The 144179-nt window shown below is 44.5% G+C and overlaps 1 protein-coding gene across 1 annotated transcript; it reads left to right on the top strand.

Moving 5' to 3' along the window:
• The first annotated feature begins 27260 nt into the window (after positions 1-27260).
• Positions 27261-93795, top strand: STEEP1 (STING1 ER exit protein 1). Its single transcript, XM_044306518.1, has 7 exons — positions 27261-27456; positions 57986-58103; positions 68609-68650; positions 70578-70716; positions 73309-73398; positions 73509-73601; positions 92994-93795. Exons 1-7 carry the CDS (start codon positions 27333-27335, stop codon positions 93054-93056), a joined length of 669 nt encoding a protein of 222 aa, XP_044162453.1. The 5' UTR covers positions 27261-27332; the 3' UTR covers positions 93057-93795.
• The last annotated feature ends 50384 nt before the right edge of the window (positions 93796-144179 follow it).

The following is a 144179-nucleotide window of genomic DNA, read 5'->3' as shown; positions in this document are numbered from 1 at the left end:
GATAAACAAATCGGTATGCCGCTCAATTTATAGCCGCCAACCCGGGAAGATATTATGCCCAGCCTTTCCAGTGGAAACCCGTCCAAGTTTCCGAATTAAAAAAATTTCTGGGCCTTCTCCTCAACATGGGTCTAACAAAAAAGCATGAATTGCGGTCATATTGGTCCACAAACCCAATTCATCACATGCCCATATTCTCTGCTGCCATGTCCAGGGCACGATTTGAGGCCATCCTGCGTTTCCTGCACTTTAGCGACAACACCACCTCCCGTCCCAAAGGCCACCCAGCTTTTGACCGGCTCCACAAAATTCGGCCCCTCATAGACCACTTCAACAACAAATTTGCAGATTTGTATACCTCTGAGCAAAACATCTGCGTAGACGAGTCCCTTATACATTTTACCGGGCGCCTTGGCTTCAAACAATACATCCCAAGCAAGCATGCCCGGTATGGGGTCAAATTGTATAAGCTCTGTGAAAGGGCCACAGGCTATACCCACAAATTTCGGATCTATGAGGGTAAAGATCAGACCCTGGAGCCGGTCGGTTGCCCTGACTACCTGGGGAGCAGTGGGAAGACAGTCTGGGACTTGGTGTCACCCTTATTTGGCAAGGGGTACCATCTTTATGTGGACAATTTCTACACAAGTGTGCCCCTCTTCAGGCATTTGTTCATAGAACAGATTGGCTGCTGTGGCACCGCGTGACCCATTCGCAGGGGCTTCCCCCAACAGCTCGTTACCACCCGTCTTGGAAGGGGGAAGAGGGCTGCCTTGTGTAATGAAGAACTGCTCGCGGTGAAATGGAGAGACAAGCGTGACGTTTACATGCTCTCCTCCATTCACGCAGACACGACAATACAAATTGAACAAGCAACCAGTGTCATTGAAAAGCCCCTCTGTGTCCACGACTATAATTCGCTCATGGGAGGGGTGGACTTCAATGACCAGATGTTGGCTCCGTATTTAGTTTCCTGACGCACCAGACACTGGTATAAGAAGGTATCTGTATATTTAATTCAATTGGCTCTGTATAATAGTTTTTCTGTCTATTTCTGTCCTGACTGCCCTGACCACCCTGCCCTATGCTTAGGGGAGTGTTTCTGGAAGTACCACACACAGGTACACCTAGCATAGAAATCACATCTCACCAGGACAGGCCCACAGGGTTATTAGGGCCCATTCAAACAGAGGTACTGCAAACCTCTCCTTTCACCTGGGACAAAGTGCATAATGCACTTTGCCACATCTTTGGGCGATTTGTGCTTTGCACATTGTCCCATGGGGAAGGAGAGGTTTTTCCTATAAAGGTAAAAACTAAAAATAAAATAACTTTTTTGCTTACTGTTGATTTTTTTAACGTTCTGTTCAAAAAGTTAAATAAAGTTTATATGTTCTGTTCAAATGTTATTATAAAGTTAATAAATTTATTGCGTTGCGGCCTGGTTTTTTCTTTTTTGTTTTCTTTTTTTAACCTTCCAGGTGGACCTACCGATCGACTAGCTGCAGCACTGATGTGCATTCTGACAGAAGCATTGCGCTGCTGTCAGATTACACAAAAGTTGGTGTATGCAGCGCTGCAAGATGAGATTTCTCCTCTGCAGTAAAATATACGTTTGCCAAGGCATATGAGCTGAGGAGGCGGCGGTGTTCATATGCTTTGGCAAACACTTTGCCGGGATTTATATATATATATATATTTTTTTATATACAATGATTTATTCATCCACATCGATTGATGTGAATGGAGAAATCGGGTTTGCCAGGGCATACAAGCTAAGTGGGTATGGATGTTGGGCGGAGCTCCTATGTCCTGGCAGACGCCTTTCCCCTCCCTTTTTTTTTTGGGCAGAGATTTTTTTTCATCCACATTGATCGATGCGAATGAAGAAATCTGTGCCGTTAATTTTTTTTCAGCCCAGAGGCTGAACGAAAAAAAAATAATCTCATTACCCGTATGCTCAATATAAGGAGAATAGCAGAAACTCCTAATGCTGGCCATACATGTAATGATTGCGGAGACCCTCAAATGCCAGGGCAGTACAAACACCCCACATTGGAAAGAAGACACCCCAAAGTATTCGCTGAGGGGCATATTGAGTCCATGAAAGATTGAAATTTTTGTCTCAAGCTAGCGGAAAGGGAGACTTTGTGAGAAAAAACTAAATATCTGGGTGAGATAAATATCTTGGTCAAATGCCAACTTTGTATAAATTGTATTAAAAGAATGGGAAAAGTTGTCTTTCGACAAGATATTTATCTCACCCAGCATGGGTATATGTAAAATGACACCCCAAAACACATTCCCCAACTTCTCCTGAGTACGGCGATACCACATGTGTGACACTTTTTTGCAGCCTAGGTGGACAAATGGGCCCACATTCCAAAGAGCACCTTTTGGATTTCACAGGGCATTTTTTACAGATTTTGATTTCAAACTACTTCACACACATTAGGGCCCCTAAATTGTCAGGGCAGTATAACTACCCCACAAGTGACCCCATTTTGGAAAGAAGACACCCCAAGGTATTGCGTGAGGGGCATGGCGAGTTCATAACATTTTAGAATTTTTGTCACAAGTTAGCGGAAAATTATGATATTTTTTTTCTTACAAAGTCTCATTCCACTAACTTGTGACAAAAAATTAAAACTTCCATGAACTCACTATCTCCATCACGAAATACCTTGGGGTGTCTTCTTTCCAAAATGGGGTCACTTGTGGGGTAGTTATACTGCCCTGGCATTTTAGGGGCCCATATGCGTAAGAAGTAGTTTGCAATCAAAATCTGTAAAAAATGACCGGTGAAATCCTAAAGGTGCACTTTGGAATGTGGGCCCTTTTGCCCATCTAGGCTGCAAAACAGTGTCACACATGTGGTATCGCCATACTCAGGAGAAGTTGGGCAATGTGTTTTGGGGTGTCATTTTACATATACCCATGCTGGGTGAGAGAAATATCTTGGCAAGACAACTTTTCCCATTTTTTTATACAAAGTTGGCATTTGACCAAGATAAATCTTGGTCCAAAAAGTTAAATCTTTCATGGACTCAATATGCCCCTCAGTGAATACCTTGGGGTGTCTTCTTTCCGAAATGGGGCCACATGTGGGGTGTTTATACAGCCCTGGCATTTTAGGGGCCCTAAAGCGTGAGAAGTCTGGAATATAAATGTCTAAAAAATTTTAGGCAGTTGGATTCCGTGAGGGGTATGGTGAGTTCATGTGAGATTTTATTTTTTGACACAAGTTAGTGGAATATGAGACTTTGTAAGAAAAATGGAGCCTTACAGGGGGGTGTTCAATGACAGGGGGGTGATCAATGACAGAGGGGTGGTAAGGGAGTGTATATAGGGTGATCACCCCCTGTCATTGATCCATGGATCCGTAAAACACATACGGACGTCTGAATGGAGCCTGACAGGGGGGGGTGATCAATGACAGGGGGGGGGTGATCAATGACAGGGGGGGGGTGATCAATGACAGGGGGGGGTGATCAATGACAGGGGGGGTGATCAATGACAGGGGGGTGATCAGGGAGTCTATATGGGGTGATCAGGGTTTAATAAGGGGTTAATAAGTGACGGGGGGGGGGGTGTAGTGTGGTCTTGGTGCTACTTTACTGAGCTGCCTGTGTCCTCTGGTGGTCGATCCAAGCAAAAGGGACCACCAGATGACCAGGTAGCAGGTCTATTAGACGCTGTTATTAAAACAGCGTCTAATATATCTGTTAGGGGTTAAAAAATCGCATCTACAGCCTGCCAGTGAACGATCGCCGCTGGCAGGCTGTAGATCCACTCTCTTACCTTCCGATCCTTTGAACGTGCTGCCCTGGCCCAGCTTCTCAGAGCTGTGGATGCAGAACGTCCTGAGATTGAAGTCAGATAGTAAGGTGGGCCCCTTCTACATGCTGGATGGTGTGATGATGAATGGTGAAGCGGGAGGCTCTCTACTCCACCATTACAATCAGCTGTCTGTGCGTCCTGTAGATGCATAGACAGCTTAATTGGAGGGCCCCCTCCCACGCTGGGCCCCTGTGCAGCTGAACCGGCTGCACAGGCGGTATGTCCGCCCCTGGGTCTCACCCACGGACCTGAATGAGCAGCTTAATTTCAGCTGCTTCATCTAAATTTCATGGATCATGCTCTCATTATAATCCCCCCCCCCCCCCCTTGTTTCTATACAGTCAGGTCCATGAATATTGGGACATCGACACAATTCTAACATTTTTGGCTCTATACACCACCACAATGGATTTGAAATTAAATGAACAATCTTTAATTTGAGGATATTTAAATCCAAATCAGATGAACGTTGTAGGAATTACAACAGTTTGCATATGTGCCTCCCACTGAACCAGCATGGCTACCACAGCATCTTGCAGCGGCATGCTATTCCATCCGGTTTGCGTTTAGTTGGACCATCATTTATTTTTCAACAGGACAATGACCCCAAACACACCTCCAGGCTGTGTAACGGCTAATTGACCATGAAGGAGAGTGATGGGGTGCTGCGCCAGATGACCTGGCCTCCACAGTCACCGGACCTGAACCCAATCAAGATGGTTTGGGGTGAGCTGGATCGCAGAGCGAAGGCAAAAGGGCCAACAAGTGCTAAGCATCTCTGGGAACTCCTCAGAGTTCATCAAGAGAATGCCAAGAGTGTGCAAAGCAGTAATCAAAGCTAAAGTAATCATAGTTTTGATGCCTTCAGTGTGAATCTACAATTTTCATAGTCATGAAAATAAAGAAAACTCTTTGAATGAGAAGGTGTGTCCAAACTTTTGGTCTGTACTGTATGTCTACAATTGTATTATCTATAATTATATTAGGGGCTGATTTTTCTTATTGGAAATTATTAAAAGTTTTGTTTTATTTATTATTGGTCATCCGTCTACTTTTGTTGAATAATTTAGGTGGTCTATTGAAATTATCTGTCTATCTTTGCTGTTTATCTCATATAGGGGTGGCACTTAATTTTCCCACCAAGCAGAGCATTGGTGTAGCAGTAATTTAGATACTTCAGGAGGCCATTTTGGGTGCAAGAGAAAGTCAATTTAGTCATAGCAAGCAGTTCTAGTGACACAAAACTCAGCGATTTTCTCAGTTTTAACAGTGCGATGTAAAATTAGATAATTGGCACAGTATATCCAGGCAGTTTCTAAGCAGTTTAAACAGTTCTTTAGCCCAATAAAACAGTCAAACAAAGGATATTGATCCTGTTCGTGACGCCACTTTTATCCAACATGCCAGTCCGCAGGGGTAGAACATGTGAGGTTCACGGTGGGCCAAATGTACAAACAGTTCATCGGTTACTCACAGTTTAGCAGACGCCTCCCTGGGCCAGTGAAGGGGAGAACAGCACTGGATTCTCCGGGGCACACTCTATTACAGGGGACACCGGCCAGGTGGTGTTCGAGGTGCCCTTGATGGTGATTGGGTTTCTGAGTGATTGTGCGGCTGGGCCCTTGACTTAGGTAGTGTCGTAACGCCAGCACCTTGATGGTGCAAAATGTTGAGTGGTAGTAGTATGAAGTTAAAAGAATGAGGCAGGTATAAATCCAACTGAGAAATTTACTATAACCAGGTTCTTGATAACAATTTGGATCCAGCAATAAAGCAGTCTCTGATATACAGGCAAGTTGGATGTGATAAATCCTAGTAACAGGCTGTACATGTAGTTATGTCTCAGGATATCGTAGGCAGTCTCACTGATATTCAGCTCTTTGCCTGGTTCCGTTTCTCCAGCTTATTAATGGTGAGGCTGCTGGAAGCTAATAGATCCTTCACCTTGAATCCAGAGGTCCTTAAAGCCTGGTAAAATGGCTTATGTCCTTTGTATTTTTATCCACTCTTTCTCACTTGAACTAATTTCCACTTAACACAGCAAGCAGCTGCACTCTTACTCCTTCAACTCCTACTCCACCTCTCTCTACAACTCTACTGAACTGTCCTATATATACTGTGGTGCTACCCCATCTAGTGGTGGAATGTATGTAGTGCACCTGACAGCCTGGTAACAGGCATTTTACATAAGAAAGCAATACATACAGTATGCTATAACATGTGACACAATAAGCTTTTGCAGTGCCCACGTACACTAGTGGGGAGCTGCAGACAGAAAGTAAAAAATACAAAAAAGCATGCCATGGACCTTGACGATTTGTCAACCACAGTCAGTAGAGAAAAGCAGATTCCGAGAACTTAAACAAATAGAGTGGAAAGACACATATGGCCTTCTCACAATGGACGTCACAGCCCTCTACTCGAACATTGAGCACGATATAGGAATAGAGTGCGTAAAAACGGTTCTACAAAAGGATGATACGCTAACATCACCCCAAATAGAATTTCTCCTTGACGGCTTACGCTGTATACTTCAGAACAACTATTTCATGTACAATAACACAGTCTACCATCAGTGCAAGGGGACCGCTATGGGGACGCGAGTAGCGCCGGCGTTTGCAAACTTATTCATGGGGGAATTTGAAGAAAAATTCATCATTAATCACTCTGATTTCCACAAACAGATTATATATTATAAAAGATACATTGATGATCTGTTTATTATTTGGGATGGGAAGGAAGATACGGCAAAAATATTCTGCAACTCCCTAAACGAAACAGACTGGGGGATCTCCTTCACTCCGAATTTTAATAAAGTAGAGATAGAATTCCTAGACATTATTATCTCATGTCACAATAATCTGCTAAGCACAAAAACATATTTCAAAACAGTGGACACTAACAGCTATATTCACTATTCTAGCTTTCATCATAAAAAGTGGCTGCAAAACATACCATATAGCCAATGTAAAAGGATTAGACGGAATTGCACAAAGAATGAGGACTTCAAAATACAGACAAAGATCTTGGAGAACAGGTTCCGAGATAAAGGATACCCAAAACAACTTGTGAAAGACGCTATAAAAAAGAGTAGCCTACAATCACAAGAGGAATGCCTATCAGTTAACACCAAACCAAAGGGCCCTATTGAAATAGTCCGCTTTATTACTCAGTACAATACGTCTAATAGACAGATACAAAAAATCCTTGAAAACCACTGGCATATCCTCCTACAAGACCCATATGTAGCAAAATACCTACCCACTATACCAAAAACCACCTATAGATGGGCACCTACCATAAAAAACATATTAGCCCCGAGCCAACCGAAACAACACACCCTAGCGATAGAAGCTAGCGGACCGAGCCAAGAAAAAGTAAAAGAGAAAGGGAGCTATAAGTGTGGATCGAAGAGGTGCCTATGCTGTAAAATCATTACACATAGACAAACCTCTTTCACTTCCAACTATATTTGGTACGACATTCCCAATAAAATACCATCTCACATGCCATTCTACCTATGTCATCTATCTTATCGAATGTGGATGCGGCCTACAATATGTGGGCCGAACCACCCAAGCCCTTCATTGCCGGGTGTATCAGCATAGGTATAATATCCGCAAACAATATCTAAAACATGGGGTCTCCAGACATTGTGCATACACCCCAGAAAAAGACAAACACAAGATAAAAATTACCCCCATTGATTTTGTACCAGAAAACCTGCTGAACCGCTTTGAAAAACTACAGAAGAGGGAAGTATTCTGGATGTACCAATTAGATACACTGAGCCCACGAGGTTTGAACAAAATCATTGAGACTATTCTATGAATGAAATCAGTGAGACTTTTTTGAGATAATAAAAATAATACATATATAAAATAAGGACTATATAATGATCAACAATACATATCTGACAGGCAATGACACACAATCCTGTGTGTATATGTGTATGTATGTTTGCATGTATGTGTATATGTGTATGTATGCATGTGTATGTATATATATATATATATATATATATATATATATATATACACGTGTATATGCCTGTATAATCCCTCTATAATAACGGTCCATAGAAAATTAGGACTAGCAGAACGATGTTAGAGAATATTGAATATATACCAAAACACCTCCATTACATATATCCATCCGCATGCACATCTATCGCATTTTATGTGATTTTATTCTGTTTAATTCTGTGCAACTTGATGTGTCATTTTTGATCTTATTTTTAATTTTTATTGATATTTATTTATATTTATTTTATCTTTATTTTTATTCTTTTTTTCACATTTAATTTTATTTCTTCTATATATATATATATATATATATATATATATATATGTATATTTTTTATATATATATTTTATATATGTCTTATATATCTATTTATCTATCCAATTACCCCTATCAACTGTGCCCCCTATGAGCCCATCCATTTTTAAACTACGCAGAGATTTATTTTTATCATAGCATACAAGAATGCAATAAGAATTATGGGTGTAATCCCATTATATATCACAGTTTTACTATAGCAAGACACAACTTATAGTATCTTTTGAAAGACAATCGGAGCCCAATAATAAAAATAATAATAACAATATCCTAATCCCTTTGGCACAGACTGGCCAAGAACTTTGATTCCAGCTTCAACGGCAAGTTCACACTCACCCCCGCTTTATACCAGCAGCCTATATGATAATAAGGTAACACACAGGAGTCACCCCATTTCCTGTGAAACGAGAGCCCCGCACCTCGCAGGGCCATTACACTAGCTGATGCAGGGAACAGGATTAGGGATGAGCGAACTCGAACTGTATAGTTCGGGTTCGTACCGAATTTTGGGGTGTCCGTGACACGGACCCGAACCCGGACATTTTCGTAAAAGTCCGGGTTCGGGTTCGGTGTTCGTCGCTTTCTTGGCGCTTTTGTGACGCTTTCTTGGCACTTTTTGAAAGGCTGCAAAGCAGCCAATCAACAAGCGTCATACTACTTGCCCCAAGAGGCCATCACAGCCATGCCTACTATTGGCATGGCTGTGATTGGCCAGAGCACCATGTGACCCAGCCTCTATTTAAGCTGGAGTCACATAGCGCCGCCCGTCACTCTGCTCTGATTAGCGTAGGGAGAGGTTGCGGCTGCGACAGTAGGGCGAGATTAGGCAGATTAACTCCTCCAAAGGACTTGATTAACTGATCGATCTGCAGCTGTGGATCATTGAGCTGCTGATCCTCAATTGCTCACTGTTTTTAGGCTGCCCAGACCGTTTGTCAGTCACATTTTTCTGGGGTGATCGGCGGCCATTTTGTGTCTTGTGGTGCGCCAGCACAAGCTGCGACCAAGTGCATTTAACCCTCAATGGTGTGGTTGTTTTTTGGCTAAAGCCTACATCAGGGTGAAGCTGTCACACCAAGTGCATTTAACCAGCAATAGTCTGTTCATTTTTTGGCCATATACAAAATCAGGGGCAAGCTGCGCCTGTCACCAAGTGCATTTAACCCTCAATGGTGTGGTTGTTTTTTGGCTAAAGCCTACATCAGGGTGAAGCTGTCACACCAAGTGCATTTAACCAGCAATAGTCTGTTCATTTTTTGGCCATATACAAAATCAGGGGCAAGCTGCGCCTGTCACCAAGTGCATTTAACCCTCAATGGTGTGGTTGTTTTTTGGCTAAAGCCTACATCAGGGTGAAGCTGTCACACCAAGTGCATTTAACCAGCAATAGTCTGTTCATTTTTTGGCCATATACAAAATCAGGGGCAAGCTGCGCCTGTCACCAAGTGCATTTAACCCTCAATGGTGTGGTTGTTTTCTGGCTAAAGCCTACATCAGGGTGAAGCTGTCACACCAAGTGCATTTAACCAGCAATAGTCTGTTTATTTTTTGGCCATATACTACATCAGGGGCAAGCTGCGCCCGTCACCAAGTGCATTTAACCCTCAGTAGTGTGGTTGGTCAAGCTGTGACACCAAGTGCATTTAACCAGCAATAGTCTGTTCATTTTTTGGCCATATACTACATCAGGGGCAAGCTGCGCCCGTCACCAAGTGCATTTAACCAGCAATAGTGTGGTTATTTTTTGGCCATATCCCACTCTAATTCTGTCACTAAATCCATACCGGTCACCCAGCGCCTAAATACTAGGCCTCAAATTTATATCCCGCTAAATCTCTCGTTACCGCTGTCCTGTTGTAGCTGGGAAAGTTATTTAGTGTCCGTCAAAGCACATTTTTTGTTCTGGGTTGAAGTACAATTCCCAATTTAGCAATTTCATAATTTAGTGGTTTCTGCTATATCAGAGCTATTTGAAATCTATCCCTAAAAGGGTATATAATATTCAAGGTGCACATTGGGTCATTCAGAATAACTTCACACACACCCGCTACTGTGTATTTTCAAGTCTAATTCTGTCACTAAACCCATACCTGTCACCCAGCGCCTAAATACTAGGCCTCAAATTTATATCCTGCTAAATCTCTCGTTACCGCTGTCCTGTTGTAGCTGGGAAAGTTATTTAGTGTCCGTCAAAGCACATTTTTTGTTCTGGGTTGAAGTACAATTCCCAATTTAGCAATTTCATAATTTAGTGGTTTCTGCTATATCAGAGCTATTTGAAATCTATCCCTAAAAGGGTATATAATATTCAAGGTGCACATTGGGTCATTCAGAATAACTTCACACACACCCGCTACTGTGTATTTTCAAGTCTAATTCTGTCACTAAACCCATACCTGTCACCCAGCGCCTAAATACTAGGCCTCAAATTTATATCCTGCTAAATCTCTCGTTACCGCTGTCCTGTTGTAGCTGGGAAAGTTATTTAGTGTCCGTCAAAGCACATTTTTTGTTCTGGGTTGAAATACAATTCCCAATTTAGCAATTTCATAATTTAGTGGTTTCTGCTATATCAGAGCTATTTGAAATCTATCCCTAAAAGGGTAGATCATATTGAAGGTGCACATAGGGTCATTCAGAATAACTTCACACACACCCGCTACTGTGTATTTCCAAGTCTAATTCTGTCACTAAACCCATACCTGTCACCCAGCGCCTAAATACTAGGCCTCAAATTTATATCCCGCTAAATCTCTCGTTACCGCTGTCCTGTTGTAGCTGGGAAAGTTATTTAGTGTCCGTCAAAGCACATTTTTTGTTCTGGGTTGAAGTACAATTCCCAATTTAGCAATTTCATAATTTAGTGGTTTCTGCTATATCAGAGCTATTTGAAATCTATCCCTAAAAGGGTATATAATATTCAAGGTGCACATTGGGTCATTCAGAATAACTTCACACACACCCGCTACTGTGTATTTTCAAGTCTAATTCTGTCACTAAACCCATACCTGTCACCCAGCGCCTAAATACTAGGCCTCAAATTTATATCCTGCTAAATCTCTCGTTACCGCTGTACTGTTGTTGCTGGGCAAGATATTTAGTGTCCGTCAAAGCACATTTTTTGTTCTGGGTTGAAATACAATTCCCAATTTAGCAATTTCATAATTTAGTGGTTTCTGCTATATCAGAGCTATTTGAAATCTATCCCTAAAAGGGTATATAATATTCAAGGTGCACATTGGGTCATTCAGAATAACTTCACACACACCCGCTACTGTGTATTTCCAAGTCTAATTCTGTCACTAAACCCATACCTGTCACCCAGCGCCTAAATACTAGGCCTCAAATTTATATCCTGCTAAATCTCTCGTTACCGCTGTACTGTTGTTGCTTGGAAAGATATTTAGTGTCCGTCAAAGCACATTTTTTGTTCTGGGTTGAAGTACAATTCCCAATTTAGCAATTTCATAATTTAGTGGTTTCTGCTATATCAGAGCTATTTGAAATCTATCCCTAAAAGGGTATATAATATTCAAGGTGCACATTGGGTCATTCAGAATAACTTCACACACACCCGCTACTGTGTATTTTCAAGTCTAATTCTGTCACTAAACCCATACCTGTCACCCAGCGCCTAAATACTAGGCCTCAAATTTATATCCTGCTAAATCTCTCGTTACCGCTGTACTGTTGTTGCTGGGCAAGATATTTAGTGTCCGTCAAAGCACATTTTTTGTTCTGGGTTGAAATACAATTCCCAATTTAGCAATTTCATAATTTAGTGGTTTCTGCTATATCAGAGCTATTTGAAATCTATCCCTAAAAGGGTATATAATATTCAAGGTGCACATTGGGTCATTCAGAATAACTTCACACACACCCGCTACTGTGTATTTTCAAGTCTAATTCTGTCACTAAACCCATACCTGTCACCCAGCGCCTAAATACTAGGCCTCAAATTTATATCCTGCTAAATCTCTCGTTACCGCTGTACTGTTGTTGCTGGGCAAGATATTTAGTGTCCGTCAAAGCACATTTTTTGTTCTGGGTTGAAATACAATTCCCAATTTAGCAATTTCATAATTTAGTGGTTTCTGCTATATCAGAGCTATTTGAAATCTATCCCTAAAAGGGTATATAATATTCAAGGTGCACATTGGGTCATTCAGAATAACTTCACACACACCCGCTACTGTGTATTTCCAAGTCTAATTCTGTCACTAAACCCATACCTGTCACCCAGCGCCTAAATACTAGGCCTCAAATTTATATCCTGCTAAATCTCTCGTTACCGCTGTACTGTTGTTGCTGGGCAAGATATTTAGTGTCCGTCAAAGCACATTTTTTGTTCTGGGTTGAAATACAATTCCCAATTTAGCAATTTCATAATTTAGTGGTTCCTGCTATATCAGAGCTATTTGAAATCTATCCCAAAAAGGGTATATAATATTCAAGGTGCACATAGGGTCATTCAGAATAACTTCACACACACGTTTCTGTGCATTTCCAAGTCTAATTCTGTCACTAAATCCATACCGGTCACCCAGCGCCTAAATACTAGGCCTCAAATTTATATCCCGCTGAATTTGAATACAATACATTGGGCCAAATAATATATTTGTTGTTGTGGTGAACCATAACAATGAGAAAAACATCTAGTAAGGGACGCGGACGTGGACATGGTCGTGGTGGTGTTAGTGGACCCTCTGGTGCTGGGAGAGGACGTGGCCGTTCTGCCACATCCACACGTCCTAGTGTACCAACTACCTCAGGTCCCAGTAGCCGCCAGAATTTACAGCGATATATGGTGGGGCCCAATGCCGTTCTAAGGATGGTAAGGCCTGAGCAGGTACAGGCATTAGTCAATTGGGTGGCCGACAGTGGATCCAGCACGTTCACATTATCTCCCACCCAGTCTTCTGCAGAAAGCGCACAGATGGCGCCTGAAAACCAACCCCATCAGTCTGTCACATCACCCCCATGCATACCAGGGAAACTGTCTCAGCCTCAAGTTATGCAGCAGTCTCTTATGCTGTTTGAAGACTCCGCTGGCAGGGTTTCCCAAGGGCATCCACCTAGCCCTTCCCCAGCGGTGAAAGACATAGAATGCACTGACGCACAACCACTTATGTTTCCTGATGATGAGGACATGGGAATACCACCTCAGCATGTCTCTGATGATGACGAAACACAGGTGCCAACTGCTGCGTCTTTCTGCAGTGTGCAGACTGAACAGGAGGTCAGGGATCAAGACTGGGTGGAAGACGATGCAGGGGACGATGAGGTCCTAGACCCCACATGGAATGAAGGTCGTGCCACTGACTTTCACAGTTCGGAGGAAGAGGCAGTGGTGAGACCGAGCCAACAGCGTAGCAAAAGAGGGAGCAGTGGGCAAAAGCAGAACACCCGCCGCCAAGAGACTCCGCCTGCTACTGACCGCCGCCATCTGGGACCGAGCACCCCAAAGGCAGCTTCAAGGAGTTCCCTGGCATGGCACTTCTTCAAACAATGTGCTGACGACAAGACCCGAGTGGTTTGCACGCTGTGCCATCAGAGCCTGAAGCGAGGCATTAACGTTCTGAACCTGAGCACAACCTGCATGACCAGGCACCTGCATGCAAAGCATGAACTGCAGTGGAGTAAACACCTTAAAACCAAGGAAGTCACTCAGGCTCCCCCTGCTACCTCTTCTGCTGCTGCCGCCTCGGCCTATTCTGCTGCTGCCGCCTCGGCCTCTTCCTCCGCCTCTGGAGGAACGTTGGCACCTGCCGCCCAGCAAACAGGGGATGTACCACCAACACCACCACCACCACCTCCGTCACCAAGCGTCTCAACCATGTCACACGCCAGCGTTCAGCTCTCCATCTCACAAACATTTGATAGAAAGCGTAAATTCCCACCTAGCCACCCTCGATCCCTGGCCCTGAATGCCAGCATTTCTAAACTACTGGCCTATGAAATGCTGTCATTTAGGCTGGTGGACACAGACAGCTTCAAACAGCTCATGTCGCTTGCTGTCCCACAGTATGTTGTTCCCAGCCGGCACTACTTCTCCAAGAGAGCCGTGCCTTCCCTGCACAACCAAGTATCCGATAAAATCAAGTGTGCACTGCGCAACGCCATCTGTAGCAAGGTCCACCTAACCACAGATACGTGGACCAGTAAGCACGGCCAGGGACGCTATATCTCCCTAACTGCACACTGGGTAAATGTAGTGGCAGCTGGGCCCCAGGCGGAGAGCTGTTTGGCGCACGTCCTTCCGCCGCCAAGGATCGCAGGGCAACATTCTTTGCCTCCTGTTGCCACCTCCTCCTTCTCGGCTTCCTCCTCCTCTTCTTCCACCTGCTCATCCAGTCAGCCACACACCTTCACCACCAACTTCAGCACAGCCCGGGGTAAACGTCAGCAGGCCATTCTGAAACTCATATGTTTGGGGGACAGGCCCCACACCGCACAGGAGTTGTGGCGGGGTATTGAACAACAGACCGACGAGTGGTTGCTGCCGGTGAGCCTCAAGCCCGGCCTGGTGGTGTGTGATAATGGGCGAAATCTCGTTGCAGCTCTGGGACTAGCCAATTTGACGCACATCCCTTGCTTGGCGCATGTGCTGAATTTGGTGGTGCAGAAGTTCATTCACAACTACCCCGACATGTCAGAGCTGCTGCATAAAGTGCGGGCCGTCTGTTCGCGCTTCCGGCGTTCACATCCTGCCGCTGCTCGCCTGTCTGCGCTACAGCGTAACTTCGGCCTTCCCGCTCACCGCCTCATATGCGACGTGCCCACCAGGTGGAACTCCACCTTGCACATGCTGGACAGACTGTGCGAGCAGCAGCAGGCCATAGTGGAGTTTCAGCTGCAGCACGCACGGGTCAGTCGCACTACAGAACAGCACCACTTCACCACCAATGACTGGGCCTCCATGCGAGACCTGTGTGCCCTGTTGCGCTGTTTCGAGTACTCCACCAACATGGCCAGTGGCGATGACACCGTTATCAGCGTTACAATACCACTTCTATGTCTCCTTGAGAAAACACTTAGGGCGATGATGGAAGAGGAGGTGGCCCAGGAGGAGGAGGAGGAGGAGGAGGAAGAGGGGTCATTTTTAGCACTTTCAGGCCAGTCTCTTCGAAGTGACTCAGAGGGAGGTTTTTGGCAACAGCAGAGGCCAGGTACAAATGTGGCCAGCCAGGGCCCACTACTGGAGGACGAGGAGGACGAGGATGAGGAGGAGGTGGAGGAGGATGAGGATGAAGCATGGTCACAGCGGGGTGGCACCCAACGCAGCTCGGGTCCATCACTGGTGCGTGGCTGGGGGGAAAGGCAGGACGATGACGATACGCCTCCCACAGAGGACAGCTTGTCCTTACCCCTGGGCAGCCTGGCACACATGAGCGACTACATGCTGCAGTGCCTGCGCAACGACAGCAGAGTTGCCCACATTTTAACCTGTGCGGACTACTGGGTTGCCACCCTGCTGGATCCACGCTACAAAGACAATGTGCCCACCTTACTTCCTGCACTGGAGCGTGATAGGAAGATGCGCGAGTACAAGCGCACGTTGGTAGACGCGCTACTGAGAGCATTCCCAAATGTCACAGGGGAACAAGTGGAAGCCCAAGGCCAAGGCAGAGGAGGAGCAAGAGGTCGCCAAGGCAGCTGTGTCACGGCCAGCTCCTCTGAGGGCAGGGTTAGCATGGCAGAGATGTGGAAAACTTTTGTCAACACGCCACAGCTAACTGCACCACCACCTGATACGCAACGTGTTAGCAGGAGGCAACATTTCACTAACATGGTGGAACAGTACGTGTGCACACCCCTCCACGTACTGACTGATGGTTCGGCCCCATTCAACTTCTGGGTCTCTAAATTGTCCACGTGGCCAGAGCTAGCCTTTTATGCCTTGGAGGTGCTGGCCTGCCCGGCAGCCAGCGTTTTGTCTGAACGTGTATTCAGCACGGCAGGGGGCGTCATTACAGACAAACGCAGCCGCCTGTCTACAGCCAATGTGGACAAGCTGACGTTCATAAAAATGAACCAGGCATGGATCCCACAGGACCTGTCCGTCCCTTGTCCAGATTAGACATTAACTACCTCCCCATAACCATATATTATTGGACTCCAGGGCACTTCCTCATTCAATCCTATTTTTATTTTCATTTTACCATTATATTGCAAGGCTACCCAAAGTTGAATGAACCTCTCCTCTGCCTGTGTGCTAGGCCTAAATATATGCCAATGGATTGTTGCAGTGGTGGCTGACGTGAAGCCTCATTCTCTGCTATGACATGCAGACTGATTCTCTGGTGACATGAAGCCAGATTGTCTGTTACGGGACCTCTCTCCTCTGCCTGGGTGCTGGGCCTGAATTTATGACAATGGACTGTTGCAGTGGTGGCTGACGTGAAGCCTGATTCTCTGCTATGACATGCAGACTGATTCTCTGCTGACATGAAGCCAGATCCTCTGTTGCGGGACCTCTCTCCTCTGCCTGGGTGCTGGGCCTAAATTTATGAAAATGGACTGTTGCAGTGGTGGGTGACGTGAAGCCTCATTCTCTGCTATGACATGCAGACTGATTCTCTGCTGACATGAAGCCAGATCGTCTGTTACGGGACCTCTCTCCTCTGCCTGGGTGCTGGGCCTAAATTTATGAAAATGGACTCTTACAGTGGTGGGTGACGTGAAGCCTGATTCTCTGCTATGACATGAAGACTGATTCTCTGCTGACATGAAGCCAGATCCTCTGTTACGGGACCTCTCTCCTCTGCCTGGGTGCTGGGCCTAAATATCTGACAATGGACTGTTGCATTGGTGGCTGACGTGAAGCCTGATTCTCTGCTATGATATGAAGACTGATTCTCTGCTGACATGAAGCCAGATTGTCTGTTACGGGACCTCTCTCCTCTGCCTGTGTGCTAGGCCTAAATATATGCCAATGGATTGTTGCAGTGGTGGCTGACGTGAAGCCTGATTCTCTGCTATGACATGCAGACTGATTCTCTGGTGACATGAAGCCAGATCCTCTGTTACGGGACCTCTCTCCTCTGCCTGGGTGCTGGGCCTAAATTTATGAAAATGGACTGTTGCAGTGGTGGGTGACGTGAAGCCTGATTCTCTGCTATGACATGCAGACTGATTCTCTGGTGACATGAAGCCAGATCCTCTGTTACGGGACCTCTCTCCTCTGCCTGGGTGCTGGGCCTAAATTTATGAAAATGGACTGTTGCAGTGGTGGGTGACGTGAAGCCTCATTCTCTGCTATGACATGCAGACTGATTCTCTGCTGACATGAAGCCAGATTGTCTGTTACGGGACCTCTCTCCTCTGCCTGGGTGCTGGGCCTGAATTTATGACAATGGACTGTTGCAGTGGTGGCTGACGTGAAGCCTGATTCTCTGCTATGATATGAAGACTGATTCTCTGCTGACATGAAGCCAGATTGTCTGTTACGGGACCTCTCTCCTCTGCCTGGGTGCCGGGGCCTAAATATCTGAGAATGGACTGTTCCAGTGGTGGGTAACGGGAAGCCAGATTCTCTGCTATGATATGAAGACTGATTCTCTGCTGACATGAAGCCAGATTGTCTGTTACGGGACCTCTCTCCTCTGCCTGGGTGCTGGGCCTAAATTTATGAAAATGGACTCTTACAGTGGTGGGTGACGTGAAGCCTGATTCTCTGCTATGACATGAAGACTGATTCTCTGCTGACATGAAGCCAGATTGTCTGTTACGGGACCTCTCTCCTCTGCCTGGGTGCCGGGGCCTAAATATCTGAGAATGGACTGTTCCAGTGGTGGGTGACGGGAAGCCAGATTCTCTGCTATGGAACCTCTCTCCAATTGATTTTGGTTAATTTTTATTTATTTAATTTTTATTTTAATTAATTTCCCTATCCACATTTGTTTGCAGGGGATTTACCTACATGTTGCTGCCTTTTGCAGCCCTCTAGCCCTTTCCTGGGCTGTTTTACAGCCGTTTTAGTGCCGAAAAGTTCGGGTCCCCATTGACTTCAATGGGGTTCGGGTTCGGGACGAAGTTCGGATCGGGTTCGGATCCCGAACCCGAACATTTCCGGGATGTTCGGCCGAACTTCTCGAACCCGAACATCCAGGTGTTCGCTCAACTCTAAACAGGATAACACCAGCGCTGCACAGCATGACGATGTGGATTGCTATTACTCCAGTCCAGAGATCGGGCAGCGCTGGTACTTTCATATGACAGGCAGTATCCTATGGAGCAGCTGACACGGAGGATCGCTGCACACAGAGAGAGCATAGAGCTGGAAAGGGCTCTGGCTCTGTGTAGGAGAACTCCGCGTGCTGTGGTTCTGTGGAGATACCAGCACAAGACAGCGCATGTTTTAGTGATATAAAATGTATCAAGTGTATCAGTTTAGAATAGGGACGAAGCAGCCACATGTAGCGCTCAGTCTAGCGCAACTGTAGCCCACATTTTGTACTACAATATATTCCTTTAGGTAAGGCTACTTTCACACTAGCGTTCGATCGGATCCGTTCTGAACGGATCCGATCGTAATAATGCAGACGGAGGCTCCGTTCAGAACGGATCCGTCTGCATTATATTAGCTAAAAAAAGCTAAGTGTGAAAATAGCCTCGGACGGATCCGTCCAGACTTTCAATGTAAAGTCAATGGGGGACGGATCCGCTTGAAGATTGAGCCATATTGTGACATCTTCAAACGGATCCGTCCCCATTGACTTACATTGTAAGTCTGGACGGATCCGCACGCCTCCGCACGGCCAGGCGGACACCCGAACGCTGCAAGCAGCGTTCAGCTGTCCGCCTGTCCGTGCGGAGGCGAGCGGAGTGGAGGCTGAACGCCGCCAGACTGATGCAGTCTGAGCGGATCCGCTCCATTCAGACTGCATCAGGGCTGGACGGCTGCGTTCGGGTCCGCTCGTGAGCTCCTTCAAACGGAGCTCACGAGCGGACCAGCGAACGCTAGTGTGAAAGGAGCCTAACACATTAGATACAAGTGTGCATCTCTCCTAGTATCTTCTTCTAATTGACGTAATTGAAGGCTATCTCTAGGAGCCTCATTATACTAAACACGCCCCTCCTTATCTTTGCACCTCCCTCTGATTAACCCGCCAAAACAGTGTTTTAAATGTCTCAATCACAAGTAAGTTTGTATTCTGTAAATTGTCCTGACGAAGGGGGCACTCCGCCCTTGAAACGCGTTGACTTTAATAAAAAAATCATTACAAAACCTAAGGACTGATCTATATGCCTGCAGCGCCGGATAGTGGTCTCCCACTTTTATGATTATCTGCATAACAGATTCTTCTTTAGGCAACAGATGTAGGTAAAAGTACAGATGAATTATATCCTTCATCGGGCTGTTCTCGGAAACTGCCCGGTGACAGCATGTGTTTCAGAGAGTCTCGTGGTGCAGGCACAGGTAAGGACTTACCTCTGCATCACCGGACTTGGGAATAAAGATGGCAGATCGCATGTGTTCGTTGGCGAACTGGCCATCACTGTAAACAAGTTGGTTCCAATCAGTTAATATGACCTTGTTGTGGCTTGCAAGCCTGCACCATATTCAGCAACACTGTAGTAGTGATGAGCGGCAGGGGTCATATTCGAATTCGTGATATTTCGCGAATATTTTTTAGAATATTCGTCGAATATTCGAAAATTCGAAAATGCACGATTTTTTTTCTTGAAAAAAAATCGGCAAGGTAATGATTGTGTAATATGCTAATTTTCGTAATTCGAATTTTCGGATTCGATTTTTTTTTGCGAATTTTTCAATTTACAACTATTAGACAAAGATTATAGCTAAATTATTAGCTAAATTGCTCTATATTCGATTTTTTGAATATTCGCGATATTGCTAAAACAGTTTTTTCGAATATTCGTAATATATAGCAATATAGCGAATATTCGAAAAAAACGAATATAGAGCAATTTAGCTAATATAGTGCTATAATCTTCTTTGTCTAATAGTTGTAATTTTTTTCTCATCTGAAGTGCAGATTGGAAAAAAATTACAACTATAAAAAAGCACTATATATAGCTAAATTGCTCTATATTCGTTTTTTTCGAATATTCGCTATATTGCTATAACTTCGTTTTTTCGAATGTTTGTAATATTCTAAAACAAGAATATATAGCAATATAGCGAATATTCGAAAAAACGAATATAGAGCAATTTATCTAATATAGTGCTATAATCTTCTTTGTCTAAAATTTGAAAAATTCGCAATAAAAATTTGAATCCGAAAATTTGCATTACGAAAATTCGCATATTACACAATCATTACCTTGCCGATTTTTTCAAGAAAAAAATAAGTGCATTTTCGAATATGACCCCTGCCGCTCATCACTACTCCTAAAGTCAAGTATATTGCAGCCTTCTTATTGGCCCACAAGCTAGAAGCAGGAAGGGATCATGTGTACTGATTTAAAAAAATAAAAAATAATCGGAAAGAAAAAAAATAAAATTGAAAAAAAATCAGAAAAAATCGAATATTCGAAATTGCGAATATATATAACTATATTCGAAATATTCGCGATAAAAATTTGAAATTCGAATATTCGTGATCAACACTACACTGTAGTTGCGCAGTAGCAGTCTGGGTGTTTTTGTATCTGTACAGCTACATGCACACGACTGTTGTTTTGGTCTGCATCCGAGCCGCAGTCTTTGCGGCTTGGATGCGGACCCATTCACTTCAATGGGGCCGAAAAAGATGCGGACAGCACTCTGTGTGCTGTCCACATCCGTTGCTCCGTTCTGTGGTCCGCAAAAAAAAATAACCTGTCCTTTTCTTGTCCGTTTCGCAGACAAGAATAGGCAGTTATATTAATGGCTCTCTGTGCCGTTCCGCAAATTGCGGAATGCACACGGACACCATCCGTGTTTTGCGGATCCACAATTTGCGGACCGCAAAACACAAAACGGTCATGTGCATGTAGCCTAAGACTGGGTTCACAGGGGGTGTGGGGATTCATTCTGGTAGTTGGGATAAGCGGGTGCAGTACAGAGGCAAAGTACAAGTTTGTAATTCAAATGTCCATGTTTATTCACACATAAGGTCAAACAAAAACACTCTTAATGTCATCTTGTCAGTGGTTCTGCCTCCAGCAGTCAAAAATGCAGGCTTTAGGTGGCCTGCTCTCCCAACACACAGGTCTCAGCTTTTCAGCCCAGCACAGGGCTCACTTCCCACACCAGTGATTGCCAGAGCTCCTCTGTCAGAGAGAGGTAATCACTCACAGCTGACACTGCTGGATGTTTTTTTTTGTTTTTTTTTATAGGCCAGTCAAGACCTGGCCTGGAACGTGGGGAGTAGTCACCCACCCATCACTTTGACTACTTCCAGTAAGAGCCGTCCTGGATCAGCTATAAAGCCATACTAAAATATCAAAGTATCAATCAGCATTAGCTGCCGCTGACACCTGAAAATACCGGCTCTTACTTCACCGAGGTTCCTGGCAACGACGGACCCTTGTGCCTTCCTACATACCTCCCCACTTTGTTAAACCCTGAGGGGGTGAACACTTGCCAGACAGTGTACCTGGGACAGGGAATCCGCATTTCCCTGTAAGCAGCCTGCCCTGTGTTCCACTAAGAACTTGAAGTTCTGTAATGACAAGAACCATCTGGTGACCCGAGCATTCCTCTCTTTGGCCTGGCTCATCCACTTGAGAGGGGAGTGGCCGGTCGCCAGACAGAACTTTCTCCCCAATCGATAATAACGGAGAGACATTTGATGGCTAGGCACTCTCTCTTCACAATACTGTACCTAGTCTCGGCTGGGGTAAGTTTGCGGCTCAGGAAAACAATGGGATGGTCCTCCCCATTGATTTCCTGAGAGAGTACAGCTCCAAGGCCTACTTCAGAGGAATCGGTCTGTACCACAACCTTCCTCTTGAAGTTGGGCGTCACCAAAACCGGTGACCCGCACAGGGCCGACTTCAACACGGAAAAAGCCTCTTCCGCCTGGTCATTCCAGAAGACCATCACAGACTTCCGTCCCTTCAAGATCCCTGTCAACTGAGCCGCTAAAGTGGCAAAATGGGGAACAAACCACATATACTAGCCCACAATTCCCAGGAACGACTTTACTTGCCAAGTGGTGACAGGTTGGGGCAATTCTGAATCGCCTCTATTTTATTCACTTGGGGTTTAAATAATGTCAAATGACGTACCCCAGGAACTTAGTCTCCTCTAACCCTATTGTGCATTTCTTTGGGTTAGCGGTCAGTCCAGCCTTCCTAAGGGAGTCCACTACAGCCTGCACTTTGGGTAGATGACTTCCCCAGTCGGTACTGTGGATGACGATATCATCCAGGTAAGCCGACGCGTACCGACGATGTGGATGAAGTACAATGTCCATGAGTCGTTGGAACGTGGTGGGAGCACCATGCAGACCAAAGGGTAACACTTTATACTGATACAGCCCCTCAGGGGTGACAAAGGCAGCCTTCATTAAGGGCACCTACCAGTAGCCCTTCGTGAGGTCCAAAACAGAAAAATATCAGGCTTGTCCTAACCTCTTAATAAGCTCATCTACCCGGGGCATGGGATACGCTTCGAACTTGGAGATTTTGTTTAGTTTGCAAAAATCGTTACAGAACCATAACGTCCTGTCCGGCTTGGGTATTGGACTGGCCTATTCACTTTTGGATTCCTCAATGACATCTAGTTACAGCATTAGCTGTACTTCCTCCGCAATGGCTTGTCGCCTCCTTATCTTTTCATGGTTTTAGTAAATTCACATGGTACACCTGCTCCGGCTTTCGCCTCCCTGCTGGTGTATCTTATAATTTACCTCTCCCACTTTCTCGAGTACCTCGTAGGACCCCTGCCACCTAGCTAGGAACTTACTGTCTACGGTTGGTACCAGAACCAAAACCTGATCACCTGTTTTAAAGTTCCGGACCCGAGCCTGCCGATTAAAGATCCTACTCTGGGCTTGCTGCGCTGCCTCCCTATGCTCCCTGATCAGAGGCAACACTGTCTCCATCCGTCCTTGCATCTGGGTTACGTACTCAATAACACTTTTGTGCGGTGTAAGTTATTGTTCCCATGCTTCTTTGGCTATGTCCAACAGACTGCAAGGGTGTCTGCCATATAGCAGTTCGAAGGGCAAGAAGCCAGTAGAGGCCTGGGGCACCTCTCACACTGCAACAATTAGATAGAGCAGAAAAAGGTCCAAGTCCCTCCCATCCTTAGACACCACTCTTTTTAACATATTTTTTTAATGTTTGATTAAATCTCTCTACCAGGCCATCCGTTTGTGGATGATACAAGCTGTTGGTTGTGGAGCAACTTACATAGTTCTCTCATGACCTTGGACATAAAAGGGGTCCCTTGGTCAGTCAGAACCTCTTTAGGTAGTCCCACTTGGGAAAACATCTCTATTAATGCCTTAGCTATAAGTATGGCTGATGTATGTCGCAGTGGCACCGCCTCCGGGTACTGAGCGGCGTAGTCGAGGACGACCAAGATGTGTTGGTGCCCTCTAGCGGATTTCAGTACTGGGCCTACTTTCGCCGGAGACATTGAGGTCTGCCAATTCAGGACCCAACGGCAAGTCCTCGTCTCCTACCAACACACTCAGCGGGGTTGTCACCCCCTCTTCCACCGAAGTGGCGGTCACCCCTACTGCTGGCCCTTCGGCCTCGGGTTCCCAGGGTTCTGGCCTCCTGCCCGAGACAGGCCACTCTGCTGAAGTTGCCCCTGACTCAGGGGCATCAATAACTCTCACAGCCGGCCACAGGGCCGTAAAGTCTCTCCCTATTATTAGTTCATAAGGTGAAGTGGTAGCAATGGCCACCTCGTGGGTCCACTTGCCGCCTTCCGTGGATAGAGATACCAGGGCATTGGGATAGTTCTTTAAATCTTCATGTATGCACATGACCCCGATTTTTCGGCCAGTATACTTGTTGGGCCGCACCAGGCTAGCTCTTACCAGAGACACTAGACTCCCTGAGTCCAACAAAGCCACTGCCAAAGTGTCTCCCACTTCTACCTGGCACAGGTGGTTATTGTCTATAGTCTCTGAAATACCTGATGCAAACAGCTTCCTGGCGTACAACGAGTTGCGGTATCCAGTTAGTCTCCATGGGTTTGCCCCAATGGGGACAGTCGGCCCTTACGTGGCCAGGATCCTGACACTGCCAACATACTATCGGAGCCGGGTCTACGGTGGGTACACTCTGGGCGGGCTTGGTTGCCACAAGTCTGGGATGGAGATTGCTGGGGTTTGGCTACCCCCCTCCCAAATGAACTGCCTTTCAAATTCATGGTAGCCTCATAGCGTTCCACCAGGTCCACCATCTCAAGGGCATTACCAGGAGAAACCTGGCCGATCCAGTTCTGGAGGGGGTACGGCAAAGCCCTCCAGAAAACATCAGCCAACAGACGGTCCAACATAGCCATTTTTGCAACAGGAGAAATAGGGTATAATACTGGGGCCTCGCGGGCTCAGCCGGGTTAAACTCCCACTGATGCACCTGCTGTGCCCGTACTAATACATTCACCCCCAGTCTCGCCAGGATCTCACCCTTTACTGTCGGGTAATCAGACGCTTGATCGTCCGGTAAGTCAAAATACACCTGCTGGGGTCCAGACGCCAGGAACAGAGCGACGACCTCAGGTAGCTTCTCTCTCACGGCTACCTTCTCAAAGATCGCCAAATAGGTCTCGACGTCGTCTGCGGGGGTTATCTTGGTGATCGGCGCACGGACCGCTTTCCGGGCATTGTGGACGCTCTGGGATGCTCCTGCTGCTTGTAAAGCCATCGGCAGCTGGTTTGTTTCCTGCTGTTGCTTATTGGCCTCGCGCTGTTGCAGGTTAGTTTCCACGAGGGCTTTCACGACAGCTTCCATTTTGTCGAGGGACATGGGTTGTAATCTCGCTGGTTTGATGTAAGACATACAACCGCACCAAGAAAAACAAAAATATTTCAGCCTTCACGCCAGCCTCACTGCAATGCCCACATCCTCCACCAGTTGTGGGGATTCGCTCTGGTAGTTGGGATAAGCAGGTGCAGTACAGAGGCAAAGTACAAGTTCGTAATTCAAACGTCCGTGTTTATTCACACATAAGGTCAAACAAAAACACTCTTTGCAAGGTTAGTGTTTTTTCACACCAAGTAGAAAGTTTGTGCATAACAAGAAAATGTCACCTTGTCAGTGGTTCTGCCTCCAGCAGTCAAAAATGCAGGCTTTAGGTGGCCTGCTCTCCCAACACACAGGTCCCAGCTTTTCAGCACAGCATAGGGCTCAGTTCCCACACCAGCAATTGCCAGAGCTCCTCTGTCAGAGAGAGGTAATTGCTCTCACAGCTGACACTGCTGGCTGGGTTTTTTATAGGCCAGTCAAGACCCGGCCTGGAACGTGGGGAGTAGTCACCCACCCATCACTTTGACTACTCCCAGTAAGAGCCACCCCGGTTCAGCTATACAGCCATACTAAAATAGTAAAGTGTCAATCATCATTAGCTGCCGCTGACACCTGAAAATAATGGCTCTTACTTCACCGAGGCCAGGAACGTCGGTGACACATACCTTCAGTCAACGACTAACCCTTTGCGCCTTTCTGCAGGGGTAATTTATCAAAGTGGTGTAAAGAAGAACCGTCCCAGTTGCCCATAGCAAACAATCAGATTCCTCCTTTCATTTAGCAAACGAGGGGTGAAAAATGAAAGGTGGAATCTGATTGGTTGCTATGGGCAACTAAGCCAGGTCTACTTTACACCAGTTTGATAAATGGTTTTTATGGTGATTTTGCTGCATTTCTAGGCATGCATGTTGTTGTGTTTTACTGTACTTAAACTCCAGCTGCTAGGTATGAGGACAAGCATACATATTGAACAGCTGTCGACCAGACGATCTTTTGGCCCGGCTCCTGTGCACAAAGCACATATGGCTTGGCCAAACATCATAAAACATGTATCTGTATTTAATGAAAAAAGGGGAGAAAGTGCTGCCAGGTGCCTCTAGCCGACTAAACTTGGATCAGGTGAAAATATTCCCTTATCCCAATCCTCCTTTCCTTTGAGGCCGAATGCACACGGCCGTTGCTCACGCGGCCTGGATCTATACCAGTATATTACTGTACTGTGGCGGCAGCAGGGAGCGCACGGCGTCATAGCAACCAATGACGCCGTGCGCGCCTGCTCTCAGCAGGAATCCAGGCCACGGTTCCACGGACCGCTCACGGCCGTGTGCATTCGGCCTGATATTGTCTGTCGGGGGAGAGTTGGGAGCCCGCCACACCCCTTAGGGTACTTTCACACTAGCGTTATTCTCTTCCGGTATTGAAATCCGGTAAAGGGTTTCAATACCGAAAATGCATTCTGAATGGAAAGCAATCCGTTCAGTATGCATCACAATATCTTCCGTTCCGTCCCTTGTACCGGCCAAAATACCGGAGCAATACAGCACTTGTCATTTATTTCCATAGAGATGTATTAATACCGGATCCGGTACTAAGTGTTCCGGAAATTCCTGCATCGCCGGATCTGGTTTTCTGGTCTGCATGTGCAGGACTTTTGATCTTTGAAAAATTTAAATACCGGATTTGTTATTCCAGATGATACTGGATGAGACGGATCCGGTATTTCACCTGATCCGTCTAACAGATCCGTAAAAAAAAAGCTTTCCGTTTGTACACGGCTTGCCGAATTCAGCAGGCAGTTCAGGAATCAAAAAACACTAGTGTGAAAGTACCCTTTGACTGTCGGCTGTGTCCAGGGGCCATAAGTCTACGAGAATCAGGGAACATTGTGTAAGCGTTCTTTTATCAATTGACCATTATTATCATGCTGCAATTCTTTTCATATACTGTATACTAAGAGAACACTTCTTCGGCTTCCAGTGATATATGGGCAGAGAGGTGGCTCTGTGCCTACATAACATTATATCATGTCTCCATTTTTACAACTTTTTCCTGATGGTTTTCTGATTCACATTTGTTATTTCTATATCACAACAAAATACACGCACACAAATACAGACCTAGACACCACTTAATGTTATTTTTAGTGGTATCAATAAAGTTGTAGGAGCGCGTCAGGGGTGACGTCATATCTCAGCGACTATTGTGAGACGGCTCTATCCTGGCTGTAGCTGGTCCGGTTACTGGGCTAGGAAGCAGTTTCTTGTCCCGCGATGCCTAAGGTGGTGTCGCGGTCGGTGGTTTGCTCGGACACACGTGACCGGGAGGAGTATGACGATGGAGAGAAGCCGTTACACGTGTATTACTGCCTGTGCGGGCAGATGGTGCTTGTGTTGGGTGAGTTGGCCCTGGCTGGAGCTCAGAGCCAGATGGTCAGTGGATACTGAAGGTTTAGTAGCAGTTGTCTGTGCTTGATGACCGCTTATAATAACAGGATCAGCAACCTCAGGCAGGCACTCCAGGTGTTCCAAAACTGCAACTCCCACAGTGCTCCATTCACTCTATAGCAGTTAGAAGAACAGCCGAGAATGTTTGCATGCTGGGAGTTGTAGTCTTACAGCAGCTGGAGTGCTGAAGGTTGCTGATCCCTGTGCTAGGGACTTGGCTAGGTGTGCGCAGCAGACCGGGTGCCGGTGTCCTGCCGAAAGTCTAAAGTTTGCCAAAAGTCTATAGCGGAAGTCACGTGGCGCGCTGCGCAAGCGCACGAGCGTACTTCAGCGAAGCATTCCTGCAGCCTCTACTGCAGTAGTTGGCACACCGCGCGTGTGCACACTTAAGGGTATAGATTTCTTAAAGTGACAGTCCTCACCATTAATTTTAACTTCATACTACTACCACTCTCAACTATCCATCTCTTTCTTTACCATCCATTTCCTTCTTTAATATCAATGGCGGCATAGAGTTAGTTTTACTAAATGCCGGGGGCAGCGAGGCCGAGCTCGATGCGTGGCGAGCGTACAAATTAATGTAGATGCTGTATTTTACTGGAGGTGACTGTCACTTTAAGACGATGATTCGGATGATTTGTGGAAGTGCGCTTGCGCAGCGCACCACGTCACTTCCGCTATAGACTTTCGGCAAGCTATAGAGATCTGGCAGACCGGGTGCCGGCTTGGTGTGCGCAGCAGACCGGGTGCCGGCTTGGTGTGCGCAGCAGACCGGGTGCCGGCTTGGTGTGCGCAGCAGACCGGGTGCCGGCTTGGTGTGCGCAGCAGACCGGGTGCCGGCTTGGTGTGCGCAGCAGACCGGGTGCCGGCTTGGTGTGCGCAGCAGACCGGGTGCCGGCTTGGTGTGCGCAGCAGACCGGGTGCCGGCTTGGTGTGCGCAGCAGACCGGGTGCCGGCTTGGTGTGCGCAGCAGACCGGGTGCCGGCTTGGTGTGCGCAGCAGACCGGGTGCCAGCAACATAGCAGCCCGAAAAAAATAAGCTCAAGGACATCTCAACATGCCCTATAGTGCCAGGTACTTATATTGTAATGTCAGGACTTGGTGCTCTGTCTCCTCCATGCATGAATAAATGACACTACTTTGCACAAGAAGTAAAGTGCCGGTCTTTCCATTGTCGCGTAATGTCAGGACCAGTGAAAGGTCCTCTTTAATGTCTCATGAAAAAAAAAGACCAAGAAGAATGTTGTAGAGCCGATTATGTTTTTTTGCACAATGGACATGCAGAGGGGGACACATAAGGGACAGTGGTTGCATGTTACGGGCAAAGTTATTATTATTATCTTTTAGCCCATTGTATTTTGTCACAGTGGGCTTTATTGCTAGTTTATTAATATTGTATTTTTTGGATTATAAGGTGCTTCTAGGATTTGGAGGAGGAAATATATTATTATATACTTAAGGAGGACCTTTCATGGGTCCTAACATTGTAAGATAACTATCTAGACATGGAGAGCGGCGCCCAGGGATCTCACTGCACTTACTATTATCCCTGGGCGCTGCTCCGTTTGCCCGCTGTGGCCCCGTTGCCTTCTCCTGCGCTGTATGGTAATTGCTACTATCGGTAAACCAAGGAGAAGTCTGCCATGTTTCTCCCTGGGAGGTTTGTTTCTCCTTGGCTATGAGCTCTGCGCTGTGATTAGTAGGGTTGTTGCGGGTATCGAAATTTCGATACCCAATCGATACTTTGGTCCCGGTATCGTATCGATACCGGGATTTACGTTTTTTCGATACTGGGCTGCGCTTCTGCGCAGTCTAGTATCTCTGAACATGAGCGCGCTGCTATCGGCGCGCTCATGTTCTCTCAGCAGCACGGGGAGAAGGAAGCAGTGTCTCCCTCCCCCCTGTGCTGCTGCCGCTGCCACCAATGAGAAGAGAGGGGCGGGCGCACTGCGCCACCAATGATAGGACTATTCCCACACAGAGCCCAGCGATGTCCCAGGGGACTGCCCGATCCAATGAAGACGCCATGGACATGGCGAAACATGTCGGGGGGCAGTAATTAGATTTTAGACTCTAGGACATCCAGAGGCTTATGCTAAAGCGCCTGACTTACATAGTGACAGCCTCGATAGGCACTCCGCCAGCACTAGCATCATAAGCTAATAGAGCAAGCCGCAAAAAAGCGGGATAACCGATAGTAGATAGGGTGTCACCAATAGTCAGTCACTAAGGCAGCTTGATAATAGCACCACTAGCAGGCAGCAGGGTGAATAGCAGCAGCACTATAGGATTAGCTATAGGTAAACCATAGGCAGTGAATGTTGCAACACACGGCCACAGTAACTAGCCGGCAACAGCAGGATAACAGATAGCAGAGATAGTAGATAGGCTGTCACGATTAGTCAGCCACCTAGGCAGCTAGATTATAGCAATAATACCACTAGCAGACAGCAGTGTGAACAGCAGCAGCACAGCAACAAGCAGGCGGGTTCCAAAGTATCCAACTGCTTGAGCAATCATACATCAGCTACAACTGCCTATACCTCACAAGATTAAGGGTACAAAGTATCCAAATAGCTAACAGTATACACAAATAAAGGCTAACCATATAACAGTAACTGCAAATAAAACACTACTGCTGCATTAAGGCTAGTTTCACACTAGCGTTCGTCGGTCCGCTCGTGAGCTCCGTTTGAAGGGGCTCACGAGCGGACCCGAACGCCTCCGTCCAGCCCTGATGCAGTCTGAATGGAGCGGATCCGCTCAGACTGCATCAGTCTGGCGGCGTTCAGCCTCCGCTCCGCTCGCCTCCGCACGGACAGGCGGACAGCGTTCAGCTGTCCACCTGGCCGTGCGGAGGCGAGCGGATTAGTTCAGACTTACAATGTAAGTCAATGGGAACGGATCCGCTTGAAGAGGTCACCATATGGCTCAATCTTCAAGCGGATCCGTCCCCCATTGACTTTACATTGAAAGTCTGAACGGATCCGCTCAGGCTACTTTCAGACAAGTGATTAATGCAGACGGATCCGTTCTGAACGGAGCCTCCGTCTGCATTAATATGATCGGATCCGTTCAGAACGGATCCGATCAAGCGCTAGTGTGAAAGTAGCCTTACAGTGTCAAAAGAAATAAAAAAACGAAGCACACTCTTGATGTCCAGAGATAGTTTTATTTAGTAGGTTAGATAAAAAGTTCATTATTTATTAATAATAAAAAAATAAAAGCTAAATTTTAAATCAATAAAAATTATAACACAAATGCACATGTCAAGAGCAGGCAACAAGTAGTCCATGACTAAATGTATATACAACAGCGATGTCCCAGCACTGGGCGCCGCTCAGTTCGCCCGCAGTGCCCTATTACTGTCTCCTCTCCTGCTCCATATGCTAATTACTATCGGAGCATTGGGGGGGGAGACATTAGTGGGTGTTCCTTCTCCCTGCGCTGCGATTGGACAGTGCTACAGCCAGGGAGAAGGAACGCCCACTTGTGAAGCTGATGTCTCCTCCCCATCCGCCTCCTGTATAAAGGGGTAATTATCATTGGTGGTGCAGTGTGCCCCCCCATCCCATTAAAATCATTGGTGGCACAGTGCGCCGGCCCCTCTCAACCCCCCAGTATTAAAATCATTGGTGGCAGTGGGCACAGGGTCCTCTCCCCTCCCCCTCATTGGTGGTGCAGTGGCAGCTTCTGATCGGAGCCCCAGCAGTGTAATCCTGGGGCTCCGATCGGTTACCATGGCAGCCAGGACGCTACAGAAGCCCTGGCTGCCATGGTAACATCCCTGATGCTGTGTGCAAAAAGCATAGAGCAGCAGGGACGGTGTGAAGTCCTATTCACCCTGATAGATCTCTATCAGGCTGAATAGGACAAGGGATGAAAGTTCCCAGGTTCTGGCCCCTAAGGGGGGAAATAGTTATTAAATAAAAAGTTTAAACCCCCCCCCCCCCACCAAAATATGAAGTATAAATCACCCCCTTTTCCCAATTTCACATATAAAATATATAAATAATCAACCTATTACATATCGCCACATCAGAAAAGTCCAAACTATTAAAATATAAAAAAAAAATCTAGGTGGTGAACGCCGGAACAGAAAAATAAATAAAAACTGCGCGATTCGCCATTTTTTAAAATGCGGAATGCACGTGGTATCGAGTATCGCAATACTTTTTTATGGTATCGAAACCGAATAAAAAATTTGGTATCGCAACAACTCTAGTGATTAGACAGCGCTACAGCCAGGGAGAAGGAACGCCTAGGGAGAAACATGGCAGTTTCCGATAGTAGCAATTACCATACAGTGCGGGAGAAGGTAACGGGGCGAACGGAGCGGCGCCCAAGGATAATGGTAAATGCAGTGAGATCCCTGGGCGCCGCTCTACATCTCCAGATAGTTATCCTACAATGTTCGGACCCATGAAGGAGCCTCTTTAATAATAATCTTTAAACAGTGCCATCACATTCCACAGCGCTTTACAATTCAGAGGTTTCATGTGCAAAACAAGACATCACAGAATTACTGGCTAATATACAACTGAAAGACTAGGAGTGAGGGCCCTGCTCGCAAGAGCTTACAATCTATGAGGAAGTGGAGGTGACACAAAAGATAGTTGATTGTAAAATTAAGTAGTCCAGCCATCTTTGTACTGAAATGTGTGGTGTAGGCCGAACTGCATGTGCTAGTGCTTTGGGTGTAGGACTGTCAGAAGTTCGAGTTCAGGTCTGAAGAGTTGAGGGGAGAGGAAGGGGGGTTTTGTATGGAGGTGCAGCACTGTGGAGGGCTTTGTGGGTGAGAAGTTTGAACTGTATTCAGTGGTGGATGGGCAACCAGTGAAGTGACTGGCACAGACCTAGTAGCATCAGTATAGTGCAGTGGTGGCGAACCTATGGCACGGGTGCCAGATGCGGCACTCAGAGCCCTCTCTGTGGGCACACGCACCCTGGAAAAAGTCTATGGTGTAACAATATGCCTTAGACTTTTCCTGCCATTCATCAGCGCAGGGCGCACTATGAACAGTACAGGAAGCGCACTAAATGTAGGCAGGCTACTATAGATAAATAATAAAGGACATGGAAGATATACTATAGTGGTATTCAGGATAAATTGCCGTGTTGGCACTTTGCAGTAAATATATGGGTTTTGGGTTACAGTTTGGGCACTTGGTTTCTAAAAGGTTCGCCATCACTGGTATAGTGGGTGGACAGATAGATGAGCCTGGCTGCAGCATTTCGGACAGACTGTAAGGTAGAGAGTTTAGTGAGAGGGAGACCGCTTAGTAATGGATTACAATAGTCAAGATGAGAATGAATCAAGGCAGCAACAAGAGTTTGGGCTGTTTCCACTGTAAGAAATAGAGTTATGATAGTACCGCTTTGATTTTCACAGACCCATAGTTTTCAATGGATGTGTGCAGTCTGGGGCATGGATTGAAATAGTACATGTGTGTGCAGATTTTTTGCTGACACAGACTGCAGAAAATCACAGAAATGTGGACAAACATTAAAATAACTTAGTATGCTGCGTGTGAAAAAAACTAAACGGACAGCATGCGTCCTTGAAAAACAGAAGTGTGGGCGAGGCCTCAAGGAGCAGCCAGAGAGATAGGAAGAGAACCAGGAGAGAACAGTGTCCTTTGGCCATTTGAGTAGAGCATGGTGAGGAGGAGTTTGTGGTCTACCGTATCAAGCATTGCAGAGAGATCCATAAGAATCAGTAGAGAATAGTCGCCATTCTTTTTTGCTGTCAGGAGATCATTAGACACTTTAGTAAGGCCAGATTATGTAGAGTGGAGAGGGCAAAAGGCAGATTATAAAAGGTCAAGAAGAGAGTTTTCAGAAATAACTTATTAAACGAGAGCAAACACATTCCAGGAATTTAGAGATGAAGTAGAGGTCAGAAACAAGTTGGTAGTTAACAGCACAGGTCGTTCAAGTGAATTTTATTTGTTTTTTTTGTAGTGAGATTATAACAGAATGTTTGAAAGAGAAAAGGACCCCCAAGTTCTAATGGGCCTTGGACCGGGCATCCATTAGACCACTTCACTTGTTCACTTGCTCCGGACAGCACTGCCACTCACTCACCGTTCCCTTGTCTTCTTCCGACCCAGGCTGCGTCAGTTCATAGTATGCGCTGACATAAACTACGTCCTGAGTCTGTACGCCGTCAGAATACACTGCAGAGCAGGGTCCGGAAAAGGGTCATTAGAATTTGAATTCTAGCGGTCCTTAGAATTTAGACTATAAGACGCACTGACACTTTTCCATCACTTTTGGTAGGAAAAAAGTGTCTTTTAGTCAGAAAAATACGTTAATTACCAAATTGCCACTGCAGCCAAAAATACCATAATTCTACATTTCTGTAACCTCGGTTGGTATGTTAGATTCCTAACACATCTTGGTGTGTTAGGAATCTCTGTCACAAACTTAGTGAAAAATTGGAGACAAAGTAGTGCTGCACAATTTTGACTGGTAAAATGGCAGGTCCTATGATAAAAGTCCAATGGACCCAATTGGGTACCATTTATAATGGAACAGCGGATGTGAACCCACTGTGCCACTGACTAGCAATACTCCAGAGGGCCGTGACTAAGCAATTACCCGGATTTCACTAGAGCCTCAGATGGTAGAGATGGGTATGACCGTCGGTAGTTGCCAGGGGCTACTATTGAACGTAAACTTGTCAGTAACAGCTGGTCCAGGCAGACCAGGAGGTACCTGCGAAGGTACAGACTTAGTAAACCAGGCAGTGTCGTGACCAGGAACAGCAAGACAGGAACCGGAGGATGATGCAAAGACGTAGTCAGGATGAGGGTCAAGGCAGGCGGCACAGGAGTAAGGTTAGACAATCCGAGTCGGCAACAGGAGAGGCGATGCAAGCTGGCATAGGAGATAAAACCAAGTCCAGGAACAAAGCACAAAGTTAGGAACACGAGTGGTAAGCAAGCTCTTTAGCACAAGATTAGGACCTTGACACTGAGACATCTGACTAGAGGGCTGAACTAGGGTTGGGCGATATACCGGTACCGCGGTATTAAAAAACGGTGATATCACTGTTTCCTAAATACTGCGGTATTTTGTGACGTCAAAGAAGCGGTCATGTGCGCTGACCGCTTCGAAATCTGCGTCCGTGGCCGCCCGCCCAAGCATAAAACGATACTGGACATTTGCAGAGTACTTGTACTTGTGAAAACGTCCCCGATACCTGTCGTCCGCTTGCGGTGGCGCTCTCAGCATTTCGGCCGGCGTGGGGGAAGGAATGCAGAGACTGAAGAACATTCCCGCTACCCGACCTCTGAGAGGACGCTGTGATCCGAGGAATTAATTGGGCGGATTACAGCGTCCTCTCAGAGGTCGGGTGCCGGGAATGTTCTACAGTCTCTGCATTGGTGGCAGTGGTGGGCAGTGCGTCCCCCCCCCCCCCCCCCCCCAGTATTAATCATTGGAGGCCACAAGGTCGTCCCCCCATCGTTGGTGGCAGCAGCAGTTCCGATAAGAGTCCCAGCAGTGTAATGCTGGGGCTCCGATCGGTTACCATAGCAGCCAGGAGACACGCTACTGAAGTCCTGGCTGCCATGATATGTAAGTGAGCAGCATTATACTCGCGTGCGCTGTGGCCGCCGGGCGCTCCTTCTGTCTGTGCGGCGCATATCTAATGCCTATAGCATTAGCAATGCGCCGCACAGACCTATGAGAAGGAGCGGCCACGTGGCACGTGAGTATAATGCTGCTCACTGACACATCATGGCAGCCAGGACGTCAGTAGCGTGACTCCTGGCTGCCATGGTAACCGATCGGAGCCCCAGCATTACACTGCTGGGACTCTTATCGGAACTGCTGCTGCCACCAACGATGTGGGGGCGAAGGGGGCCCCTGCCACCAATGATCAATACTGGGGGGGAGGGGGTGCGCACTGCTGCTGCCACCAATGATGTGGGGGAGAAGGGGACCCCTGCCACCAATGATCAATACTGGGGGGGGGGCGTGCACTGCTGCTGCCACCAATGATGTGAGGGGGAAGGGGGCCCCTGCCACCAATGATCAATACTGGGGGGGGGGGGGGCACACTGCCCACTGCCACCAATGATGGGGGGGGGGGTTGAGTTACCAGAGGGGGCTGATAAGAGGGAGAGGCTGGGGGGTGGATCAGAGGCTGGGAGGCACATGAGAGACTGGATGGCGGATCAGAGGCTGGGGGGCACATGAGAGGCTGGCTGCCATGGTCATCTCCCTGCTGTTCTGTGCACACCGCACAGGGCAGCAGGGAGAGTGTAAAGTTCTATTCACCCTAATAGAGATCTATTAGGGTGAATATGACAAGGGTTCTAGCCTTTAAGGGGGCTAATAGTTATTAAATAAAAAGTGAAAAAAAAAAAAAAAGTTTAACCCCTCCCCCAAATATAGAAAAACATATTGCGATATATATCGCATATGCTTAAAATTATATCGCAATATAGATTTTAGCCCATATCACCCCCCCCCCCCTAGGTTGAACTGTTATATACAGATATAAATGCTAGATTAATAGTTAATAATGAACTGACAGACTCATTTCAGATCAGGAAAGCGGTTAGGCAGGGGTGTCCCACTGGCCTCGACAATAACACAGGACAAATGGATAGTTGGTTTTAAGTTTGGGAATCGTTAGGAAAAAAAATTCAATGTACGCGGATGATTTGATGTCATTTGTGGGGTCTCATGATTCATTGCCACGTATATTTGATCTATTCGAGGAGTTCGGAAAGGTAGCAGGTTTAAAGATTAATTGGCTAAATCGTCCTGTATCCCCTAGACCCTCTAGGGAAATTAGCACCTGGGCTTCTGGAGGTAAAAAAGGAGGGCGAGAGTGTGAAATACCTAGTCCACATAACCGCTAACCCACAGGACTACATAAGATTAAATTTTAAGGGAACCTGTCACCAGGGTTTTGGGCATAGAGCTCAGGACATGGGTTGCTAGATCGCCATTAACACATCCGCAATACCCAGTCCCCATAGCTCTGTGTGCTTTTATTGTGTAAAAAAAAGAATTTGATGCATATGCAAATTAACCTGAGATTAGTCCTGTCCTTGACTCATCTCAGGGACAGGACTCGTCTCAGGTTAATTTGCATAAAGTGTATAAAATAATATATATATTTATTATTATTATTTTTTACGCAATAAAAGCACACAGAGCTATGGGGACTGGGTATTGCCGTTGTGCTAGCGGCCATCTAGCAACCCTTGTCCTCAGCTCTATACACAAAATCCCGGTGACAGGTTCCCTTTAACCCCGTTAATAAGAAAAATAAGAAGGAAAGTACAAATATAGAATAAGTTGCCTATTTCAATGGCAGGTAGAGTCTACTTGATTAAAATGTGCTTACTCCCAATGATAAATTACATAATATGGAACTCCCCGATAATAATACCAAACATTTATAAGATCTTAGAGAGCCTTTTTAGTGAATTCATATGGAGGAGGCGAAGACCTAGAATTAGAATGCAAATTTTACAGCGTCCGTAAGATTGACAGTCCCCAATTTGAAACTATATTTTGTGGCTGGTCAGGTTAAGAACCTGCTGTTGTGGGAGGGAACCTCAATGTACAAGGCGGTAATAGGTTCTTTTGATAAGTTTATTGAACGGGGGTATATGTCAAATATTGGAGACGGGTATTCATTTATAAGAGCAACAATGAAATTAATGGTTAAAACCTGGATGGATGTAAAAGCTTTATACTAACGGCAGCATAAAGTAGAGACAGGCGAGTTGATTTCAGCGGTCTTTAAAAGTAAGTGGTTGCCGAGAACCAACATCACAATCATTGCAGACTGGGCCTGGAAAAGAGTCGCCGCCACCTGAAAAGAGTCCTGGTTATTCATAAATTCCTGCTCTCCTTGCCCACCAGCTGATTGACAATCTAATACCTCAGGGCTTGACAAATTTCCTTGATATCTAGGAGCCAGCTAAAAAAGTTAGGATCCAGGCGGAGCCGAGTCATAAAGACCCCAGTAGATACCCCCATAGTGCTCCCCCCCCCCACTTCTCCATAGAGCCCCCCCAATAATGCTGTATACCATGTTACATATACCGCCGCTCCGTCCCCGTACCCTATTGACTATAATCGGGAGGGGGGTGGACTCCGGCGCAGTTCGCAGTGAGAGGCCGCCGGACTAAAAAGTTGGACATGCAGTACTTTAGTCCGGCGGCCTTTCGCCATGCACTGCCGTGCTGCGCCGGAGCTCGGCCCCGTCCCCATTATAGTCAATGAGGACGGATCGGTGGTCAGGCGAAATAGCGGAAGGACGGATCCGACAGGGTGAACAGCCTGCCGGATCCGTCCTGCCGCAAGTGTGAAAGTACCCTTAGTTATATAGCTGCTGAATGAGACAGAAGAAGGGATGCCTTTAACATATATATCTCCTTGAGAAGCCAATTTGATCCTAAAGGGTTAATTCAAACTGTAATCTAAACTGTGTCCTGTCACTTCTCTTATCTCTGCTCCTGTCCCTTAATCATATCACTGCTGCAACAAAAGCATCAGCCGACAGCCTCAGTGTAAACTGTTCTAGAGTCTCACGGTTCTTTTAACTCAAAGAATCAAATGAGTCTCTAACTAAATCGGATCTTTAGATTCTTTTAACCTGTGACTCATTTGATTCTTTCTTAGACTCCCTGCACTTGTGTCAGTGACTCAGAGCTGCTAGTGCTTGCCTTGCCTCAGCTCTGATTGGTTGGTGGGAGGGGAGGGGCTAGCAGAAGCAGCTTCCACTCTAGGATCGGATTACACTCCTCCCGAGTCCCTCCCTTCTCTGCTGCCAGCGGCTCTGCTATTGTGTGCTGTGACTCACTGACTCAGCTCTGATTGGTTGGTGGGCGGGGAGGGGAGGGGCTAGCAGAAGCAGCTTCCACTCTAGGATCAGATTACACTCCTCCCGAGTCCCTCCCTTCCCTGCTGCCAGAGGCTCTGCTATTGTGTGCTGTGACTCACTGACTCAGACGGTGCTGCCTCCGGACAGAACTGCGCTCCGCACCCATCGCCCGGGCACCTTTGAAAACAGGCTGACAAATACCCAAGCGCCAGGACTAAATTCCTGGTCGCCATGGCGACCTGGCGCCTGGGATTTGTCGAGCCCTGTAATACCTAGTTTTCTCCCTTTCTCTCTAGGAGAGGACTGCAAATTATCTGTAGATGGATGGGGAGAGCAGGAGCTTATGAATAACCATGACTCTTCTCAAGTAGATTTGACTCTTTTCAAGGCCTGTGCTTCAAGGATTATGATGCTGGTTCTCGGCAACCACTGGCTTTTAGCTCATGAGTGACACTGCTGAAATCTGCATTTCTGTCACTAATTTATGATGCCCTCAGTGAGGTCAGCAGAAAGTTGACAGGTTCCCTTTATGGAAGGATACAGAGTTACATGATAATGCCTTATTATGGAAAATCTAAAAGGACTAGGAGACATTGAAAGGGAGATTTGGCAGAAATATGGGGTGCATAGACTAGGTTAGATTTGGAAAAATGGGAATGTAGTGTAGTTTCAAGAATTAAAGGAAACATATGGATTATCTGATAATCTTATTTTTTATTATTTCCAATTAGAACATGCTATAAGATCAAGGTTGGGAAAGGGGCTTTATATTAGGAGACTCCCCTTTCCGTTACTAAAGAGTGCAAAGTAAACAGTAGAAAAGAAAAGAATATCTATGATATATAATATTCTGGTACAACAGAAGTTTAATAAAGAGGGTACCATTACCGGGATGCATAAATGGGAAGGAGTTGTGGTGTCGATGGATGTTGAGAGATGGGACCGGATCTTGCGGGAATCAAGGAAAGTCTCTGAACCCAGCTCATAGACTGGTGCAGTTTTTCATGATCCGCCGACTATACTACTCTCTGAAAAAGTAATGAAATACTACAACCAAAAGGTCTTTAAATGTCACAAATGTAATAGAGATAGGGGTGTATGATATACACCTGCTATGGAATTGCAGGTATATTCAAGAATTTTGGAATAAAGTTTATTATGCAAATCGACAGGTTTTATTATTCGGTGGAGGTACCTAGGACTATTGAGGTATGTGTCTTGGGGGGTAAGTGAGGTATAGGGAATTTTAAATATCAGGAGTTATTCACTAAACTACTCTTTCATGCAAGGAGATGCATAGTTAAGCATTGGGTTGAAAAAAAATTAAATTGTGGGAAAACTACACTAAAAGAGCAATAATGTGTGAGAGACTCAACATGATGTAAAAAATAAAAAAGGCCAAGTTTGATGTGGGAGTGATGGCTATGAATGCCCTAGATGGGACATGGGTTCGGGAGAGTACTATAAAATGGGGACTGTTTAAAGAAATCCCTAATGTAATGGTTTCATTATTGTAATAAAGAATATCTTATTTAAAAAGTGTCCAAAAAGCTATTTTTTTTCACTTTGCATCACAAAAGTGTAATATAGAGCAACCAGAAATCGTATGTACCCTAAAATAGTACCAACAAAACTGCCACCTTATCCTGTAGTTTCCAAAATGGGGTAATTGTTTTGGCATTTCTACTCGAGGGGTGCATCAGGGGGTCTTCAAATGTGGCATGGCAACTTAAAATTATCCCAGTGAAATCTGCCTTCCAAAAACCATATGGCGTTCCTTTCCTTCTGCTCCCTGCCGTGTGCCCGCCCCGTACAGCAGTTTACGACCACATATGAGGTGTTTCTGTAAACTACAGAATCAGGGAAATATTGTTTTATTTCACTATTAACCCTTGCTTTGTTACTGGAAAAAATTGGTTAAAATGGAAAATCTGCCAAAAAAGTGAAATTCTGAAATTACATCTACACTTTCCTTTAATTTTTGTGTAACACCTAAAGGGTTACCAAAGTTTGCAATATCAGTTTTGAATACCTTGAGTGGTATAGTTTCTAAAATGGGTCAATTTATGGGTTGTTTCCACTATGTAAGCATCACAACGTGACTTCAGACCTGAACGGATGCGTTATATATACACACTATGTGCAGAATTATTAGGCAAATTAGTATTTTGACCACATCATCCTCTTTATGCATGTTGTCTTACTCCAAGCTGTATAGGCTCGAAAGCCTACTACCAATTAAGCATATTAGGTGATGTGCATCTCTGTAATGAGAAGGGGTGTGCTCTAATGACATCAACACCCTATATCAGGTGTGCATAATTATTAGGCAACTTCCTTTCCTTTGGCAAAATGGGTCAAAAGAAGGACTTGACAGGCTCAGAAAAGTCAAAAAATAGTGAGATATCTTGCAGAGGGATGCAGCACTCTTAAAATTGCAAAGCTTCTGAAGCGTGATCATCGAACAATCAAGCGTTTCATTCAAAATAGTCAACAGGGTCACAAGAAGCGTGTGGAAAAACCAAGGCGCAAAATAACTGCCCATGAACTGAGAAAAGTCAAGCGTGCAGCTGCCAAGATGCCACTTGCCACCAGTTTGGCCATATTTCAGAGCTGCAACATCACTGGAGTGCCCAAAAGCACAAGGTGTGCAAGAAAGGCTGAAAGACGACCACCACTGAACAAGACACACAATCTGAAACGTCAAGACTGGGCCAAGAAATATCTCAAGACTGATTTTTCTAAGGTTTTATGGACTGATGAAATGAGAGTGAGTCTTGATGGGCCAGATGGATGGGCCCGTGGCTGGATTGGTAAAGGGCAGAGAGCTCCAGTCCGACTCAGATGCCAGCAAGGTGGAGGTGGAGTACTGGTTTGGGCTGGTATCATCAAAGATGAGCTTGTGGGGCCTTTTTGGGTTGAGGATGGAGTCAAGCTCAACTCCCAGTCCTACTGCCAGTTTCTGGAAGAGACCTTCTTCAAGCAGTGGTACAGGAAGAAGTCTCCAAGGTAAGAAAAACATGATTTTCATGCAGGACAACGCTCCATCACACGCGTCCAAGTACTCCACAACGTGGCTGGCAAGAAAGGGTATAAAAGAAGAAAATCTAATGACATGGCCTCCTTGTTCACCTGATCTGAACCCCATTGAGAACCTGTGGTCCATCATCAAATGTGAGATTTACAAGGAGGGAAAACAGTACACCTCTCTGAACAGTGTCTGGGAGGCTGTGGTTGCTGCTGCACGCAATGTTGATGGTGAACAGATCAAAACACTGACAGAATCCATGGATGGCAGGCTTTTGAGTGTCCTTGCAAAGAAAGGTGGCTATATTGGTCACTGATTTGTTTTTGTTTTGTTTTTGAATGTCAGAAATGTATATTTGTGAATGTTGAGATGTTATATTGGTTTCACTGGTAAAAATAAATAATTGAAATGGGTATATATTTGTTTTTTGTTAAGTTGCCTAATAATTATGCACAGTAATAGTCACCTGCACACACAGATATCCCCCTAAAATAGCTAAAACTAAAAACAAACTAAAAACTACTTCCAAAAATATTCAGCTTTGATATTAATGAGTTTTTGGGGTTCATTGAGAACATGGTTGTTGTTCAATAATAAAATTAATCCTCAAAAATACAACTTGCCTAATAATTCTGCACTCCCTGTATGTGTATGTATATGTGTGTGTATATATATATATATATATATATATATATATATATATATTATTTATTTATTTTTTTTATTTGTGGGAAGCGAAAGTTTGGGCAACCTTGTTAATCGATATGATTTTCCTGTATAAATCGTTGGTTGTTACGATAAAAAATGTCAGTTAAATATATCATATAGGAGACACACACAGTGATATTTGAGACATGAAATGAAGTTTATTGGATTTACAGAAAGTGTGCTATAATTGTTTAAACAAAGTTAGGCAGATGCATAAATTTGGGCACTGTTGTCATTTTATTGATTCCAAAACCTTTAGAACTAATTATTGGAACTCAAATTGGCTTGGTAAGCTCAGCGACCCCTGACTTACATACACAGGTGAATTCAATAATGAGAAAGAGTATTTAAGGGGGTCAATTGTAAGTTTCCCTCCTCTTTTAATTTTCTCTGAAGAGTAGCAACATGGGGGTCTCAAAACAGTTCTAAAATGACCTGAAGACAAAGATTGTTCACCATCATGGTTTAGGGGAAGGATACAGAAAGCTGTCTCAGAGATTTCAGCTGTCTGTTTCCACAGTTAGGAACATATTGAGGAAATGGAAGACCACAGGCTCAGTTCCAGTTAAGGCTTGACCAAGAAAAATCTCGGATAGACAGAAGCGACGAATGGTGAGAACAGTCAGAGTCAACCCACAGACCAGCACCAAAGACCTACAACATCATCTTGCTCCAAATGGAGTCACTGTGCATCGTTCAACCATTCGGCGCACTTTACACAAGGAGATGCTGTATGCGAGAGTGATGCAGAGGAAGCTTTTTCTCCGCCCACAGCACAAAAAGTGCCACTTGAGGTGGGCTAAAGCACTTTTGGACAAGCCAGCTTCATTTTGGAATAAGGTGCTGTGGACTGATGAAACTAAAATTGAGTTATTTGGCCATAACAAGGGGCGTTATGCATGGAGGAAAAAGAACACAGCATTCCAAGAAAAACACCTGCTACCTACAGTAAAATATGGTGGTGGTTCCATCATGCTGTGGGGCTGTGTGGCCAGTGCAGGGACTGGGAATCTTGTCAAAGTTGAATGACGCATGGATTCCACTCAGTATCAGCAGATTCTTGCGACCAATGTCCAGGAATCAGTGACAAAGCTGAAGCTGCGCCGGATCTTTCAATAAGACAACGACCCTAAACACTGCTCAACATCCACTAAGGCATTTATGCAGAGGAACAAGTACAACATTCTGGAATGGCCATCTCAGTCCCCAGACCTGAATATAATTGAAAATCTGTGGTGTGACTTAGAGATCTGTCCATGCTCGGAAGCCATCAAACCTGAATGAACTAAAGATGTTTTGTAAAGAGGAATGGTCCAAAATACCTTCAACCAGAATCCAGACTCTCATTGGAACCTACAGGAAGCGTTTAGAGGCTGTAATTTCTGCAAAAGGAGGATCTACTAAATATTGATTTCATTTATTTTTTTGTGGTGCCCAAATTTATGCACCTGCCTAATTTTGTTTAAACAATTATAGCATACTTTCTGTAAATCCAATAAACTTCATTTCATGTCTCAAATATCACTGTGTGTGTCTCCTATATGATATATTCAACTGACATTTTTTTATCGTAACAACCAACGATTTATACAGGAAAATCATGACGATTAACAAGGTTGCCCAAACTTTCGCATCCCAAATATATATATATATATATATATATATATATATATATATATATATATATGTGTGTATGTGTATATATGTATGTGTATATATATATATATATATATATATATATATATATAATTTTTTTTTCACATTTTTACCGGTCTGCGCAGACTGGAAGTACGGATCCGGCATTGCGGCACTAATTCATTTCAATTGATCCGAAATTTTGGACGCATGCTGCTGTCTTTCCTCCGTCCAAAACGCTGTTTAGTGACTGAACTAACGACCACCTGATAAATCCTGAATGGATTTCTCTCCATTCAGAATGTTTGGGGATGAAACTGATCAGTTCTTTTCCTGTATTGAGCTATGATGGAACTCGGTGCCGGAAAAGAAAAACGCTAGAGTGAAAGTACCTTAAGTAAAAGCGTTTTAAAGTTATCACCACATAAAGTGACATGTCAGATTTGCGAAAAATGGCAGGGTCCTAAATGGGTTAAAGTTATCCCCCATTTACAGGATAGGGCATAACTAACCGATCGCTAGGGGTCCAATCGAGTTCTCCCCCATCGATCCTGAGAATGGGTGTTCTGTGTCCCCCATCTTGATGGAGCAGCAGGCTGAGAATGGGCCCTGCCACTTCATTCTTTCCCTATAAGACTACTGGAGATGGCTAAGAACCTCACAATTATTTTGCTAGCCCAACAAATAAATCAGGGCATTTATACCACCATGTGTATTTGTTATAATTAGTTGATCATGAGAACGGGGATCCCATACCTGGTTATCTCTGAAACTTCCATAGAAATGAATCGGTCACTCCGTACGTTTTGCGGGACTCAATGGGCTACAGAATAGGAGATAACTTTATATAACTGGAATGCAGCTTCTCTGGTTGTAACGACATTTTAAGGCCTGGTCATTAAGTATAACTGGTATTTAACATCATTTTACTGTTTTATCATTTTGTCTCCCTAGGAAACTTGAAGCTGGGATCATTTGATGGCTTGTATTCTTTGTTACCAAACATTATAGACTGTCAGTATAACAGTGACAGGCCCTAGCATGACCTAATAGACGGGTACTGATGGCAGGCCTGGATGACATGGTGATAAATTTGCGTGGGGGAGGAGGTTAACCTACTGGGATTATAGTTATCTCTGTTTTTCGTTAGTTGCAGCAGAAACGGGACATAGTTTTGTGGGTATGCTGAGCCGTACAGACGAGATTATGATGATGAATATCTCCATCTATGTGTAATTTGTCCTTTTTAAAGGGCTAAAAACCCTGAATGTGGATTATAATGTGACCTGGTTGTGTACTTGACTGATCCAACAACTGAAATGTGAGGCTCTACGTAAAGAAATTGGTAAATGCCTATCCCTGTATGGGTGGTCTCATGCAACTTTTTTTTTTTCTCGTACACTGTGTGCTGTACGGGATACTGATTTACAGCTTTCACCATCTATACGTGACATTTATATGGAAGGTCTTAGTTATCTACTTATTTTTCTTAAATCTTAATTTTCTCTGATCTTGGGATAACATTCACGGCGTTGGAAATACTTGTTTTTCATAGAGTTATGAACTTAGTTTCAACTTAAAGTGGGTGTCCCAGAACCAACTGGTATTATAGTAGGGCTGCAGTTATCAACTATTTTTGTAATCGAGTAGTCTACCGATTTAATCGAGTACTCCAATAACAAAAAACAAATTTAAAAGAATGTTTTTCTTTATAAAAACTCCTCAGCTCCCCCCCCTCTGTCATCAGCTCCCCCATTTCCCTCAATGTCGTCAGCCTCCCCCCCCCGTGCCATCAGCTGCCCGCACGTCAGCACCTCCATGCCATCTATTGCCATGTCCCCCAATTGCCATCAGCCCCTCCATGCCCCCCTCTCCCAGTGCCTCTATGCCATCCATTGCCATGCCTCCCTCCCCCAGTGCCATGCATGTCCCCCAGGGCCATCAGCCCCTTTAAATCACGGGTGCCCCCCCCCCCCTCCTCCTCTTCCACCTCCAGCAGATTCGGGCCGCTGCTGATGAGAATTGAATACTTACCTTTCCTGGCAGGGTGCGCTGCTAGCTGACATGGAGTCCACAGGAGAAGGACTGCATCTTCTTCCCAGCATTCACTGGGAGGGACCTGACGTCTACATGTGTGCACGCAAGACCCTGGACTTTGCAGCACGGTGCCAACAGAAGGCCACGGAGCGGGGAGTGATAGCCGGCTTCACTTAGCTCACCTCACTCACACTCCGTGGTCATATGATTAAAACGAATCCTCGATGCAGGAAAATTGCATTACATTGAGCAATCGTTGCAGCCCTATATTATAGCTTGAGCATCCACTGTGTATTGATGTGTGTATCATTAAATCGATAGCAATCCAATACGATGTGCACCTTATTTTTCACCCTATAAGATGCACTCCAACCCCCCTTGCGCTCATTAGTACAGGAGGATCGGGGAGTGGTGAATGCATAGCTCCCTCCCTCTCCTACAGGGCTCTGCTGTCACGGAAGCTGTACAGGAAACAAGACAATGCAAAAAGAATATATGACTCACTGGATCCAAAACTAAGGAACAAAAGGGAGACCCCTGCATAAGACCTGGCACTCTCCCTGTCTGCTCAGCCTATGCGAAAATCCCAATGGTGGATGATCGCATATCCACGTACCTCGACTATATACCACCTGAACACCCTACAATAGTGAGGGGACACGACCACCGGCTCCCTACACTAGACACAGAGGGAGTCAGGGTCACCTGGGATCCAGCAAACAGAAAATCACAAATGTACAGCACTTATCTTGTAGAAGGCTGGAAAATAGGATCAGCATGCGCACACACACTCCAGGAAGTTGTATAAGCCGCACACTAATGCATTATGGGGAGGAATTTAAAGGGATGCAATCAGTCCAACTACATGACAGCTGAGAGAGGCTAACGAGATGAGGAACTGAAATTTCAAAACAAAGAAAACTCAAGGAGGAGGTTCTGAAAGGCTTCTGTCAGAGCTGCTCAGCTGTCTGGTTGTGACATCTGCACTCTATGCGACGTTGGGACGTAGCACGGCAGTAAAGCACTGGACTTCAGTAGTGAGGGCAGCAGGGTCCGGAAGATGAGAGGTGATTTTTATTTTATTTTTGTCAGATCTGAGTGATGGGGATCTATGGGGGTCTGATTAACATTGGGGCTCTGAGCTGAGGTATGATAAAAAAAATTTTTTCTTATTCTCCTCAAACCTTGGTGCTTTCTTATGGACAGATGCACCTTATAGGGTGAAAAATAGACAATAGTGTTATATAAAAATATAATTTTTATAAAAAATATTTGCTATAGTCATTTTTTCTTTTTAAACGCAAAAGTATTTAACATAACAGATTTTTCTGGCTAACACTGTACTACGCTGTTTTGGTTGTATATTGGCACTCATCGGAATGAATGAATGAATGGAGGGCGGATGCGCGATGTGGTTTGGGAGCTCTGTATGGAGGTACATAAAACGTTTAGTAATGTGAACAGAGCCCTTACACTTAATCAACAAATAAACATACCTAATGCTATCTGATATTGTTATCACTTACTAATGTGAACTATGTGTACTATAGATCAGGGCTCGACAAATTTAGTCCTGGCGCTTGGGTATTTGTCAGCCCGTTTTCAAAGGTGCCCGGGCGATGGGTGCGGAGCGCCGTTCTGTCCGGAGGCAGCACCATTTGAAACGGCTCAGTCACAGCACACAATAGCAGAGCCGCTGGCAGCAGGGAGGGGAAGGACTCGGGAGGAGTGTAATCTGATCCTAGAGTGGAAGCTGCTTCTGCAAGCCCCGCCCACCAGCCAATCAGAGCTGAGGCAAGGCAAGCACTAGCAGCTCTGAGTCACTGACACAAGTACAGGGAGTCTAAGAAAGAATCGAATGAGTCTCAGGTTAAGGGGATTCTGTCACCTCCCCTAACTCAAAATCGGATTTTAAAGCAGTCATGCAGCACAGCTTACCTTGGCTGTGCTCTTCTTCTGTGCCCCTCCCTCACGCCGAGCCCAGTGACGACGATAAAGCTCCTGCCCTCAGTCTCCTGCAGATCGCACCGGCGCAGCCCTCAGTGGGTACTGCGCCTGCACGAGAGTTTGTTCGGCCGTGAGGGAGGGGGAGGAGAGGGATGAGAGGCTGTGGGCGGTTAGGCATTCTGAAGGAAGGCGTTTTGGGCACTGTAAGAGGGGCGTTACTGGGCACACTAAGGGGAACAAAACGCCCCTCTGGGCACCTTCAGGGCTAATTTGCATAATCATAAAAGTCATTTTTCTCCTAAACTACTGGACGGATTACAAGATAAAGAGCATGACTGCTTTTGGGTTAGCGGAGGTGACAGAATCCCTTTTAAAAGAATCTCTAAAGATCCGACTTAGTCAGTGACTCATTCGATTCTTTGAGTTAAAAGAGCCTGAGTCAGACTCTAGAACAGTTTACACTGAGGCTGATGCTTTTGCAGCAGTGATAAGATTAAGGGACAGGAGCAGAGATAAGAGAAGTGACAGGACAGAGTTTAGATTACAGTTTGAATTCACCCTTTAGGACCAAATTGGCTTCTCAAGGAGATATATATGTTAAAGGAATCCCTTGTGTCTCATTCAACAGCTATATAACTAAGGGTACTTTCACATTTGCGGCAGGACGGATCCGGCAGGCTGTTCACCCTGTCAGATCCGCTGTTTCGCTGGACCACCGCTACATCCCCATTGACTATAATGGGGGCGGAGCTCCGGCACAGCACGGCAGTGCATGGTGAAAGGCCATTGGACTAAAAGTACTGCATGTCCAATTTTTTAGTCCGGCGGGCTGCGCCGGAGTCCACCCCCGTCCCCATTATAGTCAATAGGGTCCGGAGACGGAGCGGCGGTATATGTAACATGGTATACAGCATTATTGGGGACACTCTATGGAAAAGTGTGGGGGGGGCACTATGGGGGCACCTACTAGGGGCTTTATGACGCGGCACCGCCTGGCTCCTAACTTTTTTAGCTGGCTCCAAGATTCCAAGGAAATTTGTCAAGCCCTGCTATAGATTCACTAGAAATGAATAGTAAGGGGGGGCGTGGCTAACTGGCTGCCATGGTAACCGATCGGAGCCCCAGCATTACACTGCTGGGGCTCTGATCGGAGGAGCAGGGGAGAGGGGATCCTGTGGGGGGGGGGGGGGGGGGCCTATGCGCCACCACTACTTAATACTGGGGGGGGAGGGGGGGCGCACTGCGCCACCACTGCTTAATACTGGGGGGGCTTGGGGGGAGGCGCACTGCGCCACTAATGCTTAATACTGGGGGGGAGGGGGGGCACACTGCGCCACCAATGTCTAATACTGGGGGGGAGGGGGGGCGCACTGCGGCACCAATAAAGATGAATCTCTTATTTATTCATATACAGGAGGCGGGAGCTGCAGGATCACATAGCCGGCTCCCGACCTCTATGAGCTGTAGCTGCGATCCGCGGCACCTGAGGAGTTAACTTCCGCAGATCGCAGCTACAGCTCATAGAGGCCGGGAGCCGGCTATGTGATCCTGCAGCTCCCGCCTCCTGTATATGAATAAATGAGAGATTAAGCTTCATTGGTGGCGCAGTGGCCATAGCTCCTCCCCTCCTCTTGTCCCCTGTCCTTTCATTGGCTGCAGCGGCAGCAGCACAGGGGGAGGAGACACTGCTCCTTCTCCCCTGTGCTGCTGCTGAGGGAACACGGAGAGCGCTGTCAGCAGCGCGATCTGTGTTCCCAGTACGCTATCGGAATATCGGCAAAATAAATGCCGATACCGATAGCGTTCAAAATCCTGAATATCGGCCGATATTATCGGTAAATCCGATAATCGGTCGATCCCTACTCCTTATACCCGGATTTTTCGGCGGAGCTTCAGAAGAAAAGGGCTACGTTTACATCTATAAAGAAACGTTTGCGAGACCTCGATTTGCAATACTCTATGGCCTACCCGGCCCGCTTGAGAGTCCTGGATGGCGGGAAATCGCATTTTTTCAACAAGGAAGCGTATGGCGGTGTTCGCACAAGTCCGTATGTACAATCCACACATATTATGTCTCCAGGAAACCCATATCACGGCCGAAACAGTGAGTAGATTGCATAAACCATGGGTGCAATAGGCAGGAAGTGCATTTGGCACGTGGTATTATAGGGGTGTGTTCATGCTGGTTCATCGTTCGGTTAGGTGGGAGGTACACCAGGAACTTACGGATCCTGAGGGCATGTATGTTTTTGTGTTTGCACACTTGAATGGTGTTCCCTATGTAATACTCAATGTATATCTGCCTCCTCCTGCCAACCTCTCTGTCCTACAGGCTGCGGCGGGCTTAGCGGCTCAATTCCCGTTTGCTATGGTATTGTGCATGGGGGACTTTAACTTAGTGGGAGATGAGACACTGGATAGATTTCAAGCCAATCCTTGTGCGGATAGCATGCGTGCGGGTGACTCGCGGCTTAGGCGCTTTATCTCGGAGCTGGGGTGGAGGGAAAGGAATCCTTCTACTAGGGAGTTCTCTTGTTTCACGCCCTCCAGGGGGGCATTATCCTGCATAGATTATCTATTATGTGATGCGCAGACTTATCTCACAATCTCTTATGTAAAGTATGTGCCTCAGGGACCGTCTGATCATGCACCTATTGTGGGGACGTTGATCTCGTCTGATGGGGAGACACATGGCCACAGTCTTCGCATTCACCCGTTTTGGCTGTACCTGATGACCATAACTGACCGTATATCCGATCAATTAAGAGTGTTTCTAGACCTAAACACTGAGGGGGACAGTGATGTTCTTATATTATGGGATACCCTGAAAGCTTATGTAAGAGCTTGTGCCAAATAGTCCATATCTTACATTAAAAAGACTGCGAGGCTTAAGGAGGAAGAGCTATGTGCACTATGTAAAACAGCTGAGAGTGCATATGTTTCTAATCCCTCTGAGGAGAATAGATTAGATTGGATGCAGAAAGGTAGACAGTATATGTTGTGCTTACAAGAAAAGAGTGATCACAGGCTCTTCTTCCTCAGACAACAGGCTTTTGAGCAGGGTAGCAAAATGGGGAAGGTCCTATCACAGGTTGTCAGACGTAACACTATGGCTCCTGCAATTATTTGCATCCAGAATGAGGACGGAACTGTAGTGGAGGACCCTGGTGGGATACTAAATAGATTCAAAGATTTCTATAGTGAATTATATTCCTCGAGAACTCAATATACCTCATCTGAACTTCAAACATATCTAGCTGAGGTGGCTCATCCTCAATTATCCCCCCTGGATAGGGGGATTCTTGATGAAGAGATCATGCTGGAAGAGGTAGCTGCTGCGATCAAAGGCTTGAACTTGGGAAAGTCCCCAGGCCCAGGCGGCATCCCTCTGGAGGTTTATTCTAAATATGAGGATATTCTAGGACCTCAGTTGCGCAAGATGTATGCTGCCTCTTTGGAGAGGGATCATTTACCAGATTCACTATATGATGCCTCTATTGTAGTTCTCCTAAAGCCAGATTAAAAATCCCCTAGAATGTGCATCCTATTGCCCAATATCATTTATTGAACCTAGACTATAACATTCTAAGATTTTATCAATTAGAATGAATAAGGTGATTACCTCCATTGTTCATGAGGATGGCCGGTTCTAGAGAACTTACAGGCTATAGTAGGCCGAATATTACCCACACACAGGTTAGCCCATCAGGTTTGGAGAGCTGCTAAACTCCAACAATACCAGAACCTTCCTGATGATGTCGCACTATGGGATAATCCTATGTTCCCACATTTGTTGCACTGTGAAGGTAGAACTGTCTGGGAAAACTATGGAGTGCTCACATTGAGGGATCTGTATGAGAAAGGTGTTCTATACTCATTTACTCCGCTCCAGGAGAAGTTAGGGGTTTTGCGGTCTCATTTTTACAGATTTCTACAGCTACATCTCCTCCATTTTCCATTAATTCTTGTGGAACACCTAAAGGGTTAACAAAGTTTGTAAAAATCAGTTTTGTATACCTTGGGGGTGTAGTTTCTAAAATGTGGTCATTTTTGGGTGGTTTCTATTATGTAAGCCTCACAAAGTGACTTCAGACCTGAACTGGTCCTTAAAAAGTGGGTTTTGGAAATTTTCAGAAAAATTTCAAAATGATCAAACATGAAATGGACATATGGGAAATGTAAAGTAATAACTATTATATGATCACAGTATCACAATCTATTATAAAAGTAGAGAAATTGAAATGAGAAAATTTAGGAATTGTTAAAAATTTTGGGTAAATTTGGGATTTTTGCACAAATAAAGGTGAAGTATATTGACTCGAGTTTATAACTATTATGAAGTACTGTGTGTCACGAGAAAAATCTCAGAATGGCTTGGATAAGTAAAAGTGTTCTACAGCTATTACCACATAAAGTGACACATGTCAGATTTGCAAAAAATGGTCTGGGCAGGAAGGTGAAAACAGGCCCGGTGTTGAAGGGGTTAAAATTAGTGAATTGTCAAATTGATTACTTGAGTTTTTCTAGAAAATGCAGTGTCCTTACAGTTACCACAATTCCCACTATACATCCATTTAAGGACGCAAACATCAATATGTATGACTAAGGCTACTATCTGTCATGGATCTGCACAAACGCGTCTGTTAAGATATTACAACTGTCTGCATCCGTTAAGAACGGATACGTTTGTATTATCTTTAACATAGCCAAGACTGTGCCAGATTGTGTCAGTAAAAACTGATCCGTCCCCATTGACTTACATTGTGTGACAGGACAGATCCATTTGGCTCAGTTTCGTCAGACGGACACCAAAACACTGCAAGCAGCATTTTGGTGTCCTCCTCCAAAGCGGAATGGAGACAGAATGGAGCTAAACGGATGCATTCTGAGCGGATCCTTATTCATTCAGAATGCATTAAGGGCAAAACTGATCCGTTTTGGACCGCTTGTGAGAACCCTGAATGGATCTCACAAACGGAAACCAAGACGCCAGTGTGAAAGTAGCCTTAGCTGAAGGCGCCATCGGGAGGGTATTGGGTGTTTTTAATACAACATTCTTCCACCATCATTGGATGTCTTGTGGACATTGTTGGACTTCTAATCGATCTTATATTTTTTTTTAATTTTTTTTTACTTGTAGGCTACATATAAGGACCAGGATTGTATTTTTTTTTATATTTTTTTTTATATTTTTTATATTTTTTATTTGTATCCAATGTTAAATTTCTTGCTACATGCAATGTTGTTTTTTTGCTGTTTTTATATCTAATTACTAGTGTTAAGCAAACTTGTGTTTTTAAGTTCGGCATCCAAGGTTCGTGTTCAGGTAATTGAAGAATCCGTTATGGATTCCATTACCACGGACCATAACGGAATTCTATTTCTGCATACACCACGGAAGCCTATAAGAGACATTACATATTGCATTCTGTCATAATAGAAGTCTATGGCCTGCATAGACTTCTATTATGACGGAATGCAATACGGAAGAATTTTATAGTTGAAGGGTATGTCACTGGTTGTATGCTGCGTTATCTGAGGGCAGCATAAATTGGTGACTTGATATCCTAATGAAAGTGGTCGGTCACTTTTATGTGAATTTCTTCAAATCAGTATTGAGCAACTCCAGCTTGAGTTAAGCCCCGGAGTCCGTTCAATACACTGCATACAATTGGGAGTACTCAAACTTAAAGGGCTTGTCCCACGCAATATATTCTACAGTTTCAAACCAGCACCTGTATCTGAATACAATGTGTAGTAGAGCATAAGACTGCACTCGCCCAGGTGTAAAAATCTTTTTGCTTTTATTGCTTTCTGCTGGTTACATAAACGTGGACATGAACAGTTAGGCGACGGCCGTTTCATTTTCGTCTGGCCTTCCCACACAAACTGTGGCCTGCCCCTTTAAAGGCACCTAATAAACCACATTATACAGCATATGATACAAATCATAGCACTAAAAACAAAGATAAAAATGTGTACCTGTGAGACCTGGATCTGAATAATTTTGTAATTGTATGTAATTTAAAAATTTTGCTTGGCTGATTCAATAAAATGTATCTGTATCTTGCGAGAGCCCTGAATGGATCTCGCAAACTGAAAGCCAAAACGCCAGTTTGAAAGTAGCCTTAGAAAGAGATTGTCATGTACTATATGATGTCCTATTTTGATTGCATTTTACTCAATTTTGGCTAAAAGTCATATTTTCAGTTGGCCTTCATTAAAAATATTGAGTCATTCTGTCACAAAGGGTTAACTGTTTTTCTAAGAGTGTGACTGGTACTAATAAACCTTAACTCTAAACCACTAAGGGGACATAAACTCTTATTTAAGCCATTCTTATCAGTAAGATAAGGATTGAGCTTTGAGTGTTTATAATGTCAGAGAGCAGAGATAAGGAGTCCCTCTGCTCCCCAGATGACTGAAAAGACAAAAAATCCACAGGCAACTAGTAGAGCATATCTGCTCTGTACACAAAAAAGGGTTCCATATTGTTAATAAAGCTCAAAATAAGTACAATGCAATAATAAATAAAAAAAATTCCCCCAAAGGTATACATAGCCTTTAAAGGATAACTGACACATTTAGACCCTAATTTAAATTTTCATATATGTAGTTACTAATAACATGATATTCCAGAATCAGTTACTATTAGACTGACTTACCCCATATTTAATAAGATTCAGCCCTTAGCAACCAGTCTGCATAAAAGGGCAATTTTGCTATTCAGTTAAGATGGCCGCCACTGCCCTCACCTTGAGGCTAATCCCGCCTGCCCTCACTAGCCAGTAACAATAGCCCCCCAAAAGTGTTAGTAACCAGAGCCCTTCCCCCTAAAGGGTTAATCTCCTGCAGCACAAAGGGATCCTCTTACCACATGTTGCTTTCATTTATACACTGAGCAGACGGCAGATCCCCCTTCCATGGTCTGCGCTGCTCCAACTCTACATTCTCCAGCTCTGCTGAGTGAGGGAGCGTCTGCCAAGTGCAGGGACAGGGAGAAGTGCACACAGCCCAGGCACTGTTATCAGCTGCTGGGGAGGACCTGGCTTTAATCATTTACTTACAGACCCTGGCTGTCAGTAATGTGACCCTGCACGCTGCGTGCTTCTGCGTCCTCCGTCCTTCAACACATAGACGGACCATGCCTAGCAACCTGATTTTAAGCACAGGTAAAAGTAGGCAGTACAGGGAACAAAACTGTGGAATTAAGGGGTAATTCAATACACAGTGAAAAGTAGAAATAGGGCCACCAAGGATATATTAATAACCACAATCCAATACTCCCCCCAAAAAAATATACAACAGTTATCCTTTAATTTTTTACATTAATCATGGGAAAACTCCTTTAACATTCACAAGGTCCTGTTGGTTGCATCCTCAGGCTTAGGGCACATTCACAGACCATAGTGTTTTGTGAATCAGCAAAACACGGATAACGGATACACATGGCGGCCACTATAATAGAAAATGCCTAGGGCATGCTCTTTCTTTTTTTGCGGGGCCACGGATACGGACAGCACACAGTGTGGTGTCTGCATCTTTTGCGGCCCCATTGAAATGAATAGGTCTGCAGCCGTTCTGCAAAATTAAGGAACGAATGTGCACTAATTCATACGGCTATCTGAATGAGCCCTTACTTGTAGGTGCACATGTAAGTTCAGGCTGTGAGATCACTGTTGTCCTCTGCCCAGGTTCTGCAGCACAGCAATCTTCTTAGATTAACATTAGCCTGTGTAGCTTTATTTTCTGTGACGCCAGTGAATGTATTTGCCTTTCACCTGATAATGACGTCTTGTGAACTTGGCTGGTTGGGCAAGCCGCACTTGAGGTGTGCGATGGTGTAATTGGATTTGAGTCCTTGTTTGTGGCTAGGATGCGCTGCTCGCTGTGCTGCAGTAATTATTTCATATATGACCCAGCTCCGCGTCGTGCCGAGAATGATTCTCATCTCAAAATCTATGCTTTTAGTGGTAATGACCAGAACCTCTGCTGTAAACAGGAGATAATGATCCTCGCTGCACTCTGGAGAACTGCAAAACTGTAACCCCTTTCAGTCCTTGCAAATGTTTTTTTTTATCGTATTAGTGCACCCGTTTTTTCTATCAGTTTTTTTTCTTCTATTTTGGGTATTGAAATGGAAGTGACTCTCATTTAGACTGTATTACACTTGTGGAAAGGATGTAGTGAACCCCACAAGTGGTGCAGTAGTAACAATTCTGTAAAGCCAAAGTTTTTTAGAATGTAGTCACAGGTAGGGAATCGTGTGAGAGGAAATGTTCAGTAAGATGATGTGAAATGCGTTGGTCTTGTGTATTGTAGTGTAGTACGGCATCCAGTATTTGTGACTAGGAGTTTGGGACAAGTAGTGTGTTTTCCTCTCCTCCTTTTTTTCACTTGGTGCTTTAAAATGGTATCCTCTGAATAGGTCATCAGTTTCTGATCGGTGGGGGTCCGACACTCGGGACCCCTTCCAATCGGCTGTTTGAGAAGGTGTTGCGGCCCTCTGGCACATCACCAAGCACAGTACGGTACATTGTATATAACGGTTCTGCTTGGTATCGTGCTCAGCCCCATTCACTTCTATGGGGCAGAGCTGTGCCTAGGAAAAGCTTAGAGAAGGCTGCTGAGGCCTTCTCAAACAGCTTATCGGCAGGAGTCCCGGGTGTCGGACCCCCACCGATCAGATACTGATGAGCTATCGAAAGAATAGGTCTTCAGTTCTAAAGTCTCGGAAAACCCCTTTAAAAAGACCCACCACTTCTGCTGAGGTGTCTATTTTTATATTCCCCATAATATAAAAAGTATGGGACCTCTTATCTTGTAGTCTGGTTATCCCTCTTTTATTCCTTCTGAATATTTTATGAATGATTTGACAAATGGGTGTTACCATTCCCCTTGTATTCCTACCAATCGGTACTGATTAGGCAGAGTTAGACCCCTAACTGGTAAACACGCAGTTCTCCATTTTTTAATTTCCAGGAGGAATAACAGATTAACAATTTAATGCAGATTAAGAAGAAAAGATGCTGCAGAATAGTTGTTTCCTGGAGACTAAAAGCACATGTCAATAGAGGTGACAGGTCTTTAATACTGCTGATTTCACCCCCACCCCCCCGTTACACCTTTTAGCTCAGGGCTCGACAAATCCCAGGTCACCATGGCGACCAGGAATTTAGTCCTGGCGCTTGGGTATTTGTCAGCCCATTTTCAAAGGTGCCCGGGCGATGGGTGCGGAGCGCTATTCTGTCCGGAGGCAGCACCGTTTGAAACGGCTCCGTCACAGCACACATTAGCAGAGCCGCTGGCAGCAGGGAGGGGAGGGGCTCGGGAGGAGTGTAATCTGATCCTAGAGTGGAAGCTGCTTCTGCAAGCCCCTCCCCTCCCACCAGCCAATCAGAGCTCAGGCAAGCACTAGCAGCTCTGAGTCACTGACACAAGTGCAGGGAGTCTAAGAAAGAATCGAATGAGTCTCAGGTTAAAAGAATCTAAAGATCCGATTTAGTTAGAGACTCATTTGATTCTTTGAGTTAAAAGAACCGTGAGACTCTAGAACAGTTTACACTGAGGCTGTCGGCTGATGCTTTTGTTGCAGCAGTGATATGATTAAGGGACAGGAGCAGAGATAAGAGAAGTGACAGGACACAGTTTAGATTACAGTTTGAATTAACCCTTTAGGATCAAATTGGCTTCTCAAGGAGCTATATATGTTAAAGGCATCCCTTCTTCTGTCTCATTCAGCAGCTATATAACTAAGGGTACTTTCACACTTGCGGCAGGACTGATCCGGCAGGCTGTTCACCCTGCCGGATCCGTCTTTCCGCTGTTTCGCCTGACCACCGCTCCGTCCCCATTGACTATAATAGGGACGGGGCCGAGCTCCGGCGCAGCACGGCGGTGCATGGCAAAAGGCCGCCGGACTAAAAGTACTGCATGTCCAACTTTTTAGTCCGGCGGCCTCTCACCGTGAACTGCCGTGCTGCGCCGGAGCTCCACCCCCGTCCCTATTATAGTCAATAGGGTCCAGGGACGGAGCGGCTGTATATGTAACATCATATACAGCATTATTGGGGGGGCTCTATGGAGAAGTGGGGGGGGGGGGGAGCACTATGGGGGCATCTACTGGGGTCTTTATGACGCGGCTCCGCCTGGCTCCTAACTTTTTTAGCTGGCTCCTAGATATCAAGGAAATTTGTCAAGCCCTGTTTTAGCTGGTAATGTTTCTGTACTTTTATGTATTTATCCTCCTCTGCTTTTCTGTTTCAGACTGCCAGCTAGAAAAACTTCCCATGAGACCTCGGGACCGAGCGAGGGTTATTGATGCAGCAAAACATGCTCACAAGTTCTGTAACACAGAGGAGGAGGAAGCGGTCTATCTGCGCAGGTGTGTCCCCTGGGCCTCATTCTCTGCGCTTAGGTTATGTGCATTTTCTGTCACCATCCACGGCAGTTTTTGTGCCCTTCCCTATTTTGTGTAAATGGTTTGTGTCTCAGAGCAGAAAACAATCTCATCGTCTTTTTTTTTCTTCTGCGCCATGACGTGTACCAGAGTAGATGCGATTAATGCCAGGCGGTGTGATTGACAGATCTAACATCAGACAAATGCCATAATGACGTGAGGAAATATGGAAATGACTCGGGAGCCCTAACATGTACCAATATTTCCAGACACAGTCCTGTGGGCAGTGGACAGTGGGATGGCTCTTGTCATGCAGTTACCTCAGTTCTGTGAGGTAAACGATTGAATGCATTCATTATGGCTGCTAGCTCCAACCTACGAGCTTCTTTCCACAGATATTGCTGTTCTCTGCAACTTAAGGGGGTTTACCACACAAGTGAAAAAATTATATATATTTTAACTATAGTAATGCAAAAAACTTTGCTTTGCTCTCCAGTGTACTTTTTACCATGTTTAGCTTCTTTACTTACCTCTTTGCAGCTCTGGTCTCTTCCCATTCTGTGGGTGGGCAGCAGCTCGTCCCATGTGACCATCAAGCACCTGCATACACATACATGTTCAGACTCCTGACAGCGGCTTATCTCCCTGAAAAATGAAGGCTCTAGGTGACAATATTCACTTCTCTCCCCTGATATCTGGGGAGAGTCTTGAGCTCCCCACACACATTAGACTGTTGACTGAACCCGATGTTCTCTGCAGGTTCGGATGACACTGTGCTAATGTGTAGGGGGGCCTTTAGTCCCCTTCTTAAATCTGGATGATACCAGGTATAGCACATGGGTGAGAGCTGCACAGTGGTACAAGTCTTTTTGGCCACATCTGTAGACCTACTGTGAAAGTTAGGTTCACACAACACAATAGTAGTATTTACTACTATGACACATCTGGTTGGGACCTGGGCGGAAGAGCCCTCAGCCTGTGTGAGCGCAGTGGGAATAGCAGCTTTGGCAGAGCAAGGCACTGGTAATTCGGACATCCCAACCTGCAAAAACTCATCTCAGGGAGGTGCACTTCTCATTTCCGGGAGTTTTTTTTTTTTTTTTCTTTCATAAACTTTTTATTACATTTTCCAAACATATGCAGTATCTGCACACTTTGCTCTATGGTGTAGAGGACTTACCCTGCCCCAAATTATCATATTTATGTATACGATTAAAGGGATTCTGTCACCACATATAAGCCCCGTGAGCTAAACATATGCTCATGTCCAGGGTAGCATTCTGATTTCTATGGTGGCCTTATTAAAGCCATTTGTGACTTTATTCTGCGGAAAAACAGGTTTTACTAACCTGTCAATCATTGAATTAAGGTGCCCAAGCAGGGGAGGTCTGTGGATGCATGGTGCCCGGCCGCACGCATCGCCGTTCGTGCCCAGCGCCGCCTTCTACTCCTCAGTGCCGCCTCTCCGTCTCCCTCCCTCCCCCCCTCCACCCGCTTTGAGATCCCGCCCGTGCGCATAGGCTCAGCCTGATGCAGCTGGCATCGGCTTCTTCTTGCACTGTGCGCACGTGCCGAGAAGGGGACAACTGCTACAGGTTGCCGAAAAGGTTTACTGCGAGTAAACCTTTCCGGGGTTTATTGTTTCACATGTGGGCATCAGGGAGCCGCTATCTAATAGCGGGAGACTTGAGATCCCTGGGTAATTGTTAACCTAAAGCTCTTCTTTCCACAAATCATTAGAACAGTTTTTTATAAATAGCTCAGAGAATAAAAGTCACTCCATGTATTCTACTACCTGTCCTGGCTCTTTAACCTTTAGCAGGACAGACAGGCTTGATTGTCTCATGCGGCCAATTTGCTGTGGCCAAAGAGAGTTCCCCTTTAGTGACTCTTAAGAGTTTCCCAAATTACACTAATCAATACAGCGCTCTTCTGTGGGCATCTTTACCTTGGTCTATCAAGAGAACCATTGGGCTCTCATACTGTTATCCCTTTCTACAACTACTGTTATGAGAATTACCCTTCAGATAACGTCTTTCCCTCACAGCTGCATATATCTATATGGGACATCTCATTTGTGGTAACTGCTACAGTTTTTGTATTTCCAATGGCATAGTACTGCTGAAATGAGAAAGAAATCCCCCTTTCTGATGGAAGTGTCCTTTTTTAAGATTGTTTTTAGAGTTATCTATACAAATATATTATTACCTAGGAGTTGTCTTATGATTGTGTGTAGTCTTTCTGGCATAGTTATTTCTCGCCCAATTCCTTGGGGGACACAGGAAACCTTGGGTATAGCTCAACTCCCTAGGAGGCGTGATACGAAGTGAAAACTGTTAAGCCCCTCCTCCAGCAGCTATACCCTCAGCCTGGAGAGAGAGACTACCAGTTTTTGCTTAGTGTCCAAGGAGGCAAGACACTCCCTGCTCTGCAGAGCTGTCTTTTCTCTTTCATTTTAGTTTTTTCCTCTTTTATTTTTCTGCTTTTCGCAGGGACAACAGAGACGCCTGGACCTCTCTGTTTCTCCCGGGGTCGAGCTGCGTCAGTGCCGGCTATCCGCATTGCTGCCTCCCCCACTGAAGAAAAGGAGGACCAGGGCAGCCCAGCTCCCCTGCATCCCGCCAGCGCAAGGGTCGCCCACACGCCAAGCCCCTCTCCAGCTTCTTGGCTGAAGGGGCGAGCCTGCTGGAATGGCTAGAGGGTGAAGACATCAGGATGGTGAGTGGCTGTTCAAGTCGCGCTCTGTCTCGCGCTCTGTCTCGCGCTCTGTCTCGCGCTCTGTCTCGCGCTCTGTCTCGCGCTCTGTCTCGCGCTCTGTCTCGCGCTCTGTCTCGCGCTCTGTCTCGCGCTCTGTCTCGCGCTCTGTCTCGCGCTCTGTCTCGCGCTCTGTCTCGCGCTCTGTCTCGCGCTCTGTCTCGCGCTCTGTCTCGCGCTCTGTCTCGCGCTCTGTCTCGCGCTCTGTCTCGCGCTCTGTCTCGCGCTCTGTCTCGCGCTCTGTCTCGCGCTCTGTCTCGCGCTCTGTCTCGCGCTCTGTCTCGCGCTCTGTCTCGCGCTCTGTCTCGCGCTCTGTCTCGCGCTCTGTCTCGCGCTCTGTCTCGCGCTCTGTCTCGCGCTCTGTCTCGCGCTCTGTCTCGCGCTCTGTCTCGCGCTCTGTCTCGCGCTCTGTCTCGCGCTCTGTCTCGCGCTCTGTCTCGCGCTCTGTCTCGCGCTCTGTCTCGCGCTCTGTCTCGCGCTCTGTCTCGCGCTCTGTCTCGCGCTCTGTCTCGCGCTCTGTCTCGCGCTCTGTCTCGCGCTCTGTCTCGCGCTCTGTCTCGCGCTCTGTCTCGCGCTCGCCATTACTGTGCCGCAGGCCTTTCGGCCTTATGTATATTTAATTCACGCGCGCGAACGATACTGGAGGGGGCGGAGCTTGGCTTCCCGCTCCTCTCTTATCCCGCCTCCCAATCACCCCAAGTGCCCAGCAATCTCTACTGCCGCTCCTAACCCTGAGGAGGGATCGCGCTCGTGCTCCTATTCTGCTCCGGTACCTGCGGCTTGCTGTTCGCTTCCAGCCCTTAAGGTCTTCGGTCTGGTAGGACTGTTAACCCCTTCCTAGTGCCAGCAGCCCCTAGCCTGGACGGCCATACCATACCTTTCTAGCCAACATGTCCGATCCCTCAGGGGCCTCTGGACCCTGGTACCACGCCTGTACCGCCTGTTATGCACCCCTTCCACGGGGGCAATCACACCCGCATTGCTCTACATGCCAGGTCCCAATACAGGGTCTGCCACTTGCTGTGCTGCCCCCTGTCCTCTTGGATCCTCCTGAATGGGCTAGATCACTTTCCCAGGCTGTGGAAAGCCTCACTAATGTCGTGGGCCGCCTTACGAATGCACAGCCTGCCACGCAGCCGGATACGCCCCCCTGCTGTACCCTCCGGGTCCGCTACTTCGGCCGACCCGTCTGAGTCCCTCGCTCCCAGCGACGTCTCCAGGGCCCGGCACCCCCAGAAGTGGTCCAGGGCGGAATGCGTGTCATCCTCGGATGCTTCCCTGTCACCTCCAAGGGTACGGTCTCAGTCGGGCCCCTCCCCCTCACAGGACATGCCCTCAGAGGGAGAATTAGTGGATTCGGATTGGGATATGGACTCGGCTTTACCGTCCAAGCTGGCCTCTGCTGTGGGCCATCTCTTTACCAACATTCGTGACACCTTTAAAATTCACGATGATCCTCCCAGCTCTGACAAGGCCGGTGTGTCTTTTTTCCGCCCCAAGAAGGTGTCCACAGTATTCCCTCTCCATGCCGACTTCTCGTCGGTAGTCTCTAAGGCTTGGTCTCGCCCTGTTGCCCGTTTTACCCCCCCCCTCCCCCCCAAGAAGTTGGATATCTGTTATCCCTTCCCGGCGGATTGCATCTCCACTTGGGCGTCTCCGCCTAAGGTTGACCCTCCTGTGGATCGCTTGTCTAAAAGCACGGCCATTCCTGTGGCGGACAGTTCCTCTCTTCAGTCCGCTGAGGACCGGCGCATGGAATCTATTACTAAGGGCATATTTGGGGGGGGGGCGGGAAGAGCACCCATCTTCCCGAGTCTTAGGACCAGGAGCGCCACTCGAGGCCGTCCTGGTTTCTCTCGCTTTAGGTCCTCCCGCAGGGCTTCCGCTCCTCGGGGGACGACGACTCCTGTTCAGGGACATCTGGCAGGCGCACGTCTCCGACGCCTGGGCTCTCAAATTTGTATCTTCCGGGTACAAACTCAAATTCGCGTCCCTCCCCCCAGTTTGCTTCTCTGAAGTAATTCGCATCCTGTTCCTCTAGAGGACCGATTCAGGGGGTTTTATTCGAACGTTTTTGTGGTCCCCAAAAAGGAAGGTTCGGTAAGACCCATATTGGACCTCAAGCGGTTAAACCGTTTCCTCCGTCTTCTGCGGTTCCGGATGGAGTCCCTCAGATCAGTGGTGGCCTCTCTGGAAAAAGGGGAGTTTCTGTCGTCTATCGACATCCAGGATGCTTACCTTCACGTCCCGATCGCTCGGTGTCACCAGTGTTTCCTTCGCCATGCGGTGGGGAACGACCATTACCAATTTGTCGCCCTCCCCTTCGGCCTGGCGGCGGCTCCTCGGGTGTTCACCAAGATCCTTGCCCCTGTCCTGGCCTTGCTCCGCTCCAGGGGCGTTTTTCTACTTCCCTACTTGGACGATCTGCTCATCAAGGCGCCCTCCTTTACGCTGACCTCCACCAGCGTGAACCTGGAGCGGTTCGGTTGGATAATCAACCTTGCCAAGTCCTCGCTTATCCCATCCAAGCAACTCTGGGGATGCTCCTGGATACAGAAGCGGCGGAGGTTCTGCTCCCACCGGAAAAGCGCCTGCTCCTTCACCATTCGGCTCGGAACCTGCTTCTCCACCGCTGTCCGTCCTTCCGGTTCAGCATGCGGGTCTTAGGACAGATGCTGTCCTGTTTCAAAGCGATTCCCTTCGTGCAGTTTCACTCCCGCGTCTTCCAGACGGCAATTCTGTCTGCTTGGCACAAGTCCCAGGAGAGTCTGGATCGGCCCTGCTGGAGGAGGGGCTTAACAGTTTTCACTTAGTGTCACGCCTCCTAGGGAGTTGAGCTATACCCAAGGTTTCCTGTGTCCCCCAAGGAAGAGCGAGAGAGATTTTACTGGTAAGTTATATAAAAATCTTGTTTTTTTCAGTTTTTGTAGATCTGGTCTCTAGGGAATTAGCCCGTGGCAGACACTGGCATCTGTATTTCTGCTCTACATGGGATCTGCTTGAATGAGCAGTGTGCTAATTCTTATTAGTCGCAGTAGGAGGTATAATTGAGCTGCTCTTCCTTGGCAGTGTACGTCCTCCCGTCATTTATTTATCAGCCGATTGCCCTTGATTTCTAAAGCCAATTTCCTCTCTGCTTCAAGTGAACGCAGATCAGCGGGAATAGTCATCTCAAAGAAAACTTCAGAAAGACTGACACAAATAGCAGTGTAGAAATGTGCCATATGTATGGACGCGCTTCTTAATCTCCCTCTGGCTAGACGCCAATTATGAGACCCTGCTTCATGACACGCACACAAATGATTCAGAATTATGTAGATTAGATTAAATTAGATTACCATTGATCTAATTGGTGTCATTTACAGCATCTTTGTGTTACTTTGTCAGCTCATCATCATGCAGACTGAGAAAACCGTAGCCGCCTCTAAAAGGCTCATTGATCTGTGTGTAGGCTTCTTACACATGAGTAGTTGGCTGATCTTGGCTGACCAACGTTCGAAAAATGTAACTTGTACAGTCATTCATGATGGCGTGTTTTATCTGCCAGGTTGAAAAATGTCGACCATGGTTTGGTGAAAGAAGTGTTTGGGTGAATTTGGACAAGCATGCCAATCATTTGCCACTTTGCTAAATGCAAAATGCGGAACACACACGGCCGGTATCTGTGTTTTGCAGACCGTAAAACACATACAGCCGTCTGAATGAGCCCTTAAAGAGGAGCTGTAACCTCCCCTGATGTCTGTTTTAACTGCTTATACCCTGTGTAATAACAATTCTGGAGCATTTATTCTTATGGCTCTATGATGTGCCAATCCTTTATTATTCCTGCTAGAAGTTATGAATGAATTACTAGCAGTTTGCAATGAAGGTCTAGCTGGGTGTTACCAGCTGGGGGTGTGCCCCTGTACAATCGGACCCTATCCAAGCACGGCTGCCAGTGACAGACTGTGCAGGGACATATCCCCAATTGGTAACACCCAGCTGGACCTTCAGTGCAAACTGATAGTAATTTATAATTTCAAGCAGGAATATTAAAGTAATGGCACAGCACAGTTATTACATGGGATGCAAGTAGTTACTACAACTGGCATGTCAGGAGAGGGGCAGCTCCTCTGTAAGTGTATATTGCATTTTGGCAGAGAGAATAGTGTTGGCTGCTGCACTTTTCTACTCAGGAATGAACAAAAAATTGTGAAAAACTGATTATCATTTGTTTGATTTATTACAAAGTATATCGGAACTGGTCCATTTATAGCCATGGTGCCAGAGTGAAGAGTGGTCGGATCTGGGGATATGAATGTTATCCACAGTCATTCTGGACTGAGCTTCCCTGATGACGGTGACAGCCGCTGGGCCCCATATATCCACAGGACCCCAATAACTGTGACAGCTGCTGTCAGGAAACTAAAGATGATACAAAATCTGTGAAAACATATTTTGTTCAATGCAATATATAAAAAAGTCCGTTAGTACCTAGAAACAGGCAGCAGTCCCTTTGTTTCAGAAATAGGTGTTTTCTACTTTGGAAAATCCAGTTTATTTGGCATGCCAATGAGCCAGTAAGGTGCCCAGAGGGGGTCACTCTTGCAGGAAGGAGCCCAGGCATGCCTCCTTCTAGTGCCCAAGCTCACCCTCATGCTGGGGGCAGTTATGGCTTGAATGTTGTACAGGGAGTGCAGAATTATTAGGCAAGTTGTATTTTTGAGGATTAATTTTATTATTGAACAACAACCATGTTCTCAATGAACCCAAAAAACTCATTAATATCAAAGCTGAATATTTTTGGAAGTAGTTTTTAGTTTGTTTTTAGTTTTAGCTATTTTAGGGGGATATCTGTGTGTGCAGGGGACTATTACTGTGCATAATTATTAGGCAACTTAACAAAAAACAAATATATACCCATTTCAATTATTTATTTTTACCAGTGAAACCAATATAACATCTCAACATTCACAAATATACATTTCTGACATTCAAAAACAAAACAAAAACAAATCAGTGACCAATATAGCCACCTTTCTTTGCAAGGACACTCAAAAGCCTGCCATCCATGGATTCTGTCAGTGTTTTGATCTGTTCACCATCAACATTGCGTGCAGCAGCAACCACAGCCTCCCAGACACTGTTCAGAGAGGTGTACTGTTTTCCCTCCTTGTAAATCTCACATTTGATGATGGACCACAGGTTCTCAATGGGGTTCAGATCAGGTGAACAAGGAGGCCATGTCATTAGATTTTCTTCTTTTATACCCTTTCTTGCCAGCCACGCTGTGGAGTAATTGGACGCGTGTGATGGAGCATTGTCCTGCATGAAATTCATGTTTTTCTTGAAGGATGCAGACTTCTTCCTGTACCACTGCTTGAAGAAGGTGTCTTCCAGAAACTGGCAGTAGGACTGGGAGTTGAGCTTGACTCCATCCTCAACCCAAAAAGGCCCTACAAGCTCATCTTTGATGATACCAGCCCAAACCAGTACTCCACCTCCACCTTGCTGGCATCTGAGTCGGACTGGAGCTCTCTGCCCTTTACCAATCCAGCCACGGACCCATCCATCTGGCCCATCAAGACTCACTCTCATTTCATCAGTCCATAAAACCTTAGAAAAATCAGTCTTGAGATATTTCTTGGCCCAGTCTTGACGTTTCAGCTTGTGTGTCTTGTTCAGTGGTGGTCGTCTTTCAGCCTTTCTTGCACACCTTGTGCTTTTGGGCACTCCAGTGATGTTGCAGCTCTGAAATATGGCCAAACTGGTGGCAAGTGGCATCTTGGCAGCTGCACGCTTGACTTTTCTCAGTTCATGGGCAGTTATTTTGCGCCTTGGTTTTTCCACACGCTTCTTGCGACCCTGTTGACTATTTTGAATGAAACGCTTGATTGTTCGATGATCACGCTTCAGAAGCTTTGCAATTTTAAGAGTGCTGCATCCCTCTGCAAGATATCTCACTATTTTTGACTTTTCTGAGCCTGTCAAGTCCTTCTTTTGACCCATTTTGCCAAAGGAAAGGAAGTTGCCTAATAATTATGCACACCTGATATAGGGTGTTGATGTCATTAGACCACACCCCTTCTCATTACAGAGATGCACATCACCTAATATGCTTAATTGGTAGTAGGCTTTCGAGCCTATACAGCTTGGAGTAAGACAACATGCATAAAGAGGATGATGTGGTCAAAATACTAATTTGCCTAATAATTCTGCACTCCCTGTATATGAGGGGTGGGTGGACACATTGTGGCAGGAGTCGTGCCAGGGCTTCTTCCTGCAAGGGTGACCCCCCTCTGGGCACCTTACTGGCTCATTGGCATACCAAATAAACTGGATTGAGGAGCTCCATCCTGCGATAGTTGACAGATCTTCCGCTATCTGTGGCATATGCCATTCCCTTAACATTTCCAGGTAGGATTGGTCAGTGCCAGTGTTCGCTTTTCACTTTGTCATCCAGTTTCAGCTCCTGAAGAATTTGTAATCTGTATGGCTAATAACGCAGACGTTTTTTTTAACTATACGCCATACTATTGTTTGCGGCACTTGTAGTTCTGTACTAATCAGCCGGGTAGTCTTTTTAGGACTATGCTCGTACACGGCTCAAATCCTGGTTACTGTCTCTTCTGTCGTCTTTGGGCGGTCAGACTTTATTCATGACCTAAACCGTCAGTAGTTTAGAATCATTTCATCCAATGCGAAATTCAATTTCTATGTAGAGCGCATTTACCAAATTTATTGATAAAAGTTTTCTGTTCTTTCACAACAGACCCTGTTCTTGCAAATTCCAACATGCAAAAAGCTTTGTAATGTCACCATCTTAATACTGACCCTTTTTGGACAGGACAGGTTTACCCCAACCCTTACACAGAGGGGCAGTTTTATGAAAACGGTCCAAAAGAAAACAGTTTATTTTTTTATTTGTTTCTTCCTGTAGCAGCCAACCACAGCACAGCTTTCATTTTCCATTAACCACAGGCCTTTTAAGGCTACTTTCACACCTGCGTTCGATCGGATCCGTTCTGAACGGATCCGCTCATATTAATGCAGACGGTGGCTCTGTTCAGAACGGATCCGTCTGCATTAGAACTTGTAAAAATTTCTACGTCTGAAAGTAGCCTGAGCGGATCCGTTCCGACTTTACATTGAAAGTCAATGGGGGACAGATTGAGCCATATGGTGTCATCTTCAAGCGGATCCGTCCCCATTGACTTACATTGTAAGTCGGAACGGATCCGCTCGCCTCCGCACGCTTGCAGCGTTCAGGTGCCGCTCACTGAGCGGAGGCTGAGCGCTGGCAGGCGGATGCATTCTCAGTGGATCCGCCTCCACTGAGAATGCATTAGGGCCAGACGGCTGCGTTCAGGGCCGCTTGTGAGCCCCTTCAAACTGAGCTCACGAGCGGACACCTGCACGCAGGTGTGAAAGGAGCCTAAATCACCCTGTATGAAGGCTGTGTACAGATCTGCTTTATGGCGTAGAAACCACAAACCGTGCCAGATCTTCTGCACAACTTTAATCCAGCATGTAGGTGATCAGTACAGCAATACACAGGCTAGGGCAGTGATCCATCGGGCCCCATAGACATCTATTGGGCCCTGTCAGGCTCTGCCAAGGTGTCAGCTGTTTTGATAATATATAATTGGATGTCGGAGTGAGGCCAATGCAGATGTGAACACAGCCTATCGTTAGAAATAATTCTGTATATGTTTAATATAAAAGTATTGTTTTTAATATTTTTTGCTTTCTTGCAGACCCGATGGCATTGAGCGTCAGTATCGGAAAAAATGCAGCAAGTAAGCAGTTCATAAGATGTGTTTATGCAGTTTTATAGATATTAATATTTAAAAAAAAACATTGTAAAGTCCTTCTTGTTTCCATGTCAGGGCAGTACAATGCAATCTGTTACTAGAGAGGATGAGATAAGCCAGAAGTTTCTTTCTCCACTCCCCGTTCAGGGTACATGCATTCACGGCCAGTTGGGCATGTGTATGGCAAGGTCTGGAGAGATCAGTCCAAGAGCTATCTAATGTGTGGGGATGGCCTAAGAAGGCAAATTCTTCATGCAGTAGTGACTAATATGAAAGCCGCTTACTACCAGTTTTAGGTGAGGACCCTTTTTGTTTTAGGGAGACCTTGAGAAGTAGACTGGAAATATTACTCCATTCTGTGAGAATATTATGGATGAGCGAACCAGTTTGGACTAAACGTAGCTATTTTTTTTCAGACAAGGATAGGACTGTTCTATTATGGCCAGCCGTTCCGTTCCACAAAATACAGAATGCACACGGACGTCACCCGTATTTTTTGCAGATCAGTTTTTTGCACACCGCAAAATACATATGGACGTGTGCATGAGCCCTTAGGGAGTCAGGGACAGTGAAAGATCAATCAAGGCACGGCCAGCCTCCACTTCTCTCTTCTCCCTCCCTGGCTGACAGATTCCCTTCTTGTGCCTATTCTACACACACTTTTATTTTATTTTATTTTTTGTCTGGGGGAATTTGGAATAAACGAGAACTGTACAACATGTGTTCTACCATCAATGTAGCATAGCATACTAGCGAGAACTGTCACGTCATCTCACATTTATTTATTTTTAGTATACATCAGTGATTCAGAACGAAATATTAGATCTCAATCCATTTATTATATCCACACACAGTTTCCAAATCTTTTTTATTATTTTTTTTGTTTTTGTTTGGGGGGAGGGGAGGGGGAGGGTGTCATTGATTGTAATTTAATCCAGCATGTAGGTGATCAGTACAGCAATACACAGGCTAGGGCAGTGATGGCTAACCTTGGCACTCCAGCTGTGGTGAAACTACGACTCCCAGCATGCTCCATATATTTCTACAGAGTTCTGATGGCAGCCAAGAAAGGGGGACATCTTGGGAGTTGTAGATTTACCACAGCTGGAGTGCCAAGGTTAGCCATCACTGGGCTAGGGCAACAATTTACCTGTGAGTGTTTGAGTGTTATTGTGATATTATTTTATACCCACACACTTGGAACGTTACTTTTTGGGGGGATTGTTCAATTTAATGAAACCAGCATATATTATGTGATTACTACAATATACAGGGTAGCACAAAAGTATCTGTAAATGATAACAATTTTAGGCCTAAATAAGTTTCCCCTTTTTTTCTGTCTTCAAAAATTTCCAATCAATTATATATATATTTTGGGTGGGGGTTGATTATATTCAAACTATCATGTATATCTAATTACTTCAGCAATACACAGGGTAGTGCATGATATTATTGGAGATGCCCAAAAAAGTCAGGGCTACGGAAGGGTTCCAAATGAAAGAGCTAGAATGTGGGTAGTATCCAGCCAGAAGTAGTGGTGGTAGTAGTTTAGACAGCACAAGATGAATGAAAGGGCTGTATAAACCCAGCATTACATATAGTAATTAGAAGATGATGCTGGGAGCTGGAAATAACTTTCTATGATGAGGACAGGGGCTTCTTCAGGGTCCTTTACAGTACAGAAGAAAAAGAAAATGGAGCCACACTCACCTGATGTCCAGAGTAGCTCATCCTGGTACAGATAGAGAGCAGTAGATGACTTGTAGTACCGAACTGTACTGATTAAGGAGCTACTAGACAGGTGTACAGGAGACTTGATGTTTTTCCTGGTGTACATTTTATGTTTGAGTTCTGTGGTGTTGACTAGTACTGAAAACGTCTTCATTTCCTTTACTATTGTGCTCATCCACAGGTGCAGTCTTCCTCTGTTTTACCAGCACCAGAAAAAGAATGCCCCTGCAACTTTCATCTTCAATGGTGCCCTGGTCAAGTTTGGACAAGGTTTTGGCAAAACCAACATCTATACCCAAAAACCCGATCCACCTAAAAAGGTACATTATCTATACCAGTGATGGCCAAACTGTAACTCAAAACCCATATATTTGTCACAAATTACCAACACCGAAATTTAACCTGAATACTACAGTCCGATATAGTATATATTCCATGTACTTTATCATTTAGCTATAATAGCCTGCCTACATTCAGTGCACTGCTTGTGTGGTTCATAGTGCGCCCTGCCATGATGAATGGCAGGAAAAGTCTAGGGCATATTGGTACGCCGTAGACTTTTTCCAGGGTGCGGGTGCCCACAGAGAGGGCTCTGAGTGCCGTAGGTTCGCCACCACTGAGCTATACTATTAAGACATCTAATGTCTCGAGTTAAAATTGATGGTTGTGCAGCTATAAAGTTCAGCTGGGGAGGAGATACTATGTCTTTTCAGAACATCGTCTTGTATAAGGCAGAGGTGACATTAACCTCTTTAGGACACCTGTACGCCCTTATGTCCTGGTACTTAAGGACACAGGGCGTACCTGTACACCCTGTGTATTTACGATCACCGCCCGGCGGGCGGTGATTGGAAGCCGGTGCCTGCTCAAATCATTGAGTAGGCACCTCGGCTAAATGCGCGCGCGGGGGGGTCCCGTGTCATTTCAGAACTGCAGTTTGCGGCTTTTTATGGTGCGGGCAGCGGAAGTACCATCGGGTCCCCATGGGGCTGTAGGGGGGACCCGATGGCATGGAAGGCTGCCTTCCTGTGACGTGCCTGTGAGATCCAGCCCCCTGGATCTCTCAGGCCGGAAGCTGTATGAGCAATACACACAGTATTACTCATACAGCCAATGCATTCCAATACAGAAGTATTGGAATGCATTGTAAAGGATTAGACCCCCAAAAGTTCAAGTCCCAAAGTGGGACAAGAAATTAAGTGCAAAAAAAATTGAACAAATAAAGTTCCCCCTCCTCCCAAAAAAAATAGTTTCAAGTAAAAAATAAACAAAAACGTCATTTTCCCCAAATAAAGTTTAAAACAATTGGTAAAAAATAGGGAAAAAAAATAATAGACATATTAGGTATCGCCGCGTGCGTAATTTGGCTCTATAAACATATCACATGACCTAACTTCTCAGATGAACACCATAAAAAATAAAAACTGTGCTAAATAAACAATTTTTTGGTCACCTTGCATCACAAAAAGTACAACAGCAAGCTATCAAAAAGGCGTACACCCACCAAAATAGTACCAATCTAACCGTCACCTCATCCCGCAAAAAATGAGCCCCTACCTGAGGCAATTGCCCAAAAAGCATACGTATTAGGTATCGCCGCGTCCGTATCGACCGGCTCTATAAAAATATCACATGACCTAACCGCTCAGATGAACACCGTAAAAAATAAAAAAATTAAAACTTGTGCTAAATAAACAATTTTGTTGTCACCTTACATCACAAAAAGTGTAATGGCAAGCGATCAAAAAGTCATACACACTCCAAAATAGTGCCGATCAGTCATCTCATCCCTCAAAAAAATGAGACCCTACCTAAGATAATCGCCCAAAAACTGAAAAAACTGTGGCTCTCAGACTATGGAGACACTAAAACATGATTTATTTTTATTTTTTTTGGTTTCAAAAATGAAATCATTGTGTAAAACTTACATAAAAAAAAAAATAATTGTATACATATTGGGTATCGCCGCATCCGTGACAACCTGCTCTATATAAATACCACATGATCTAACCTGTCAGATGAATGTTGTAAATAACAAAAAAAAAAGAGCAACCAAAAATCATATATACCCTAAACTAGTATTAACAAAACCTCCACCCTATCCCGTAGTTTCTAAAATGAGGACACTTTTTTGGGAGTTTCTACTCTAGGGGTGCATCAGGGGGGCTTCAAATGGGACATGGTGTCAAAAAAACTAGTCAAGCAAAATCTGCCTTCCAAAAACCATATGGCATTCCTTTCTTTCTGCGCCCTGCCGTGTGCCCATACAGCAGTTTATGACCACATATGGGGTGTTTCTGTAAACTACAGAATCAGGGTCATAAATATTGAGTTTGGTTTAGCTGTTAACCCTTGCTTTGTAATTGGGGAAAAAAAAAATTAAAATGGAAAATCTGCCAAAAAAGTGAAATTTTGAAATTGTATCTCTATTTTCCATTAATTCTTGTGGAACACCTAAAGGGTTAACAACGTTTGTAAAATCAGTTTTGAATACCTTGAGGGTGTAGTTTCTTGGATGGGGTCACTTTTATGGAGTTTCTACTCTAGGGGTGCATCTGGGGGGCTTCAAATGTGGGACATAGTGTCAAAAAACTGTCCAGCAAAATCTGCTTTCCAAAAACCGTATGGCATTCCTTTCCTTCTGCGCCCTGCCGTGTGCCCGTACAGCAGTTTACGACCACAAATGGAAAATTTCTAGTGAATTTCTGGGAATACCCCTTTAAGTGGTCAATGTTATTTTCCTTCCCTGAGGCATTGAGGGAACACAGCAGCAGAGTACTGCATTTAGGCAACGTTCAAGGACTATTTCCTGTTATGGTCAGATGTGGTGCTAAATCTCTAGGCAAGCTTTACATCCAATAATATATTATTTTAAGTTTCTGCCATTAATAAAAATACTTTTTATTTGTTAGGTTATGATGACGAAACGCACCAAAGATATGGGCAAATTCAGCTCTGTTACTGTATCCACTATTGATGAAGAAGAGGAGGAGATAGAGGCGGTAGGTGAAACCATTTACAATGGTGTTAACTATTTCCCTTCTGTCTTCAGGTTGTCTTTAAACTCAAGTCACCTGTGCATTGGTTCTTCTAATTTGTTCTAATCTTGCAGAGAGAGGTGGCAGATTCCTATGCCCAAAATGCAAAAGTGATTGAGAAGCAATTGGAGAGAAAAGGCATGAGTAAGAGAAGACTGCAGGAGCTGGTATGTATGATTGGTATAAGCCTCTCTGCCTTCCATGTGCTCCTTACAGTAACACAGTGAACAAGGGTGGATAAAACGGGTTACAGTTTAAGCATGATAAATCTCCCCCATAATCTCCTAATTTGTCTTAGTTTTTTTGTTGTTTCATAAGATATTGCAGAACATATAGAAAATCAGGGCATTGTTCTCTCAGGCTGCAGCCATGTCTTCTTAACTCTGATGCTAGTGCACATGAGCTAGTAAGTTTAGGAAGACGGGACTGGGATTGGTCTACACCAGGCATGTCCAAAGTGCGGCCCTCCAGCTGTTGCAAAACTACAACTCCCAGCATGCCCTAATAGCTGTAAGCTATCCAGGCATGCTGGGAGTTGTAGTTTTGCAACAGCTGGAGGGCTGCAATTTTGGACATGCCTGGTCTACACAGTGAGTGCAACCATTTTGGTGGAAGGAATCTCTTAGTAATGCTCGTAGTACAGGGCAGGTTTGGTAACGCTGCCAGCCAAGCCGTTATCGTGTACATAGTACCAGCCATAGTATATGCAGCTAAATAGCTGACCAGTTACACAGTGATAATTCCTCTCTTCACTGCACAATTGTGCAGATTAGTTTTTTTTAACAGCTATGGAAAATGTGGTAATGTATGGAGGTATGCTGGAAACGACATATATAGTATATAGTCACAGTTGTCTCTATTATAAGTATGGATATAGTGCAGACATAATGTGGCCTCCATTACATTTTGCAGAAGTTGTTGCCCATATTTCCCAGACTGCTGAATTCCAAATTTGCATAGTTATGTAGTGATAAATCCTTCATATAGTAGACCAACTTTCCTTTCAGAATTGTGGAACGACTGTCTAGCTGTACCTTGTACCTCTTGTTGTGACTACATCATTAGGGCTGTATATAAAGGGCACCTTTTTTTGTCTGTTTGTCTCTGTTTATTTGGTAGTCCACCATGAGGCCCATACCCATCCACTGACACGAATCAAGGGTACAGTAGGATGTGGAGTCCGAGGACAGGGAGTCCCCACCATTAGGGGCTGTCCCTGGGCAGAGGGGTAGCTCAGGGTGTAAGCTTAGGGAGAGATGCCCCACCCAATATCTGGCTAACCCATTTTTCTGTGGTTCTACCAGAATAGTCGAGTTGTGTACGTCATTCATGTATGATCATTATTAAAATTTATATACTTTTTCAAAAGGGTTATCTCTATTGCTGGACTAAGTTATTATTCATTGATTGACCCAATATAATCTTGTATCTCTTAATTGCTGGACCATATTTTCTGTATTTTGTATAACCAATATGTCCCCATCGTTGCAGAATTCCAGATCAGCCTATTTATGAGTAGGTAGATTTCTGGTATTCTAGAATACTAAGCTGGATTTGGTACCCAGGAGCCTGGAAAAGCAGAGTATGAATCCCTGTGACAAATCCGATCCTCCATTCCGTAGCATAGCGAGACAGATTTGTCATTCAGGGTCCCAGGAAAACTGGGTAACCCATTATGTGGAGCTGTAATAGGAACTGCTAAATATGAAGTCTACTAAAATAAATATCTCTCTTCACTCCCAAATAGGGCCATATTTAGGCAGATAAATCCCCCTCCACATTTCTAAATACTGCAATAACTAGGCAGATTTTTCTTATGTTCCTGGAAAAGCTAGTTTCTAACCATGCAGAGCTGTAATTTATATGTCAAAATACTAAATCTACAAAATAAATTCCCCTCCTAAATAGTACCATGTCGAGGCAGATTTACCTTTCAGGGTCCTGGGATAGCTAGTTTATACCCATATGAGGAACTGTTATAGACTGCAGAATAACAAATATACCAAGATAAATCCTCCTCCCCACGTACAAATAATTCCCATACAACAGTTTGTAGCAATAGTCAGGGAGAGAAATGCCTGTTCTGATAGATTTCTGAAGGATGGGGAAGGTTTCTATCAGATCTTCCTTTCTAGTGATCGTTGTTATTACTGGCTGTGTTCACATCATGTTTTTGTCCCACATTTAACATATAAACGACATATATGTTAAACAGCGGCCCAGGCAGATGTCACACATTGGCATTTGTCACAATAGTGTATGTTAACGTATGCAGTTTCTTGCTAATTGGGGTCTCCTTAGAGGGTCTAAGGAGACCCTAATTAGCTCTGCCTGTGTGTCATGCCCCCACAGGGTGCTGTTTTCCCCTGTAACTGGGGTTCCTGTGGATGCCCCAGTTACAGTGGAAACAGTGGGGGGGAAGGGGGGGGGGAACAAGTAAAAAAAAAAAAAAAAATCAATTTAAATATAAGTAGAAAAAAATAATAAAAAATACAAAAAAAAACATAAAAAAAAAAAGAAAGTCACCATAGTCGCCCCGTTCTCTCAAACCTATGCATGTTATATATGAAAACGGTTGGCAAAAAATAGGGAACCCATTGCAATAATACATTTTTGTGTCATTTTTAATATTTAAGAAATTATAATCTATAAAAAAAAATTATAATCATTTGCAGTTTTCCTCCAAATTAAACTTAAAAAAAAGAAAAACAAAATCTAAACAAAACATTCTAATAAAAAGTCCTAAGAATCAAGTAAAAAAGAAAAAAGGCAAAAATGTTGTGCATTCTGCATTTTATGGAACGTCCGCCCCATAATAGAACCTGTCCTATCCTATTTTTTGGGGGGACAAGGTGACTAAATATGGTGAATTGCGCATTTTTTATTTTTTTTATTTCTGTTACAGCACTTACTGCTTAGGAGATTTTTTTTATATTTTAATAGTACACACTTTTTCGGTTGTGGCAATATTTTTATATTGTTATATAATATTGTAATTTGTTTTATTGTTTATAAATTTTATATGTAAAATTGGGAAAGGGGGCGATTGAAACTTTTTGAATTTTCGTTTTTGTAACTTTTTTTTTTTTTTTACTTACTAACTATTAACCCCCTTAGGGGCTAGAACCCTTGTCCTATTCACCCTAATAGTGATCTATTAGGGTGAATAGGACTTCACACTCTCCCTGTTGCCCTGTGCTTTGTGCACACAGCAGCAGGGAGCTTACCATGGCAGCCAGGGCTCCAGTAGCATCCTAGCTGCCATGGTAACTGATCGGAGCCCCGCGATTTCACTGCTGGGATTCCGATCGCAGGCTACCACTGCACCACCAATGAAGAGGGGGAAGGGGACCCTGTGGCCACTGCGCCACCAATGATTCTAATACCGGGGGGAGTGCACACTGCGCCACCAATGGTTATGATTTGTAATATTGGGGGAGGTGGGGTCACTGCGCCACCATTGAATGTAATTAACACATTAATTCAAGTTTAGGCAGCGAGTGTTGGCGGCGGTATCACTGAACTGGCACCCGGCCTCAATTACAGGGCATGCGATGCGAGGCAATTAATCCCTCAATTGCAGCACCTGAGGTGGTAATTGCCGTGGTTCGGCGGATCGCTGTGCCCTGTTATTAAGGCTGGGTCTGTGATACTGCCGCCGTCACCCACTGCCTACACTTGAATTAATGTGTTAATTACATTCATTGGCGGTGCAGTGGCCACAGTCCCTCCCCTCCTCCGCAGTGCTATCTCCCCATTGGTGGCAGCAGCACAGTGGGTGGGAGAGACTCCCTTGCCACTGTGCTTTTGAGTAGAACATGGTGCGCACCGATAGCGGCGCGTGCCATGTGTTCTCTAACTGATAGTAGGCCGCGCAGCCTAGTATCGTTAAATAGTAAGACCCTGTATCGTATCGATACGGGTCCAAAAGTATCGATACTTCGATACCCGGTGCAACCCTAACGGTCACTAAACCACCATGTTCACAAAATCACAAAAGGTTGCCTGGACATTCTGTGCTCCACAGATTTTAGCTAAAATCCAATTTGTGCATGAGCACAATGTTATCTGAAAACATTACTGATTTATTTTATGCACTTATATTCCGCATCAAGCTGTCCCCAAAGTACTCACAATGTAAGTTTCCTATCAGTATGTCTTTGGAATGTGGGAAGAAACCCATGCAAACACAGGGAGAACATACAAACTCCATTCAGATGTTGTCCTTGGTAGGATTCGAACGTCGGACCCCAGCGCTGCAATGTACCAGTGGTAACCTCTGAGCCACCGTTTTTTGATACGGATATCTATGCGTTTCGTGCCAGTAATCTGAGACTGTGATCCGGACAAGCCATCAATCAAATGGTGTAATTCGGCACAGAGAGAATTATGTTGCGACTGATTGTATTCTAGATCTTTTTCTGGGGGGGGGGGGGGGGCAAAACATATGTGACAGTTGGAGATTAAGTATATTCTGACTCAGGGCCGTGGAGGTTGAGTCAGTAGAAATGTACCAACTCTGACTCCAGCTTAAACAGAATGTTATCTGTTACTAATATTGTGTAATTCATTTATTACATTTTATATAAATTTAGAAAAGTGTCAAATTTAAACAAGAATATATTTATATTAATCTAAGGCCCTTATTTATCAAAATTGGCGATTAGGAGGGGCTGGTAGTGGTGATTGAAAATCAGTTCTCCCCACTCCTGTCCCTTATACTAGGTACTCTATTTTAAAGCTGCTCCAAGACCCTTAGTTACAATGCCTAAAACTGCTCTACAAGTGTTCAATAGTAGCTTCCTTTTCTAAAGACCAGAAAAGGAAGTTCACTACTAGGCATATCTGCAGTCATGACTTTTTAATCACTGTTGCTCAATTTGGGGGGGGGGGGGGGGGGGGCAAGGTGACAAAAAATGGTGAATAACATGTTTTTCTCCCCATTGCAATGTTCTCCACACAGGAAATTGTTTAATATATATTTTAATAGTTCAGACATTTTCAGATGTGGTGATATCTAATATGTTTATTTTTATTATTATTTATATATTTAAAATGGGGAAAAGGGGCGTTATTTACTTTGTATTTTACTTTTTTTTTTTTTTTTACTTTTTATGTATTAACTTAAAGATCATGTCAGAGGTCACAAAGTACCTTCATTTAAAGGAGATTCTAGTTGTGCCATATTTGGATGACTTCCTGATTACTTCACCCTCAGCAGAAGTTCTACGATCCCAAAAATGCTTTACCACCTTGGGTTGGATTATACATTTTAAAAAATCAGACCTGTCTCCAGATCAAAGAAGGCTTTTTCTGGGGGTACTCCTAGACTCTTGTCTGCTAATTTCTTTTTTTACCTCTAGAAAAAACGGAACTAGACTATTCAGAAAATCTCTGTTCTGCAGCCAAAAGGTTTTCCTCCATAAGGATTATCATGACCATCCTAGGTCTGCAACAATCCTGTTTGTCAGATGGGCTCAAAGTCACATGAGGATCCTTCAGGCCTTCCTCCTATCTTACTGGGACGGTACCAATTCCGCTCTAGAAAAATGTGTTCCTATTTCCAAATCCGTAAAAGAATCTTTCGTGTAGTGGAGAATAGAAAATAACTTACAGACAGGGGTCTATTGGGAAAAGATATGTTAGATTCTTTGTCCAATCTGAAAGAACTCTCAGCTATCTACAAAGTCAGTGTCTCCCTTCACACACCCTCATCTCCAAAGCATGTAAAAGTGTTGTCGGACAATACCACGACAGCCTACTTGAACAAACAGGGAGGGACCAGAAGCGGTTCCTTAGGGGCAGTGTCTTGAAACATTTTTCTTTGGGCGGAAAAGAATCTTATATCCTTGACAGCAGTTCATGTGAAGGGAGAAAACAACCTAATAGCAGACTTCCTCAGCTGCCAGACTTTGAAGGAAGGAGAGTGGACCCTGAATTATCAAATATTTTAGCAGATCTGCGAAAAATGGGGAGTCCCGGATCTAGATCTATTTGCCACAAAGGACAACAGGCAGACCAGAAAATCTTGCTTCCTCTCCCGACAGGGCCAGCCGTTATGGGTAGATACACTTTCCCAACCATGGCCGAAGACTCTTCTTTATGCTTTCCCCCCCTTCAGTTTGATTCCAAGAGCTCTAATAAAGGTGGAGGAAAAAGTGACACGGGTAATATTCATTGCTCCATTTTGGCCAATAAGGTCTTGGTTCCCCTTCTGCTCAGGCTGTCTGCAGGGATATTCTGGACTGTTCCATCAACCCTGACCTTCTCCACCAGGGTCCGGTATTTCATCCGAAAATAAACCGTATTTTCTAAACCAATAGACCTCAGTTTACACAATAGGTGTCGGAGCGGAACAGTATTGGACGCCTTTACAAAGTCCAAAAACACAATATCGACAGCCTTCCCTCTGTCCAGGCTTGTGATCACCTCATCATACAAACAAATCAGGTTAGCCTAACAGTTTCTGTTCTTAGTAAAACAATGTTGACTATTGCTTATTATATAATTGACAGTTACGTCAATCCTGTATCTTGTCCCATAGTAGGCCCTCAGACATGAATGTTAAGCTTACTGGTCTAAAATTACCCGGTGAAGACCTAACACAATTTTTGAAAATGGGCACACATTCGCCTTGCGCCAGTTTCTTGGTACAATGTCATTACAGAATCTGTAAATATTATGTTAATAGTTTATTTTTATCAATTAACAAAATACAAAGTGACTGAACTAAAGATAAATCAAATCAATATTTGGTGTGACCACCATTTGCCTTCAAAACAGCATCTTTGGAGGACCTTGGCAGAGAAGTTGTGTCAAACTTCTTGGAGAACTAACTAATAGAGTTGCATCGGGTATCGAAGTTTCGATACCCAATCAATACTTTTAGACTCGGATCGATACGATACCGACTCTTACTATTTAACAATACTAGGCTGCGCTGCTGCACAGCCTAGTATCTGTTAGAGAACATGGCACGCGCCGCACTCAGAGCGTGCCATGTTCTCCTCAGCAGCACATTGGAGAAGGAGGCAGTCCCCCTCTCCCCCCTGTGCCGCTGCCACCAATGGGAGTTTAGTACTGAGGGGGGGGGGGCGGGGGGACTGTGGCCACTGTGCCACCAATGAATATAATTAACACATTAATTTAAGTATAGGCAGTGGGTACCAGCGGCACCTGAGGGGTTAATTGCTGGGGATTGCAGCGCCCTGTCATAGAGGGTGGGTGCCAGGTATGTGATACCGCTGCTTACACTGAAATTAATGTGTTAATTATATTGGTGGCGCAGTGCGCCCCCCAAAGCCCCAGTATTATTAAGTATAATCATTGGTGGCGCAGTGCACCCCCCCTTCATATTAAATCCAAATCCAAGAGCTTTATTGGCAGGACCAAATACAGTTGGCATTGCCAAAGCATTAACAAGGAAAGGGGGGGGGGGGGGATTCGGTTGTGGGAATAAGGGAAGGGTATAGGGGGTTAGGGTATTACAGTCCATAAGGGTGTGGAGGATATAAGGGACAGTATGGGGGGCTGGGGTATACAGTCCATATAATGTCAAAAGGAGATTATAAGAGTTGAACAGGAGGTTAAAAAGAAAAAAAACAGAAAAAATATCTGAAGGTCATTGATGACTATAATAATAAGGTTTACAAATGGCGAGAGAAAAAAGGTGTGGGAGATGAGGAGAAACACAAACAGGAGGAGGTCTCGGATACCTTTCCCAATTCTGGAAAAACTAGCAAGCAGGTGTATGAGAATAGGAGAATGCAATGGGGTATGAGGGATCATGTAACGGAGGATCCAGTGCTATCCCAACATGACACCTGCAGAGGCAGGTTTAGACATCAATATCGTGGATCCAGACCCCCTTATGCACAGAGATATGGGTACAATTACCATCAGCCATATTACCCACGACGTAGTGATTATACCCAGCAATATGGATATGGAAACTATAGGGGACCACAGCAATATGAAGGAGGTTTTAGAGGTGAGAGGACATATGGGAGAGGTTACTATAGTGATACTAGAGAGGGACGTTTTAAGGTGAACAATGAACAAGTGACGCAGCAATCAAAAAGATTTGATGGAAAAGAGCAAGTTAGGCTACTTCCACACTTGCGTTCGGAGCGCATCCGTCTGGTGTCTGCACAGACGGATCCGCACCTATAATGCAAACGCTTAGATCCGTTCAGAACGGATCCGTTTGCATTACCATGAACAAAAAAAAAAACGGATGATAGTGCAAACGGATCAGTTTTGACTTTCAATGTAAAGTCAATGGGGGACGGATCCGTTTGAAAATTGAGCCATACTGTGTCAACTTCAAACGGATCCGTCCCCATTGACTTACATTGTAAGTCTGGACGGATCCATTTGCCTCCGCACGGCCAGGCGGACACCCGAACGCTGCAAGCAGCGTTCAGGTGTCCGCCTGCTGAGCGGAGCGGAGGCCAAACGGTGCCAGACTGATGCAATCTGAGTGGATCCGCATCCACTCAGAATGCATTAGGGCTGGATGGATCCGTTCGGGCCGCTGGTGAGAGCCTTCAAACGGAACTCACCAGCGGAGCCCCGAACGCAAGTGTAAAAGTAGCCTTAGGAGTATAGAAGGTTCTGAGAGGGTGTGGGAAAAGGGAGAGAGTAGACCAGAGGATATGGGGTTGGAAAATTTTCCCCACCAAATGATGAAAGGACTACTAATAAACAATGCCCAAAAGGAGGAGAGATTAAAAAACACTCCAGGGAAGAAAAAAAGACCTATAGAGGAAGGAGGGGAGGACAAGGAAAACGAAAGTCCGCAGGCCAAGAAACGTCGGGAGAGCAAATAGGGATATACAATTTAAGTTCTTATGAGTTAATGGAGGATGAAAAAAAGAGTCCTAAATAAAGGTCTTAAGTTCGCCCCTACCCATAAGGGCAACAAATTTGAGGTGTATCTAGACATACATCGATATATTAGGAAACTCAACATTTTTAAATAGGAGTCCAAACCACCAGTAAGTACAGGGCCGGCAGAAAAATATTCACATACCACCCTTAAAAACAAATCCAACTTCTACCCCAACAATAGGGACAATGAGTGTATTGAGGCCTTCAAAAGAGGAATAATAAAAGGATTGGAAGGGATACAGGATAATAACAATAAGAAAGGTAACTTTAGCCGGAAAGAGAGAGTGGAAAAAAAAATCTGGAGAAAAACGAAAATATAATAATAAAACCTGCTGACAAGGGTGGGGGTATAGTTGTCCTTGATAAGAGTAGTTATGAGAAAGAAATGGAAAGAGTTTTAGGAGATCAGGTTACTTATAAGATGTTGAAGAAGGATCCTATTAATGAATATAAAAAAAAGAATTAAAAACATTACTTGAGAGAGGGTTGGAAAAAGGAGTTTTAAATAAGGAGTATAATTATCTCCTTAACATTCATCCAATAACACCATTCATTTATTACCTGCCTAAAGTTCATAAGGATCCGATAAACCCACCTGGGAGACCCATTGTCACCAGCAGTCTTTCAGAATATGTGGACGTATTTCTCCAGAGATACGTGCCCACTGCACCTTCTTACCTTTAAAGATACAGGTCATGTTCTGAAGGAGTTGGGTACAGTCACAGATGATGTGCATCTGATGACAGCAGATGTCACATAGCTGTTTGCTATAATTCCAAATGATAAGGGATTGGAGGCAGTGAAGTTTTTTATGGACAAGGATGAGCATATGGAAAAGGATAAGAAGGAGTTTATTTTAAAATGTATAGACTATTGTTTGACCATAATTATTTTTGGTATTGTGATTCTTTCTATTTACAGACATCTGGAGTGGCAATGGGTGCGAAATTCGCACCCAGTTTTGCCAATCTTTTTATGTCTTATTGGGAAAAAAAATTCATTACCCCACTTATACAAAAAGAAGGCGCAGGAGGGATGTTGATTCTATGGAAAAGATACATCGATTGCCTGTGCATTTGGAAGGGTGATGAGTCCTCTCATGTGTTTTTATAAGGCATATTAACAGTAACCATTGTAATATTAAGTTCACTGAGGATACTAGCAAGGTCAAGGTTAATTTCCTTGATCTGGAAATATCGATATTTCCGTGTATATTTTTCGTGTATAGCAACCCAAACTTTTTTTTTAAACCCACAGATAGGAATGGGTATATTGACGCAACTAGCTGTCACTATAGCCCATGGTTACAAAAGGTCCCTAAGGGTCAGTTCCAGCGCATTAAAAGAAATTGTTCCCATCAGGAAGATTATGAGGTACAGAGTACTGTCATTTTAAATAGGTTCAGAGAAAAGGGGTATCATGAGGAGTTGCTAGAAGAACAGAGAAGGGCAATTGGCGAGAACAATATTGCTAAAAAGGATAATAGAAATAAAAATACTGACAAATGCAAATGGGCGTTTAACACCACGTATTCAGCCCTATGTCCCAGGATTAAACAAATAATCCAGAGTAATTGGAGAGTCCTGATAAATGATGCGGTCATTGGCACAATGATTCCGGAGAAACCACCGTTTATCTTCAGAAGGGCCCCTATGGTATGCATTAAAATAGTACAGGGGTGTTTGAAGAAAAAGACTAAGGCTACCACCAAGAATAATTTAGTGTGGTGTGGTTTTTGTTCCGGCTGCAAAAATAGATTGTTGGCAGATAAGAAATACAGGACACAAAATCTTATATTTTCGTGTTCCAGCCAAAAAGAAACAAAAGTGAGAGGACACCTATCTTGTGAGTCTGCAGAGGTAATTTATGTGCTAGAGTGCCCCTGCAGGTAACAATATGTGGGTAGAACCCTTAGGAAACCTACAATTAGAATTAGTGAACATATTGGAAACATAAGAAGAGGTCTTGAAACCCATAGCGTATCCGCACATTTAAAAAAAGTTCACCGAAAAAAATCCTGCAGGACTGAGATTTGTGGGGGTTGAACACGTACACAAGAACTGGAGAGGTGGGGATGCGGTGAAACAAATAAGAGGGAAGCACAGTGGATTTATGAATTAAATACGCTACATCCCAAAGGCCTCAACAGTGAATGGGACATGAAAGCTGTCAGTATGGATTAATATAACAACATGACATTAGGTTACCAGTATAGTATTCATAGGCTTCTTCCTTGAATGGTAGAGGGTGGGATAATAGATGGTATAAGGTAATGGGGATATATTAGGTGCTTTTAGGTAGCTGTAGGGGTTTTAGATTTCCATGTCCTTCATATATATATTTTAATATTCACACACGGCAAGTCATTGTACTGCCCACCGCCCGAACCTGAAGATTGGTATGCACTCTAGGTTCAGGGCACCAACTGGCGGATCTGCGATCATGCTGTCGCCTTAGGGCATGTGTATATGCCACGCGATGCCAGTGTGTTTTTGTGCTAGTGAGTAGTGACAGAGTGATTTCTGCATTTATATTAAGTGTTTGAATATATGTCGCGTATTTTATTTTTATTTTTATATATGAGAACATTATGAGATTTTGTACTAACTTTTATTCTGGAAACCGGAAATGACATAGTACCCTATGCTCATGAGAGCAGAGTTCGGGTGTATTTGTTTGAGACGCCCCAGACAAAGCGAAGGCGAAATCCGGGTCGGGCAAGTTTACACGCTATATGCAGGTTGTTTTATTGTAAGTACAATAAATTATACCTTTTAAAAAAGATTTGGGTATTGCACTATGATCTGTTCCTCTTGAAGGAAGTCGCTTTTCTGGTTGGTATCAAGACCATATACCGGGGATGCATCTGTGAAGCTGCGAAATCTCTGTGAAGACTTCCTGTTTGTGAAACACTCCCCATTCAAGTTTAGCGCGGACCCATATGTATGTACTCTTTTGGATTTTATTGGAGAAGGGACTTACTCCGACTTTTTGGGTCTGCTGTTCATTTATTCCTGGTATCACACAGAAACTTTTTATTTGTGTCATAGGGGAGGGGGTCATAGGGGGCAGTATAAGTGGTATACAGACCATGTGGTACCATGTTCCTCTCCGTTGGTGGCAGGTAGTGACGTATCGTGCGGCTATTTGCATGGTTGTTTCCTTTTTGCCCAGACTCTGACCAGTGGTTTTAGTTTGTAAAGTTGCCTTTTGATGGCATAAAAGGTTCTGCAGGCTTTTTCTTTCAGGGCCTCTACTGCTGGAGGTTTTATTTACAGTCAGGTCCATAAATATTGGGACATCAAAACAATGGATTTGAAGTGAAACGAACAAGATGTGCTTTAACTGCAGACTGTCAGCTTTAATTTGAGATTTACATCAATATCAGGTGAACGGTGTTGGAATTACAACAGTTTGCATATGTGCCTCCCACTTGTTAAGGGACCAAAAGTAATGGGACAGAATAATAATCATAAATCAAACTTTCACTTTTTAAATCCTTTGTAGTCAATTACAGCCTGAAGTCTGGAACGCATAGACATCACCAGATGCTGGGTTTCATCCCTCATGATGCTCTGACAGTCCTCTACTGCAACTGTCTTCAGTTCCTGCTTGTTCTTGGGGCATTTTCCCTTCAGTTTTGTCTTCAGCAAGTGAAATGCATGCTCAGTCAGATTCAAGTCAGGTGATTGACTTGGCCATTGCATAACATTCCACTTTTTCCCTTAAAAAACTCTTTGGTTGCTTTTGCAGTATGCTTTGGGTCATTGTCCATCTGCACTGTGAAGCACCGTCCAATGAGTTCTGAAGCATTTGGCTGAATATGAGCAGATAGTATTGCCCGAAACACTTCAGAATTCATCCTGCTGCTTTTGTCAGCAGTCACATCATCAATAAATACAAGAGAACCAGTTCCATTGGCAGCCATACATGCCCACGCCATGACATTACCACCACCATGCTTTACTGATGAGGTGGTATGCTTAGGATCATGAGCAATTCCTTTATTTTCCAATTCCATACTCTTCTCTTCCCATCACTCTGGTACAAGTTTATCTTGGTCTCATCTGTCCATAGGATGTTTTTCCAGAACTGAAGGCTTTTTTAGATGTCGTTTGGCAAACTCTAATCTGGCCTTCCCTTTTTTTAAAGCTCACCAATGGTTTACATCTTGTGGTGAACCCCTCTGTATTCACTCTGGTCTTCTCTTGGTTGTTGACTTTGCCACACATACACCTACCTCCTGGAGAGTGTTCTTGATCTGGCCAACTGTTGTGAAGGGTGTTTTCTTCACCATGGAAATAATTCTTCGGTCATCCACCACAGTTGTTTTCCGTGGTCTTCCAGGTCTTTTGGTGTTGCTGAGATCACCGATGCATTCCTTCTTTTTAACCCTCCTCTTCTGTTAGGGTCAGAACCGACCCGTTTTCAGGTTTTGAATGTCTATAAGTATCACATAAATTTATTTATTGCATCAAGACTTTTTTTACTTCGTCAGGAACCTCTATTTAAACAATGTAATAGAAAAAGAATCCTTTTCACTAAATTATAAAATACTGTGGTAAAAATAAAGACGTTTATGGTGTTAGGGTCAATTCTGACCCAGTTATAATATAGGATTATAGGACACTAATAAGTGCCAAAACTGAAATCGTAAACACTCTCTCTGCTTAGTAACACCGACAGCCAATCGCCTCTCAACCCTGTGAGCTGTAGTTAGGGAGGGGCCCATCTCTTTGCCTGCTTGTCTGCTTCTCTAAATAAAGTAAAGAAACATAGGACCAATACATTTCAGAGTTGCTGACTTGCAGAGTAATCATCTCCAATATGCAGCATGCAAGAGTGAGAAGATTTACAGAAAGCCAAATACTGGATTATATCTTGGATGAAAATGAGGCAGAGGACACAGAGCAGCATAGCGATATGGATGAGCAGGTTTCTGAGGCAGAAGATGAAGTAGAGTATCAACCAGAATACACAGACACATCTGAGTCTGAGGAGGCCACCAGTGCTGAACCTGCTGTTCCTGCTGAAACATTCAAATCCAAAAGTGGTAAGATCTGTTGGAGTTCAGAACCTCCTGACTTACATGGCAGGGCAGCTGCTGCAGATGTAATCAAAATGACCCCTGGGATCACAAGGTTTGCTGTGACGAGAGTAAGTGACATCAAAACATGTTTTGAACTGTACATGCCATTGTCACTAAAAAAAAGTGATCATTGCAATGACAAACCTTGAAGGAAAAAAAGTCCATGGCAACATGTGGGATGACATAAACGAGGAATGCCTAGATGCTTATATTGGTGTTCTTCTTCTTGCTGGAGTGTACAGATCCTATAATGAGGCCACTGATAGTCTCTGGGACAAGTCAAGAGGCAGATATATCTTCCCAGCAACAATGTCACTTCACACCTTTCGAATGATATCAAGAGTTATCAGATTTGACAACAGAGATACTAGAGCAAAATCTGACAAGCTTGCTCCCATACGGGATGTCTGGGAGAAATGGGTTCCTCAGCAACATACTGGTGACATAACCTTTTATTTACTTATAATATTCTATTGAGGTTTATTTTGACATTTTTTTAAATTTGAAAATGAGAGGTATGCTATCAAAAGAAAGGTCTAAGGGGTCACACCAAAAATATTGAAACCAATCTTTTCAAGGATAAAGAAGCCTAACAAGGTAACCAAGAGGTAAGAAACAAATTGGATGATAAATAATTGTTCAGAGGGTATTTTATGGCTGATTTAAGACATGGGTCAAAACCGACCCGTCAACATCATGGATAGTAACAGAAAGCTAACATAAGAGGAGGTTTAAGAATGTTCCAAACAGTAGTTTTGGCCACGCCTAATGTTTTTGCTATCTCTCTGATGGGATTGTTGTTTTTTTCAGCCTAATGATGGCTTGCTTCACTGATGGTGGCAGCTCTTTGGATCTCATCTTGAGAGTTGACAGCAACAGATTCCAAATGCAAATAGCATACTTGAAATGAACTGTGGACCTTTTATCTGATCTTTTGTAATTGGGATAATGAGGGAATAACACACACCTGGCCATGGAACAGCTGAGAAGACAATTGTTCCATTACTTTTGGTCCATTAACAAGTGGGAGGCACATATGCAAACTGTTGTAATTCCTACACCGTTCACCTGATTTGGATGTATATACCCTTAAATTAAAGCTGGCAGTCTGCACTTAAAGGGAGTCTGTCACCACATTTGACCATATTAGACAGATCCTATAGCGTTATATGTGCCACCCAGCAGTTAAAAACGGTACCTTTGTTGCATATAACCGAGTCTTCTTTCTGCCAAAAATGAACTTTGAAGATTATGTAAATGAGCCCTCTCAAGTGCCCAGGGCTGTGTCTCAATATTCCGAGCCCAAGACCGAACCTCCCCAACGGCTCATAACCCTGCCCTCCGTGTGCCTGTGCCCGCCCGTTTACTCCCCTCGCCTTTTCCATTGCGGCTGCGCGGACAAATTCGTAGCCGGCGCATGCGCAGTAGGTATTGCGATGCCCTTCCAGGACCAGGCATCGCATTGCGCATGCGCCAGCTACGAGTACTCGTAGCTGGCGCATGCGCAATGCGATGCCCGGTCCTGGCAGGGTGGCACATGCCCTGGGCACTTGAGAGGGCTCATTTACATAATCTTCAAAGTTCATTTTTGGCAGAAAGAAGACTCGGTTATATGCAACAAAGGTACCGTTTTTAACTGCTGGGTGGCACATATAACGCTATAGGATCTGTCTAATATGGTCAAATGTGGTGACAGACTCCCTTTAAAGCACTGTAGATTCTTCCTCTGGAACACCATCACTTTTGTCTTTGGGTTGATGGGCAGTGCCCATGTGGTGCAGAAACTCTCCAGTACTGCCAGGCTATCCTGTACGCCCCTCTTTGTTGGGGAGAGCAGCAGGAGGTCATCTGCATACAGCAGGAACTTCGCCTCACGGTCATGCAGGAAGAGGTCTGGTGCTGATGAGGATTCCAGGGCTGCAGCCAGTTGGTTAGTGTATATCTTAAGAGCGTTGGGCTCAGACTGCAGCCCTGCCTGACTCTTTGACCCCGTTTGAAGAACGCGCTTCTCTTCCCATCCACTTTCACACTGCATTGGTTCCCGGTATATGCGCTCTTGATGACATTGTAGGTTCTTCATTCTGTTTCGCTTTCTAAGAGTTTTAGCAAAAGGCCTGGGTGCCACACAGAGTCAAACACCTTTTTAAAATACACAAAGCAAGTGTGTATTTTGCTGCGTGAGCTGTGGTCATGGGTATTGATGAGGCTGTGCAGTGTGTAGATGTGGTGTGGTGGTTTGGCATGAACCCAGCTTGGCTTTTGCTGAGTATGTCCTGCTGTGTGAGGAAGGAAAGGATCCTTTTATTGATGATGCTGTTAACCACCTCCGGACCGCCTAACACAGATGTGCGGTCCGGAGGTGGAGCTCTGCGCAGAGTCACGCATATATGCGTCATCTCGCGAGAGCCGGGATTTCCTGTGAACGCGCGCTCACAGGAACGGAAGGTAAGCGAGTGGATCTCCAGCCTGCCAGCGGCGATCGATCGCTGGCAGGCTGGAGATGTGATTTTTTTTAACCCCTAACAGGTATATTAGACGCTGTTTTGATAACAGCGTCTAATATACCTGCTACCTGGTCCTCTGGTGGTCCCTTTTGTTTGGATCGACCACCAGAGGACACAGGTAGCTCAGTAAAGTAGCACCAAACACTACACTACACTACACCCCCCCCCCTGTCACTTATTAACCCCTTATGAACCACTGATCACCCCATATAGACTCCCTGATCACCCCCCTGTCATTGATCACCCCCCTGTCAGGCTCCATTCAGACATCCGTATGATTTTTAGGGATCCACTGATACATGGATCGGATCCGCAAAACACATGCGGATGTCTGAATGGAGCCTTACAGGGGGGTGATCGATGACAAGGGGGTGATCACGCATATAGACTTCCTGATCACCCCCGTCATTGATCACCACCCTGTCATTGATCACCCCCCTGTAAGGCTCCATTCAGACGTCCGTATGATTTTTACGGATCCACTGATACATGGATCGGATCCGCAAAACACATGCGGACGTCTGAATGGAGCCTTACGGGGGGGTGATCAATGACAGAGGGGTGCTCACCTATATAGACTCCCTGATCACCTCCATCATTGATCACCCCCCCTGTAAGGCTCCATTCAGACGTCCGCATGTGTTTTGCGGATCCGATCCATGTATCCGTGGATCAGTAAAAAATCATACGAACGTCTGAATGGAGCCTTACAGGGGGGTGATCAATGACAGGGGGGTGATCACCCCATATAGACTCCCTGATCACCCCCCTGTCATTGATCACCCCCTGTAAGGCTCCATTCAGACATTTTTTGGGGCACAAGTTAGCTGAAATTTTTTGTTTGTTTTTGTTTTTTCTTACTAAGTCTCATATTCCACTAACTTGTGTCAAAAAATAAAATCTCACATGAACTCGCCATACCTCTCACGGAATCCAAATGCGTAAAAATTTTTAGACATTTATATTCCAGACTTCTCACGCTTTAGGGCCCCTAAAATGCCAGGGCAGTATAAATACCCCACATGTGACCCCACTTCGGAAAGAAGACACCCCAAGGTATTCCATGAGGGGCATATTGAGTCCATGAAAGATTGAAATTTTTGTCCCAAGTTAGCGGAAAGGGAGACTTTGTGAGAAAATACAAAAAAAACTATTTCCGCTAACTTGTGCCAAAAAAAATAAAAAATTCTAGGAACTCGCCATGCCCCTCACGGAATACCTTGGGGTGTCTTCTTTCCAAAATGGGGTCACATGTGGGGTATTTATACTGCCCTGGCATGTTAGGGGCCCGAAAGCGTGAGAAGAATTCTGGGATCCAAATGTCTAAAAATGCCCTCCTAAAAGGAATTTGGGCCGCTTTGCGCATCTAGGCTGCAAAAAAGTGTCACACATGTGGTATCGCCGTACTCAGGAGAAGTTGGGGAATGTGTTTTGGGGTGTCATTTTACGTATACCCATGCTGGGTGAGATAAATATCTTGGTCAAATGCCAACTTTGTATAAAAAAAATTAAAAAGTTGTCTTTTGCCAAGATATTTCTCTCACCCAGCATGGGTATATGTAAAATGACATCCCAAAACACATTCCCCAACTTCTCCTGAGTAAGGCGATACCAGATGTGTGACACTTTATTGCAGCCTAGGTGGGCAAAGGGGCACACATTCCAAAGAGCACCTTTCGGATTTCGCAGGCCATTTTTTACACATTTTGATTGCAAAGTACTTCTCACACATTTGGGCCCCTAAATTGCCAGGGCAGTATAACTACGCCACAAGTGACCCCATTTTGGAAAGAAGACACCCCAAGGTATTCCGTGAGGGGCATGGCGAGTTCCTAGAATTTTTTATTTTTTGTCGCAAGTTAGTGGAATAACTGAAGACACCATTAATCCTGACCACATATGGTTATCTACAGTCCTATTTTAGTGAATTTGAGCTACCGGTCAGTGCCCCACCGATCACACATCAATGGTCCAAGTATGCGAGTTTGTATATCTTGGCAAGAATATCAACTATTACTTCATTTTTTCAGCATGCAATCTGCTGGGGGAGAATGGGGTGTCAGTACTTTGTGGGTCAGTTCTTTATTTAGAAGGTGCTTGGCCATCTGCCAGATCTAGTAATATGGGCAAGTGGTATACTGTTTGTAACTGTGAGAGTTGTACTTCATGGAAGCCTTATGGCAATTATTATGTGTGCATTTATAATACATAGCATCCACCCCCTTTTGGATGATAGGTGCTAGTGTACATTAGGCATTTTGCACCTTTGAGACCTCCCTATAACAATTTGGTCCACATCCTGCTGGGAACTGGATGTTTTTACCTGATGTTTTTCACAGATATGTTGTAAATTTCATCTCGTTTCTAGTGATTTAAATATAGGCCTCAATGCATGTTTCGGGGGGGGGGGGGAAACAAAAAAACTTTGAAGGGGTTGTCAGTTTTTTATTTACTAAAGTGATATTGCAGTGCACTGCTCTGTCATCTTCTTGAGCAGCAGCCAGTGACCTATTGTTTGGCTGTAGCAGTGATGTCTTGTATACCGCTGCAGCCAAACACTGGCCTGAGTAGTCTATGGTATGGGACTGCTGAGCCCAGTGATTTGCTCCAGCGGGCATAGAGCTGCACCACTTCTCATCATTTTAATGTTGATACCATGTAATAAGTCGCACAATATGAAAAGTGATATGATTTAGTTTTTTAATAAGTTATTGATAGTGTCTATGTAAAACACAGTCTTTTACAACTGGATTATTATTGGGACTTTTTATCATTGCTGTGATCACCACAAGCTGGTCTAGTGAAGCCAGAAGAGACATTGAACAGATGAATTGGCCTTTACTGGTCCCATTGATACTGTAACCAGTTGCTGCATCTTATGTTAATGTAACCTGTATAGACATTAAGTCGATTATTAAGAGACTCATGATGGTCAGAATTGCTGCAGCTGGATTGCCCGAGTACACGTGACTTACGTTCCAGTCCTGCAATGCCACAGGGGCTTTATGAACGCCAGACGTTTGGTTCAAGGTACAATTTATACTTATTTATTAACTGATGTTTTCTTTCCATAGGCTGAATTAGAAGCGAAGAAGGCCAAAATGAAGGGAACGCTGATTGACAACCAGTTCAAATAGGAAAGATAGACTGTTTGAAAGTGATTTAGAAGGACCTGCCAGCCATCACATATTGCTTACTCGCAGCATGACAGGTGCATGTGGCAGGTATAGCCACCGTCTAGCATGTCTCAATGGAGTATGCCGTCCCAGATGACTGAAGCTGTTATCTGTATAAAATGGACCAGAAAATATTTCTGAGCCTTTGAATTCTCTCCATTTTTTGATGGATGAAGCAGCTATTTAACTTTTTTTTTATATATATATATATTACCATGGACTTTAAATTCTCTATTTTCACAAATTGTATGTCTCTTGTTTGCCTTTTTTTTTTTTTTTTAGTACCTTTAGCTTCCTTGGATTCCCTGGGCTCTGCTGAGAAAGGTATTACTTCAGCATGGGTACAGGTCATGCCATCAATAAACCTTGGCAGGAGTATAAATTCTAGAATGTTTTACCCCCTTAAATTTGCATCTATTTTGGGCCCGGAGTATAAAGTTTTTGTATTTTTCCTATGATATAGCTGGATGATGGTTTGTTCTCTTTGCAGGATGTTCTAATTTTAATTGCACTGTTTTGGGTTGCATATGCGTTTTTGCTGGATCCATCATTGATCAGCAAAAACGCTTCCGTCATGATAATACAACTGTCTGCATCCGTTATGAACTAGTTTTGTAATAGAATATTATATTGATTAATCGTTGGATACTCTAATAACAAAAAACTAATTAAAATAACTTTTTTCTTTATAAAAAAATTTATAAAAAAAATGGTGTCAAATTACTCTATTCAATCCAGTAATCGTTTCAGCCCTATTATGAATGGATCCGGATTTATTATGGCCATGACTGATCCTTCACAAAAACCATTGTAAGTCATCGGGGATAGAATATATTTTTTTTTTCCCATCACCATTGATTTGCATAGATTTTTCTGTCCAAACTGGACAAAAAAACGCAGCTTGCAGTGTTTTTCTGTCCGCGGTGGGAACGCAAACAAATAGAACAGAATGCATTCTAGTACGTTCAGTTTTGTCCCCATTTACAATGAATGCGGACAAAACTGAAGCGTTTTATTCTACTATTGAGATCCTATGACTGATCTCAATAGTGGAAAGGGAAAGCGCAGGTGTGAAAGTAGCCTTACATAGTTGTTAAGGTTGGAAAAAGACAAAAGTCCATCTGAAATCCTGCTATATTGATCCATGGAACAAATCCTTGGATCAATGTCTATCTTCCTTTTTAAGGAGGGGCCAAAGGGAAAGGGTGTGTAGACCATAGATCTCTGTACATCGTATTAAGCTTCAATATTATTTTGAAAAAAAAAGTAATGTAACCCTTTTTTGAAGCCATATACTGTATTTGCTGTAACCAGCTCCTGTGACAGGCTATTCCCGAGATTCACAGCCCGTACTGAAAAGAATGCTCGTCGTCTCTTATGACTGAATCTTTTTTTCTCCAGGTGTAGACGGTGGCCCCTTGTTTTTTAAGGGATTTAACACAGTCTGGCTTCTCTTTTTGTTTGGTCTGTTTATATATTTGTACAGGTTAAGCATGTCCCACCTTAATGTCTTTTTTTCAATACTAAACAAATTCATTTTTTTTCATTTTTGCTCATATCTGAGATCTTCCAGGCCTTTATTAGTTTAGTTGCTCTCCTTTGCACGTTTTCAAACTCCAAAGCATCCTTTTTATGAGCTGGTGCTCAGAACTGAATTGCATATTCCAGGTAAGGCTGTACCAAAGCTTTGTATAGTGCAAACATTACATCCCTGTCCTGAGAGGCCATACATCTTTTACTACAAGAAAAAAGTTTGTTGGACTTAGAGGCAGCCGACTGGCATTACATGCTTAAGCAAAACTTCGTGGCACTCTGCCGTCCGTTTGTCGATGGAAGTCGGGTTCCCACCCCGTTTCAACAATAACATAAGAACTCCAGCAATGAATACAACTAGACAAAGAAATACCATACAGTGGCCGCACATCAAAAAAGTAAGCAATTTATTGAAATACAAAGGTTAAAAACAACATTTACATGGGGCAAACCCCAAGGATGGTACAATGGAAGTATGGCAATGATTATATATGTGTGTGGTAGTGTCCCACAGGGAGAGCAATACATGAACAGATAAACAGTCAAATCCCTGCAAAAAATATCCCTCAATCCTGTAGTGGAAACACAAACATGGTGGTAACACACAAAGCATACAAAACCCATCCAAGAGGAGTGCACTCAAGCCTAACGCGTATCGCTAGTGCCTGGACTAGCTTCCTCAGAGGTCCATGTCCATTTTAATCCTAGGAACTCATCCTATATAATCAGTATAATCAGATATTTAATTAAGTAAATATAAATCAGCTGTGGTCATACCTGTTAAAAAGCTATCATTGGGTAAGGGGGCCAGAGGGAAAACAGCCGATGAGTCTCGCCTAGATGTGTCCCAGTGCATGGTCCACGCACACCTGCAGGCGCCAGCAAAGCCGGCGTGTTGACGAAGCAGGTGCGCATGCGCAAGATGGCTCCCGGAACAGACACCAGCGCCACGATGCGTTCCAAACAGCGGAAGCGCAGTGAGGCGTCCGACGTCATATCCACGAGCCACATCGCAGCTGAGTCCCAATGGAGCGCAGAATGTAAATAAAGACAAGCGCAGCAAAACTGAATATTAATACAGAGAGTACACATTATTGAACATGATTAATTCCATGATTGTTGCATGCCATACTAAATACATATATCTACATAATAATACAATTAAAATACAGTACATTTGCGGATCCACTTCCAATTCCATGATTGTTATATACCACAATAAATATATATATGTATAATAATACGGTAACGGTACATTTGCGGATATCGTGTAACCCCAAACACACAATTCATGTCCAATAAACAGTATAATTCATAAATCCTAAAAATATATATCCTCACATGCATGATTAAAAAAAGGATCACAATTTGTATCTATAATGTCCATTGACATAATATAATCCAATAAAGTGCCGAGTCAGTGCTTTCTCGTAGAAAAAATATATATGTAATAATATATAGATAAAATGAACCATGCTAAAAAAGTGAAAAAAAGGGAAGAAATAGTCAATTTGTTACAGTACATGTTACAAAGATCATCTTCAATATTAATGTTTCACCCATGCATAAAATTATAATAAATACAAAAATAAAAAGTATATGTTAAAGAATAAATGTAATAAACCTTAAATAAATAACACCTAAAAACCCATCAATAATCACTCTGCATGATGGATATACAAAGATTATCTATATTATAGATAGTTTTTATCTCATAGTAAAGAAGTGATCGCATATACATTCTGAAAACCAGAGGGTGTGGACCATGCACCGGGACAAGTGGCCAGAAGAACGCAGGCGCATATATAAGGAAGAGAGCAAACCAAGGACACTTATAAGTGGACAATAAATACATTTCTCAAATAGAGATTGTTAGGTCCTAATATTTATGCATCAAAACCAATCTCAAGCAATACATACACCAGCAGGTGTGAGCCACAACATACAGATAGAAATATATAATTTGAACAAAGGCCAGGTTAGCCACCCAAAAAAAGGGAGGGCGTAGGGTGGACCAAAAAAGGGGGGGGGGGAGAGTAAAAAAGGGGGGAGTGTATTTACTGGGGGGGGGGGAGGGGGTGTTAGTTTATTGGGGGGGGTTGTGTTTTTATGCAAAATTCATGGCCCGGGGTCATTGGAGTCACACAAAAAGAATCATACCGAGTCGAATGATCCGAGGTCAGTGAAAGTGCTAAAGATACCATTTTAATAAGTCATCCCTGTATTTATAATCAGAGACGAAAAGATCCAGAAAGGGGAGATCCGTGATGCGGTGAATCCTGTATCCCAGTGAACATCAATCCTGTGATCCTAAATATAAAGATACAATAAGTGTATATTATTGTGAAAAAAAGGGAGGAAAAACAAACAAAGTGATACATAGGCCCATAGAATTAAAGAATGGGTCTACATATAGAAACCAGTGAAAGTGAGTTCCTCATTGAGCCCCCTGGCGATTGTGAACCAAGGTTGAATATCCACCTTGCTTCAGAACGGAGCAAACACCTGGAGATGTGTGTACCCCTGATGTTGCCCCGGATCAAATCCAATCCCACCACCCGTAGATCGGCGTACCTGCCATTGTGGTAATCCAAGAAATGAGCTGCCACTGATGTAAGTGGTTTTTCACCCTTGCTTCTATCTCTTGCTGCCAGCCGAATATTTGATGTATGTTGTTTGACTCTCTTCCTCAATTCCTGCATAGTCTGGCCACATAAATCTTCTCACAGGGGCAATAAAGGGCATATACTACGTTCCTAGAATGGCAGTTAATGTAATGTTTTAAATGCAATCTGGAATTGTCTCCGTGAGAAAAAGTGTTGGAATTCAACATAAATTGACATATGTTGCAATTCCCACAGGAATATGTACCTTAGAGAGTAACACCTCTGCCCGTAGATGTAACCGGGCGTTGAAAATGACTGCATACTAGCGTATCTTTTAAGTTGGTTGCCCTTCGTGCTATAATCTTGGGCTTGTCATCAACGTGTGCCGCCAATTTACCATCCGATTTGAAGTAGAAACCAATGGGTATTCAAAATTTTATAAAGATCCGACCATTGATTATTGTATTTAGTAATCAGCCGTACCTTACTATCCCTTGGTTTAGGCCTGGGTGCAAATAGGTCCTCACATGTAGATTCGTTCGCATTTTCAAACGCCCGTGATATGACTTTTTTGGGGTAGCCCCTTTCGTGCAGTCTCGTTGATAAATCTTCTGAGGCCACCTTAAAGTCACACATTTCCGTGCAGTTGCGTCGTAGCCGCAGGAACTGGCCCCTGGGTATGCCCGTCTTCAGATGTTTGGGATGGAAACTTGAAAAATGCTGTATATTATTGGTTGCTGTGTGTTTTCGAAAAAGAGATGTCACTAAACTACCATCATTTACCTTGATTTTAAGATCCAGGAAATCAACCTTTAGAGTCCGAGATTTTAGATGTCAAAGTTATGTTGTATTGATTGTTGTTGAGTTGATTGATAAAGTCTTCACATTTTTGTCTTGAGCCCTGCCAGAAAAACAAAATATTGTCTATAAAACGATACCAACCCACCACATGGCCCCTAAAGCTGTCCAATGGGTACACCCGTGTGGCCTCCCACCAACCTAAAAATAGGTTGGCATAGGAGGGCGCACAGCGTGCCCCCATGGCCATGCCCGAGACCTGCCTGTAAAAAGTACGGTCGAAAACAAAATAATTATGTGAGAGGACAAATTCCAATAAACTCACCAGGAAAGTGTGGTGGGCTGGATCGCCTGCAGTGCCACAGGACAAGAAAAACTCAACAGCAGTGATCCCATGATTATGGGCAATATTGGAGTATAGCGACTCAACATCACATGTGACCAATAAAGTGTCAGGTGGCAAGGTAACATCCTTGAGTTGTTGGATAAGGTGCATGGAATCACGAATGTAAGATTTCAGGCCCAGAACGAACGGCTGTAAAAAGAAATCTAAATAAATAGACGCTTGTTCACAAAGGCCCCCGATCCCAGGCACAACTGGCCGACCTGGTGGATCCTCCAAATTTTTGTGCACCTTGGGCAACATGTAGAATGTTGGTGTGATAGGGCAACTCACCTCCAAAAATTGGAGTTCCCGTTTCGTGATGATTCTCATATCAAAGGCCCTTTTCAGAAGTTGGTCCAATTTTTTCTTGAAAGTAGTTGTGGGATCTGCTGGAATGGGAGTATAAAAGATCTTATTGCCTAACTGCCGTTTGGCCTCATTTAAATATTTACCCGTATCCCACAAAACCACATTCCCACCTTTGTCGGCTTCCTTTATGACAAAGGAGCTGTTTTGTTGCAACTGTTTGATGATAATGGATTCTGTTACGGCCATGTTTCGTCCCCTGGTGGTATTTTTTTGAAGTTTCCGGATTTCTTGGAGGACAGCTTGAAAAAACAAATTAATCTTAGGAAAGAGACTCAATGATGGTGTGATTGTGGATGGTTTTGATAAACAAAAGGGTCTCCTACCTAGGTCACTCTCACTCTCCTTTAATAGATCCTTTAAGTCAAGAAAGACACCACGTTCATTCTCCATTAGTTCTGTCACCAGTGTGGGTTGAGCATAAAGTAACTTGAAACATAACTGTCTACAAAATAAATAAACATCTTTCACAAACTCAAACTTATCCAATGTATTCATAGGAGAGAAGGACAGTCCCTTTTGTAGGACAAGTCTTTCTTGCTCAGATAGTATATGGGAGGAAAGATTTATGACCTGTAGTGACCCGCTAACCTGTGAATGAATAGTTTCTACATCCGTTTCTTGTATGGTACTGATTGTTGCCCCTGCATAATTGAGGTCCCTTTCTTCTGGGATTTTCGTAGTCCCCTCCGAGTTCGCGGTCTTCGCTGTTTTTGGATAAAATATCCGCATCACTGGTCGTACCAGGGGTCACCTGCTTTACAATTGCATTATTTGTTTGATAACCCCGAGGGGGTGCCCGTGTGTTACCACTATGTTTCCACCTAAAAGCCTGTTTCCTCTCAAAATCACTTTTGTCACGTTGGAATTTCGTTTTTTTACCTATCATAATCTCTTTATCAAAACTTTCCAATGTTTCTTTCAGTCTCACCTGAAATGACGCAACCTTCTCCTTGTCATGCTGACCCAGTTTAGATTCTAACCCCATAAGCCTTAGTCTAGTCTGTTGTAACAATTCCTTATCGTGTGCAATCAACATGTCCATCAATATTTTAGAACATTGTAGGAGTCCCTGTTCCCAGGTCTCCTTGAATTCCACAGTAACCTCCCGTGCGGGAAATATTTGCACCCTCAAGCCCCTAGGAATAATAGAGCACTTGAGATATTCTTCAAGGCTCTTGATGTTCCACCAAACCCGTGTGTACAGCTTATGGGTGTCAATGATCTCAGACGTTAATGTTCTGAAGTCACCCCCTGTGTCAGTGACCCCATCATCATGGAACAAAGCAGTTGCCTGCGATCATAAACTAAATAACAGCATGTAATGCCATAATATAAGAACTCCAGCAATAGTGTTGCAAAAAAGAAATCTTTTAATAGACATTTGCGGCTGTGTACAATTCATGACGTTTCAGCCATATATTGGCCTTCATCAGACTTCTGCCGCTTTGGGGTAGATATCCAGGATACAAGCGTCTGTGTAAATGTGCAATCGCACTGTCTGGGAGGCGCCTCCCAGACAGTGCGATTGCACATTTACACAGACGCCTGTATCCTGGATATCTACCCCAAAGCGGCAGACGTCTGATGAAGGCCAATATATGTCCGAAACGTCATGAATTGTACACAGCCGCAAATGTCTATTAAAAGATTCCTTTTTTGCAACACTATTGCTGGAGTTCTTATATTATGGCATTACATGCTGTTATTTAGTTTATGATCTACTAATACTCCCAGATCCTTCCGAGCAAGTGACTCTCCCAGTTGCATACTTTTACATTTATCTATATTGAACCTCATTTGCCAAGTGGAGGCCCAAACAGTAAGTTTGTCCAAGCCAGCATGTATCTTATTAACATCTACCATAGACTGTACTATATTACAAAGTTTGGTGTCATCTGAAAAAATAGAATTAGTACCATTAATCCCATTGTCTGTCATTAATGATTAAGTTAAATAATAGAGGACCCAGCACAGAACCTTTGGGTACACCACTTATAACTGGAGACCATTCAGAGTAGAAATCAGTGACCGCAATGCTTTATAGCCAATTTTCAATTCAGTTACAAATTATATATTTTCCCCTCACCCATGACGGCACCCTGTGCGACTCAGGACCTCCCATCAGGACAGGAAACCTGAGAAGATAAAAAGGACACACCTCCACCCAACACCAGTTCAGGTTTCCTGTCCTCCGGATGGGAGATCCTGAGAAGCAGCTCAAGTCACTGCTTGAAGACGTACCTCCAAGACACCGGAGCTGGCGAAGGTCTGTGGCTGTATGCCGTAGGAAGTCCTATCCCTGGGGAGCGGTAGTTCTGTGGCCGTGCCGGAAGCCGCTCCCCATAAGTCTGCCTGCGCCTGCCCTCTCTCCGGCCCTGCGGGGAGCCGCTGTGGCTGTGTTCAGGCGGCTCCCCATGCTCTTCCTCGCTCTCCCCAGTTCCAAGATGGCGCCCGCGCGTCCGTGTGCTTATGCGCATGCGCGGGGCCGTCTCCTGAAGATGCCGGGGGGGGGGGGGGGATTGGGGCGGAGCTTTGCCCGTGCAGGACCCGGAAGTAGAGGCCGGAGCGCGTCTTTTAAAATACTAATACGGCGGCAGGTTCAGGCAGCCAGCTTGGGCACAATTTGGATGTGCCGTGTAGCGATCCTGGTTGCATCATGTCGGAGCCTACAGAAGGACGCGCTGAACCCCAGGAACCCTTGAGGCCTGCAAGTCCGGTATTGGTCTGAGGATGGGGAAAAAAGGAAAAAGCTTCAATGGGTGAGAGCGTTCCTTTTTATTTCTAATGTGGTGTTCATATGATTGTCTCCTTTTAGATCCCTAAGCCACCTAAAAAATCGTCTTCCAAGACAAAACACAAGGAATGTGCGGAATGTTAAACGTCCCGATCTGCATCTTATCAGAAGGCGTTATGCTCAGCGTGTATAGATAAACTGGTAGCAGAGCAATCGCAGACCCTTACTAAGTCCATGAAGTCTATTATCAAGGCATCCTTTAAAGCATTCAGTAAAAGCCGTGCCAGGTCCCCAGATAGACCAGGGAGGGATACAGAGTATGACAGTGTTAAGTTGGACTCATCCGACGATGGCGGAGAATCCGGGCAACTATTTGTTAGTAATTCGGACTCTTCGGATGAAGATTATTCAGGAAGATCCTTCTTTTCCCCTGAGGATACGCAGCCGTTACCTAAAAGCGGTCAGAGCAACTATGCAGTTGGAAGACGTTAAGCAGACCAGATCAGTTGCGGACCAGGCCTTTCAGGCATTAGGCCCTAAAAAACATAGGTTCTTCCCTATTCATGAAAACATGCAAGCGATCATTAATAGGGAATGGAAAAATCCTGATAGAACATTTTTCTTACCCTCCTCGGTGAAAAGGAAGTATCCTTATGAAGAAAAAGTTTCCTCCAGCTTAGATAGGGCCCCTACGGTAGATGCTCCAGTCGCTAAGATAGCTAAGAGATCTGCCCTCCCCTTTGATGATCTGGGTTACCTTTCGGACCCGTTAGATAAGAAAGCAGATATTTACCTAAAACGGGCGTGGGAAACTTCCGCTACTTGTCTTAGACCCGCAGTTGCAGCCACTTGGGTATCCCGGTCCTTAAGATTGTGGATTGAACAGCTAGAGGCACATCTTAAAGAGAAGAAGCCTAGGGAGGAAATTCTAGCTTCTCTTCCCACCTTTGCTAAAGCGGCGGATTTTCTAACGGATGCTTCTACGGATGTTATGCGCTTTGCCGCCAAATCCTCAGCTATGACGAATGCGGCAAGAAGAGCCAGGGGTCTAAGGCCAGACTCTGTGCCCTTCCGTGTGAGGGCGATAGATTGTTTGGGTCCTCCCTGGATGACATCTTGGAGAAGGCATCAGACAAGAAAAAAGGTTTTCCGGTCCCTCAGAAGACTCCCTTTTTCCGTAAACCCCAGCAGGGCTTTAGAAAACAGAGGGGTAAGCCATACGATAGGAAGGAAAGGGATAGATTTCGAAGAAAAACTAGCGGCTTCCTTTTTAAATCCCAGGATAGCAAACCAAAGGTCAAGCAATGACACCAGACTCCAGGTTGGGGGAAGACTCTCTGCCTTTCTCCTGGCTTGGGCGAACATCACCCAGAACAAGTGGGTTTTGGGGGGGATAGCGGAGGGATTCAGGTTGGAGTTCCGCTCTTATCCCCAAGTCTTTTTCACCCATACTCCAACTCCAAAGGATCCTCTAAAGTCCACGGTTCTGGAGGGAGAGGTTCAGTTATTGTTGGACAAAGGGGTTGTTTGCCAAGTCCCAAAGAAGGAGGAGGGCAGGGGGTTCTACTCCCCACTCTTTTTAATAAAGAAACCCAACGGTTCTTTTCGGATGATTCTGAACCTAAAACGGCTAAACAAATTCTTGAGATACAAGAAGTTCCGGATGGAAACTATAAAGTCGACCTTAGACCTGTTATACCAAGGTTGCTGGATGGCAAGTATCACATCCCAATTCACTCTTCCTCCCAAAAGTATTTAAGGACGGCTGTTCAAGTAAGGGGCCAACTTCTACACCTGCAATACAGGGCACTTCCGTTTGGGGTCTCTCAAGCCCCGAGAATTTTCACCAAGGTCGTGGCGGAGATGGTGGCATTCCTTCGATCATCTGGGATAGTAGTAGTACCCTATCTGGACGATTTTTTGTTCGTAGCCCAAACAAGGGAGCAGTTACAAACAGAGCTCGTCCTGGTGTGCTCTCTGTTGAAGGATCTGGGGTGGAATATGAATCAGGAGAAGTCTTGTCTAACCCCTTCTCAAATTTGCACCTTTTTAGGAATGCAGCTAGATTCCACGGCTCAGAAGACATTCCTCCCTCAGAAGAAAGTGTCCTCAACAATAGAGCATGTGTGGTTCCTTTTCCGGTCCTTCCGATGTTCCATCAGAGGCGCGATGGCAGTACTGGGGCACCTGACGGCTACAATTCCAGCCGTACCATTCGCACAAATCCACACAAGACCGTTACAGTCGGACATCTTGAAGAATTGGAATGGTTTTCCACAAACACTAGAGGAAAAATTTCATCTCTCCTCCAGAGCAAGGTACTCCCTTCTGTGGTGGACGTCCGAGAAGAACCTCTCGGTAGGAATGCCTTGGTCCTTCATGGAACCCATGCTGATAACGACAGACGCCAGTCCGTGGGGTTGGGGAGCTCATTCAGGGGGAAAATACTGGCAGGGAAGATGGGATTTAAGAACCCGGGGCTGCACGTCAAATTACAAGGAGCTCAAGGCAGTAGAAAGAGTACTAAAGGTGGCAGTTCCAGATGTCTCCAACAGAAAGTTGGTCTTTTACTCAGACAATTCAACAACAGTAGCCTATATAAATCATCAGGGCGGAACAAAAGTACCATCCCTAATCTTCCTCTGCCAGGAAATTTTCAAAATAGCGGAAGACAGGAACCTGGCCTTATCCGCAATACATTTGAAAGGGAAAGAGAATACGGTGGCTGACTTTCTAAGCCGAATAGAGCTCAGTCAGGCAGAGTGGAGTCTGAACGAGGAGATTTTTTCCCAGATTGTAACAAAGTTTGGTACCCCAACTATAGACCTCTTTGCCACCCGGAAGAACAGGAAGACAAAGAGATTCTTCTCCCTAAATTACACAGAGAATCCTACAGCGGTAGACAGTCTGGCTCAGGATTGGAGCCAGGAACTCGGCTATGCCTTCCCACCTATTTCCCTAATTCTGCAGGTTCTGAAGAAAGTGCGGAGGGAGGGAGCCACCATAATCATGGTAGCCCCAAAGTGGCCCAAGAGAGTCTGGTACTCCACCCTCTTAAGTATAGCCAGAAGCCCTCCCTGGGTGATCCCTCCAAGGGAGGATCTACTCTCCCAGGGGCCCGTATGGCATCTCAATCTGGGGATTCTTCAATTGGCAGTATGGAGATTGACAGGGACATCTGGTTGAAGAGAGGGCTTTCTAGCAAAGTTGTTTCCACCCTTCTAGGTAGTAAAAAAACTTCAACAGCTAGGAAGTATAATAGGGTTTGGCATGTCTTTTCTTCCTTTCTAGGTTCTAGCCCTGATCCATTTAGTCCTCCAGAAATCCCTAAGATTTTTGACTTTTTACAAGCAGGGTTAGACAAAGGGCTCAAGGCCTCCACCTTTAAAAGTCCAGGTGTCGGCCTTTGAGCTACTTTTTTGACTTCCAATTAGCATTTAACCCGTGGGTCAAGCGTTTCCTTTCTGCCGCTGCCAGAATCTTTCCTTCTGTTAGACCTCTTTCCCCTCCTTGGGACCTGAACAGGGTCCTGACGGCCCTAACCGATAGACCCTTTGAGCCCTTATTAGAAGTCCCAATTGACATCTTATCCATTAAAATGGCTTTCCTCCTGGCTATTACCTCTGCTAGGAGGATCTCGGAGATCCAGGCCTTCTCGACATATCCGCCCTATACGATCATCCAGGATAACCAAATAGTTATCAGCCCCCTGCCTTCTTTCCTTCCCAAGGTTGTCTCTGATTTTCATAGGAGCCAAGACATTGTGTTGCCTTCCTTTTTTCCTAACCCCTCCAATAGCTTGGAGGAAAAGTTTCATTGCCTGGACGTTAAGAGATGCTTGTTAGTCTACTTAGATGTTACGGCTCCTTGGAGAAAGGATGAGAACCTCCTGGTCCAGTTTTTAGGAGGAAATAAGGGGAAAAAAGCATCCCGCTGGGTTATCGCTAGATGGGTGAAGAAGGCCATAGCTAGAGCTTATATTTCCCTGGGTCTCCCCCCTCCTTCAGGTTTTGGGGCCCATTCTACTAGGGCAGTGTCTACCTCGTGGGCTGAGAGAGCTGATGTATCTTTAGCCCAGATTTGCAGGGCGGCTACCTGGAGCTCCCTGCATACCTTTCTTAAACATTACAGATTACAGCTCCATTCTGATGCCTTTTTTGGGGAAAAAGTCCTTCAGGTAAAACACTCGGTAACACTGAAATGGAAAAAGATCTAGGAATTTTAATAAACAGCAAACTAAGCTGCAAAAAACAGTGTCAGGCAGCTGCTGCCAAGGCCAATAAGATAAAGGGTTGCATTAAAAGGGGCATAGATGCCCGTGATGAGAACATAGTCCTACCACTTTACAAATCATTAGTCAGACCACACATGGAGTACTGTGTACAGTTCTGGGCTCCAGTGAACAAAGCAGACATAGCAGAGCTGGAGAGGGTCCAGAGGAGGGCAACTAAAGTAATAACTGGAATGGGGCAACTACAGTACCCTGAAAGATTATCAAAATTAGGGTTATTCACTTTAGAAAAAAGACTGAGAGGAGATCTAATTAATATGTATAAATATATCAGGGGTCAGTACAGAGATCTATCCCATCATCTATTCATTCCCAGGACAGTGACTGTGACGAGGGGACATCCTCTGTGTCTGGAGGAAAGAAGGTTTGTACACAAACATAGAAGAGAATTCTTTACGGTAAGAGCAGTGAGACTATAGAACTCTCTGCCTGAGGAGGTGGTGATGGTGAGTACAATAAAGGCATTCAAGAGGGGCCTGGATGCATTTCTGGAGCGTAATAATATTACAGGCTATAGCTACTAGAGAGGGGTCGTTGATCCAGGGATTTATTCTGATTGTCGGGAAGGAATTTTTATTCTCCTAAAGTGAGGAAAATTGGCTTCTACCTCAAAGGTTTTTTTTGCCTTCCTCTGGATCAACTTGCAGGATGGCAGGCCGAACTGGATGGACAAATGTCTTTTTTCGGCCTTATGTACTATGTTACTATACTATGTTACCAGGCTGTTGCCCCCCTCTAGGTTCTACTTATAGTTTATCTCGCACAGGGTGCCGTCATGGGTGAGGGGAAAACAACACTGCTTACCGGTAATCGTTTTTCTCGATACCCATGACGGCACCCGATATTTCCCTCCCCATGTAGATATATATAGCATTTTTGCCAGGTCTATATGAAGTAATATAGATATAAGTAAAAAATAAATAAAAATAGGGGGTCTTTAACCCTTTGTCACATCTCTCCGGAGAACAATTTATTTCTTCCACTGGTGTTGGGTGGAGGTGTGTCCTTTTTATCTTCTCAGGTTTCCTGTCCTGATGGGAGGTCCTGAGTCGCACAGGGTGCCGTCATGGGTATCGAGAAAAACGATTAAGCAATGTTGTTTTCTAACCCAATAGACCTCAATTTACCCATTAGGTGTCCGTGCGGGACAGTATTGAATGTCTTAGCAAAGTCCAAAAGCACAATATCCACAGGCTTTTACTCACCTCCTCATAGAAACAAATCAGGTTAGTTTTACAGCTTCTGTCCTTAGTAACTGTTGGTTATCACCTATTAAAAAGTTCCGTAGTAGGCCCTCAAACATTTTTCCCACAATGGATGTTAACCTTACTGGTTTATAATTTCCTGATGAAGACCTAGCACCCTTTTTGAAAATGGGCACCACTTTTGCCTTGCGCCAGTCCCTTAGTACAATGCCTGTCATTAAAGAATCTGTCAATAGTATGAACAGAGGCAAAGCAATAACTGAACTGAGCTCCTTTAGAACTCTAGGGTGTAATCCATCCAGACCCAGGGCCTTGTTCACTTTAATTTTTTCTAGCATATTAAAGACCATATCTACAGTCAGCCACTTACATATGTTATTTGAGGTATTTACACTAGTGGCACCACTCTCATTAGATATCCCCTCTTTTTTGTATTATGTATATAATATTTTTTTATATTATTCTTAATGACCTTCCACCTACCATTTATTTGATCATTGATACCTGCATGGACCACAACAGCTGGGTCATCCCTAGACTCCCAGTAATTTATCCACCTATTCCACCACATGCTGAACCCTGGCACCAGGGAGACCACAAACCATTTGGTTGAGGCAGTCTTGGAGATGGATTATTCTGTCTTCCTGATTACAGAAACCCCTACAACAAGGATGCCCAACCTGTGGCTCTCCAGCTGTTGCAAAGCTACAACTCCCAGCATGCCCAGACTGTCTACAGCTATCGGCCTACAGTAGGGCATGGTGGGAGTTGTAGTTTTACAACAGATGAAGAGCCGCAGGTTGGCCATCCTTGCCCTATAACCATTAACTGTCTAGCCCTACCTGCTCTACCATCCCTAACTATTAGCTGGGCTGTTCTCTTAACTGTTAGGGACAACAGTATCTGCTTGGGCTGCCATTTCTGAAACTGACAACCTTCCATCATCGCCCAACTTGGCAATTTTGCTTGGAAGCACAGAAACAGGTTTGGCCTCTTCCGGGATCCCTTTCTATTACTTGCCTATTCCAGCTGAACCACCACCTGATATCCAACTTCTATATCTACCCCACTAACTGCTTGTTCATTGAGCAGCATGCTCCTCTCAAGATTGTCAATTGCCCTCAGTGTTGCATTTTGCTCTTCCAGATGTCTAACAAGCAATTTCATATGGGCAACATACTCACATCTTTCATAGCGGTATTCACCCTGAAACACCTGCTTCAGTTTTGCATAAATAAGGCAGACTGTGCACTGAAGGAAACCTCCAATATTGCCAGCCATTATCCCAGTTATAAAGATGATTTTAAAAAAAAAGTACACTACTTACAGGATTGTATGGTGTTCACCATCCTTATACATAACATGATACATTTCTTCTGTGGGTAGATATTACTGCAATACCAAATGTGTTTTATGTTTTTTTTTTTATTTCAATGCATTTTTTTGTTTCAATGCATTCTGAGAATCACAACTTTTTTTTTAAAAAATTGGGATAATCTGTAGTTTAGTTTTTTTAGTTTATTTTTGGTGATCACTAGAGGTTAGTGAAGTTATCAAAAATTAGACTTGGACGCTTTCTGAATTTCACCAAGAAATTTGATTATTTATGAATTAATTTACCACAAAGTGCTTTAAATCAGGTCTGTCCCAGACTGCAGTTCAATTGCAGGGAGAATGTATCTCGGTGTACATCAGTTTGTATTGCACCAAACTACACAGCTAATCTTTTCTGGTAGCAAAGCAGTTACTGTGTGTCAGAATGACAGGCAGGGCTAAAACAGAAATAAGCAGCACACCATAGGGTGAGTATGTCAGGACTACGTATTATCAGAGCTCCATAAGTTGGAGGCTCACCTGTATAGGTTGTGCTTGATTAGGCATAACTCTCTAATGTATGCGTATCAGGATCGCTAAAGTTGTATGGGATGCAGCCACAGTCACACGGACTTCAAGGATGGGTGTTCAGTCTTCCAAGGAGTTAAGTAGAGTTGAGAATGATGGATTGCCAGGCGCGATGGACCAAATCAACTGCCATGCGATCAATGGATTATTTTTATTGCAAAACACAACACGTTTCAGAGATAACATACAGCAGATATATGTAGGAAGGGACGCCCAAAGATTCACCCCAGGACCAAAAGCACTAAAAAGAAAAAACTCATGCAAGGAAGCAGAGGAGGCAAAGGTAAAATAAAAATATGGATTTAACCACCACCTCTACTGCCACTACAACCAGGAAACCCACCAAGATTTTTAACCTATCCTACATTTTATCTAGCAATGGAACCTCAATCCATTCCAAAGGGCTTTCCTTTTGCCCAACCTCAAAAATCAATGAAATTAATCTTACATTCGCAAACTTACTCTAAAGAGATACTTTTCCATTACTACAAACTTGGTTCAATCCACTGACCTACCAGTTCCTATGCACACCACTACCAGTACAGAAGCCATACACACTGGGCTCAAACTATGCTCGAACTTCTTTCCAGTGCACCACAAGGGTACTTTTCTAGACACCTTCCAAAGTAGTAACACCTTCCCTAGTAACAGACGACTTCAGGAACATCAATCATAATCTAAAACTCACCACTAACCTTAGAAAACTTGAAAAAACAGCACTGAGGTCCTTACAAGATAACCTTAACCTGGTCATTCGTAATGCAGACCAGGGAGGCAATATAGTCCTACAAGACAGAAAAGACTACTTAGCAGAAGCCTTTAGATTCCTGTCTGATGGAGATTCTGGTCCGTGACCCCTCTGCCCAGTACCTGAATGAAGTAAGTGCACTAGTCAATGGGGTGGAGTCCAAGCAAATTATGGACAAAAAGATGGGAGTATATACTGATAGAATGTAGCAAGTACTGTTTGTTTTTTATCATTTACCTAAAATTTATAAAAACCTTATGACCTTGCAGGACATTACCTGAAAAAAAAACTTACCATTGGCTGACACTTGATGTGTCAGCCCTCTACTCCAATATCCCTCATGAGCTTGGAGTAGAATGTGTTTTATATTTCCTACAAAATGACCTTGCCATGCCAACCAAACGGTGCGAGTCCGTCCTGAAAGGTAGTTGTTTGGCCGGCCCTCGCTGTGTCCGCCCGGCCCACAGGGTGGAGCCCCCGCATTTCGCGCGCCGCTCCCACCTGCGCATAGTCTCTGTGGTCTGGTAAGCAATGCCCTAATCGGCTGTGCGCAGCGTTGGAATCGGCGCTTTGCGGTCTGCTAGGCCGCAAACTTCGTCTTCCTGGGCAGGGGGGATGCACTCTGGCGGAAATTCTTCCCGACCTGCTCCCCCTCCCCAGAAGCATGCTGAGCCCGCCCTCGAACTTCAAAATGGCCTTAACCCTTCCTGCCCAGCCACCTCTATAGGCCGGCATATCTGGGGATCTACTCCTAGTGCAAGGTTGGTAATGCGGAGGAATTTAACCCTTGCCTTCCTCTTGTGCACTTGAGGCTGGCATCTTAGTTTAAAAAATAAAATAAAATGTGCGCCATGCGGGTCCCCCTCCTTAGCCCTCACTACCGCAGGACCAACCTTTCTTTGTGGTACCACACTGGGCCCGTGTCCTATCTCGGATAAGGAGGACCTCTCATAGTTCCCAATCCACCCTCCGGGGTTGTTTCCCAATCCACCCTGAGGAAGGGGCGTGAGACCCCGAAACGCGTCTGGCGGTTGTTAGAGTGAGCGTTGATCCACCTAAAGCCAAAGAAAAGAAGGAAAGCCGGCAAGGAAGTAAAGTAAAGCGGACAAAGCAGCGCTGATTGGAAAGCGGTCGCACAATACCTACGTCACACGAGCGTGCATCCGGTCCCCTTGGTTACCAGGTCACGTGGGACGCCACGTACAGGCAGAAGCACACCACGTGGGACGCCGCGGGTGTGCGGCCACCTGGACTCACGCTGCAGGAGAAGCAGTGAAGACTGGTAAGACCGGGCTCGGTTTGGAGCGTGATTACTATTGGTATTGTGTGTGTGAAAGCGTTATTGAGCTCACAATTGCGGGCAATATATTACAAGTGCACTGGACTCAAGTGGGCCCCGAACTACATCACTGTATCAAACAGTTTGGTGGGCTATTGGATGAGAACTTTGCAGCACTATGACACCTGCTTAATACAATTGATCTCAGCATTATAATATCTGCTGGACACTTGCTGGATACAATTGATTGTGGACAGCGTCATTGATTGTGGACAACACTATAGGATTGGAACTATTAGCCATTACGCGGTTCCACTGTGGTTCTATTGTGATTTATTGTGACTGTGGGTTACACTGGTTTTCACCTATATTCGTATATGAATCATATTTTATGTATGTTTTAGGGGTATGTTCTTAAATATTTTAGTATATTAAAGTGTATAATCACTATACTACCTTGTGTTTCCTCTTGGAGTGTGCCCCCCCATACCTGTTGTTTGGACGCATTTTCTTATTTGGTGGGACCTGGGGGTGAGCACCTTTTCTATATAGAGAGGGGGTGAGCCGCTGTATCTTTTCTACTTCTGTATAGCGCCGGTTTCAGACGGGGAATGGGCTTAGACCTAGACTATTCTTCTCCTGTCTTTTTCCACCTCTGGCTAATGGTTCATAGCCACCCCGCATGCCTTGGTAGTTCCTACGTTACTACCTTCCCTCATCTGCATTTGCACTGGGTATTCGTTTGGTGGCCTTCCATTCCAGACACGCTCCAGTCCCGACTGGTGGGCTGTGGCGCCCTCCACATCCCTACTTCTACAGGGACTCCTTCCATTGGTCCGAGTGTGCTAACGGTATCTACACGAAAGCTTCCCACCTTTCTCTCCCGAGCAAGAGTTCCAGAATTGGTATCTGGCAAGAGATTCACTATGGTGAACAACTGCTGTGGGGTGAAGGACACATATTTGGACGGGCCCTGGGGACGTATTAGAGCCAGGGCTTCCCTAAGGGTTTCGTAATTGCCCCTCTCTTGATCTTCACAACTTATAAACACAACACAGTACATCAAGACTCTAAAACATCTTTCCTCTCCCTGTGGAGGCCTTCGTAACCTATACTTGTATCAAGTGCTCAGATATCTCTCTAGTCAGACCTTCGACTCACTGGCTAAGTCAGTCTCTCCTCCTCATCTGTGATCCGGGCAGACGCCTCTGGCTGTCCCGCGATACAGGCAATTGAGGTAGACTTTGGATAGCTAACGCTCAACACAGATACTCAAGGTTCTCCCTGTTTCCACATAACGAGATAACAAAATTTACAACACATCAAGTTATTATCAAATACATGGGGTTGTTACTTTCATGCCCTCGAGGACGTCCCAAGCTGACACGGCACCCCTCCCTCAGACATGCACGGATGGACTACACCAAAGGACACATGGTGGTAAGATAAGACAGTTTTCTTACCTCTTATCACGGGCCTGCAGTCCCGTGTCCATTGGTGAGGTCCTCCTCGTCTGATCTCTGGGGGTGCTGGATCAGGGGATCCTATCCTCGAGCCCTACGTTGGGCTCCAACTGTTTTGGATCTGATCAATAGTCAGTAAAGTTGATGTGCTGGTCCAAATTATAGAAGTAGATTTACAGGCCTGGAGAGAAATGACACTGACACACGCAGGTGGGAGTCAACGCATATCTTTGGTTTATTGCGGAACAGGAGACAGTATATAGGACAGGAAGGAGTGGGGGTGTAAGGTGGCGTATATCTTTCCTATTGGCTATAAACTCTGTATTTTCTGTCACATCTATGTGCAAGAGGAAGTCGTCGTCCCGTCCCCCCCCCCCTTCCAGGTAGGGGAAACTGCTACTTTCTGTCACTTTGAAGCTGCTTGCTTGAGCTGAACGGAAACAGTCTTGTGACGCATGATAAAGTAAAGAGCAAGATTCTTGTTATAGGCATTGGCTGGGTGCCTGACCGCCATTTTAACTACAGTATCTTTCTCAACAAGCAAGTATCCATTTTGTATCAATAGTCCATAACACTAGTAGTGGTGCGGTGGAGGAGAGCGGTTGCGGAAAGTGGCATGTGGAGTTCCGGGCTGACCAGACAAAGTGGAGACGGCCTTGAGCGGAGAAGGAGGAGAGACACGTGGATCCTCAGCAAGGTGTTGTCACGGTAAGTGGGGAAAGGAAGAACACCAAATAAACAAGCTACAACAGTAACACTGACTGGGCCCCAAAGCTAGTGAGGAAGGGTGATGGTAACCTCCTAGTTATCCCTGAGCCTCTCCCTGACTGCTGACAGTATGAGCAAATCCTAATGGTGGAAGAACCCATACACAAGAACCTAAGACCTGCTGAAACTATCACAAACCCTAAATTAGGAAGCAAGGATGAGACTGCCGGGACCTTCCACCATGAAGGCACCAGCGTCTCCCTGAGACCTAGAAACAACACACACACAAAGTAGAAACAGAAGGACTTAGCTCGAGATGAGTAGGAAGCAGGAGAACCTCTAACAACCAGCTTAGAACTCCAGAAGGAAATAAGAACTGCAGTGAGAGGCGGGCTTAAATAGAGCCACCAAACAGCAAATGAGCAGAACCTGTGGAGAGGTGAGATCCTGCCCACAATAACAGACGGCAATGAAAAACAGAAAGACCTGTCAGATAGACTCATGTGCTCCAAGTCTATATGATCTTCTCAGACCTCTCACAAAGCAGGCAGTGACAGGTGTTTGCAGAACCAGTCTGTGACTGCCTCTGAAAAACGGGAGGAAGCAGTGTAGTGGAGCGGAGAAGGAGGAAAGACACGTGGATCCCGGCAAGGTGTCTGCAGACTCCATCTGTGATTGCTTCTGAAAACTCGTTTGAAGTAGAGTCGCCTGAGAGCCGTGACTGGATCCAGGTAATTACTGGGCATAGTGATAATGTATCACTGCGGATGGTGGGCTAAGTTAATGAATGCTATATGTGGATATCTTACAGCCTAAACACTGGTCCCGGTTCCCGAAATATCTGTCCGCATGCCCCCTATTGCAGCACAGTGTATCACTTAAGGGGCAGTGTCCTCCTAGAAGCTCAAAGTCGGGGCAAATATCCAGTGCATGGGGTGCAGACATAGGTTCCCTTTATTTTCCCCTAAATAATCAACAGACCTTTAATGTACTCAGCAAAACAACATTTATGTATTCAGCTATATGTATCCAGCTAAGTGGAGGGTGGAGACACATGGAAAACTTTTTGGAAAAAGATTTGTACTGAACTTTGATAAGAGATCTCCTCTATGGGCTAACTGAACATTGTGGACTAACTTTCCCTCTATTGCTAACAAGTACTGTTTGTGGATGGTGGGCTAAGTTGATGTACACTATATGCAGAGATCTTACAGCCTAAACTCTGGTCCCGGTTCCTGAAATATCTGCCAGCATACTCCCTGGTGTAGGACAGTGTACCATATAGGGGCAGTGGTCTCTTAGCTCAAAGTCGGGGGAAATATCTCATACATGGGGTGTAGACATAGTCTCCCCTTTTTCTTTTCCCGGTAAAATTAACAGATCCTTTATGTACTCAGTAAAACATCAATGTACTCAGCTATATGTATCCAGCTAAGTGGAGTGTGGTGGCACATGGATAACTTTTTGGGAAGGTTTTGTATTGAACTTTGATAGGAGATCTCCTTTACGGTCTAACTGAACATTGTGGACTAACTTTCCCTTTATTTCTAACAAATACTATGTTGCTGCTTAAAGTTAAAAAAAAAAATCCATTACCCCAGTACTAACATTTGTTGTATGTACAGGTCCTTCTAAAAAAATTAGCATATTGTGATAAAGTTCATTATTTTCTGTAATGTACTGATAAACATTAGACTTTCATATATTTTAGATTCATTACACACCAACTGAAGTAGTTCAAGCCTTTTATTGTTTTAATATTGATGATTTTGGCATACAGCTCATGAAAACCCAACATTCCTATCTAAAAAAATTTGCATATCATGAAAAGGTTCTCTAAAAGACCTATTAACCTAATCATCTGAATCAACTAATTAACTCTAAACACCTGCAAAAGATTCCTGAGGCTTTTAAAAACTCCCAGCCTGGTTCATTACTCAAAACCGCAATCATGGGTAAGACTGCCGACCTGACTGCTGTCCAGAAGGCCATCATTGACACCCTAAAGCAAGAGGGTAAGACACAGAAATAAATTTCTTAACGAATAGGCTGTTCCCAGAGTGCTGTATCAAGGCACCTCAGTGGGAAGTCTGTGGGAAGGAAAAAGTGTGTCAGAAAACGCTGCACAACGAGAAGAGGTGACCGGACCCTGAGGAAGATTGTGGAGAAGGACCGATTCCAGACCTTGGGGGACCTGCGCAAGCAGTGGACCGAGTCTGGAGTAGAAACATCCAGAGCCACCGTGTACAGGCGTATGCAGGAAATGGGCTACAGGTGCCGCATTCCCCAGGTCAAGCCACTTTTGAACCAGAAACAGCGGCAGAAGTGCCTGACCTGGGCTACAGAGAAGCAGCACTGGACTGTTGCTCAGTGGTCCAAAGTACTTTTTTCGGATGAAAGTAAATTTTGCATGTCATTCGGAAATCGAGGTGCCAGAGTCTGGTGGAAGACTGGGGAGAGGGAAATGCCAAAATGCCTGAAGTCCAGTGTCAAGTACCCACAGTCAGTGATGGTCTGGGGTGCCATGTCAGCTGCTGGTGTTGGTCCACTGTGTTTTATCAAGGGCAGGGTCAATGCAGCAAGCTATCAGGAGATTTTGGAGCACTTCATGCTTCCATCTGCTAAAAAGCTCTATGGAGATGAAGATTTCATTTTTCAGCACAACCTGGCACCTGCTCACAGTGCCAAAACCACCAGTAAATGGTTTACAGACCATGGTATTACTGTGCTCAATTGGCCTGCCAACTCTCCTGACCTGAATCCCATAGAGAATCTGTGGGATATTGGGAAGAGAAAGTTGAGAGACGCAAGACCCAACACTCTGGATGAGCTTAAGGCCGCTATCGAAGCATCCTGGGCCTCCATAACACCTCAGCAGTGCCACAGGCTGATTGCCTCCATGCCACTCCGCATTGAAGCCGTCTCTCTCTCTCTCTCTCTCCCTCTCTCTCTCCCTCTCTCTCCCTCTCCCTCCCTCTCCATCCAAAACCAGAACACCGCCATAAACTGCTTAGTCCCTGACCCAGAAGTGACAAGGATCACTGGCCTCCACAACACTTTATATAAACATGCCTGTATAGTGGACAGCTTCAAAGGGGTTTGTTACTTTATGATAGGGGCACGCTAAGTTGCATTCCGGAGGGAGGGAGCAAGCTGCTCTCCACACCTCGCTGTCATCGGGAAAATCTCAAAATCTTACTCCGGTCATAACTCGAAAATACAGCTCAATACAGATTATCGAGGTACGCCATTTTAACAGTCAGGAGACACTTATGTTAAATTCTGGCTCAGAAAATCAGTTCTTCTCATTGGGGTCACGTGGACACACCGTGTTTGGTACCCATGTGAACCCAATACTGAGAGCTAAAAAATGAGCCCACAATTATCGGGCGGGAATTCTCCTGTGTAGAGTTATGGGCAGAAATCCATTTTAGACCAGATTTTAGCGTGACTGACCGTTCATAAAAGTCACAGCCAATCTATATGTCGCACCCTAAAGGTGTGTTTACAGACTGCCTGGACCAATTCTTATAAAGTGGTCAGAGCATATTGTACTGGGTTCCCCATTTTGAGGACAATCTGATTGAATGATGATCCGTGTCTTTCTGTCTTGCCTCAGGACCTGATAGCTGCAAGTCTCTGTGTGAGTAAAGTCGGCGTCAGTTTTCTTTCATCCTTTTTTATTTTTAAAACTGTTCTGTGTATATTTGTATGCTTCTGTTTTTTTACATCTTTCAATTTTTATTAAAACCAATTATTTAACCTAGCACGAGCAATATTTTTAAGGCAATTAGAGTTCCTAATTTTCAGCTACTTGTTTGCTTTAAAATGTGAATCTCAGCAGTTTAGTAGTTGCTAGAAGGAACTGGCAACAATTTGATCTCCCATGCAATCTGGTAGATTGTAGGAAGCAGGGTGATCAAATTCGATAGTGTGTGTAGTATCAGTACTTGTCCCGATTGACCGCTTGTACCTGATCCCGGTCTGATCAGGTACTGCGACCTGGGGAATCGGGCAAGATTGTGACAATTACTTTGTGCTGATTTGCCCAAATATAAGAACAGATTAGATGTACTTGAGAAAAGAGTATCAGACATGGAAGATATGCTGCAAAAAATTGTCGAAAAGAGGGGGAAAATAATATCTGAAAATAAAGAATAAATTATTGAACATAGATACAGAGCTAGAAGGTCCAATATAAGGTGCGTGGGATTCCAGGAGGGTGTGGAAGGGCAAGATGTGGCTTTGTTCATGCAAAATCGGTTGTTGGAATCATTTGGACACGATGTTGGTAGAACGAGCACATAGAGTACCCACAAAACCTCCCCCTCCAGTTATGAGATCTAGGCCAATATTGGTCAAGCTACTATCTTCCAGGGATAGTGACGAGATTTTGCGCAGGGCAAGGAAAGAAGGGAAATTGGAGAACAAAGGGGATCCCGTGATGCTGTTTTCAGACTATGCAAGGGAGACGGTGCAGGAAAGAAGTAGATTTACAAAAATTTAAAAGAAACTACGTAACAAAGGGATTAAATAGTCTGTTATTTTCTGCAAGGCTACTTGTCGAATGGCAAGAAAATTTTATTTTTTTTTAATACTCCTGAGGAGGTCAAAAGCTGGATGGGGACCCATGTTTAGTAGATAGGTGCTGAGACTGGGGTCTAGGAGGGAGAGAATGCTAAGAATAGAGAGCTAGTGGTTGCCGTGCAACCACTGGGTCAACTGGTTTGAAAGTTTGGTTTATTGGTTTGCATATATCACTCAGGACTCTCCACATACTCAAGAGATGTAAGTATTCTGAACCATAAAAATGTTAAAATAAAAGTGAACAAAGTATTAACGGATAAGGAGTTGCGATATGCGATAATAGGCAGCATATTGGAAGGTAAACCCTGGATAATTGCCAGTATATGCAGGTGAAACTCGAAAAATTTGAATATCATGCAAAGTTCATTTATTTCAGCAATGCAACTTAAAAGGTGAAACTAACATATGAAATAGGCTCATTACATGCAAAGCGAGATATTTCAAGCCTTTACTTGTTATAATTTAGATGATTATGGCTTATAGCTTATGAAACCCCAAAGTCACAATTTTGAGGTACCCTTTGCTCAGGGGTATATGGAGTAATTAGCTGACTAGAGTGTGACACTTTGAGCCTAGAATATTGAACCTTTTCACAAAATTCTAATTTTAAGCTGCATTAATGCAATTCCTTTTAATTTGCATTTACTATGGAAGTATTGATTAAAATTTACGAGTTTTCAATTAGTAGAAGTAAAAGAGCACTTTTAGTTGTAGGGACCTTTAATATGGTTATGGATGAAAGTAAAGATAGATGCAGAATGGGAAGGAATAAGGGGTCACATGTTAAATCTAAATTGAAACATATTACAGAAGAATTAGAATGGGTGGATATTTGGAGATTGTTAAACCCTAGAGGAAAAATATTTTCATGTTTTTCTAAAGCTCACAAAGTGTTATCACAAATTGATATAGCAATGGGAAATAAGAAAGCGATGTATGAGATTGACAGAACTAAATACACACAAAAAGGTGTGTCAGATCACTGTCCATTAATGGTGAATATAAGGGAATAAGATATGAGAAGGGGTGTACGGTTTAAAATCACAATAGGGTGGATAGATAAGAGAGCTACAAGAGGAAATATTAAAGGGTTTCTACCACTTGAATATCACATATTTGGTGTTCAGACACTAGCGATTCGCTAGTGTCTGTTCTTGCCTACAAGCTAATTATCACATTAATCCGGGCTGCCGATACCTCAAAAAAAGCACTTATATCTTTATGCAAATGAGCCTCTAGGTGCTATGCAGGCGTTTTTCTAAGCACCTAGAGGCTCCGTCTACCTTGCATTTTGCCGCCCTGCGCCTCGCTCCAGCACGCCCATCTCTCTCTGTAATCGATCCTCCCCCTGCTTCAGCCTTCCGAAATCCCGCGCCTGCGCCGTCCGTCGCGGCATTCGGAGGCATTCGGCGCAGGCGCAGTCAATGTCTGACCGCTTGCTGCTGGGCTTCGTCTGTCCCACGGAGCTCTGTGACGTCATCGGCGCAGGCGCAGTTGAAATGTCTGAGCAGGGAGCGGTCAGACATTGACTGCGCCGAATGCCTCCGAATGCCGCGACGGACGGCGCAGGCGCGGGATTTCGGAAGGCTGAAGCAGGGGGAGGATCGATTACAGTGAGAGATGGGCGTGCTGGAGCGAGGCGCAGGGCGGCAAAATGCAAGGTAGACGGAGCCTCTAGGTGCTTAGAAAAACGCCTGCATAGCACCTAGAGGCTCATTTGCATAAAGATATAAGTGCTTTTTTTGAGGTATCGGCAGCCCGGATTAATGTGATAATTAGCTTGTAGGCAAGAACAGACACTAGCGAATCGCTAGTGTCTGAACACCAAATATGTGATATTCAAGTGGTAGAAACCCTTTAAAGGAAAATGGGGAATACTTCATATTGAATGAAGGATCAGCAGATAAAAATAATTTGGGAAGCTGGCAAAACCTAAATGGGGGGGATCCTTATGAAACATTCTTCCATATAAAGAAAAAAGGAGAAATAAACATCTGAGTGAGTTCGAAGTGGAAGCTAGTAAATGTGAATATGTTGAGAACCCTATAGAATATAATTAGCGGAAATGGCATGATGCACTAGATATAAAAACAAGCTATATCTGATAGCTGAACAACAACAGCTTGATAATGTAAAGGGACAATTTATAATGGGTCATCTGCCGGGAGACTTGCTTCTATCATCACGGCCCAGAAGGGTGTTAATTACATCTCTCACCTAGAGAATGGATATGGGCAAATAATTACAGATCAAATGGGCAAGATGCATTTATTGAGAGAATACTTTAAGGGTATATATAACAGCAAATTAGATGAGGGAATGGAAGAGCTAAATGAGTTCCTGGATGCTATGGAAATTAAAAGTCTATCAGAAGAACAGAGAAAGGAACTGGATGCTGAAATTAGCGTGGAGGAAATGAACAGGTTGCTTAATGGTATAGTCAAGAATAAATCCCCAGGGCTAGACGGTATTCCCTTTGAAATATATTATATGTTTAGGGAAGTGTTATCATCTAAGCTGCTTGAGATGTGGAACGCTTCTAAGGAGAGCAGTATATTACCAGATTCACTACGCGAAGCATTGATAACATTAATATTGAAGCCCGACAAAAACCCTAAGTTATTGGACTCTTATCGTCCTATATTTCTTATAAATACCGATAATAAACTTCTAGCAAGGGTTTTAGTGAGCATATTAAAAAGAGTTATAACAATACTTATTCATGAATATCAAACAGGGTTCATGCCTGGGAAAAGTACATCAGATAATATTAGGAGATGTTTTAAATAGGCAGATATCAAGAACCAGTAGTGACCAGAGATTAATTCTCTCAATAGATGCATCAAAAGTAGAGTTGAGCAGACACCTGGATGTTCAGGTTCAACAGGTTCGGCCGAACTTCAAAACTTAAAAAATAAATTAAAAAATAAAATAAAAAATTCGGGACCGGAACTTGACCCCGGACCCCATTGAAGTCAATGGGGACCCGAACTTTTGAGCTCTAAAATGGCTCTAAAAATGTCATGGAAAGGGCCAGAGGGCTGCAAATGCCAGCAAAATGTGGTTAAGAGCCTGGCAAGTGCTCTGCAAACAAATGTGGATAGAGAAATGACTTTAACCCCTTAAGGACACAGCCCTATTTCACCTTAAGGACCAGGCTATTTTTTGCAAATCTGACCAGTGTCACTAAGTGGTGATAACTTTAAAACGCTTCGACTTATCCAGGCTATTCTGAGATTGTTTTTTCATCACATATTGTACTTCATGACACTGGTAAAATGAAGTTAAAAAAATGTATTTTTATTTATAAACATTTTTACCAAAAATGTGTCAAAAAATGCAAATTTCCAAGTTTCAATTTCTCTACTTCTATAATACATAGTAATGCCTCAAAAAATACTTATTACTTTACAACCCCCATATGTCTACTTTGTTTGGATAATTTTGGGAATGATATTTTATTTTTTGTGGATGTTACAAGGCTTAGAAGTTTAGAAGCAAATCTTGAAATTTTTCAGAAATTTTCAAAAACCCAATTTTTTGTGACCAGTTCAGGTCTGAAGTACTTTGCGAGGCTTACATAATAGAAACCACCCAAAAATGACCCCATTCTATAAACTACACCCCTCAAGGTATTAAAAACGGATTTTACTAACTTTGTTAACCCTTTAGATGTTCCACCAGAATTAATGGAAAATAGAGATACAATTTCAAATTTTTTGGGCAGATTTTCCATTTTAATATTTTTTTTACAGTTACAAAGCAAGGGTTAACAGCCAAACAAAACTCAATATTTATGGCCCTGATTCTGTAGTTTACAGAAACACCCCATATGTGGCCGTAAACCGCTGTACGGGCACACAGCAGGGCGCAGAAGGAAAGGAATGCCATATGGTTTTTGGAAGGCAGGTTTTGCTGGACTGTTTTTTTTTTACACCATGTCCCATTTGAAGCCCCGATGCACCCCTAGAGTAGAAACTCCATAAAAGTGACCCCATCTAAGAAACTACACCCCTCCAGGTATGCAAAACAGATTTTAAAAACGTTGTTAACCCTTTAGGTGTTCCACAAGAGTTATTGGCAAATGGAGATGAAATTTCATATTTTAAATTTTTGGGCAAATTTTCAAATTTAATGCACTTTTCCCAGTAACAAAGCAAGGGTTAACAGCAAAACAAAACTCAATATTTATGGCCCTGAATCTGTAGTTTACAGAAACACCCCATATGTGGTCGTATACCGCTGTACGGGCACATGGCAAGGCGCAGAAGGAAAGGAATGCCTTACGGTTTTTGAAAGGCAGATTTTGCTGGACTGTTTTTTTTTTTTTTAACACCATGTCCCATTTGAAGCCCCCCTGATGCACCCCTAGAGTAGAAACTCCTAAAAAGTGGCCCCATTTTAGAAACTACGGGATAGGATGGCAGTATTGTTGGTACTAGTTTAGGGTACATATGATTTTTGGTTGTTCTATATTACACTTTTTGTGAGGCAAGATAACAAGAAATAGCTGTTTTGGCACTGTTTTTATTTTTTGTTATTTACAACATTCATCTGACAGGTTAGTTCATGTGATATTTTTATAGACCAGGTTGTCACGGATTCGGCGATACCTAATATGTATACTTTTTTATTTATTTATTTATTTTTTCAGTTTTTGGGCAATTACCTTGGGTAGGGTATGATTTTTGCGGGATGAGATGACTGTTTTATTGGCACCATTTTGGGGTGCATGTGACTTTTTAATCGCTTGCTATTACACTTTTTGTGATGTAAGGTGACAAAAAATGGTTTATTTAGCACAGTTTTTATTTAAAAATTTTTACGGTGTTCATCTGAGGGGTTAGGTAATTTGCTCTTTGATTCCAGAGGGGAAACAAACCAGGCTGGTGTAGTGAGCTGCATCTATATTTAGTTATATAAGGAGATATATAACGCGAGTTTGACCGCGACGCGTGGTTGATTTAAGTGTGGTTGCGTAAGTGTGACTTAAGATTAAAGGGGTTGTCCGGGTTCAGAGCTGAACCCGGACATACCCTTATTTTCACCCCGGCAGCCCTCCTGAGCCTGGCATCGGAGCATCTCATGCTCCGATGCGCTCCCGTGCCCTGCGCTAGATCGCGCAGGGCACAGGCTCTTGTGTTTTCAATAACACACTGCTGGGCGGTAACTTCCGCCCAGCAGTGTGTTCGGTGACGTCACCGGCTCTGAGGGGCGGGCTATAGCTCTGCCCTAGCCGTTTTACTGGCTAGGGCAGAGCCAAATCCCGCCCATCAGTGCCGGTGACGTCACCGGGCTGCCTGTCAGCCCCATAGAGAGCCCGGTATGTCACCGGAACTCAGAAAAATGCCTTTGCCCTGCGCGATTTAGCGCAGGGCAAAGGAGAGCATCGGAGCATGAACTGCTCCGATGCTCATGTCAGGGGGGCTGCCGGGGTGAAAATGGAGGGATGTCCAGGTTCAGCTCTGAACCTGGACAACCCCTTTAAGTGAGGGAGTATCTGAGAGCTAAATTATTTGTGGAGATTGAGTGGCTGTGTTTGACTGTATTGTATGCTGTGATAACACTTTTTTTTTCCTTCTCCAGGGGATGCACAGGTGAGTAATTAGGGTTTAAGTGTGGTTGCGTAAGTGTGACTTAAGATTAAGTGACTTTAGATTCAGGGACTTCAGTGGGGGACTGTAATTAGCCAGTTTCTTAGTACTACATTATATTGTATTTTTTGCTTTGCTGGTGTAATCCCCATTTAGTATGTGTTGCACAATTGACAACGCAGTCCAGTGCACATCTTGCATGATGTATGCAGTCCTGGAACAGGAGTTCAAGGGTGCATATCTTTGTTCTAGATGTGAGCAAATTACCCGCAAATCGAGTCTCTAAATGGGCAAATTGCAACACTGAGAGGCATTGACAATTTGCAAAAGAGTTTGCTTCTCACCGAGCAAGCACTCTTTGGGGTAGATGAGGGGGAGGGTGACAGAGAGGAGGCTGAGGAAAGTGAGGTAGCTAGCTGGGTAACATTAAGAAAGCGGGGTAGAGGGAAGAGTGTCAGGGAGGCTAGCCCTGATCTGACACACCCCAACAAGTTTGCACGTTTGGCAGATGAGGGGGATGTCAGTCCAGGGATGGCACTGCCGCAGCCAGACACTTCCTCTGCCAGTCAGGGGAATGTCAGCTCCGGTAAGCAGGGGCCCAGGAGAGCAGGGCAGGCCAGACAGGTGCTGGTAGTGGGAGACTCAATTATTAGGGGAACAGATAGGGAAATCTGTCACAAAGACCGTGATCGCCGAACAGTGTGCTGTCTTCCTGGCGCTAGAGTTCGACACATCGCGGATCGGGTTGTCAGATTACTGGGAGGGGCTGGAGAAGATCCAGCGGTCATGGTCCATATCGGAACCAATGACAAAGTTAGGGGTAGGTGGAGAGTCCTTAAAAATGATTTCAGGGATTTAGGTCAAAAGCTGAGGGCAAGGACCTCAAAGGTAGTATTTTCCGAAATACTACCTGTACCACGGGCCACACAAGAGAGGCAGCGGGAGATTAGGGAAATTAACAAGTGGCTCAAAAACTGGTGTAGGAAGGAGGGGTTTGGGTTCCTGGAGAACTGGGCCGACTTCTCTGTCGGCTACAGGCTCTATCGTAGGGACGGGCTGCACCTCAATGGGGAAGGGGCAGCTGTGTTGGGGAGGAAGATGGCTAGAAGGTTGGAGGAGTGTTTAAACTAGGGACTGGGGGGGAGGGTAATTATGTTATAGAATGGGAAGATAGTGCAGATAGAGACCGGGGGCAAGGTAGTGAGACTGGGGGAGGAATGGAAGGAGGGACTAGAACAGTTCAGAAGGAAAGGTGTAGAGTAAAAAATATACATAAACCTCTCAAATGTATGTATACTAATGCCAGAAGCCTGACTAATAAAACTGGTGAACTGGAATTAGTGATGTGTGAGGAGGACTATGACATAGTGGGAATAACTGAGACATGGCTGGATGATAGCTATGACTGGGCGGTTAATGTGCAGGGTTACAGTCTGTTTAGAAAAGATTGTCAAAATCGGAGAGGGGGAGGGGTCTGCCTTTATGTAAAGTCCGGTCTAAAGACCACACTCCGTGAAGATATAAGTGAGGGACATGAACATGTGGAGTCACTGTGGGTAGAGATACATGGCGCTAAAAACAATAATAAATTACTAATAGGAGTTTACTATAAACCACCTAACATACCAGAGTCCACAGAAAATCTACTACTAAACGAGATAGACGAGGCGGCAAATCATAATGAGGTGGTTATTATGGGGGACTTCAACTACCCAGATATAGACTGGGAAACTGAAACTTGTATATCTCATAAAGGAAACAGGTTCTTGGCAATAACTAAAGACAATTACCTCTCCCAACTGGTTCAGGACCCGACTAGAGGGACGGCCATACTGGACTTAGTATTAACCAATAGGCCTGACAGAACAACAGACGTGCAGGTTGGGGGACACCTGGGAAATAGTGACCACAAAGTAATAACCTTCCAATTATCATTCAAAAGAGTGTTTCTACAGGGAGGAACAAAAATACCAAACTTCAAAAAAGCTAAATTTAGCCAACTAAGAGAGGCCATAGGCCTAACTAAATGGGATAAAGTCCTCACAAATAAAAATACAGCCACAAAATGGGATATCTTTAAAAGCATCCTAAAATCTCATTGTGAGAGGTACATACCGTATGGGAATAAAAGGTTAAGGAACAAAAAGAAACCAATGTGGATAAGCAGAACTGTAAAGAAAGCAATAAATGACAAAAAGAAAGCATATAAAACACTAAAACAGGAGGGTAGCACGGAAGCACTGAAAAACTATAAGGAAAAAAATAGAACATGCAAAAAACAAATAAAAGCGGCCAAACTAGAGACTGAGAGATTAATTGCCAAAGAGAGTAAAACTAACCCTAAAATGTTCTTCAATTATATAAATGTTAAAAAGTATAAATCTGAAGGTGTCGGCCCGTTAAAGAGTAATGAGGGGGAAGTCGCAGAGAGCGACGAGGAGAAAGCAAAGCTGTTAAATATTTTTTTCTCCAATGTATTCACTGAGGAAAATAAACTGTCAGATGACATGCCGAATGTTGAAAATAAATTCCCCATTAAAAGTGTCCTGTCTGACCCAGGAAGAAGTGCAACAGCGACTTAGAAAGATTAAAATAGACTAATCGCCAGGACCGGATGGCATACACCCCCGTATCCTAAGGGAATTAAGTAATGTCATAGCCAGACCCTTATTTCTGATATTTGCAGATTCTATATTGACAGGGAATGTCCCACAGGATTGGCGCATGGCAAATGTGGTGCCAATATTCAAAAAGGGTCCAAAAACAGAGCCTGGAAACTATAGGCCGGTAAGTTTGACATCTGTTGTGGGTAAACTGTTTGAAGGTTTTCTGAGAGATGCTATGTTAGAGCATCTTAACGGAAATAAGCAAATAACGCCATATCAGCATGGCTTTGTGAGGGATCGATCATGTCAAACAAATTTAATCAGTTTCTATGAGGAGGTAAGTTCTAGACTTGACAGCGGCGAATCAATGGATGTGGTGTATCTGGACTTCTCCAAGGCATTTGACACTGTACCACATAAAAGGTTAGTATATAAAATGAGAATGCTCGGACTGGGAGAAAGCGTCTGTAAGTGGGTAAGTAACTGGCTCAGTGATAGAAAACAGAGGGTGGTTATTAATGGTAAATACTCAGATTGGGTCACTGTCACTAGTGGGGTACCTCAGGGATCAGTATTAGGCCCTATTCTCTTCAATATATTTATTAATGATCTTGTAGAAGGCTTGCATAGTAAAATATCAATTTTTGCAGATGACACTAAACTGTGTAAAGTAATTAACACTGAAGAGGACAGTATACTACTACAGAGGGATCTGGATAGATTGGAGGCTTGGGCAGAGAAGTGGCAGATGAGGTTTAACACTGACAAATGTAAAGTTATGCACATGGGAAGGAATAATGCAAGTCACCCGTACTTATTAAATGCTAAAACACTCGGTAACACTGACATGGAAAAAGATCTAGGAATTTTAATAAACAGCAAACTAAGCTGCAAAAACCAGTGTCAGGCAGCTGCTGCCAAGGCCAATAAGATAATGGGTTGCATCAAAAGGGGCATAGATGCCCGTGATGAGAACATAGTCCTACCACTTTACAAATCATTAGTCAGACCACACATGGAGTACTGTGTACAGTTCTGGGCTCCAGTGAACAAAGCAGACATAGCAGAGCTGGAGAGGGTCCAGAGGAGGGCAACTAAAGTAATAACTGGAATGGGGCAACTACAGTACCCTGAAAGATTATCAAAATTAGGGTTATTCACTTTAGAAAAAAGACGACTGAGAGGAGATCTAATTAATATGTATAAATATATCAGGGGTCAGTACAGAGATCTATCCCGTCATCTATTTATTCCCAGGACGGTGACTGTGACGAGGGAGCATCCTCTACAAACATAGAAGAGGATTCTTTACGGTAAGAGCAGTGAGACTATGGAACTCTCTGCCTGAGGAGGTGGTGATGGTGAGTACAATAAAGGAATTCAAAAGGGGCCTGGATGTATTTCTGGAACGTAATAATATTACTGGCTATAGCTACTAGAGAGATATCGTTGATCCAGGGGTTTATTATGATTGCCTGATTGGAGTCGGGAAGGAATTTTTATTCCCCTAAAGTGAGGAAAATTGGCTTCTACCTCACAGGGTTTTTTTGCCTTCCTCTGGATCAACTTGCAGGATGACAGGCCGAACTGGATGGACAAATGTCTTTTTTCGGCCTTATGTACTATGATATTTTTATAGAGCCGGTCGATACGGACGCGGCGATACCTAATATGTATCTTTTTTTTTTTTTTTTTTTTTTTTTTTTTTTTTATGTAAGTTTTACACAATAATATTTTTTAAACAAAAAATAATCATGTTTTAGTGTCTCTATATTCTGAGAGCCATAGTTTTTTCAGTTTTTGGGCAATTGTCTCAGGTAGGGGCTCATTTTTTGAGGGATAAGGTGACGGTTAGATTAGTACTATTTTGGTGGGAAAACACCTTTTTGATCGCTTGCTGTTGTACTTTTTGTGATGTAAGGTGACAGAAAATGGTTTATTTAGCACAGTTTTAATTTTTTATGGTGTTCATCTGAGGGGTTAGGGCATGTGATATCGGCGATACCTAATATGTATACATTTCAACCCCCCTATTTTTTACAAATTTTTTTTTTTTTTTTACTTTTTTTGAGAAAAATTATGTTTTTGTTTATTTTTACTTGAAACTTTAAAAAATTTTTGGGGGAAAACTAAATTTTTCTACTTTTTTTTCACTTTATTTTTTGTCCCACTTTGGGACTTGAACTTTTGGGGGTATATTCCTTCACAATGCATTCCAATACTTCTGTATTGGAATGCATTGGCTGTATGAGTAATAATGTGGGGGGGCTGGATCTCACAGGCTCTTCACCGGAAGGCAGCGCAGATGCCTCAGGAAGGCATCGCGCTGCCTTCTTTGCCATCGGGTCCCCTCCACAGCCCCATGGGGACTCGATGCCGCATGGGGACTGTTGCCGCCGCCGCCCGCAGGTCTGATTTGACCTGCGGTTTGCAGCGATCGCTGACACGGGGGGGGGGTCACGGGACCCCCCTGCGCGCATTTAGCCGAGGTGCCTGCTCAATTATTTGAGCAGGCACCTTGTTCCGATCACCGCCCGCCCGGCGGCGGTGATCAGAACAACACATGACGTATCGGTACGTCATGTGTCCTTAAGGACTCGTGAACCATGCCATACCAGTACGTCATGTGTCCGTAAGGGGTTAAATAACATTAAATACGTAAAAATAAAAAATTATAATCTTTATCTAGGATGACTAGGTCCATATGGAGTAGGAGGTTGAGGAGGCAGTGGATGTGGCAGTGTAGGTGCAAGCGGCGGTGGAGGAGGAGGAGGTAGCCTACACTGCTTTTTGGTTTTAAATAAAAAAATTTAAATTGGGGTACACCCCAAAACATTGGGAAATATAACCTGTGATAACCCCCTCCAGTCTCCAGTCGTGCTAAACACACGTTCAGACAATACACTGGCTGCAGGGCAGGCCAGCACCTCCATTGTGTAAAGGGCAAGCTCAGGCCATGTGCCCAATTTGGAGACCCTCAGTCAGTTCATGTAGGCGTGTGCACACATACTGCCCCACCATGTCGCACCTCCCCGTGATGTTCACGATCCAATTCGATATATGCTCTATCAACCTTTGATGATCTTTTCTGCATCTACCATGTTGATCATAGTTAGCGGCTAATCAGGGTTTCATGCCTGAGAGGGAGCGTGAGAATGGGATAGCACATCCAATGGAGATCAATAGATGAAATTTAATTGTGATAGAGCGGAAATGTGGGAGACGCTATTAAAACGGAAGAATCGAAGGAAAGGAGTGGGCGCACGGCAATTACCCACTCCCGACTCGGGGAGGTAGTGACGATAAATAACAATACAGGACTTTTAAGATGCCCTGTTATTGGAATGATTAATAAAAAATTATAGGGAATGTCACTGGGGTATTTAGGATTTGGAAACGTTAGACAGGAGAGGCCCTGCTGTTGCTTTGTTGACTCTAGATAACTTCTGCCTGATCGCACGTCCTCGTAACGTCCACGATCCATTTGGATATCTTCTCTATCAACGGTTAGCGGCGAATCAGGGTTCCACGCCGGAGAGGGAGTGTGAGAAAAAGAGACCACATCCAAGGGAGGTTAATTGTTTGAAATGAAATATAATCGAGTGGAAAAGTGGGACAAGTTGTTAAAGTTTAAGCATTGAATGAAATGAGGGGGCGCGCATCAAATAAAGAAGAATTTTTGAAATGTAATTTCCTGTCATCTATGCAGAGCAGGGGTTTGTATATGGCAAAAATGGTAAAATGTCACCTGACAATGTAACAGGCGATTTATTTATTTTTTTAATTTATGTCCCTATCACCTATGCAGAGCAGGGGTTTAATCTCGGCAAAAATTGTCAAATGTCACCCAAGAATGTAAGGCAAATTAGTGAAATGTTTTTACCTGTTTACTAGGTATAGCAGTGGTATATCACAGCGAAAAATGTGTGAATTTCACCAGGAAATGTAACAGACAAATTAGTGAAATGACATAAAATATGTACAAATTAAAAAAAATTAACTTGATTTATGAGGTGGAGGTCCATATGGAGTAGGAGTTTGAGTAGGCGGTGGACGTAGCGGTGTAGGTGGAAGCGGCGGTGGAGGACGACGAGGTAGCCAACACTGGTTTTTGGTAAAACAAAATTGTATTTTATTTTTATTTTTTTTAAATTAGGCTACACTCCAAAAGAGTGTGAAATATCCAAAATACAACAATGAGCAATCACACTGTAGTATAACAATGGCTGGTTAAGGCCAGTATACATGTCTATTCTGCACAAGGTACGGACAAGTCCTGTGGGATCCATGCCTTGTTGATTTTAATGAACGTGAGCTTGTCCACATTGGCTGTGGACAGGCGGCTGTGCTTGTCTGTGATAACGTTCCCTGCCGTGCTAAACACACGTTCAGACAATACACTGGCTGCAGGGCAGGCCAGCACCTCCAAGGCATAAAGGGCAAGCTCAGGCCATATGCCCAATTTAGAGACCCAGAAGTTGAAGGGGGCAGACTCGTCATTCAGTACGTGTAGGCGTGTGCACACATACTGCTCCACCATGTTGGTGAAATGCTGCCTCCTGCTAAGACGTTCCATATCAGCTGGTGGTGCTGGTTGTTGTGGCGTGCTGACAAAGCTGCATTGGCGACCTCTTCCTCGTCCTCTGCCTTGTGGTTCCACTATACCCCCGCTGTCAGGTGGGAATGCCACAAGCAGCGTGTCTACCAGCGTGCCCTTGTACTCGCGCATATTACGATCACACTCCAGTGACGGAATTAAGGACGGTACGTTGTCCTTGTAACGGGGATCCAGCAGTGTGGCCACCCAGTAATCAGCACAAGTTAGAATGTGGGCAACTCGTCGTTTGTTGCGGAGACACTGCAGCATGTAATCGCTCATGTGTGCCAGGCTGCCCAGAGGCAATAAAAACCTGTTCTCTGTAGGAGGTGTATCGTCTGTGTCCTCTGAATTCCCCCAGGCACGCACCAGTGATGGCCATGAGCTGGTTTGGGTGCCTCCCTGCTGTGAACACGGTTCCTCCTAATCCTCCACAACTGTGCCCTGGCTGGACAATTGTGTACATGGCGTTTGTGGGTGCAGGAACCCACCCTCGGAGCCACTTGTGAATGACTGGCAGGAAACCCTATGAAATGATCCCTCCTCCTCCTCCTGTACCACATCCTTTTCTTTCATTGCCAGCAGCGTTTTTTCAAGGAGACATGGAAGTGGGATAGTAACGCTGAGAACGGCGTTATCGGGACTGGCCATGTTGACGGAGTACTCGAAAAAAGCGCAACAAATGAACACTGTTCTCGCATGGGGGCCCAGTAATTGGTGGTGAAGTGATGCTGTTCCGCAGAGCGACTCACCCGTGCGTGCTGCAACTCAAACTCCACTATCGCCTTCTGCTACTCGCACAGTCTGGGCAGCATGTGCAAGGTGGAGTTAACCTTGTGGGCACGTCACATATGAGGCGGTGAGTGGGAAGGTGGAAGTTACGCTGACAGGCGAGCAGCAGCAGTGTGAGAACGCCAAAAGCTCACACAGACAACCCGCACTTTATGCAGCAGCTCTGACATATCGGGTTAATTTTTAAGGAATCTCTGCACCACCAAATTCAGCACATGCGCCAAGGTGTTCCGCTGACCGGATGAGGAAGCAGAGTAGGAGGAGGAAGCAACAGGAGGCAAAGAGAAGCGCCCTGCAATCCTCAGTTGTGTAAGGATATGCGCCAAACTGCTATCCGCCTCAGGCCCAGCGGCCACTGCATTTACTCAGTGTGCTGTTATGGAGATATAACGTCCCTGATCGTGCTTACTGGTCCACGTATATGTAGTGGACTTTGCCACTGATGGCGTTGCACAGTGCACACCTGATTTTGTCCCCCACTTGGTTGTGCAGGAAAGGGATGGCACGCCTGGAAAAGTAGTGGCGGCTGGGCACGACGTACTGTGGGACAGCCACTGCCATAAGGCTTTTAAAACTCTGTCTCCACCAGACTGAATGACAGCATTTCAAAGACTAGTAATTTTGAAATGCTGGCATTCAGGGCCAGGGATTGTGGGTGGGTAGGGGGGTACTTCCTCTTCCGCTCCAGTGTTTTGGAGACTGAGAGCTGAACGCTTCTGTGGGACATTGTGGAGATTAGAGCCTACAATAACCCAAAAACAGTACCTCACTCCCCAACCTACTGCAACTTGTACAAAAAAAAGAGCAAGGATTTTTTCAAGGTAAAAAATCTCATTTTATTCAATATAAATCACATGATCATTACAGGTATTGCTCAAATGGGACAGGACATGGAGACTGAGCCACAAGGGGCTATACAATGTGGAGAATCACAATGGGGGATAATGTGACCATACCCAGCAGAGAACAACAATATACCAGAGGCCGTGAGCAAAAGTGTAGTTGCGGGTGCAAATGCTGATCCCCTAGTATAAAACAACTACTGACTATTGCTCACAACCTCTGTCCGGGGATGCTGTGAGGTGTCAATGGACGGTGCAGTACTACCAATAAAGATGGCATATAACAATGAACTGCAAACCTCTCGTCCCACCCTGATCCAGCTACCAAGTTACCTGCCCATGTTGCTGCTGTAGAATGGTAACACGACTCCCCCACTGCTTCAACCTCGACATGTGTTTCGCCACGTAGGCTTCGTCAGGAGGACATTGTGGAGATGCCTGGTGACCCATGTGTGGTGTTGCTGGTAGATCCTCAGTTTGCGGGGTGGCGGGTGGCACTGTCACTCCAGAGGTGGATGAAGAGGTCGAGACTGCAGCAGAAGAGGAAGCAGGAGGAGCCAGAGACCTTTCTTGGTTTTTGAGGTGTCTACTCCACTGCTGCTCGTGTTTTGCACTTAGATGCCTGGTCATGCAGGTTGTGCTCAGGTTGAGAACGTTTATGCCTCGCTTCAGGCTCTGATTGCAGAGCGTGCAAACCACTCGTGTCTTGTCATCAGCACATTGTCTGAAGAACTTCCACGCCAGGGAACTCCTTGGAGCTGGCTTTGGTGTGCTCGGTAGTGATGGACGAGCATCTGATGGGACAGTTCGCAAACGCGATTGCTCAAACTCGCTCAAATGTTCGCGAACCGCAGGTTCGCGGTGGGTCCCATTCATTTTAATGGCATGTGAACATGAGAAACCTCCAGGTCCTATTTGCAGCCACAAAATAATTAGTAGATGCGCATACATAGTCCCACAACATGGACACTGACATACCAGAAGTATTAAGCGATCAACAAGCATTCTTTTTTTATCAGCAAAATTTCGGCAAAATATTAATCGCAGGGAGCACATGCGTTCAGAAGGCGTGGCCTACAGCAACTGGTTTGCACCGACTAGCAATTAGATGAATGCGATGGTTGGAGCGAAGTTCGAGGTAGAGAAAGAACTCCTGGTGACTGTAAGTAATCTTACGTTAAAGTAGTGTATTTGATTTACATTTCACCTGCATGTCTGAACAATCACTTTATATACATAAAGAGTTTTATAAAAAAATCGCCAGTGCGACCTTCTGCGATTCTAATTTTTCTTAAGTGCACCAAACTTCACATTTTATAAGGTCTCGCTAGATATTATAGATTTTTGCACTTAGTTTTCCTGTGACATTACACCCACTATGTTAGCTTACTCTGCAGAGTGGCCGAGCACACTGCGTCATTGGTTGCAAATGCTAACTCGCTATGACGCGGTGCGCTTCTTGCCGCCACCACTGTACAGTAATACACTTGTATAGATCATACAATTGTATCACAGTACAGCGTTCGTGGCCTGTAAGCGCACGTCATCATAGCAACCAATGACGCAGTGCGCTTGTACACTCTGCAGGAGGGGTTTGTACGGTCCGTAGTTTTGAAAAAACACGCCCGTGTGCATGTGGCCTTACTGTTAAGGTTAGAAGATGGGATTGTATTACTACTGTATGTGGGTGGGGTCTGAGCGATCAGATACTGTCCAGCTAAGCAGAAATGTACCTGTAAAGTGACGGTACGGTATGGGGTGCACAGCTGGTTCGACTCCCTGGGATGCACCCTGGGTAACTCTAAATGAACCAGCAAATACTGGCAGTGCAGGCAGCCTAAATCTAATAATTCCACCTCAAAGCATTAAATACTTTTAGCAGTTTACTCAAGTAAATTATTTTCAATACTATTATTGTTAAAAATTGGGATTATATGCTTGCATTTTTCTCTTGCAGTGGATGTTGGGCCGGGGCTACGACCGCACCCGGTCCCAAGCCGAGAAACAGAGGATAGTGCGGGAGTTGGCTTATGAAATGTGGCACCAAATGGGTCACAAACACTGCAGTCTGGCCATTATAAAAATAAAAGGTCAGATATGAAGCGAAGACAGCCCCGTTTCATAAAAAGAATCCGGGATGAAAAATGCCCAGGTACAGATGTAAAAAACTTTTGTATGTTTTGCCAACACTTTGTAATGTATACAGTGCTAAGCAAAAGTATTCACCCTCCTTGACTTTGTTCTTTTTTTTTTGTTGACTCACCCTTGGAATTTACATGGATTGTTTGAGGATTTCCATCATGTAATTTGTAAAACATGCCCACAACTTAGACCTTCTTTTAAATTGGTTAATTGTAAAGCATACAACTAATAGGACAAAATAACAGAAAAGGTCAATGTGCATAACTATTCACCCCCCTAAAATCAATACTTAGTAGAGCCACCTTTTGCGGCAATCACAGCTCCAAGTCGCTTTGGATAAGTCTCTATGAGCAGTTGCCACATCTTACCACAGGCGTTTTTGCCCATTCCTCCTTGCAATACTGATTCTGCTCCTTCAAATTTGATGGTTTGGGCTTGTGAACAGCAATCTTTAAGTCTGACCACAGATTTTCTATTGGATTGAGATGTGGGCTGTGACTAGGCCATTCCAATACATTTACATGTTTCCCCTTAAACCACTCAAGTGTTGCTTTAGCCGTGTGTTTGGGGGCATTGTCCTGCTGGACGGTGAAACTCTGTCTTACCCTCAAATCACGCACAGAGTGGGACAGGTTTTGCTCAAGAATATCCCTTTCCATCTTTCCCTCAACTCTGACCAGTTTCCCAGTCACGGCTGCTGAAAAACATCCCCACAGCATGATGCTGCCACCACCATGTTTCACTCTGGGGATGGTGTTCTTTGGGTGATGTGATGTGTTGGCTTTGTGCCAGACAAGTGATGGACTGAACAATCACTGTGTCTGCAGTAGAAGCCTTACTATGGGCTATGGACCCAGGACTATGGAGACCCCCACTCTGACCTATTTGGTTTAGAGGGAACTATAAACCATGAATTTTTGGTTGAGTTTATAGGCCACCTCTTTCATATTCCCCATTAAAGTAGCATGGTGTGAATCCATAAACGCAATAAGGGTTAACTCTGCTCTGAGACTCCCAATGAATGTGTTTTTTTTTCTTCTTTGTTCTATTGTGTTAGTGATGAGATTAAGAAGTAGCAGACTCTGGTGTAGAGAAGTAGATCATCCTATGATACACTGAGGAGATAATCCCATCCCATGGGTCTCCTCTCGCCCTATTGTTCCATCAAGACACTGTGAAGGGGATGTCTTTTTTTCATACTGTTAATTTTTGATTGAGTTATGTGTCATAAAGCTGGCAGCCACTGCAATTATATATAGATCCCTCCATATTGGAATTTTTTTTATATCAAATGTTCTTAAGATTTTGGAGTAGTTTATCTGAAATCTGAACATTCTGTGATCACAGAAGTTCCTATTCCCTCCATTCGGAGAAGGCGATCGGCGGAGGCCGTGGAGGTAGTGGAGGTAGAGGCGGAAGAGGAGGAGGAGGCCGGACCTTCCCTGCCTATTGAGCCACCCCCACCAGATGTCGGAGAAGTGAAGGAGGTGGAAAGTGCTGTACCCCCCAGCACCACCCCATCTCAGGACTCTGAGGAAGAGGAGGTGATCACCAGCAGCCCCGGCCAGGAGGGTAAATATTTGCACATAGCAATATGATTATGTATCCATAACATGTACATAAACATTAAAAGGGCCAACAATGAGGCGACCACATACACTATAGTAATACAAAAAGAGACTGGACAATAACTCTTTATTCTACATTAAAACCATTAATTTAACAAATAAATAATATTAAACTCAATAGAACTATCCCTAACAAATAAAATAAAATTATACTGTACTGAAATATCACTAATAAACTATTTAAAGATCATAAATATCACTAACGTATTGAGATTTAAATCGTTAATGTGCATAAAGACTTTAAATAAAAAATTAAAAAATAAAGAAGATAAACGATAGAGAAACATATTTTGTACCGCCATGTACATATCAACTGTCTCTATAAAAATATCCGATGCTCTAATCCCTCCTGTGAACACTTTAAACATAAAAAAAAACTATTTAAAGAAAATATTACTTTATTCAACCTAACATTACTAAAAGTGCAACACCAAGCTATCAAAAAAGGCATATGCCCCCCAAAATAGTAATAAATCAGTCAGTTCATTCTGCAAAAAATGAGACCCTACCATTAGACAATAGCCAAATAAAAATAATAATATGGCTCTCAAAAGATGGAGACAGTAAAACATGAATTGTTTTTGGTTCAACAATGCTTTTATTGTCTAAAATAGAAATAACAAAAAAATAAGGAAAAATATTCGGTCTGGCTGCATCTGTAACAACCAGCTGTCTAAAAATATCATACCAAATAAACCCCTCAGGTGGACACCTTTTTAACCCATTAAGGACTTAGGACGTACCAGTACGCCCTATTTCTCGAGTCCTTAAGGACTTTAAATCTCGATTGCGGCGCGGTGGGGGTTAATCGCAACAGGGTGTCCGCTGGAATCATTCAGCGGGCATCCTGTAATAACACATACCCATGGCCCGCCGGATGTTCTCAGTGGAGGAGGCATACGCCCAGATTGCCTCCGACTCTGAGAGCCCCAGTGAGGATGAGGATGACCCCACGTTCCTCTTGTCATCCGCATCCTCCTCATCATCATCTTTTTTTTTCAGTGACCCATTTGTGAATCTAATGGTGGAGCAGACGAACCTGTATGCCCAACAGTTCGTTGCTCAGCACCCGGGCTTCTTTTTGGCTGGACGCCGGTCAGTACAGCCGAGATGAGGACATTTTGGGGCACATGGGTCTAGTGCAAAAACCCAGTGTCAGGCAATACTGGAGTGGGGACGTCCTCTACCAGACCCCACTCTACAGTATGGCCATGACACGTCCCCGGTTTGAGGCCATCCGGAAATGTCTGCATTATTCAGATAATGCAGTATGTCCCCTTCCCCCCCGAGGTGATCCTGCCCATGACCGTCTGTATAAGATACGGCCGGTCATCGTTCACTTCGGGGCCAAATTTGCGCAGGCCTACGTACCTGGAAGGGAGGTCACAGTTGATGAGTCTCTCGCAAGGGGAGACTCAGTTTCCGCCAATACATTCCCACTAAGCGGGCGAGGTATGGCGTGAAAATGTACAAAATTTGCGAGAGTACCTCAGGGTACACTTCCAAATTTCATGTGTACGAGGGGCGAGATTCCCGTATTGAACCCCCAGAATGTCCCCCCACTCTGGGTGTTAGCCCACTGCTAGATAAGGGTTACCACTTGTACGTGGATAACTTTTATACTAGCATTCCCTTGTTCAGGTCCCTTGCCTCCAGATCCACGTTCGCTTGTGGAACCGTGTGGAAAAATCAACGCGGCCTCCCTACCTACCCCCTCCAGGTACCTATCCCCAGGGGTGAAACCCGTGCCCTTACCAGTGGAAACCTGTTCCTGGTCAGGTATAAGGACAAGAGGGATGTCTTTATACTGTCCACAATCCACGGTAACAGCACCACCCCCGTCTCTGTGCGAGGTACCCCGGCAACGGTCCTCAAGCCCGATTGTATCGTCGACTACAATCGGTATATGGGAGGAGTTGATCAAGTCCTCAAGCCATATAATACCATGAGCAAAACCCAGGCATGGTACAAAATAGTTGCGGTCTACTTGGTACAGGTTGCCTTATACAACACTTTTGTACTATCCCGAAGTGCTGGCAGCACAGGGACATTCCTCCAATTCTATGAGGCAGTCCTCAAGGACCTGATCTTTACAGACCGGGAAAGAGCAGGCCGGAGTACCTCGGGAACTGGAGGTGCTCGGATCGTCCCTTGCCAACATTTTCCAGGTGTGGTCCCCCATACTGGAAAGAAGGGACGAACCCAAAAAAAGTGCAGAGTGTGTCACAAGAGGGGGATACGAAAGGACACCACCACTCAATATGACACTTGCCCCGATCATCCGGGCCTCTGCGTTATCGATTGCTTCAGGGAGTATCACACTTCCATGGAGTACTAAATTTTTATAATCCCTAACAGTCCCCTAGAGAACATAAAAAACTATGGCCCTCAGACTTTGGAGACATGGAAAAATATTAGTTTTAGTGCAGGCATCCTCAAACTGCGGCCCTCCAGATGTTGTAAAACTATAACTCCCAGCATGCCCAGACAACCTACAGCTATCAGCAGGGCATGGTGGGAATTGTAGTTTTACAACATCTGGAGGGCCGCAGTTTGAGGATGCCTGCTTAGTGTCTCCAAAGTCTGAGAGCCATACATATTGGGCATCACCGCGTCCGTAAAAATCTTCTCTATAAAAATAACATTTAACCCAACCTACCCGGATGAACAGCGTTAAAAAAAAAAAAAAAAGCCATTTTTTGTCACCTAACATCACAAAAAGTATAATAGCGAGCGATCAAAATGTCATATGCACCCCCAATTAGTGCCAATAAAACCGCCATCTCATCCCGCAAAAAGGTGAAATAGCAAGCGATCATAATGTCTGATGCACCACAAAATAAAGGTTTAATAAGAGTTGCAAATAATGTGAATATATATATTTTTTCAAACAGGAATGAAGACATTGAAAGCCAATTGGCCAAAATGCAAAAGGAGCAGCGCAATGATATGTGGGCCATTCAAGAGTGCTTGAAGGCCATGGAGGAGAGGCAACTCCAGGCCATGAAGGCGGTGCAGGAGATGATCATCCTTTTGGAAAAGTTGCCATAATATATATATTTTTTCTAATAAGTTATATAAATCGTTTATACAGTTATAACATGTATTTTGTTTTTTGTACTATTGCTCGGTTTTAGTGTAAAAGATCAGCCTAAATCAGCCAGAACTGACAGCAGTCGGTAAATACATGTCAAATACATGTTTTTTTCTCTGCTGGGTGTTGCCATTTAAACCCTTTTTTTTTTCTCTGCTTGATTAAGGGCAGTGGCCTGGGCAACCAGGTGCTATAAATTGAATCACTGAACTCTCCCTGAGCTTGCTCTTCCTGAGGCTTGCTTTACTAAGTGGGCTTCTTAATAAGTGGAGTTAAAAAAAAAAAAAAAAAAAAAAAAAAAAAAAAAAAAGTTTAAGAAAAGGAGTTGGAAACTAAGGTTGGATATAATTTCCTTGTGTGTTGTTGGCTTAATTCTAGGTAGTCCTTCAACTACAGCAGACAGGGTCTAATTCTAAATCATATTTACTGTTTTACTTTTTACTGTTGTAATCCCCATTTAGTATGTGTTGCACAATTGACAACACAGTCCAGTGCACATCTTGCATGATGTATGCAGTCCTGGAACTGCCGTTCGAGGGTGCATATCTTTGTTCAAGATGTGAGCAAATTACCCCTTTGGAATCGCAAATCGAGTCTCTAAACGGGCAAGTTGCAACACTGAGAGGCATTGACAATTTGCAAAAGAGTTTGCTTCTCACCGAGCAAGCACTCTTTGGGGTAGATGAGGGGGAGGGTGACAGAGAGGAGGCTGAGGAACGTGAGGTAGCTAGCTGGGTAACAGTTAGAAAGTTGGGTAGAGGGAAGAGTGCCAGGGAGACTAGCCCTGATCTGACACACCCCAATAAGTTTGCATGTTTGGCAGATAAGGGGGATGTCAGTCCAGGGACGGCACTGCTGCAGCCGGACACTTCCTCTGCCAGTCAGGGGAATGCCAGCTGCGGTAAGCAGGGGACCAGGAGAGCAGGGCAGGCCAGACAGGTGCTGGTAGTAAGAGACTCCATTATTAGGGAAACAGATAGGGAAATCTGTCACAAAGACCATGATCGCCGAACAGTGTGCTGTCTTCCTGGCGCTAGAGTTCGACACATCGCGGATCGAGTTGACAGATTACTGGGAGGGGCTGGAGAAGATCCAGCGGTCATGGTCCATATCGGAACCAATGACAAAGTTAGAGGTAGGTCGAGTCCTTAAAAATGATTTCAGGGATTTAGGTCAAAAGCTTAGGGCAAGGACCTCAAAGGTAGTATTTTCCAAAATACTTCCTGTACCACGAGCCAGACAAGAAAGGCAGCGGGAGATTAGGGAGCTTAACAAGTGGTTAGAGTGTTAATAGTGACACAAATTGCTAGCTAATAGGTCCACAAAAGTCCTTTTAAGGACTGGTATAGGTGTGCTATTGATTGGTGTGCAGTATATAGGGTGTAATACACTTACAATATACTTTCTAATATAGAAAGCATATTATAGTGGATTTGTATTGTGCAGCATTGTGACTGGTGATCGGTTCTGCAGTGATACTACAAAGAGTGACAAGCGCAATTGGAAAAAAGTATTATAACTGGTGTGATAGACCAGTGGCCCCCAAAACCAAATATTGAAGCGGGGTGTTATATAAGAATATACTACTCAAATAGTGTATTTGGGTGCTGCAGAAATGTATCCGCTTTCACTGCGTTACCTCTGCTACACACAGTGAGAAAATGTAAAGGTATTTATTTTTTTTATAACTGGTGTGATTATAGACCAGTTGACCTCAAAACGACATATTCAAGCAGGGTGTTATCTAAGAATATGTTAAAAAAGGGTAGTGGCTAAAGATGGGAAGGACTGGGGCCTCCTTCTGCCCTATCTCATGTTTGCAGTGCAAAAGGTACCCCAGGTATCTACTGGGTTCTCGCCCTTAGAACTGCTATATGGTAGACAACCTTGCGGTCTCTTGGACGTGGTCAAAGAGGACAGGGAACAACATCCCACTCCACATAATAGTGTCATTGAGTATGTTACCCAGATGCAAGATCGGATAGAGACAGTGTTGCCTCTTGATAGGGAGCATATGGAGGCAGCTCAGCAAGCCCAGAGTTGGGTATATAATCAGCAGGCTTGGGTCCGGATCTTTAACCCAGGTGATTGGGTTTTGGTTCTGGTGCCGACTGTGGACAGTAAGTTCCTGGCTAGGTGGCAGGGGCCCTACGAGGTACTTGAGAAAATTGGAGATATAAACTACAAGGTACACCAGCCAGGGCGGCGAAAGCCAGTGCAGGTTTACCATGTGAATTTACTTAAACCGTGGAAAGATAGGGAAACCTGTACAGAAGACATCCCGTGGCCAGATTTCTAGAAGAGGTACCAGCCCTTCTATCTGATGCAAGAGAGGCGGCTGCCACAGTAAAAATTGCTGACAGCCTCTCCTCTAAACAGACTTAGGAGGCCAGGGAGTTCATTAGTCGGAACAAGGATGTGTTCTCGGACTTCCCTGGACGCACTTCCATAATCCAGCATGACATTGTCACTGAGCCTCAGGCAAAAGTCCAATTAAAACCATACCGGGTACCCGAGGCTCAGCAACAAGCCATATCGGAGGAGGGAATGTTGCAGCTAGACGTCATTGAGGAGTCAAAAAGTGAGTGGGCCAGTCCTATAGTATTGATACCCAAGCTGGACGGGACATTGCGTTTTGTAACAACTTTCGAAAACTTAACGAGGTTTCCAAATTTGATGCGTATCCCATGCCCCAGGTGGATGAGCTTATCGAGAGGTTAGGACAAGCCTGGTATTTTTCAGTTTTGGACTTCACGAAAGGGTACTGGCTAGAGTTGAGCGAACACCTGGATGTTCGGGTTCGAGAAGTTCGGCCGAACATCCCGGAAATGTTCGGGTTCGGGATCCGAACCCGATCCGAACTTCGTCCCGAACCCGAACCCCATTGAAGTCAATGGGGACCCGAACTTTTCGGCACTAAAAAGGCTGTAAAACAGCCCAGGAAAGAGCTAGAGGGCTGCAAAAGGCAGCAACATGTAGGTAAATCCCCTGCAAACAAATGTGGATAGGGAAATGAATTAAAATAAAAATTAAATAAATAAAAATTAACCAAAATCAATTGGAGAGAGGTTCCATAGCAGAGAATCTGGCTTCCCGTCACCCACCACTGCAACAGTCCATTCTCAGATATTTAGGCCCCGGCACCCAGGCAGAGGAGAGAGGTCCCGTAACAGAGAATCTGTCTTCATGTCAGCAGAGAATTAGTCTGCATGTCATAGCAGAGAATGAGGCTTCACGTCAGCCACCACTGCAACAGTCCATTGGCATATATTTAGGCCCAGCACCCAGGCAGAGGAGGGAGGTCCCGTAACAGAGAATCTGTCTTCATGTCAGCAGAGAATTAGTCTGCATGTCATAGCAGAGAATGAGGCTTCACGTCAGCCACCACTGCAACAGTCCATTGGCATATATTTAGGCCCAGCACACACACAGGCAGAGGAGAGAGGTCCCGTAACAGAGAATCTGGCTTCATGTCAGCAGAGAATCAGTCTGCATGTCATAGCAGAGAATGAGGCTTCACGTCAGCCACCACTGCAACAGTCCATTGGCATATATTTAGGCCCAGCACACACACAGGCAGAGGAGAGAGGTCCCGTAACAGAGAATCTGGCTTCATGTCAGCAGAGAATCAGTCTGCATGTCATAGCAGAGAATGAGGCTTCACGTCAGCCACCACTGCAACAGTCCATTGGCATATATTTAGGCCCAGCACCCAGGCAGAGGAGGGAGGTCCCGTAACAGAGAATCTGTCTTCATGTCAGCAGAGAATTAGTCTGCATGTCATAGCAGAGAATGAGGCTTCACGTCAGCCACCACTGCAACAGTCCATTGGCATATATTTAGGCCCAGCACACACACAGGCAGAGGAGAGAGGTCCCGTAACAGAGAATCTGGCTTCATGTCAGCAGAGAATCAGTCTGCATGTCATAGCAGAGAATGAGGCTTCACGTCAGCCACCACTGCAACAGTCCATTGGCATATATTTAGGCCCAGCACACACACAGGCAGAGGAGAGAGGTCCCGTAACAGAGAATCTGGCTTCATGTCAGCAGAGAATCAGTCTGCATGTCATAGCAGAGAATGAGGCTTCACGTCAGCCACCACTGCAACAGTCCATTGGCATATATTTAGGCCCAGCACCCAGGCAGAGGAGGGAGGTCCCGTAACAGAGAATCTGTCTTCATGTCAGCAGAGAATTAGTCTGCATGTCATAGCAGAGAATGAGGCTTCACGTCAGCCACCACTGGAACAGTCCATTCTCAGATATTTAGGCCCCGGCACCCAGGCAGAGGAGAGAGGTCCCGTAACAGAGAATCTGTCTTCATGTCAGCAGAGAATTAGTCTGCATGTCATAGCAGAGAATGAGGCTTCACGTCAGCCACCACTGCAACAGTCCATTGGCATATATTTAGGCCCAGCACCCAGGCAGAGGAGAGAGGTCCCGTAACAGACAATCTGGCTTCATGTCAGCAGAGAATCAGTCTGCATGTCATAGCAGAGAATCAGGCTTCACGTCACCCACCACTGCAACAGTCCATTGTCATAAATTTAGGCCCAGCACTAGTGTTGAGCGGCATGTCCCATATTCGAATTCGCGAAATTTTGTGAATATTCGAAAGAATATTCGTAAAATATTCGCGATTATTCAAATTCGTTATTATTTCGCATATGCGATAATTCGAATTATCGCATAATACATATGCTATGCAAAATTCACATGTGCGCTAATGAAATCGCCTTACGAAGATTCGCAACTCAATTCAATCACTAATGTATGAATGCAATGCCCTTTGCCTCTGTTCTGGGACAAGTGTAGATATTCGCATGTGCGCTAATAAAATCGCCTTACGAAGATTCGCACCTCAATCACTTTCTAGGGAATGTGAGACTTTTGGGAATCAATCGAGATACAGTGGGGGGTGATGACAGTAGTTGACAGAGTACAGATCAATGTAATCTGTAAGGTGGAAAGTAAAATAAAAAATACGAATATTCGTAAATCGAATTTTACGAAGTTCTACGTATTCGCGAATATGGTGCTATACTATATGAATGCACAGGCCTTTGCCTCTCTGTTCTGGGGACAAGTGTAGATATTTGCATTTGCGTTAATAAAATCGCCTTACGAAGATTCGCAGCTCAATTCAATCACTAATGTATGAATGCAAAGCCCTTTGCCTC

The sequence above is a fragment of the Bufo gargarizans genome, chromosome 9 (genome assembly GCF_014858855.1).
Source record: "Bufo gargarizans isolate SCDJY-AF-19 chromosome 9, ASM1485885v1, whole genome shotgun sequence".
Taxonomy (NCBI): Eukaryota; Metazoa; Chordata; class Amphibia; order Anura; family Bufonidae; genus Bufo; species Bufo gargarizans.
Note: the sequence above shows the minus strand (reverse complement) of the source record. Positions and strands in the feature narration are given on the sequence as shown.

Coding starts and splice junctions, on each gene's coding strand:
- STEEP1 (XM_044306518.1), top strand. CDS start 27,333: ATGCCTAAGGTGGTGTCGCGGTCGGTGGTTTGCTCGGACACACGTGAC. Junction 27,457..57,985: donor GCAGATGGTGCTTGTGTTGG/GTGAGTTGGCCC, acceptor TTTCTGTTTCAG/ACTGCCAGCTAGAAAAACTT. Junction 70,717..73,308: donor AACCCGATCCACCTAAAAAG/GTACATTATCTA, acceptor TTTATTTGTTAG/GTTATGATGACGAAACGCAC.